At 40.1% G+C, this 144179-nt stretch overlaps 6 protein-coding genes across 7 annotated transcripts; 4 read left to right on the forward strand and 2 right to left on the reverse strand.

Annotated features, from left to right (window-relative positions):
* The first annotated feature begins 17738 nt into the window (after positions 1-17738).
* On the forward strand, positions 17739-81300 carry LOC142373237 (synaptic vesicle glycoprotein 2C-like). Of its 2 annotated transcripts, none has more exons than XM_075456403.1 (13): positions 17739-17959; positions 33212-34111; positions 51786-51966; positions 55438-55589; positions 63887-64020; positions 66862-66951; positions 67037-67147; positions 67246-67334; positions 69562-69726; positions 72746-72879; positions 73896-74099; positions 74295-74454; positions 75304-81300. In XM_075456403.1, the coding sequence occupies exons 2-13, from the start codon at positions 33505-33507 to the stop codon at positions 75485-75487; spliced, it is 2211 nt and encodes a 736-aa protein (XP_075312518.1). In that variant the 5' UTR covers positions 17739-17959; positions 33212-33504; the 3' UTR covers positions 75488-81300. The 2 variants fall into 2 exon arrangements, with proteins under 2 accessions (XP_075312518.1, XP_075312519.1); XM_075456404.1 differs by lacking the exon at positions 17739-17959 and adding an exon at positions 18367-18801.
* A 1065-nt stretch (positions 81301-82365) lies between these two features.
* Positions 82366-87698, reverse strand: LOC142373247 (proteinase-activated receptor 3). The gene is made up of 2 exons (XM_075456419.1): positions 87469-87698; positions 82366-86922 (listed from the first exon to the last, which is right to left on the reverse strand). Exons 1-2 carry the CDS (start codon positions 87533-87535, stop codon positions 85859-85861), a joined length of 1131 nt encoding a protein of 376 aa, XP_075312534.1. The 5' UTR covers positions 87536-87698; the 3' UTR covers positions 82366-85858.
* A 6922-nt stretch (positions 87699-94620) lies between these two features.
* On the forward strand, positions 94621-129084 carry LOC142373355 (uncharacterized; the record flags this gene model as incomplete). The annotated part of the gene is made up of 3 exons (XM_075456559.1): positions 94621-95197; positions 103961-104296; positions 128860-129084. Coding segments are annotated over 3 exons (1116 nt in total), but the record flags the coding sequence as incomplete, so codon positions are not given.
* On the reverse strand, positions 101332-121870 carry LOC142373250 (uncharacterized). Its single transcript, XM_075456425.1, has 4 exons — positions 121506-121870; positions 109314-109467; positions 108991-109097; positions 101332-108437 (listed from the first exon to the last, which is right to left on the reverse strand). Exons 1-4 carry the CDS (start codon positions 121866-121868, stop codon positions 108126-108128), a joined length of 936 nt encoding a protein of 311 aa, XP_075312540.1. The 5' UTR covers positions 121869-121870; the 3' UTR covers positions 101332-108125.
* Positions 129085-136308: 7224 nt separating the features above from the next.
* LOC142372530 (proteinase-activated receptor 1-like) lies at positions 136309-138933 on the forward strand. Its single transcript, XM_075455464.1, has 2 exons — positions 136309-136550; positions 137200-138933. The coding sequence occupies exons 1-2, from the start codon at positions 136475-136477 to the stop codon at positions 138423-138425; spliced, it is 1302 nt and encodes a 433-aa protein (XP_075311579.1). The 5' UTR covers positions 136309-136474; the 3' UTR covers positions 138426-138933.
* Positions 138934-140859: 1926 nt separating this feature from the next.
* LOC142372531 (proteinase-activated receptor 2-like) lies at positions 140860-142774 on the forward strand. Its single transcript, XM_075455465.1, has 2 exons — positions 140860-141198; positions 141483-142774. Exons 1-2 carry the CDS (start codon positions 141123-141125, stop codon positions 142544-142546), a joined length of 1140 nt encoding a protein of 379 aa, XP_075311580.1. The 5' UTR covers positions 140860-141122; the 3' UTR covers positions 142547-142774.
* Positions 142775-144179: the final 1405 nt, after the last annotated feature.

A 144179-nucleotide genomic window follows, 5' to 3' on the forward strand; every position in this document is an offset into this window, starting at 1 on the left:
CATGACAGCCATTTTTTTTATCAAAACTTGCAACATTACTTGGTTAGGGTTCGGAAAACATCATGATCAAGGCTTCAGAACAGTCTTTTTAGAACGTTCCTTTTCCTTAATGGATACCATTTTGTTGCTGCTTAGGCTGCTGCCCCCGCGACCCGATCCCCGGAAAAGCGGAAGATGATGGATGGATGGATGGATGGATGAATAAACTATGTTCCATGTACTAAGCGATCACCACAATTCTGATTTCCTTGATACCAATTTGAGGCATCACGTGTTGATGCTTTAATGGCCATTACAGGTGACATGTTCTTTAAACATAATCATTGGTCATTTTTGCCTGTATGCACAAAACATCCATGGAGTTGTTTTTGTTGGACAGTCTCAGTGCCTCATGCCCATGGCGCCACAGATCCCACATTGCACTGCCACATGACATCACATTGTCAAACTGTATGGGCATGATCTTCTCACATTACATTGTGGTGGCACAGATTATCAGAGTTGTCCTGGTGATCAAACAAAGGGAAAAAGATCTCTAACCAAGAGACCCTGGTATGGTTCCACCTCCTTTAGTGTTTTTAACGATATGAACCCATCACCCTGGTAAATAAGCAGACCGGTCAGAAATGTTGTCAATGGAGGAGAAGCTTGATGTTTTCTGGTGGTACTGGCAGATAATTGTAACACATTTATATAGCAATACTACAAACTGCAGTTTCCAGAAGAGACCAAGCTGTGTAACAGCTAACACTGTCCCCAATGAGACTTTACAACTAAACTTGGAAAGGTTTTTCCAGTTTGTCCATTGGAGGTTTCCCAAATTTGGGCTCAATTTCACAGTAATGTGAACAGTAGTACCCTGGGTTAAAAACCATTTTATGCTGGAAATGACATTTACGTACATATAATCTGAATATTTCTCGACAAACAATCCAGTGTACAAGCAAACAAATTCATATTGAGTTGGAGAATGGGTGGTGATGGCATGCATTTGTGGTTTTTCAGAAAAGACAGCATTTTACATTAATAACAGTACTGGATGTTTCAGACCTGACTAAAATGGTGGACTAAAAAGTCTGACCCACCTCCACACAAACATGTCAGTGTCATGGCCTGCGGTCTTTGAGTCGGTTGTTTCTTCCAAACTTTTATGGATCTTTATTTTTAGATGTTTTGTATCTTAGTGAGCTTTATTCTAAATTGATTTTCCTTGTGAACCTCAATTAGTTGGAGCTCCTGCTTTTAGTTTCCACCTGTATTTTGTTGTCCAACTGCCCTGCACCTGCATTTCATCAGCGATTATCCCTGCCAATAAGGAGACTTCGAAGTTGGAGTTGGTTCTTTTTGTTCTCCACCAGGTCATCGGCATGTCCACTCATGTTGTTCCACCTCCATTTTCCATGCACAATTTTGACGCAATTGGATTCTTGCCTTACAGTTTGTCTGCGAGTAGATTTTGTTAAAGCTCTGTTTCTATACGTCCAAGCTGTGAGGATTAAGGCTCTCTCCTTACAACTGAAGCAGTCAGTTTTTGCCATTTGACATTATATCTTACGGCTTATCTTTAGTGCAGCTGATTAGTGTACTATTACTGGAAACAGGTTTGGTTATAAACTAAGGCAATACACGTTAAAAGTAGCAAACATGAAAATTGTGACAGTTTTGTGTGGTACAAAAGAATTCTATCGCCTGACTTATTGTGAAACTTTCTTTTCCTTTTATATACTGATGTATTATTATACGTTTTGGAGTGAAACTGCTTTTCAAATCTACAATAAAATTCTTAAAACTAGATTACATCCTAAGTTTGTGATATGTTGCGTGTTGGAACAGAACTGATGTCTAAACTGGTTAGATATCAGTCTTTCAGTTCACTTTCAGCAGAAGTCTTCTTGTGTCAAAATGTGAACATACATGATTCTGCCCAAAGCTTAAACATCCAAGACAAATAGGAAGGAATCTGTTTCCATACACAGTCGTCTTTCCAAACTGTAACAGGTAAAGTTCAAGTACTTGTTTTCTTGTCTGGAAATCTGCTGCTCCACCTTCGGACACCTCGAAACAGGTCTTCCAGCACCCCTGTTTCGTGGGTGCTGCTTGCATGCTCCACCTGCCGAGGACCAACCTGCTTCGGGTTTAAACGGTCATCCTGGAACGCTCAACTTTTCTTTCTCAGGAGAAAACTTACCTTGTGTGAACCTGCCATAATCCCAAATGAATCCCAAAATATATATAAATATTAGGGCTGGGCAAGGATTAAACATTTTAATCTAATTAATCACATGATTTCCCGGATTAATCGCATTTGTACGCAAAATGAATTCAAAAGTAGCACTGCATGAAAAGTGGAATTTTCGTCTGTTGCTTCTGTAAAAGCAACAGACTTTTACAAAATAAATTTCACTGTAGATTGTCGTGAAATTTCAGGTTTACGGCTGTTTACGGTAATTTGCAGGCAATGCAGAAAACTGCCGTGAATTGCCGGAAATTGACGTGGGCCTGGCTTGGCAGTCATCCCCCGATGACCCCCCTGCTCCTAATTCTAGGGGAGGCTATACAAATGCAAATCAGGGTTGCAGGGGGAGTTTTATCCCAGGTGAAATTTTTCTTAAAGGTAAAATCTCTGGTACAAATAGATCAGGCTAAGTATAGCCTAATTATAGCCTCTTACATTTTAGCTTGAATTGATTTATTTAATGAGAGTATGCTAGATTAACTACTGTGTATGTCATTAGCAATGGCAAATGTTATGTAAAAAAAAATACACAAAATCAGAATCAGAATGAGCTTTTTTGGCCAGGTTGGCGTAAACAAACAAGGAATTTGACTTGTCAGGATTTGATTTGGTTAATCTTTGCTCTCAAAGTACAACACTCAACAATAACATAAAAAAGAATAAAAAATACAGAACAGTAAGAATAGAATTAAGGCTACACATAAGAATAAGACGCTATGGATGGGAATGCAATTGCCTGGAGGGGGAGTGCAGCTTGGAATGTCTGCTTTCTTGTTGTCCCTGTCATCCTAGAGCTCAGCCACTGTGCATAGTGGCATGACTACAGTGACCTTTTCTTTGGTCTTACTTAAATGCACAGTGGATGTATTAACATCCACAATATTAATGAATGCTTTTGGATTTTCTCTCCCAAATTCCATTTTTGAAATAGCGCCTTCTGTGGTCATAATACTGTGAATGAGAGAGTTCATAGTTGCAATGTTCACAGAAGCACCAAGGTCTTTCCTTCCGTCTTGGGACTTCCATCTTTCAACAAACAAGAGTTTCACAGGCACACCTTTTTTATATCATAGACGCGAGCCAGGGCGAGCTTGTCTCGCGAGTCCTTCCGTATAACAATAACCTCGCATGTGATTGGAGGAGCCCGACGAGCCTTCTACTTCTCATCACGTGAGAGGTCATGGCCACGGTTACTTGCACGACTTGCATATAAACAAACATTATCGTACCTAGCTAGTTCTCAGACCTTCATCTCCAGTTCCTGTGGTTTTGCTGCCTTGTCTACACGCTAGTAAGGATTTTTGCTACAATGGCTGGACGGCGTCTCGCATTTAGCTGTCCCGCCACAACTCCTCTGGTTGAACGCGACCAACCTCCAGCCAGTCCGCAGACCGACCACAAGAAACTGTTGGTTGCCATCAGCGGACTGTCTCGTCAGTTGAGTCGGGTTGCTACTGGCATGAACGAGCAGTTCAGTGCCGTTAACTCCAGGTTGCTGTCCATTGAGGATCGGTTGGTTGCTCTGGAGTCTAAAAACTGTTCGGGAGAGGCTAACTCCAAGAAAAGAAGACGGGTGCACAATCCTAAGATTGCGGTAAGAATATGTTTGATGACTGCTAGCTAAGCTAAACATACTATAAAACCACGCCTTTGTTGGTAGCCCAAGCTAAAAGTAGCCTTGTAGCCTTGCAAAAGAACAACAGAAGCAGTGTAGGTAAGTTTGTAAGTTTCTTTATTAAAGTGTATTTTTTGTCTTGTAATTTACAGGCCAACTTCACAACTCAGAGACCAATACTAGGCGCTACGATCCGGAGCAAGGGTAAGATTTAAATAATATGCTTTCATTCTTCTGTATAAGGAAATGGAGACGTTAATAGATACCGATCTTAACTGTATAATTTGTTTTCACAGGCTAAACTCTCCTCACAACGAGGCCGTCACCTCTTTTTTGCTAGGAGCTATGTCCGCAAGTCCAGATTTACACGATGCTGATAATGACGAAATTGTGTGTAAGTAACTTCTTTTTTTTTTTACTGGTTCTCCTTCCTTGCTTGATGTTACTGTGACTTCTGTTTGATTTTTATTAATTCCACTCTCATTAAATTGTTTTCCAGCGGCCTGTAAGACGTACTATGAAAGCATACGCCGGAGTTTCCCATATAACCAGCCAGGACTTGCAGAGCAGGCGGAAGCTGCGAAGATTTCAGCTCAGAGTAGGTCGAGAAGAAAGATGGTAAGACTTTTTTGTTGACTATTTTTCAGATGCATTGATAGATGTGTTGTGTCCATACGCAGTGCATAGCACAGTGCTGATTGCCTTTATTTATTTGTTTTTTTACAGCTGTTGGAAGCGAGACAGAGTGTGCTAGTAGCGGCCGAGGACGAACTCTGGAAGTCCGCTACAGTCGACCTGATGTCCGACGAGGAAGACTGCACTGTTGGCGGGGTGTCTGGATGGATAGTTTGTTCTCCCTCCTTCCGTAGCCAGGACCTTTCCGAACTCTGTACTGCGTTGCAGTCGCGATTGGAGAGGACTCCGAAGTACAGAGCGACCCACCATAAGCGTCTGCAACACGGCCAGCCCTCGCACAGAATGCCGCCTACTGCTCCGAGGCTGCAGAGCGGCAGTTCACACAGTTGTAGCCAGGATTTTGGGTACTCTTTGGGTACTCTACATGTTGTGTGGGCAAATCTCCTGTGTGTGTGTTTTAAAAAAAAATAAAGCTCTTTCTTTGCATAAACTTGTTTCTGGTAAATGTTCCTTGCCTCAATAAATTCAATCATGTCGTGTAGTAGCCTACATAAGAGAACAATGTTATACAGCATAATAGCATATAAATTAAATAATACATATATAATAAATATATATATTATAATAATAAATGTAATTTATTATTGGGGTTTACATTTATGAGCCTGCCTACTGGTAGCTCTGCCAACCAATCACGAGTGATTTTACTTGTTTGAAAAGTAGTGGTTTCATCCAATCCTGAGTAAGGATATTCAGTGCCAGGCGCGCGGTTTCTGCATTCATATGCTAATTAGAGCCGCGAGCATGGTACGTTTCCGACAATTTGTGGCACCGACAAACGCCACGTTCGCAGCCTGTAAATTGTCGTTAACTGCCGAAAATTAGGGAGATTTTCGGGCGTTTACGGGGACGAAAATCCCACTTTCCATGCAGTGTATTGTATAGCTTTTAGCATTTAGTTTTATTTTAAATGTGCTGCCATATGAATGAAAGTGCGATAGTATTTGTTGTGCAAACATACTTTTAACATCGGCATCTTTATGTAGTTTTTATGTAGAAGCCTCGCTCCAATCTCTGTTTCCTTGAATGACTTGCTGCTATCAGTTGTGTGTTTTGCCTTTAAGTGATATTTTAGACTGGAACTACTACGGTGAGAAGACAATTCAACTTGGCAGTGTTTACAGATGACTTTGGTTCTGTCGACTCCGCCGTCTGGAAGAACTTTAAAATGAAAATGGCCGAGTAAAAGTTCCGTACCCTTCTCCATGTTTGGTGGATCCGCCGATTACTTTCCGCAGACAGCAACAGACTTTTACAAAATAAAAACCTGTGAGCAACAGACTTTTATAAAATAAAATCCTGTTAATTGCTTTAAAGTACGTTGAAGAACGTTACTACTTGTTTAATTAAGACTGAAGATGAACCCACTTCCTGAGAGAAACGCCCTAAAATACTTTTGGAGGATGTTTATTGAACTATTTTGCTTTGTAGAAAAAATTTAAAGAGAAAAGCCACGTGGTTTTAAAATAATGAGGATGAATGACATCATATTTTGTAGAATTGAGGTAAAGAATTTAAACAAAAGTTATTTTTCACTCACGAACTTCGAGAGATTTCGTGAGATCTCACCCCGATCTGCTGATAAAGACAAAGATACTTAAAGTAGTGTTGTGTCGTTCACGAACGATTCGTTCGAATGAGATAGTGAACATAGTGAAATATAACACACTCATGCGCGTACTCATGCACTCTCACAGAGCCATAACGTATCCACATCACGCATGATCAACAAAGCTATTTAACCATCTGAATACAACTATTGGTCTGAGCAGCAGAGTTAACGACACAACGATATTGCTGCTTACCTGTGCGCACTGCGCAGCTCTCAATTTAAAGGGCAAGACGGCGTGGTGTGGCCTTGAACGCATTTATTATTTCATCAGAGTCCAGTTTCTCTGCAAGCTCTTTTTCAAACATGAGCTAAGACATGCTATTCAGTCTCTCTGTGAGCATTGTAGCTCTGCTGGTGGATTTAATCCTGTTTACAACTGAAAACAGGCGCTCCACAGAGCAAAACAAAATTTCAGTCACAGTATCGTGAATGATTGTGAAACTGCCGGGGGAGGAGAGACAATGTTGCACAGGGGCTGGGAAGGTGATACCTGAGACCAGTTTAACTGAGTCCTCTCTCAAACCACCTGTCATCTCTGTCCAGAATGTGGACATAACTGTCCTCCAAAGAGAGTCCCTTCTCCTTAAAATGTAAGTGAACTGCTGAACCTGAAGAGCTGGCTCTCCTATGTTGTGCCATGCTGTTATGTGGTCCCTTATATAAAGGTCCGTACAATCCTCGCAGTTTGTGTTTGGGCGTTTTGTCCTTTTGGTTAACCAGTCTCTGTTTGAAGGTGTTCTTGGTTTTGAAGTGCACTGGAATATCATGTTTGGAAAAGATCCTTCTGTTTCTCAGGGTCTCCCCACCAACTAGAACTGCAGATGCCGTTCGAATGAGAGATGAAATGTCTTCAAGATCCACAAATCGAGTCCAAGTCCACCTGCCCTTATTCAAGCTCTTAGGATTACCATGACCTGGATTACTGAGAATCTTCACCAACAGTGCATCTAACCCCTTTGTAATTAGCAAACTATTCAAAGGTCTCTGCCTCAGTCAGTTTCTGCAGAACATACAGTTCTACTGAACTTCATCACTTCACAGTTTCATTTTTCCCCTCACCTCTGCACCACCAGCCAGCTTTTATTTCAGTACACTGACATCTTACGATTGGATGGTTCAGCACCTGAGGGATAAACTGAATTGGTGTTCATTTTTCTCTTTTTTACAGAGATCTACCTCTACTTTACCTTAGGCATATCAAGGCTCTTTGTCCTGTGTTCTCACCTCAACCTTGAGGCCTCCGACTCCTCTTCCTTCTTTGTTTGCTCCCTGACTTCTTTCCTCTCTACATCTTTGGCCACATCCGAAAGATGTTGGACATGCATTGCAACCATTTCCCTGTTATCTAAGAAAAATAAAAAAAAATTGCAGTTAGTCATTCAGCCATCGTCTGCTCTCTCACTATATTCTTGTTGCTTGTATGTCAACTCAGTAACCTGAGAGTGATTACATGTTGCTTTGACTGATGTGCCCTCGCTATATTGCCGCCCACACTTGCCTCATTGCATTAGGTTTCTCATGACACTTACTCCCGCATGCCCATGACAGCATCTATACTCCTACTCTCACACACACACACACACACACACACACACACACACACACACACACACACACACACACACACACACACACACACACGTTGTCATTTGCAGGACTTGTAATTAGTCCTTGCACTTAAGGAAGAACAGACAGCTTCAAAGATGGTGTTTTTTGTTCAGTGCTTCCCTTCAAGGGACTTGGTGGGTTCTTCTAATGCCGGGATAATATGATGTTCTTTGGGATGCCTTAAAATTGTGTGTTTGTGCCTGCAAAGACATGAAATACAAACCAGTTTGAACCCTGCGCAATCGAATTAAAATAAAAAGTCACTTAAAACAACCGAGTGCCATTAAATAATCAATGATGTTGTCAGCTAAAAAAGCTAAAAGCTGTTATTAAACTGAGTTCTATATGAAGCAGAAGAACTAACGTGCCACTAAATGAACGCACGCGTCATTTTTTCCTCAAAGGAGCAAAAGAACTTGACACTTTGGCATTTGCAGTAGGTTTGAAGACAAAAGTATCTGCTCTCCCTGGGGTTTGGAGACGTGGCACATAAAAGATCACAGGGCAAAGGCAAATCAGGCTGTTGTCATGGAACTTTCCAGATGAGAGAGAATTAATCGACATTAAAAATAGCATCTCCTATGTTTCATTTATTGTGTTTATGTTATTCTGATGCAGATCAGATTTGACTATTTGCCTAAAGCATTCATTCTGGCATTTAGTTGGTTTCTTTTCCAGACAAAGGCATAAACAGCTGCAGTGTAGTACACACAATTAGGTTTCTATAAGTGCAAACATGGCCATTTGCCTATCAGTACAGCCATCTTTTAATAGCAAAAGGCAAAGATCTTTTCACGACTTAAATTATTGCGTCATGCAAATCAAAAATATAAACTATGCATCATAACTCCATTGAATGTTGACGTCCCTTCAAGCTGATTCTCCTCCTCTCATCCTGCTGTCGTCCCTTCCTCCTCTACAGCCATTTACCCCCCTGCAATAAGAAAGGTAATTAACCTTGCTTTAACCTGATAGGCTCTTCCAGGGGCCATTTTTCTTGTCACTTAACAACACTCAATGTTATCTCAATCCTCACCTGCTTTTTCATGCAGCTTTGTGAAAGGATGAATACAGAAGCCAAGGCTGGCCCACAGAGTGTGTCAGACTGAGTAAACAGCATTGCATCTGCAGATTTGAGGTGTTGACATTATTCATGTAATCTCTCAAGATGCGACCTAAGGACAATGGTGTAGTTTCATAATGTTGATTCCCATCAGGAACATCTATTCTATCTATCCATTCTCCAACTCCAGGATCAAGGTCGTAAACGTGGTGTGAAGATGACGAGACCTCTTTATATCCAGCACATGGAATGCATATAAGGATCGAGAAAAAGTGTAAGTGACAAATCGGTCAGTCACATATAAAACCCAGCTTATCTGGTTTACCATAAATATATGTGAGCATGATTTCCTACATAAACAGTAAGGAGGGTATGAGACCGAGTCCATACAGTCAGAATAAAAGAGTTAAGGTAAGAAACTGAGTTAAGCCCTATTCGGACGGGACTAGTTTAATGGGCGGACCTGGGGTAAAGTAATAATAACCGGGAAATCTAGTCCCGTCCGAACGCGCCATGTCAGTAAAGATAGCGGAGTATGTCGGTAAACTTTGCCGAGAATTCTACCTCCTGTGAAACGGTCCGGAGTATCTACCATAGGTAATACTAATCCCGTGCGAATGCGACCTTCGGTAATAAGTACGGAATATGTCGTCACATCCTTTTAAAGAGAGAAACAATTAGGTGTGTCTGTTTGCAAACATGGAGGTTCTGGATGAAGCGCTGCTTGCAAGCACGCATGGTCGGCGCCATGTCTGTTTACAGATGGGGTTTACGGAAGTGAAATGAAGACGTGCATAGCATCCAGGATGTGACGGTTGTGCGTAACCAACAACTCCTCCCATGTTAGATGAATATTACAGGGATTTCTTGTCCAGTCCGAATTGGTCATTTCTTCTCCCTGGCGTCGTCTGGTTAACCAACATTTCCATACGTCCCCCCATTGAACTAGTCCCATCCGAATAGGGCTTTAGACATAAAGCTAGTTTCCCACAGAGGTCTATACAACCACGGGAGTAACGCCCTGCTTTCAGGTAAAATTCTGGTTTCAAACACCGTAAACCTTTCCAATGGATAATATTTACCATCTGCTTTGAGCAAGTTCTGTTTTTTCCCTCAGGCCCTCTGCTCAGGTGACTTTATCCGATTAACCTCTCAAAAGTAGTATCGGGGGCCCAAACTTTTTTAACTGTGCAAAAAAAAAAAAAGGAAGGTTTCCTCAGAACCTCTCTTTAAGTCCAAGCCTGTCACTCTTGCAGTGTAATCTGCAGAAAATACCTTTTGTCTGATTGGAATCTTGTCTTTTCAGTCATTACCCCGCAGGGTAGCGACAAAGACCAACTGATAAATCAAAAGCTTTGACTTATGGCCCTGTTACTGCTTCACCACCACGGTCCAGTATCGATGATCACTACAGAGACTCAATATGGTCCCTTTTCCTGTCACGGGAGCAAGGTTCTAAAACTCTTCCACTTGGGATGGACATTTCCTCTTCAACTGAAGAGAGCATGCCATCCTTTTCCAGGTCATAATAAACCGTGTTAATCCACATTCCAGCTGCATCGCACTAAATTGTTTGAGTTCATGATGATGGCTCTGCTGCAATAGTACTGGAGAGAAAACAGCCACAAAAAGCAGACTTTCTGATTTCCATGCCATACTTTGAAAGCTATCGGGGTTGACAATCCAAAACAAACGTTAGGACAAGATCCAGATAAAAATGACCCAGGATACCTGTAAAAATAGGGGGGGGGGGGGTAAGGAAATGGGTAACAGGGAAATCAGGATCTAGTTTTTCTAATAGGATCTTGGTGGCCCACAGAAACTGGTTAGGTATGAAGGCTCATACTCGCAATATCCAGAGAGGTGAGGCAGCACCTGGAACACATCTAAACTGTCTAATAGTTTGAATAAGTACCACTTGTTCCAAAGTACTTACTCATTGGTTTTAAAGTTGGCAAAAACAAGTAATTACCTACGTCTCAAAGTACATTTTTCAAAGTTGTTTCAGTGTGGGAGGTATGAGCTGAAAGATGAATGTAGTGTATAATTACAACGAAAACAAAGCAGTGAATCCTGAAGCATTTTAAATCAGACCTTGCCAACAAGTCCCTTTGTTTTTTTTTACGCATTGAATCATGCGCTTACCAGGGCATATAATTAGACATCAATTAAACTCCACGTCACACATCCAACTAAACTGTTCAAAACAGCCTGGCAGTGTGATATTATACAATATGTACTATTGTAATATTGAGAGGTCTGGAGAAAATAGAAAAAGAGTGAAGTTTATTCACAACTACTGATAAAAACATGAGAACAGTGACATGCACAGAATATTAGTTATTGTATCAATGAGAGTGCTATGTTTGAGAATCAGTTGCCACACAGATTTATATGTAGGGACGTAATTTTTCTACAAAAAGAAAAAAAAGAAAAAAATACAAAGACACACAGAGTTGTGAGCTGAAACTAATATCATGCAAAATTGTATGTGCAGTTGTGTTGCATACTGTCAAAGTGTGAGTTACTGATTTACTCAAAAAGACACTGACAATCATTTCTGAGCTGTGATTTGGTACAGGCACTGAACACATATACTTCAGCATGCATCCTCAGTCTTTCCCCAACCATAACCAGCAGCTTTAGTTGACTCATCCAACAACTTCCTAACTGTAGCTGATTTACTAAAACCACACTTTTGGCAAACATTAATGGAAAATCTGGTGATGGGCTGATGAGCTGGTAGGCTCGTTTACATGTCTGGTTTTGTTTTCACACCACTCTCTGGAGACTAGCTGGGATATAAAAAAGAAAGTAAAAAAGAGGGTTGACACATCTCACAATAAAAATTGCATCCACGATGTATGATATACTGTATCTTTAATACTCACTGTGAGCCATCGCTAAACAGAGACTGCATTGTGACATTCCACCAGACCGTGTCATACATGCACATACATTGTAGATAGTGACAAATTTAAAACATTAGCATTGGAAATGGAGTTTTTTTTTCCAATTCTGTATGTCTCCATGTCTAATAACAGGATTAGAATTTGACAGTTCCCTCTTTGGTTGGAGTCACCCACATCACTCATCCCCCAGATAACAAAGTTATACATATTTTCCTACAGGATGAATAGCGCACTTCCCGATGAGGAGGTTGATCTTGGTTTGATTAGTGAGTTCCCCTCTAACAGTTACAGTAACATCATTGAGGCTGCAAACAGCAACAGACTGTCCTTCCGCCTCGAAGAACGAAGCGATCGCTTTCTCCAAGTAGCCATTAGGTGGTGTGATCATGTGTGCATACTGGTGTAACAGCAACCTTCTGTTTTATGGGGAAGGACTGCCATCTAACAGGAAGTCACTGGACACCAAACAATATCTCGAATGAGGGTGATTTTAAATGTCAAGGATGTTCTGAGACTCCTAAAATAAGAAAATGTTAATCACTCCTCATGCAAAATTTTACGAGTTTTGGGGCATGTTTAAAAGCCCAAATAAGTGATTTATTTGGAATAAGAAGAAAAAACACTTGCATTTTAGGCCTTTGGTGACCAGGCCTAAAAAAAAAAAAAATTTTTAATTTTAAAAAACTTCTTCTTCTCTGCTTCAGTAGAATAATACAAATATTTTATCAAGGTCCAGCTATGGATCAACACCAAGAGTTATTTACTCCTAAAATGGGCCATGCTCCACCTCTACCATAATATCATGCGCAATTATAACAACCTACAAAGAAAAACTGTTCCAAACATATAATACATGACCACCTGAGGAATGGGTCTGCTTTGTAAAATTCAATCTGTGGGTGAAGGCTAATAAAAAGAGAGAAAAAACAGTCTTGTGATAAAAATGTGTGAGTTTGGAAGCAGACAACGCGATTTCTGATATTAAGAATGCTGCTCGTGGTACGTTCTCAGAGGGGCAAATTAGTTACAGCTGAATACCTTTGTGCCATGTTTGTGTGTAGCCTCATCCTACTAATGTATGCGTCTGGGTTGTTTAATTTTTACAATGAATAAGGAGGGATATCCTTCCAAGCCTCCATCCTCGCTTATTGAGATTTTTCCTGATGGTTATTTCTGAGTTGTGAAAGGAGTGCTCATCTCTTAGAGTTCATAACTACTACCCATTGAGCAGTGAAGGTGTGTGTGTGTGTGTGTGTGTGTGTGTGTGTGTGAATGTGTTCAGAAGTTCAGCCTTTTTAGCTAGTGAGATGACTGACACTGCAAAGAGTCAACAAGAGAGGTGTATGCTGGAGTGTATCCACTTAAGTTCACTCTTATGGAGTCATTTAAATGTTCATCAATCAGTCTCGTTCTGAGCTTTGATTTCAGGACATTCATGTCAGAAAAAGCTGACTCACAGAGGTATGTAGACCCAAACAAAGCAGACATTTTCAGAGCTGCTTGGTGAAGATTTTCATAATTATCTGGCTCTACCAAGCTCCAGAAATGCTGTGAATGCTGCTGAGACTTTAACTGCACATTGTTTTGAAGGTTTATAACCTCCGTTTCCATTTCCACAGGATCGACACAGAAAAGTTCAGCCATCTGAAATCTCACTTATGTCCACATCCATGAAAGGGTTGGCCATAAATGTCACACAGGGCTCAAGTTTCTCAAAGTCACTGAATCTGTCAGCAAACTCCTGTCCAAGCCTTGGTAAGAGGTCACAATACTTGGACACATCTAAAACGCTGGCTGCACCTGTGTGACTGTCCAGCATCTTTGAGATAAGAGGGGAAGTGCTGAAATCTTCTGCTTTTCACTTGCTGAATGTACAATGACAGTTTTGCACTGAACGCCTTGACAGCACTGATCATGTTGTCGCCATCGTAAACTCGTTCTCACTAGCCTAGCAAGCCAGCCAGACCTGTACAGCTTTTATTGACGCTGGATAGCAGTGTGGGCGGGATAAACGGTTGTCTGTTAAGTTGCCTCTGCACTCAACGCCACGCAATAGGATGGCGAAACAACCAATCAGAGCGTCGTCCCACCAACAGAGAAAGCTGGTAAATTAAACTTTTACTGTACCCGGTGAGCAAAACTCCGAAAACGTCCTTTTTTTTCAAGAAAAACTTAAGTGCAGTTATCTGTTCGTCTCGCAAAGAAAAAATTATATTTAAATCTTCTAGAGTTGCTGCCAAAGCCAACTCGAAAGACTGTTCGCTGGGCGCAGCCATTGTTTACCTCTCTCTGGAACTACACACTGAAACGTAGCACCTCTGTCGTCACTAGGTAGCCCGGCCTCCGACCCCGCTCCTCACGATTTGATTGGCCTGATTAAGTTTCGATTTTCAGCCTCGCAAAACGACCACAAGTGACTAGACTAGCCCGGGAGCAAATTCAATTTGCGGTCGCTGGTCAGTGACCAATCAAACAACAAATCAGCAGGACTGGGGCTCAAAATAAATGGAGGGAAAACCAAAATAATGCGAGTAAACAACAAAAGCACAAGTCCCATAAACATCAGGGACAGCCCATTAGAAGAGGTAGACAAATTCACATACCTAGGAAGTGTAATTGCAGTGGATGGTGGAACAGAAGAAGATGTGAAATCAAGAATAGGGAAGGCAAGAACAGCATTCAACATATTAAATAAGATCTGGAAAGCCAAAAACATTTCACTCAACACCAAGCTCAAAATCTTCAACTCCAACGTCAAAACAGTGCTGCTATATGGATCAGAAACCTGGAGGACCACCAAACAAATCACCAATAAGCTGCAGACCTTCACCAACCACTGCCTAAGACGCATCCTCAGGATCTTCTGGCCCAACTGCATCAGCAACACCAGCCTGTGGGAACGCACCAAGCAGGAAACAATAGAGGCACAGCTCATGAGGAGGAAGTGGAGCTGGATTGGACATACCCTGCGAAAAAACAACACAGCTATAACCAAACAGGCATTAACATGGAACCCACAAGGCAAAAGAAGCAGAGGGAGACCCAAGAACAACTGGAGAAGGAGCACAGAGATGGATGTAAAGAAGAGGGGACTGTCGTGGAAACAGCTGGAGAAAATGGCACAAGACAGACGAGGGTGGAAAGTCTTCATCAATGGCCTATGTTCCGAAAGGAATATAAAGGCCTAAGTAAGTAAAAAGTAAGGTCAGTGACCAGTCGCTTGTGACACAAGTTGCCAATTTGGATTGGCTTTTTATTGTTTTATCACCAAAACTGTTGAATCGGAGCTTGTAAATATTTCCTTTTAAGAAATGTACTCAATTGTTTTTTGGTTCATGTTTTTATTGAATGCAACAAGAGGGATGTATAAATGAATCAAACATTTGTATATCCCATTTGTCTTGCCACCCATTTACATTTTAATATATTACTCTACATCAGGGGTCTCCAACACGTCGCTCAAGATTTGCCGAGAGACCAATTAAGTTTTCAAATTAATGTATGATTCATTGGCCCTTTGGCGAGCTACTTGGAAAGGGGCGGCGAGCTACTGGTAGCTCGCGAGCGACGTGTTGGAGACCCCTGATGTAGAGTAATATATTAAAATGTAATATGGGTGGCAAGACAAATGGGATATACAAATGTTTGATTCATTTATACATCCCTCTTGTTGCATTCAATAAAAACATGAACCAAAAAACAATTGAGTACATTTCTTAAAAGGAAATATTTACAAGCTCCGATTCAACAGTTTTGGTGATAAAACAATAAAAAGCCAATCCAAATTGGCAACTTGTGTCACATGTATCATCATAGCCGGGACTCAATGTGGGTTAAAGACTAGACAGACATATACTGTTCTAATAAACTTATCTCTAAAAAGATAAAGGTCTATTTTGTGACAAAAAAGTGAAAATATATTATCATATTAGAGGTAAAAGATGTAATAATATGAGAATAAACAAAAATTCAATAGCAAATCAACTTATATAAGTCGACTCTTTTGGGAATATTTCACATCCACAAAGTTAAATTCCAAAAGTCCAACCCATCAGTTGAAGTCCAAACAGTAAATAATATTGATCAGATGTTTTTAAACGCAGACCTCCCCGGAGGGGCTCCAGTTTCAGGGGAGGTTCATGAATGGAGTTGAGGAAATATTAGACCTACGTTGATTATGAATTGACTGATTATGAATTGATTGATTATGAACATCTCAGATGCATTCATTATTGGGGAATTTGACTGTCATATGCACATAAGCTTGGGACAAACCATTTGTTTATTCAGTTTAGTCTGGATAAGTCAAGCAGGATATGCGATTACAGCCCAGTGTCTAATAATAATAAAGACTAATAATGTACAGGTCGAAATTTAAACTAGCAATCTCAAGGTCGAAGGCCAAGGGGTTCGTTGCCACCTACCAACGCCTCCTTTCCCCTTAGGCCAGGAATATACTTGCTTTTTATTCACATGTTCGTGTAAGCCACTTGCTTTATTGTGGGGGTAATTGTTCACATACTTTCCTGTGTACTACATCTATTCCCGGAGGATTGGGGGTGCACCCGATGACCCGGGCCCGAAAAAAAAGGCCATCGGCACCATCTGTCCTCGCTGTTTCTTCACCTTTTTTTCTCCATCCATGACCATTTGCAAAATTATACCGATCTCTTGCCAGCAATTATCAGAACCATATTTGTGACTGTGCAATGTCCTCAAAGCTTCCCGCCATTTTTTACCACGGCGGACCTTATGCCCAGTCAAGTTTATCCCCACACTGCCCCTGCATATTTAGTTTTTGAGGACTTGCACGAACAACGCCTCAAACAAATGCAGCATATGTGAGGCAGCCATGATAAACGAGCGTATCCCCATTTCAAAGCAAGTATATACTCTTCTCCTTACACTGCATTTGTGCATAACTTAAGCATGACAATGCTAAACTTCACCACACCACGAGTGTCAACGTGGTCACGTCCCAACAGAAGTGGAAACATCACAGTAGCGTGGTGACGGCTGTATTTCAGTGAAGAATTGAACTAAATTGTTGCTTTTGTGCAATTTTTTTTCCAATAATGGGATCAATTTGACTGTCAGTCAGCAGCACCTGTGTATGGGATTTAAACAACATCATTGTGATCCTGTTGATCCGGGAAAAGTGAAAAACGTGGAATGAGCGTAGTGTGTTTAATCCAAGCGTCATTTCACTAGAGGCCGACTGTCTCAGACATTAAAAACCCCTGCTGTATTACGTTTTGATGAGCTGTAAATTGTCCATGCAAATTCAATTTTTTAAATCAAATCAGTTTTTAACTGTCATGATTTGAGAGTCAAAGAAAATCCCAACAAAAATAAATAAACAAAACAAAATATAGACTCATAGTTTCCTTGTCTGAGCTGACAGTTTGATATTTACAAGAAAAAAAAAAAAACCCACAGCTAAGGGCACTGAAATAAAAGATTGAAGGACTGTTGTCTGAGTGTATGAACAAAACGAGGCCTCCTTGCAAACACGTTTAAAGGTTAAACGTGCATGTTCCAGCCTACTGAAAGGCAGAATCTTCCTTATACAGATGTTTTTCGAGCTGCTGAAAGTGACATAATCAAAGTGTGTTTTGAAGCGTTTGTAACACGACAAGAGACTGCCCACTATCAGCCCACACACTTTCCAGGCTTTGGGGACATGTTTAATTAGAGATGAGCTCAACTTTTCTTTTGTAGGAGTAAGAAATAAAAACCGGATGAAGTGTTTGACTTGCATGTGCGCACAGAGCTATGCTGAAAGTGTATTACTCCATCTGTTTTCAGATTAAGTTCCATCCAGTTCACTTCGTCCTTATAGGGTCACGTTTCAGCCCCCACCTCTGGCTGTTTTCATACGTCCAACAGCCTGTGATCTGCATCGCTGTGGCCTCGTCAGAGACGAGACTACTGTATTAAACGGAAATACTCACCATTGTCCGTATAGGACGCAGCCCTGCTATTGATCTGCCTAGTACTCCTGCTCCCTCCCTCCCTCCCTCAACGCTTCCCACCTCCCCTCGGCCTCACTCGGCTTTTCTTGTACTGCAGCAGAAAATCCGCTGCATCGAAGACAAGAAAGAAGAAATCTGGGTGCGATGCAAACTACCTCTGTGGCTGTGAAGGGGAGGCAAACAGGGAACTGACACTTCAGGCTGACCAAGCTCGGTGCGATGCAGCTAGTCCCCTGTAAATTGTAAGTATTTCCTTTTTTTTTGTTTTTTTGCCTAATTAAATCTAAACTATAACTTCACCTTCCTCCGCACTACGCTTTTTGATTAAAGACGCTGCTTTTAGCAGTGGCCATGGAATGATGTATAAACGCTCGGTGCGCATGATTGACGGGAAAGTTTGGGAACTTTCCAACTTGTTCAGCAATTCACATCACAAATAATTGACCGAAATAGCCCGCGTAGTCCGGATTTTTATTCCGAGCTTCTTCTTTTTTTTTTAGCCATGCATATGATGCATTTACATTTCGTCCTGAATTGTTTTTTTGTTTTTTTTTTAGGAAATGCGGCAAAAACAGGGGAGGCGGGTGAATGCACAGTTCAGCGATTTCGTGACTTTTCCGATGATTTGTGTGTGCGCGTGTGTGACGCAGAAATGAGTTTGTACACGAGGCAACCCCGAGCTTCCCCATCCTCCAGGCAGGTACACACGCGGTCAGGGTGAATCCGCAGTAAGCTGCGCACAGTGAGAACAGATCCATCTATTAGTCAGGAGCCAGTGCTCGATGCAGTGTGAGGATAGCCATCTTACTGTACACCGCACTGTGACGCCTCCACGCAGGGATGATTGATTCCCAGGCAACAGGACAGCCCGAAATCTAATTATGGGACGCGACTTGCGCCAAAAGACTCCGCGGTGATTGATGTTCTGTTCTACGTGGTCTGTTCTGTTCTCACCCTGTGGCGCCGCTGAGCAGAGGCTGCAGTGTAAACGGAGGCAATGGAACAAAGGCGAGGAAAGTGACACGACTTTGCATAAAGCTTTCCAAAAAACTTCCCAGATAACCATTCTGGATAAACTGACCAGGTGCAGGCTTCAGGGCACTTTTCTGATTGGATAAGTGATCCATTTGAACAGATATTTGTCAAGTCTGTTCATTAGTGTTTGCCATTGGCTTGCATGCATGTATGTATGTATGCATCATTGTTTGGTTTTGCTCAGCAGCTTACGGTCCAGAGATAGAATTAATATGCTCTACCATTCCTCTTTTGTGTGTTATCCTCGCGCCATCTATATTTGAGCAAACAAGAGTCTGCACCACATGTCACGATGACAGCCAGAGCAGAGAGTCAGGATGCAATCTGTCCGCAGAGACAATAAGCAATTCATTTGTGAAACTGCTTCAAAAACACTGCACAGAAAAGATTTCATGACGCGTTTGGTTGCCATTTGCACTTCATGCCATTAGATGTCACTAATATCATCATGGTCACACATAATGTTGTTAAATTATGTGATTACACTGCAAAAGGAAAGTTGGTTAGATGCTTGGATGCAGTCGTCCCTGGTTAAGGTCAGTTAAAGATAAACAGCTCTGAAGTTAAGGCAAGAGGAAAAACTGGACTTTCACCCAGCAAACCGGGGTTATGAGGTCTGTTTAAGACCGCTATTTGTTTAAAAAGTTATTGTTCTGATTTTTTTTGGTTTTGAGCAGTTAAAATACATGGACTGTGTTCAGTAGAAGGTCAATTTTTTTCCTGTGAGTCTGCGCAACGTTACCAAATAGTAAAGTTGTTGCTGAATTTTACTGTTGTGCAAATGAAATGTCTGAGGTGGCACCGCTAAAGCAGACCAAATTAGGAGTGTTACTTTCAGTGGTGCAGGCACATATCTTAAGTCATCGCATTTCACAGTTAAAGCCCATTGCAGTGTTAAGAAGTTGCCATTTCATGCATTTCTGGGAGACGCGGCTGGAATTACTGTGCTCACAGTTGTCGGTTAGAAACGGGCAACTCAAAGAAAAAAAGATCTATTCAGGAGTCAAAAACGCGTTTCTTTTTCTGACTAAAGTTATGAGAGGGCAAAAGACGAAAGGTAACAAAGAGCTGGGAGTTACTTGTGAGTTTATGTTGACCATATAGGATAAATAGAGACAGACCTATTGTTAATTAGTGTAGATTACAAGTTTATTTTGGTTTGGGGGTCCTGATGTATTTTTCACAAGATCTTCTACTTTTTCCTCTGTGTTTAGTTAGCGTTTTTCTTGTTTCCAAGGGCTGTATTTCAGTCAGGTTAATTTATTTCTAAAGTTCTTTTTTTAGAAAATAGTCTCTTCTTTTGCACCTTGATTAGCTTTACTATCCATTTTAATTTGTAAAACTTGCTTACTTTTTTCATTCCAGTTTTTCCTCTCGCTCATCTTTTGCACTCATTGCATTCATGTCAGTCATTAATGAAGTCTGTACATACGGGATCGGGTCAAATAAAAGAAAACCCCGCCTTCTGTTATCTTCTCCCGTGCTCATTCCCTTTACCTTGATAGAAAAATGTCAAAGGGTTGAGAAAGACAACCTCGCTGCAATGAGAATTCGACCACACTGAGCTGTGATCTGGGCCTGATGCAGACAAACAGCAGCTGTTCAATAGATATTCGACAGAAAGGGCTTTAGATACTTTGTCTAATGCCATCTTATCTCATTGTTCCATGAACATCATCTCATACATCATCCATCCATTTTCTACACCCACTTAATCCAATTTGAGGTCACAGGGTGGGGGGGCTGGAGCCTATCCCAGCTGCTGTTGGGCAACAGGCATGGTGCACCCTGGACTGGCCATCAGCCACCACAAAACAGAGACAAACAACCACACTCAGTCGATCAGTTTAGATTCACTAAGAAACTAAAATACATGTTTTTTGGTGCTGGACGGTAGCCGGAGTACCCAGAGAGAATCTACGCACACATGGGGGAGAACACGACTCCACACAGAAAGGCCCCCAGCTAGGATTAGAACCGGGAATCGGCGTTAACCACCACTCCGCCGTGCAGCCCTCATAAATATTATGTTAGAGATAATGTAATATATTACTTTATTATCAAGGTTCCAAATTAATAAGCGAAATAAAAAAAACAAAAAAAAAACAACCGCCCAAAAATTAACTTGTGTTGTCCCAGGCTGTCCACTCTCACACTCGTGTCCTCATATTCATCCACGTGAATCCCAATTAATACAACTGTAGTGAAAATAACTGAGCGTTGCTTTGAAAGTTGCTGACACAGCGAACTGTGGCAGAGAATTGCCTCCTCTCTTTCATAAAGGATGCTCCAGTGTTTCCTCTACTAAATGACATTCAGAGAATTTAAACACCTTAAGATAGATGCAGCTTAGGTTCTTTTCCGTTTGATTTAATTTAGTTAGGAAAAAGCTAGTTTTTTCCTTCCTAAGGAAAGAAAAAAAGAAAAAGATTTGACCGTACTTATGTATAGCCTACTGCCCCGTTTTTCTTTATTTTGGATTATTGCTTTTGTTGATTTTGCTTCCTTGTTGTGCCTTTAGTTTTGTCTTCGTAAGTTATCAGAGTCTTTTCCTTCTAATTTTTGCTGCCTCCTAAATTCTGCCTGTATTTGGGTCCTTGCTTCCAGCACATATCATGTCTGTGTTTTAGAATTCGCTTTAGTTTTGGCGTGAACACACCCTCAGGGACGTTAGTGAGTAGGGTATGTTATCACTTAAGAGTGAAAAAGCTTATTTGGTTACATAATAATGGCGTTAATTCCACATCACAACAGGTGGCATAAAAGTAAATAAGAACATTTTCCAAAAATCAAAAGTATCTGTTTATGTTTAAAGAGTAGATTTTTATTTTTTTTTAACTTCGACAGGTGGAGATGGTAAAGAAAAAAAAACTGACCTTCACCTAATGATAAAATATAAAGCTTTGTACAACAGAGTTTCCATTGCATCAGAAGCTCAGCATCTACAGGGGGAACCCCGCAGCTGGCCAAGCTCCAGCAGTCAGTAAGCCCTCGGTCGTTATTATATACAAGCAATCAGGCAGCAATGTGTGTATTTTTCTGCACGTGCACATACAAAGATCTGGAGGACATCCCATATTGCTGTTTTGTTTGGTAGTTCCCTCTGCATCAGTGCCTCTGTTAACGTGAATTTATATTTTTCTGCCCTTCATTAATGCTCAGTGTGTCTTTGAGCTGTGAGCATTGAAGCTGATGTTTAATGTAGTATGTATTCATGACTTTTAATCTAGACCTCCCCCGCTTCTGCTTCGCTGGCAGTCAAAATTCAACAGTCTCAAGACTTCTCTCTGTGGAAACAGAATATGAATCTAATGTTTGAAAATGTTTGGGATTCTGATGAGCTTTTTTCATCAAATAAATCAACTAGGAGTTTTCCACCTAGTCTTTAGTTATTTGCAAAAAAATATCATGTGTTGTGCTATGAAGATTGAATCTACAGCTTTTAGACTTTGCTGATTCAGTTAAACTACAGCTTCAGGGTCTTGTAGGTGTTTACAGGGACCTTGTGGCAGTGATTGAATTCAATGCTCAGGACCATATTTAACAGTGTTATGTTGCTATTAGAATGAGTCCTTTATTCCTACTAAGGGAACGGGTCCTCTTGTTGCCTTGACATGTTTCTACAGTAGCCCATAGCGGACAAACCAAGCACACTGGTTCTGTACAAGGGCTCCTGTATTTTTGCCCCTTTTTGCATTGGGTGATGAGTAACATGGATCAGGTGTTATCTAACTGATCAAGCGACTAGACAAAGATTTCTGTGGACATCTGTGGACAATGGCAGGAAACAGTGAAACTCAAAACTCAGCAGCAGAACAAAATCTAGGACTAAAAACTCCACAAAGTGCACAAGAGATGAAGTAAAACACAACATGGAAATAGGGGCAAATATTAACTAACCAACACAGAAGCAAAAACAAAAGTAAAGAATAGAATAATACCAAGACAAACTTAACTTGAAGATATTAATGCAACAGGAATTTAATAAACTAGTATACTATGTTCAAAGTGAAAAACAACAAAACCAATTCTTTTTTAATGCCCACACTTGTCCTCTCTAGCACATTTGAAGTAATCTTGCTTCTTTGTGGACAGAGAAACAAATGGCTCAGAAAACCTGCCTCTGGCTAAGATCAGTGTGGTGCGCAAAGAAGCAGTTTTTAAGAAGAGCATCATATTAAAAAAAAAAAAAACTTTTTGAAGACAGCAAAGTGCCTTTCAGCCTCGCAGCCAATGTCTGTAAGAGGACACTACATCTGAATAGGGTAGCAGATACAATGGAGGGGCATCACCATACAAACTCCCAGTTGATTAGTAACAATAAAAAGATAATATTTTTTATCATGAATTTTAGGAAAGTCTTTGCTTACATGAAAAATAGATATATGGGAAGCTAAAATGTGCTATTTTTTTTTAGGAAACAAAAATGCACACTCTGGTTAAAGTCCAAATCAAATTGTTGCATTTTGTGGGTATCTTTGAGTCAATTCAGGAAATACAGACAAAAGTCAAAAGTTATTTTCACTATATAATTCAGAATGATGGCTTCTATACTTCGGGCTATGAATGAAAAATGAAAGGAGTACAATTGGAACATTTTGTGTTCAAAAGTGGAGCTGAAGTGGTGATTTCTGGCTCAGGCTATGATAAAATAAAATCATTGTAAAAAGAAAGATGTTTTTACTCATAACACTTTTAGCTAATAAGTTTACGGTTTTTGATAATACTGAAATTGTGTCATTGTGATTTATTGCTTTTCTCTTTTGCCTATCTGGACTTTATTTTTTGGGTTTGTGGGTTTTCATTTTGAGATAATCTGTACATTCTGTTGACCTTTTTGGGGGAAGATTTTTTTAATTGCTGTTTTATCAAGGCTCTCTCTGCTCTATAGTTTGTCTCAATTTGTAGACCTTTTTCTTATTCATTTCTAAAGTTAACTGCTGTTAACTTTGCTCTGTTGTTTCACAACTGGTCTCTATTGTTTGCCATCGCCTGTTTGCCATTTGCCATTACTTCCCTGAGTGTTTATTCTTCTTTGTTTCCTTTCTTCATGGCAAGATGCTGATTCTTATCACCCATTCCGTCTCTGTAGATGTTTTTTTTGTTTGTTTGTTTGTTTTGTTCTCCATTCAATTTTTTATGCCTACTTGATTTACATTGGAATTTCTGTTCTTTGACTCCCTGCTTTTGCAGTGCCTTCCTTTGTTTTAAGTAAGCTTTATTAAAAGACTCTAGTTCTTTATCTCCTTATCTGCATTTGGGTTCTCTACTTCAAACTATGGCAAATTGTATTTTTGTACACGCAGAATCGGAGTTATCTTATTCAATATATTCACTTTAAAGATAATGTTCAGACATGTTATTGTTATTTTTTAGATTTGTTTTTTCTTCACCATTTTCGGAGCAAAATAGCTCAAAATCTCAAAAAATCCAAAACATTTGTTTTGTCTGCAGTGTTTTGCTGCACTAATAACGGAGTGTTGCTTCAGGTATTTATGAGAAAAATAACTATACAGGATGCAAAAAAGTCCAGTTTGAATTCCACATTTGTGAAATTGAAGGCTTTTATCAAACTGCTGCACAATGGCACGATTTACTACTATGGAAGCTAACACTACTTTTGATGTGACATAAACTGTAGGCGTTTGTGAACATTTGCACATATCTAAGCATCTACCACATGCATCAATGTTGTTAATGCCTCAAAAGGAAATTAGTGAAAAGGAATGAAAGAAAAGTAGGAGTGCAACTTCAGAAAGCTTAATTCTTTTTAAAGGTGTTTCATTCTGCTTTTGTCAAGCCTCTACTTTAAAATCACCAGCTCTCGTCAATGAAAATCAAGGACAAATATTCTTGTTCTTTTAGTAGACAGCACTTCGTTGTCTATCCAGGTTTAAGCCTAAACCGTTTTTTTTTCTCAGTCATACACATGCATCAGAAACAGCGTGGAGTCAGTGTTTCGACCACCTTGCCATGTGAACAGGGGAAGTCAGGGATTGAACCACCAAACTTCTGATTGGCAGATGGCTGCTCTGCCCTTTGCACCACAGCTGCTTCATATAGAGGTGTTTACACCCTATAGATCTTTTGTGTTATTTCTATGAAATGCTACTTGTGTAGCATCTGCAGAGCTTTGAGTGTAGCTTCATTCACATGATGCGCATGAACAAATGTTCACTGCAACCATCTGTGGGCACCCCAGAATGCCTGCAGGGCTCTGCACACCCCACTTGCATTGACATATTGTCAACCAGTATGTCGCATGCAGTTGCAGGATCTTATCAGAGTTGCATATTTTGCTCCTTTCAAACTTCATCAACAAAGACATTGTTTTTATTTTTGCTCAAAATAATCTTCCGATCTTGCAGAACATGATTTTTTATTTCCGGGGTCCCAGAGCGCGCACCTGCAGTGTGCATGCACGTGTTTGTGCATGCGTCCGTTATATGCGTATTTCTGGGCGTGCATTTGGGAGTGATTAATGAGTGTAGCTCCATGGCGTCAGCGGGCCATGACAGCACAACCGCAAGGAAATCATTTCTCCTTTCTGTAGACTGCTGATTCAGAGCTTACCGGAGTTTTGCTGATTGCTCAAATCATATCATAAGGGTGCTGTTATGATAACCCAAATCACTGCAACACAGCTGAATAAGCAAGAGAGTTACATCAGAAAGGAAATGAAAGCGGACATTAACAATATCAGCTTGGATGTTTATGGTGGGAAAGGCTACGATTGGGGAATGAAGATGGGGGGGACTTCTCATGGGAAAATGCTCAGGGTGTTGCTTAAAAAATGATTGGACATTTGGACTGGACTTTCAAGAATTATCTCTGTAGCTCCAACTGCATTAAAACATTTTGAAATGTCAGCAAGAATGGCTATTTGCATAAGGACAAGAACCAATAGCCTATCATGAGTACTAAAATGTCAACAGGGCATATCTTTCATATTCTGCACTGCCATCAAGACAATGACTTTGAAATTCTTGGTACACTTGGATGAGAGAAATCAAAGGAGGGGAGAAAGGAGAGAGTAAATAAAGAGGAAGAGAGGAGAGACTAACAGTCATAGAGAAAAGAAAGATAAATGGCTAAACACAGATCTGGCTGCCTGTAATGCACTGCTTATTCTACCTCAATTATTGCAGATCAGTGAGTTGATTTATATTCTTTTTACCCATTTAGAGAACAACACAAAGTTTATTAGAGTTTTGCCTTTGGTTTCTGACTTCAAGCACTCAATCAAAAAGAGATGTTTGGCTTAAAATGTGATTGGGAAACTTAGCAGTGATGAATTTGTGCTTATACTCAGAAAACAGTTTGTTTGAGTCATGCGCAGTTCAGCAATGCAAAAGCACAGAATCTAAACATTTTTATAGATAACCAGTATAGCCTGAGAATGGATGGCAAACTAATTGTTTGTATATTTAAGGTTCTCCACCATGTTCTGTTTATGTTAAGCCAGATATTTCAACAAGTGGTAACTTACCGCACTTACTCTAGCACTAGTTATGCTCTTAGCTGTTTGGTTTTGGAAGGAAATGCACTTATGACTTCTTGTGACCTGAAGTTCTTTTGCCTACCAATGTGGAACACACTTGGATAAAGGCGTCTGCAAAATGACCGTAATGTAATGTAATGATTTATCTGTGCCTTAAAAAAAAAAGGATCTTTTTGATTTGATGTCACACTATGTCTGTCCTCCTTTTTAGATTTTAGCTCTTTAGAGGAACCAAAAACAGACGGATATAGGCAGAGTAAACAAGAACCTTAAACTTACTGGGTGACAAAATAGGTTAAATGATAATGGATGGAGTATCCAGAAAATAATCCATAAATTAAGAAAAGAAGATCAATGAACAAGTAGAACAAACATCAGAAACGTGGGTAGGAAAACAGGCTGGCAGCACAGGAATGGAAAACAGGCGAACTGAGAAATTACAAGGAAAAGACGAGACTATTATAACTAAGGCTAATGAGACAAAAGGGAAAGTAATCAAACTGCCGAAAAGAAGGAGCAGACCACAGGGACAGAACACTCATTAACTACAAACAAACTAAGCTTACACAGTGACACCACTTTTATGTTTGTGTAGACGATGAAATAATATTTGGAGAAGGCTGGGTTCACATAGTGGTAGGCAATTTCGATGGGTGCCAATGCAGCTTCTGCCCGTCGGAGGTCCCAGCTAAAAGACGACAGAAGATATAGGCAACTATGATATGTACTAAACTTAGAGAAGTAGGCTCTACATCCAATCAGTTGTTAGGGAGGAGGCAAACAAAGTCTAACTCAAGTCAGTACAGTCAGAACATGTCAGAAGCCCCAGTTAGGAGCATTAAACATGGTTGTTTTAGCTGTTTGATGTCTTGATCACACAATGACCTGCGTGCATTGCACTTTCCATAATGATTATTTGGTCATATTATGTAGATGTGAAGATTTAAACTTAATTTGCCATCTCTTTAATAAATTCAGGTATAAAAACACATGAGTAAAATATCCAATGAAATGCTGTAAAACACCTAAATGTCTGTCAAAGTTGGAACAATGAAGAACAATGCTCAAACACACGTATTAACCTTTATTTAACAATTAAACTGAATATTTTCAACAATGTATGTACAATGTAAATTGTAAATATCACACGTATTATATTGATTAAGTCAAACCTGAAGTGTAGCATGGAATCGATAAAAGTTTAGATCCTAGACTTTTCCCTCTATGAATTAATTGCATTTGATGTGGATGCTATATAGCAGTGTTTGTCCACAGTGCAAAAACACAATAAAAGTGTCACAATAAAAACTAAAACACTTTCTCATGTCGCCTGTGTTTTTGTACAGGACACAGGAAAGTCAAGACTTTTAAAAGCAAATGAAGAAACTGTTGGAGCATTTAAAATGTTAGCATTTTAACATTTTTTTTTAGCCTTTATTGTAAACTTGCCACATTTTCTGTTGTAAACCCACCCAGCTATTGGAGGTCAGTGCAGGTTAAATTCCTCAATGTTACTGTTATTTTGAAATTTGGTTCACTTTACTGCATGTATTTGCATATAAGTACATCTGCACCAGCAATAGAAAGCAGCTACAACAGGTGCAGATAGTCTGTGTCAGGTTGTTAACATGCATGACAGGCACTAGGCCAATGCTAACACATATTATTTTGAGCAGGATGCCAGCAAATCGCCAGCACTTGGGAAAAGAAGTAATTTAGAAGTCTGATCAGCTTTATTCAGTGTGGAAGTAGATGGATCAGAAAAGAAACCTTAACCAGATATGAAAATCATATGATTACTTCATTTAGCTGTTCCCTATAACTCTATATAGCTGGTAGGATGATACTTATCTTGCTTCTGATATGGATTACATTACATTACACTTAGCTGACGCTTTTTATCCAAAGCGACTTACATCTATTTAGATACAGGGTATTGGTTACAGGCCCTGGAGCAATGTGGGGTTAGGTGCCTTGCTCAAGGGCACTTCAGCCATGAATAGAGGTGTAGGGAGAGGTAATGGCGGGACTTGAACTTGCAACCCTCTGATCTTAAGTCCGCCTCCCTAACCACTAGGCCACGGCTGCCCGCATCTAGGCCACGGCTGCCCGCATGATAAATGCACATGATGCAACCCAAGTGCTTGAATAAAGCTATATTCAAAATGCCAGCTGTGTGTCCTCATATTCTGTGAAAAAAGTATAGTTTTAAGTCATTCGACATATTTTCTTTACTCCATGGTTTTGCCAAGCAGCGGCGGTATAAACTATATCTGTTGTCAAATCTCCACCTAAATCAACTTACCTAACTGAGGTCTGATCTGGGTTTAATTTGCATTAGTGCTGATGTTGCCTAATGTTTACAGAAACATTATAAAAGAAACAAAATGATGTTCATATAGATCCAGCACAGAGCTGACAGATGGGCAGGACAGAGAAAAATCAGACTTACAAATCCGTCTGCTACTTCAGTACCATGGACAGAGGCACGTGTGTTTTTGTAAACTCAGTGTAGTGAAGCTGCTGATATTTTACAGCTACGATTAGGGCTGTAGATGTGAACTTTTATGAATCTCAGCCAGATTAACACCAACATACTCCTCTGAACAATCCCCTAGACATTTTGTACCACTTTGAAATTGAATACTGAGTGGTAATGGTAGGTTGACAAGGTTGTTACCATTTCCTTTCCTCTCCTCTCAAATCAGTCACGACATGAAATATTTGTGAGACATTCTGAGAAATTCATTTCTCTGGAGTCAAAAGAGTGATGAGAGCACTCATTCCTTTTTCACATGTGTAGCTCCTGCATAGAACAGGTAAACAGATCAGTTTATCTTAGGATACTTAATGAAAGTAATAGGAAACAGCTGATATGTCCCTCCATAAAGTTTAAAAATGCATCAACCAATATCTCGTTAGTTACTCGGGAGTTGTGTGCTAACGCGCTGACTCATTGTTGAGAGACTAATTAAAAAGAATTTACAAAAAATATATTAAAAACTTTATAAAATTTTTCACGTCTGACCTAAAGTCACTCATTTTACTTTAGTACATGTATATGCAGTGTAAACGTCCGAGTGTAATTGTCCTAAAACTATAGAATACTCACACTTTTCTCTGTGGCTTGGTGCAGAGATGCCTTCGTGGCCTCGGGGAGTTTGTGTCTCATCATCTGGTCGTGCACAAAGTTAGTTGGGACACTTTTCCTACTTCATTTGGCTGCTGCATTGCACCAAATTCTCCTGGGCTGCTTTATGTCACTTTGGAGCCCCTGGTGCTTAAATGTTCAAGCGATGGATCCCAACTGATGTTTTATATAATCCCACAGAGCAAAGGTGAGCAGAAACCCCATACATCACTGACATGGTCTATTTGGGCACTTAACACAGACTTAACACCTCAGTATGTGCATCCTACCCCAAGGACTGCTGGTATAAATAGAAAAGCATGTTAAGATAGATTGTCTTCCTCTATTTGACTGTATTGTATCATCTTACCACTACTGAAAGTGACACACTATACAAAATCTTGAGGTATTTCTATTTCTGTCAGTCATGTATGGGAATCTTCTCACAGATTATATCACCATTTGAGGTTGTCTGCTACTAGTGTGAGTGAAGTTGATCAGTAGCTGCCAGCCACTGCTGTTCATCTTAGAGTTATAACTTAAATGTTGTATCTATAATCGTAGAAAATTTGACATTAGTTAAAATCTATACATACCAGCCTCTTCTTGTCATATTTCTAGCCATAAAAACCCTTTTTTAATTTATTTTGCGAATACAGTATAGGTGTATTAGTTCACTCTCACCTCTGTAATTGCCCTGTCAGTAATAAAGCAGGACAGAGGGGCGTTGGAGATAAATGCAAGAGCCTAAAAGCTTCTTCTGCAGTAATATTTCAGCATGGTGACCGCTGGCTGCTCAGACGGCTCAGCCTGGTGTGTTGACAGGTCTTCTGAGAGGCCATGCCAGTGTCATGTTAGAAAGAGCCCAAAGGGGAATCACTCATATGGCTCGACATATATTCCAAGACAAGAAACATAAACCAGAAATGAATCGACTCTGACAGAATCCATGCATTTCCAAATGCATTATAAAAATGAATAAAGGATGTCAGATATGAGTAATCCTTTTAACTTCATCCTGCTTCATTTGATTCGACAAAAATGTGCACTACATGGAAAAAAGTCTGATTTAGTATGTATAATACGAGCCTCAAAACTGGAGTGTACAACATTTTTGCAACAGAAGCAATAGTCCTCCAAGGAAATGTAGTAATAATATTAAAACTATTAGTTCTAGCATTGCAAAAATAAAGAAGCAAGGGTAAAAATAAATTCTCAATCAATTAACTTACAGCAAAATGCACCCAAAGACATTTATAGTCTGACATTAATAGTGTATGACATGGAAATTACAGTATCCAAAAACATAGTTATTATAACAAGTTATTCAAAATGCAACAAAAATGTAATTGTAAGTGTCTGTAATTGGTTAATCTATACTTCTATCTGTAATTTGGTGATTAGTTTTATTGAACAGACACAAGTACAAGGGAAATGATTTCCAGTCTCGTCACTGACCAACTTCATTGTATTGAGAAAATATGAACATATGAAATGTGATGTCAGCAACACACACAAAAAAGCTGGGAGAAAGCCACTGAACAGCCAGTGTCAGAGTTAATGTATTTCCATGTTATTTTCCTTTATATGGTTTTAAATATCATGCGAAGCTGACTCTGGGACTCTGATTTAAGGGTTTGTGCAAAATAAATCATCTTTCAATGTCACTTATTGGTACAGGATTTTAAGAATCTAGAAGGGTCATACCTAACCAATAGTTTTTAAATTGATCGTTTACTCTAAAATTTGATTGACCTATCTAAAACAAAATCCTGAAACAAAGACTGATCCGGTACAGAACCTTTCAAATCATAGAAATATGCTCTCTATGTTGCAGCTGCATTTTGAATAGTCGGAGTTTCTTTAAAGAAATTTTTGGGAAGAACAAGAACAAGACAGCTCTGAAAGTATGAAGAACAGTTTTAAGTATTGCCTAAAACAGTTTCTCATACATGCCAACCCCTCAGATTCCAACCTGTATCACCCTATAGAAATATCCAGAAAATCCATGAAATATCCTTGTAATATATGTATTGCAACAAACTTAACAATGAAGCAACAAATCAAAGATGGCAAACACCTTGGCACTGAGTATTAACCTGACTTATGTGATAATAATTATCTGTGAGTTGACCTGTATGGCTCCTGTATTACAGAGTAATGATGTTGCAAGCTTTCCATTTAGGTTTCTTTAAGTAATTGTCCTGTATGGGTTTGTATAAAACCTACTAATACGATCATAATCGTGTCAAATTGGATTAATTCAAATCCAAATTGGTCAAATTCATACAATGCAAATTAAATTAAATAGTTGGCCGTTTAAGGAAACCAAGAGATTGCATCAAAATTTATCTTTGATTCAATCCCCCATCCTGAGCATGCACAAGGTGACAGTGGAGAGAAAAAACTCTGTTTAACAGGAACAAACGTCCAGCAGAATCAGACCAGCTGGGGGTTGAGAGGAAAGGAAAGAGGGAAAAAAGGCACCATAACACCAGACCAGGGATACCTGCTGAGAAAGAGAAACACAAATTAATGACAACGGTAATGTCATATATACATGGAGAATGAAGAGAGCAGAGGGACGAGAGGTGCAGAATGAAGTGCCCCAGCAGTCTAACCTATAGCAGCATAACTATGGGATGTTTCAGGGTCATCTGAACCATTACTAACTATAAGCTTTATCGAAAAGGAATCTCTACTAATCTTGAAAGTAGAGAGAGTGTCTGCTTCCTAAACCCAAACTGGAAGTTGGTTCTACAAGAGAGTGAATGATGAATGGAAATGAAAGACACGAGGGGTCATCAGTGATGCAAAAGTGCTTAATTTGGTCTTGAAAATAAATACAGTGATGAAAACGGTTGCTTTGTCCAAAGGTGTTTTAACACACGGACTTTTCTGGTTATGAGCCTGCATATGAGAATGTATGTGAGAATGCATGTGGGTGTCTCCTGTTATATACTACATCTGAGAGCAGAAAACTTCAGACAACCGATTTCCTGGAAATATTTCACAGTTTATGTGTAAAACAATTTGAGCCATCTCGTAAGTATACTTATATACTTACGAGATGATTAATCACAGCCCACAATTAGACCTATTGCCATCATGCCATTAGCAGACTACTGTCACAATGTGTGAACATAGCTCATAAATGAGCTGAGCACAAATAGTACTTTATGTGTCATTTTTGGAGTGCCACAGACCCGGAGCTACTCCAAAAATGCTTCAAGGTGTAATTAGATTGAGTTCTTGTATTACAAGCTTTGCTGACAGCAAGCCAACATACCATCACAGAGGTGTACTGCTTATTGGCAATAAATTCCAATTGTTTAGACACATTATTTCTTTAATTCCATCCAAATATTTCCAAGTATTTTTCTCACTGTATCATTCACTGAAGCTACAGACCTCCGAATAAAAAAAAAGAAGCTTTGCAATAAATCTTATGTTTGCAGTTTAAATGCTATTTTTGTGAATTAATCAGTATTCAATTGATTTGGCTTAAATGAATTTACAGCATGCAAGTGGATTTAAAAGATAAGGCTCTATGTATAAGGAATTGCCATTTGAGGCTTTCAGTCTGAAAAGTCATTGACACTGTACAGTTGGTTTGCAGTAAACTCTTCTTTTTCCAGCATTAGAACACCATTTCATGGTTAAATGGAACTTTCTGTCAGCTTCAGTGGGAAGCTTGGCTGTCTCGGTGTAAAAAAAATGCTCTTTCAGAGTTCTTTTTGGTGTGCCAAGAAGAATTACTGCTGTCAGTTATTTGTGACAGATGCTTTTAATCATTCTAAACCTACTTTTCTCTCTCTGTCCCCACAGGTTGATGGTTTCCTCAGCCGAGCTCTGACAGAACTGAGGCAATTTCCAGTTTTACACCAACTGTCTCGATTTCAAAACTGTCTGGTTACTCCAGTCCAATGGAATTAGACATTATCAGTGATCATTAGTTTTATGGCTGCTGGCTGGCTTTTCAGTGCATATCAACTCCCTTAAATCTTACTGAGTCTTGGATTAGAATATCAGAAAAAATAACAACAGGTATCACCCGGTGCAATTAAAGTGCAATAGAGCTGAAGTAAAAGACATTTAGTGCCAACTATCCTTGTGCTGAGATGGATGAACCGCATAACAACAGGACTTCCTTGGTTAAAGGTGCCAAGGACATCGCCAAGGAAGCCAAGAGGCAAACTGCCAAAAATTTCAACAAAGCTGTTGATCGTGCCTCCGATGAATACTCAACCCAGCACAGCTACAACCGCTTCCAGAACGAGGATGAGGATGAGAATAACTACAACAGTTACACTCAGCAAGATGGTCACTATGCTGACAATGCAGCCAACGACGAGGACGGGGCTTCCAGCGATGCAACGGAGGGCCACGATGATGAAGATGAGATCTACGAGGGGGAGTACCAAGGTGTGCCTGCCCATAACGATGGGAAGCCGAAGGACGGTCAGGTGGCTTTGGGCCAGCCGGTCTCTGACAGCCTTAAAAGCCGTAAAGAGCTAGAAAACGAGAGACAGGCAGAGGAGGAAGAGCTGGCCCAGCAGTATGAGCTCATCATGCAGGAGTGTGGCCACGGGAGATTCCAGTGGCAGCTGTTTTTTGTACTCGGCCTGGCGCTCATGTCAGATGGTGTGGAAGTGTTCGTAGTGGGATTCGTCCTGCCCAGCGCTGAAACTGACATATGTGTCCCCAACTCTGGTGCCGGATGGCTCGGTAAGGATTGGCATTTCATTGGGAAAATCTTTCTTTTTTGATGATATTAAGTCATGATCATAGACTGTTTATGAAGGATAAAGATAGTCATCCCCTTTCTAAAGTGCAATTTCACACACACACACACACACACACACACACACACACACACACACACACAGCAGCAACTCTGGGTGCTTGCACCAAAACGTCTCTTCCATTAAAAAAAACAAAACTTCTCTCACCTGCTGGTGGTAGTTAAAATAAACAAAAAAATAACTAGACAGATCTACATTGTTATTCAATGCAATCAGGTTTCAAGTAATAAAAAATTGTCACGGCTGGCTCCAGAAAGACTAACTTATGTCTTCAAAACAAAAGTTTCCAAACACCTGGCTGACATTGTTGTGGCACCGTCATCCAGATGTTATTTTCAGTCTGAGACAAAGACAAGAAAATACACCCCACTCTCAGTAGTAAACGTAAAGGCCAGTTTGTACACATGTCCAAATGTAATAGCTGAACAAGCCAGGGTTGTAAACTGTGAGATGAGAACATATCCCATGTCTGTTTTCTGTCAGGCAACGTTCACATGAAATGGGAATCACAACCCAGGAGTAGTAAGATGTGTAAGTTGTAACCATGGAGATTTTTATCCACCTGTGTAGCTCTCTGCTCCCTCAGATGGACAGGCATGCACTCCTCAAAAAAGACTTTGGAGATTGATCAAATACTGATCGACTGAAACATACTTTGAAAGGCCGACGACAACAGATTTCATAACAGAGAGGATGAAGTTCCGAAAAATATGAATAGCAAAGAAGAAGAGGTGAAAAGTTCAGATAAAGCTGCATTGAACAATCTTCATTATTTATATTAGCATATAGTTTCGCACCACCAAAGAGCAGATCTTTTGTCTATTTTGGCTTCTATCTTTTCCACAGTAGAACAAAGCTAAAGCACATAGATGGATGTTTAAAAAGCCCCAACAAAGAGAGGTCACAAAAGAATGTTCAAAGCTTTTTCCTAACCATATGTCATAAATGAGAGCACGGTAGAAAAGTAAGGAGCACATTAAGAAATGGTGGGGCAAGAATGGTTTAAAAAAGGTACTTTTTTTGTCACTCCAGCTGTACCCTAGATACAAGCACTGTACCTTTAAAATGGGGACTTTCTGTCATTTCTTGTAAAAGAACAATTATACAGTCTTAGTGACAAAAGTTTACTTTTATGTTCTGTTGAATGTATTCACTGGAAACAGCCATGCAATGAATTTAGAATCACCAGTAAAGCTAACATGCATGTGGATTGTGGGAAAAAGTCAGAGTAACTGGAGTAAACGCCATTTAGGCTCAGTGAGAGCATGCTAAATCCAGACAGAAAGGCCACACTCAAGATTTGAATCTGGAACGTTTTTGTTGGAAGGCTACACTGCAAATGGTCACAGCTATTACGCCAGCAAAAGGACACACCCATCTCTGCTTACTTACCAGTAACCTTGATGTTTATAAAATGTACACTTAGTTACACTTAGTTAGTCATCCCCGATGAATCTGCACCTTTGAAAGAGTAATTTTCTGTGAAACGTGGCAGGAAAAGTAGCAAAATGCAGGAATTCTGGTAAACTTTCTGGATAAGTATCACACTAACAATCTCTTCCATAAAAGTCTCATCATTCCCTACTTCCTAAATGAAAGCTTTTGTAACTTTATGCTTATTAGCGAGACCTTGAAAAGTGGATGTTATGGCAAAGAAATATGTATGGAGACGTACAACATGGATGTTCTTGTGATCAAACTGCACCTGCACTTGCACCTGTGTAAAGAACAAAGGGGGCTAAACTTAGCTGTAGAACTTAACTTAAAATTTGTTAAAGGATAAGACCAGTTTTTTGACATTGGGCCCTTGATTTCACATTATAACATGATGTTCTACTCACCCCTGCTTGTTGTTGGTAATTTGGAGCTGTTCCGAAGATATTCGAGAGGCGTCTGGCTGCTCTCTTGAGATATTCGGCCATGAAACGGTTTCCTATGGGCAAGCTTATACAGGCACAAACTATGCTGTTTATAATTTATTAATTACTGTACATTAGCACTGATAACGTGGAGGTGCGTCGCTTACTTAAAAAAATCCGGGTTACTGTAATTTTGATTTTTTTTGTCGTAAAGTGGGTGTTACTGACGTCCTCGTCGTGCTACTGCCGCAGACAGCCCACAAGCCTGCTGTCTATTTATTCATTCGGCTAAAATTCAAAATTAGTAACCCAGATTTTTTTAAGTAAGTGACGCACCTCCACGTTATCAGTGCTAATGTACAGTAATTAATAAATTATAAACAGCATAGTTTGTGCCTGTATAAGCTTGCCCATAGGAAACCGTTTCATGGCCGAATATCTCAAGAGAGCAGCCAGACGCCTCGCGAATATCTTCGGAACAGCTCCAAATGACCAACAACAAGCAGAGGTGAGTAGAACATCATGTTATAATGTGAAATCAAGGGCCCAATGTCAAAAAAACGGTCTTATCCTTTAAGCTTGATTGTGAAATTACACCATTTTGTGCCTTCCACCCATGAAACTTTTTCATATTTTGGCAGAAGATCAGGTTTTAGAAAAGGGCATCATCTCTACTGCTTTTGATTTGTCTCATCAAAGGTTACCGTAAGCCATTCTCTACTCTCGCGAGTAGTTTTCATTTTCTTGTTTCATAGTTTAGGGCTGTGCTTGTGAACTGTTTAAGGATTTAATTAACAGGTCTTGAATTTCTAAAATAAAGTTCCTCCTCTTTCTGGAGAAGCACAGGGAAGCATCTGACATTTATCCAGCTTTGCTTCCAGAAGCCATGAATTCTGCTGAAAGTCAGCTTTCAGGGCCTGGAGAGGGAATCTGACCGATGCAGATACAGTAGATCGAGGTAATAATCATATATGGCTAGATATGATATATGGCACATATGGATTGATATAAACCTTTGTTTTTGATGGGATTAGTTTTCTTGCTGGAAATGCTGATTATATGTTCTGTTAATGACATGCACTGTTATGCACAGAGAGTGCTGGTGGGTGACACTCAACCGTAATCTCATTTCTGTGGAAGCTGCTAGCGAGTTGTCATGGCACCAGGTATTTGGATACACGAGTAGGAGGTGTAATGACTCCCACTCTGGGGAAAAGTTGTGTGTCTGTACATTTGAATGTGTGCGATTTGTCTCTATTTATTATTATTTTTTTCTCACACTGATATCAAAAATAGATGAAAAGCACAAGCCATTTTTCTCATTGTACGGTGTTAAAGTTTTAGTCATTGCACAGAGTCCAAAACAAACCGTCACTTTTCCTGTCATCACATTGTGAGAAACGACAGAAGACAATGCTAACTTTCAGGGAACAGGATGGTTTAATATTCACCCTGTTTTCTCCCGTATTCTGACTCATCTCTCTGTGGGGGAAGAGGGAAAGAATAGAAACAATGAGTCATTTTACCAACTCGCTTACGCACCGCATAAATAAAGGATGTGTGTACATTCTCACTAGTGGAGAATAAACCCAAGACAACAGGCTTAATAGGTACCTTTAGCACAGGTCAGTGACTCTAAAAAATTGTTAGGAATAATAGCAGTAATGAGGACCATAATACAGAGATCTTTAGTTCAAACTGTAGGTTGCGACTTAAAGTATGAGCATTAAAGAACTTGTTATCTGAACTACAAGTGTACAAATCACAGCCTCAAGTCTTCTTGATAATGAACCTACAAGCTTGACACATTTACCTTTAGACTTTTCTTCAGCTTCATCTCGCCAGAATTGTTCATTTTCACCCAGTTTGGATGGGAAGCATTAGTTTATGTCTTCCTACTGAGTTCACATCCAGATTCCACTGCGGGTCTCTGATTAGAGTTTTCCCAAAGCTGCTGCTGTATTTCAGTACACCCGTTACGTTTTGTGTAATCCTGCTCACAAACAGACGAGAGACGAGCAAACATACAACACCAATCATATCATCTCGTTGTCATATGTGCGTGTCTTTAAAAATATATCTCCACTGGGTAATTCAAGGAGTGAAAATGATCCAATACCTGTTACATCTTTTACCGTACATGATACATGATAATTAATTAATCTATTACCAAGCGTTATGAGGATATCTTTCCCTAATCTGCTGCATGTACTATCTTGTTCCTGTTAATTTAATCTAAAAGGTGAGATGGTATCCAGATATCGGATGTTCCGATGTGTTTTTTTTTCCTTCTTTTGTCTGCCCCCCCTCTGTTACCCTCACACTGTAATCCCTTTATTACACCATCTTAATGCCTCTCTGTGTCTCATAGCCATGATGGTGATGTGAAGATATGGGCTAGAGTTAATCTCTGCAGTATTGTGCTTCACTGCAGTTTAGCCATGGTAGACTGGCTCACGTACCTCCCCAGAGGAAAAGGGGGAGATGGAGAGTGCTGCTTTCCTATTAAAGCCCTCCCCCCTTCCCTTTTTTTCTCCTCCATCACATATGGCTTGAATTTGTCTGTGGGGGTGTTTAGCTGCCTCACTGGCACTGTTTTGAGGGTGTTTGGTGAAATATGTACCTGCTCGGATGAAGCAATGCTGCAGGTGTAGCGGGGAGTGAAGAATGTCTGAATCGGTAACAGCTTTGTGAAACTGATGCGGAGATTTCTAAGGTGAAACAGCTTTGTGTGTAGCAGTTACTTTACACGTACGATCACAAACGCAACTGACAGGTGAAGTTAATCAATGCAATGCAGCGATAAATAGGCTCGGCTGCAGCTCGAGGGTAGCTAATTAAAACCCTGGGACGAGATTATTTGCCATCATCTCTCTCAGAGCAAAGCACTACCTGCTGATCTATTCACCCATTTCCTTTCAGAAAGTTTACAGATCTGGCCATGTTTTATTCGCTGGAAGCAGAAACAGAAACAGTCATTCATATGACCACTCGTTTTTGTAACGAATGTAACACATTTGCTGCTCCAGAACTAATTCAGACAAAATGACCTCACTCGAGCACAAAAAATATGGAAATTTGAGGAAGAAATTTTTCTTCAGATTTTGCCATCGATATCAAACTTTTCTAATCTTTCCCAACTTTAAAATTCACATAAAAAACGTTGAAGTCAGGTTTCCGACTCCTGAAGCATAATCAAGCCAGTAAAGAGATATAGTCTTAGTAGTATAGTATTAGGTCTAGTATAGTATTTCATCCCAGTTTGACCATCTGCAACACATCACCTGGGGGGGCTGCAGACGAGTGCTCAAACCGCTCAGACTTGCTCCTTTTGCTTGGAAATGCAGGAATTCTACTCTGAGCACCTCCCTCTGATTGCTTTGGCCTTCGTCTTATTTCTCAGCACAATGGTAGCAAAGTCCCTAACTATTACAGATACAGCATTAATCCACCTGTAAGTCTCTTTGTCCGCTTTTACAACACATATGAAAAAGACAAACTTAAAACTCCATTTGAGGCCACAACTCATGGCCAAGCTGGACCAAGACCAACAGATCTCTTCTCTGACCAAGAGGTTAGAGAAGATCTGTTGGTAGATGGATACAAATGATGCTCTGGGCAGATTTAATCGCCCGCTGAAGAACCTTCCTGTTTTTTGCCAGGTACCTATCTTCCCAGTTTGTAATATTTCTTTTGATGTTCTTAACTGCTCCTCTATAGAAGTTTGCAAAAGCTTCGCATGGAGTTTAGTTATCTTTTAGTCTCCTAGGATGCTTAGTTGTAAGACGATAGAGTTTTTATTTTTTTCCTGATATTGATTCCCAGGTAACTCAAAGTATTAATCTGCTCCACCATAGCTCCACTGATGAAAAGGGATTTTGTGTCTTAGCCATCTGTTTTTCTGGCTTTATTGGATTTGAGCAGAAGATTGTTCTCTTTGCACCACACTGGAATATAATTTTTTTTGTTGTGATATAAATTGTTTGGAATTTGACCGATAATGCTTATGGAGTACAGAAAACCCAAGATGTGACTGCCAGTCCAAACGTCCTCAGGTCTGTTTTGTGAGTAAGTCTAGTATGCAGGGTGTGTAGAATGTGATCCTCGAGACCTGACAGCTTAGTTTGTAGAGCTGAAATCAACAAAGCACATTCATCTTTTACTCGCAATCTGTGTGGAGACAGGGTGGAAGCAGCAGATAAAGCATTTTCTGTGGTTCTGTTGGCTCTGAAAGCATCCAGGCTGGCTGGGTAGTTGTCTCTGATGGTCTGCAAAACCAGTTTCTCAGAGCGCAGCAGTCATTTAGACTGGACACTGCAGACCTTTTAGGTACAGGGATGATAGTGGCTGTCATTACATTACAATACATTACGATCATTTTGCAGACGCTTTTATCCAAAGCGACTTACAATAAGTGTGTTCCACATCGGTGCGCAAAAGAACTTCAGGTCACAAGAAATCATAAGTGCATTTCATTCCAAAACCGGCTAAGAGCATAACTAGTGCTAGAGTAAGTGCAATAAGTTAGGTACCCAGACAAGTTAGGTGCCTGTCAAATTGGGAACACACTCCTGTGACACTGATATGTTGAAGAAATTTTGACCTGTTGGTGATGCCACAGGAAAAGTCTGAATATCATTAAAGTCAAGCCATGAAAATGTTTTTATATTATATAAGATATGTAGTCTGAACCAAAAAGGTGGACCAACTAATAAGTTTACATGTGCAGCTAAGATGAGCTGCAGTTAGTTCAACAATTGGGCCATTTAATAGGTCTAGTCTCTTAATCCCAGTTTTCAAAAAAAGGAGGGGATCAATTGATTGACTGACGTACGTCCAAGGCCACTACGATAGATGATGATGTGCCCTCTTTAAGTAGTCTTGCTGCCTCCTTTTTCTAACTACTATTTTCGGTTCTTCATGTTACAATTTATTTCCCTTTTTTGGATTAACAAATGATTCCCTTCAATTCTATTCAAGCTCTGCACATCTCTTCATTGAATGAGATGCACACCGACTCTTGCTACCGGCTTCTTCTGTTACTATCGAGTCACCATCGAATATTTGACTCTCAACTACATTATCTGTGTGTGTGTTGATCCGACTTTGAGAAAATTCAGTCCAGTACGATAAACAAAGACAAGTTTACAAGTACTGCATTTTAAAAGTCAAGTTTTAGCTGGACAAAGGGAGCTTTTTCTAAGGTCATGGAAACACACAGAGATTTTGCTGGTGTTGTTAAAAAGTGTATTGTTAACAATAATATATCCTGTCGTGGTCTATGAATTGTTGTGTGCTGATTTTGAGTTTGTCTTTTGATTTCTTGGATTCCCTGTGTTCTGAGTTTTGTGTTTGTCATCGGTTTACTTCTCGCTCTTTCGTCACCTCACATCCTGTTTTATTTTGAAGGGTTTGCTGGTTAGCTACCTTCCTGTGTCATACCTGGTCAATGATTGCTTCACCTGCACCTTGTTTTTAACCCTCTGGGGTCTGAACCGTAATGACATCATGCGATCAGATCACGCCGGCCCGATCATAGACCTCAGAGGGTTAATCACCTCTTGTGTGCCAGATCATTGTCAGTGCTAATATCTTGTCTGAGCGTCCCCTGTTGGTCAGTCCTGCTTTCTCCAGGGTTTTGTTTATTGTTGATTTCACTGATCCTGCCTTGGCAGTTTTTTAGCTTTTCATAAAGTTTTAGTTTCGACACCATCCTGCTTTCAGCCTGTTTGGTCCTTTCCATTCCATCATTTATCCTCATTGAAAAAGAAAAAGAAAACAAAAATGGCAATATATTTTTTTAGCATCTGGTTTCTTTTTTGTAACATCAAATTGACAAAAACAATACAAACACTACGTGTAGAATGAACAGGTTTTGCTTTTGTGTCGACGGTTTAAAATTTGTACTCCCACTCAAAGAACCTTCAGACATAATCGTTCGTTTGTCAGCATATTCAAAATTCCTGGCATCTAAAGTCAAATATGTGTAATGTTCCTTTGATGAGAACAAATGCTCTGTTTGAAGGGAAAAAGAAACAGCAAAAAAAAGATACGTCAGTTTCAGTTCACTGAGTTACCGCTTCCGGGTACTTGCTCTGAAACTGAACACAAAATAACTAACTCATCCTGAACACATCTTGAGCACTGCGGTCCAGTTATTAAACTTTATATGTAGTTTATAGATCCGTTTGACTCAAGGTGTGAGTCAGGTAACAATTTTCCACTGATTTCTTAGAATTATAGGGCATAGACTGTGGATAAATGCCGTGGATGAACTCCTTCACTGAGTCCGATTTGAAAACAAATCAGCAGGTGTTGATGTAATTAATATCTGAGGACTGTGCTGTGCCCACAGGGGTTTTCTCCTCCTCCTTCCTTACCGCCCCTTGTCTGTCTCATCCCTCACCTACCCATCAGTCACATATGTTCCTCTGGGAATTGCTTTATCTGTTGAAGTCCTCAAGGGCTTCCTTAAAGTCCTGAATGTTTCCATTGAGGAAATAAGCGCTCGATTTGACTGAGATGACGGCTGTCTGTCTGCCTGGGCGCTCCTCTCATCCATGCCAGGACACTGCATGGCGGCGAGGAGAGAAAACAGAGCGGAAACTAAAGTGTCATGAGAGAATTACAATCACACATAAGAGCTAATTACTGAGGAAAAACGCAGCATGTGTAGAGACTGCTGAAGACAAGTTGGCTGAAATAATCCTTCTAGTCATAGAGAAAAGCTGCACATTGCACCATTCAAAGTAGCACAGACACTGTCTGTTGTTGCTTGAGAAGAAGATTAAGACCACCATTATCCTTTTCTCTTCCTGTCAGCGTTTAAGTGTATATGAATTTACCGGAGCTTGAGCCTCACTGATTTCATGGCTGGTCTTTGACAATTGTTCCTTGAAGGCAGTGTTTCTGGTGCTCTCTTGACCCCTCATGAGTGTGTTGCACAGCTAAAGCTTTCCTTACTTTGAGCTTAATTTACTTCTCACTTCTGTCCTTCTATAGAAGCAGTTTCCTTTGGATGAGCCAACAGGGATATTGAAGGGAAATTCCCATATTTTTCAATCTTCACTCCCTTTTTCATATATTTTTGTTCTCAACCTATAAAGCAACTCGAATCACGACATAAAATCATTTAAGAAGTTAAGCCATTAGCTTTTGTTATAGATGGCTGACTTTGGCTTCATGTCTGTTAAGATTTTTTAGAAATTGAAATGTTCAGTGTGCTTAGAAAATGGTAGTGGGACATGTTGCTTCAGGCCTGAAAGGTAAAACGACACAGATTTTTCTTCAGGTCACAATGGGTTAAACAGCTGAAAAAGTCCTTGCTTTTAAACACTGAAATGTAAAACGTCAAAAGATTGATACTTCTTTGCAAATTGTTAAAGGTTAGCATGAATATATATGGTTTGCTTTAGATGTTAAAAATGCATGTTGCTGATCTTCAGCAATTCAGCCTAGCAATATGTTGCCATCTCACAATTTACAACCATCAACTATGAAACTACTAAGTTTTGGCGATGTGGACAAATGTACATATTGCTTGTTATCTGATGAGACTGGGCAGTAATTGTAGACAACAGTTCATAATTGTGAGATTGCATTTTTTTCGGCAACTGGGCACAACCCAGTTGCATCATGTGACAGGAACGGTAACAATGAGTATAAAACTTTGTGCAATGCAGATTTTTTCTGATCTTAAACATGTATTTATTAACATCTAAACCTAAAGGCCCTGTCACACTGTTGCGTATGAGAGAAGCGTGCGAGTTGCGTATGAAAATTAATAATATAATTTTCATACGCACGAAAAGTCCTTGAAAATAAAGAATGACTAGCGTATGAGTAGCATATGAACTGCGCATGCCCAGCGTACGCGCCTATATCAGCAGCCTTTCCACATTGCTCCATTATTGCAGTAGACGACGCACTATCAACATCTCTCGAGACATTCATCTCGATCATGCCTCCCAAGAAGCAATCGTCGTTTCCTGGGCCGAGGAAAAGGCAAAAAACACAAGAATCATTCTCACCCAAACCTGCTGAAATGCCTGATGCACCTGCGGCTGATGAGTTACATGCTTCTGAGCGATCAAGATCCCCAACTCCTCCTCCTGACCGCTCCCGTGAATCGTCGGTTGCCTGCCGCCTCCAGCTCCGCCAGACGGGCGGAGATGGAGGCGGCAGACGGGCGGAGGCTATAAATACGCTAGCTGTACGGTACACTTTCATGCCAACATATGGCAATTTATGTCCAGCGTTCTCGACCTATCAGTAACGTACCTATATCGTACCTCTAGCGTATTCAGCGTATGCCAAGCGTATGCTTAGCATATTAACCATACGCACAAAAGTTTTGAGCATGTTCAAAAATTTATTTCTGCCTCAGCGTATGCCAACGTATGCCAACGTATGCCAGCGTGCTTGAAACGTATACAACCTATGCCTAACGTTCCCCTGGCGTATGTCAGCGTATACCAGCGTATGAGTGATAATTTTCATACGCAACTCATATGCTTCTCTCATACGCAACAGTGTGACAGGGCCATAAGCACGCATATTAATTCTAAACTGGTTATTTATTCTTAACTCTTACTAACCACAACCATTAGCTGGTGGGAGTGAAGTAGAAAAGTAGGAAATCATGAGAGTAGAAAAGTGAACTGACTAAGGTAGTGAAAGACAGGGTGTTATCCAGCAATCTTGGAAAGGGTATAGGACTTATATCACCCACTACCTCAACCATGGCATTGACATCATCCATCCATCCATCCATCCATCCATCCATCCATCCATCCATCCATCCATCCATCCATCCATCCATCCATCCATCCATCCATCCATCCATCCATCTATCCAACCAGCTATACCTCTTCCCCAACAACACTCCTGTGCTCCTCCTGGGGAATCCTGAGGCCCTCCCTGGCCAAAAAGCATATATAATCCCTCCAGCATCTTCTAGGTCTGCCCTGGGTGTCATGAGTCACTTGGTTGTGGTGCGTTCTGAGTTCTAGGCGGGGCGGAGCAGGCCTCCAGGAAGTACAGGCAGAGTCTGGCCTGCTCCTGTCTGCACACCTGTTGTCCACCTGCCTCCATTACTGGCTGGCTTTTTAAGGAGCAGCAGGAGTTCCAATCTCTGCCAGATTGTCTCACAGTTACCTGTGGTGTTGCTCTTGCTTTGTGGACTTCCAGTCTCCCCTATTACTCTTTTGCGCCTGTCTGCCTGCCTTTCTACCTCCCTGCCTGCCTTCCTGCCTGCCAGCCACACAACTATTCCTGATCAGTCACACCACAGCCTTGGACTACCCCATCCCTCAGTGCACTCCGTCTGGATCTCTCTGTAAGCCACTACATTCTAAGTTTGATTTCCACAGAACCCCTGAACCGCCTTTGTTGACACTCTGTTTCTCCCCAGTGAGCACCTGGGTCCCATTTCACAAAGCAGGTTAAACAAAGAGTCTTTTCCTGAACTCTGAGTTGATCTACTCTGAGATAGAAAACTCTGAGTTTTCGGTTCCAGAAACGCTGATTTGAGTGAGTTTAATCAACTCTGAGTAGTTTCACCTTGAGTTTAGCGCGTGCACCACAACTTTAAAAAGCCAGCATCAATGGAGCCTCGATTCGAGGAGGGGCTACGTTTTTCACCAACCTCGAATTGGAAATCTTAATGTGCTCATACGGCGAGTTTCAACACGTTTTTAGAAAGAAGTGCAACACTGCTGCAGCTGCAGAAGCGTAACTTTAAATGTAGTCCTTTGCAATCACAATAATATTACAGGAGAAAACTGCTTGAATGGTAACCCATTCATTTATTTCATTTAGGTGCAATCCCGCGGGGGAGAAGCACACTTGTAGAATAATTGTCTGTAAATGCTAAAACATCTATGTCTGATAACCATCTCCCGACGAATATTTAATTCTCTGCGCAATAATGCTGCACCTTCATCCACAGGATCGTTGTCAAACGGACATGCCATGTTCGTAGAAAAAGTCACCTCCTACTGTGCCTAAAGGACTTCTAGAAGTAGAAGAACTCGCTCTGCTGACTGAATGAATGAGGAAATTAAATGGCGTGTGTGGCTGAAAGAGGGCGGAGACAGAGAGAAACTCGAGGTTCATTGAGAAAAACCTGGTCCCGACCAGGTTAGGTTCATAGAGTCTGTTACTACGGTAACTGACCGAGAGCTTAAGTTACCTCTCTTTGTGAAAAAGACTAGAGTTACCCCTCTTTCTCTGGTTTGAGTTACCTCTCTTTGTGAAACGGAAAACTCAGAGTTTCCCTCATTTCAGGGTCAATCAACTCAGAGTTTTCACTAAACCTGCTTCGTGAAACGGACCTCTGAACTGGATACAAACCTCTTTCGACACACATGTCAGCCACTCCTCTTAATAAACTGTTTTTTGATCTTCCCACTCAGTCCCAATCTGCATTTGGGTTCTTTTGTGTGAACGGCCCTTTTCGGGCGTGACACTGGGGCCTCCTCCCCGGTTGAACGTGCCAATAAACCTGGAGATATCATCATTTTGCAAACATTAACATGTGGAAATTTCATTAGAAGCGTGACAGGAGCTCTATTAGGCAGCAAGATCTTACTCCTAACTTGCAGGACTAAGTGTGCCATCTAGACCCAAGAGGACCGAAGAGGGGGCTGTGCTATGTAGCAGTGCCGACAGTGTACAGGATGCCCTTCAATAAAAGGTTTTAAGCCAGGATGCTGTTATTTTTAAACCAAGCCTTGGTTTTCACATCCACTCTATATGATGGAAGACTAAATCTGTGAAGATGCGAAGTATTGCTAGTACAAACTGACCAGGATAAATATAGATGCCTGTTTTTTTTTTTACATTTTTCCCTGTACCTGTGCTTTTAACTGACCTTTGCTGATTAACATAAAACCCCCTAAGGGTCTGACCTGAGTTTGAACCCTGCAGGAAATGACAAATCCAATCTCAAAAGCATTTATACTGCGTCTCAGATGCATCATCACCTCCATCACCCACCCCCTTTATTACACATACAAACGCCGAGCGGAGCCATAAAACAAAGGCGGTGTTGCTCCCAGATAGCATCACCTTTAGTACAAGCATTCAAATGTTGCTACATAAATCAGAGGATGTCACTTTCTTTGTGCAGAATGCAGCAGTTTGATATTCGTAAGTCAGCTGTAGCGTAGCCTCCTCTTCATGTCCTGCTGCCTATAGGAGAGCCTCGACTACTGCAGCAGCACTGCAAAGATCCAGTGGCTGTCACCTGTAATGAATCACTTGCTCTCAGCATCATGTCTGCGCAGTGTGATAAGACCCTCCACTTTCAGCATATCTGTCCCATCACCACAAACGCAGCGAGGGGGAAAAAAAAGACAATGCTTGCTTTCCTCTGACAGCTTTCTTTGTGGCGCTTGATGCCTCATCAAACAATTGCATCTTCACTTCCACACGCATTAGCATTTTTATTAGCACATACAGTCTGAAGTAGACTGTTTATTGGCTGGACAACTCTCACCCCAGTCCACGACCGCCGGTTCTGCTGGATAGTAGGAAGAGAAATTAACCCACCTTACTTCGAATAGGCCGCTAAAGGTACAAATTCCCAAAATTAGAAACACAACCGCGAGGTCAACCACTGTGCCATATCATCCATTTCTGCAGACAGATCCTTTCTTTTATAGACAATCAAACTGGATTCACGCCTGAAGAGCTTTAAATTTAAAGGGAGATTAAATGCGGGGTCCTACAAGCCTTGGTGTTGTTTTATTTAATCTATTAATGACATTTGTGTCCAAAATATTAGTCAAGTCAAGTCAAATTTATTTGTATGGCACATTTCATGTACAAAACAATTCAAAGTGCTTTACATCAAATAAAAGCATTGTTGCGGGGAGTGGAAGAAGCATTAAGAATACATAAAAGAATGTAAAAAGAAAGAAATAAAATAATTTAAATTAAATTAAAAAATATTAAAAACAAGCAACAGTCCAGATAAGTTAAAAGATATCGTGCAGATTTCATGCATAGACACATGAGAAAAGAAATGTTTTAACCTGGATTTAAAAATGTCTACATTTGGTGAAAGTTTAATCTCCACTGGCAGTTTGTTCCACTTGTTTGCAGCATAACAGCTAAATGCTGCTTCTCCATGTTTAGTCTGGACTCTGGACTGGACCAGCTGACCTGAGTCCTTGGATCTCAGAGCTCTGCTAGGTTTATATTCTCTGAACATATCACAGATGTATTTTGGGCCTAAACCGTTCTGGGATTTGTAAACCATCAGCAGGCTTTTAAAATCTATTCTGTGACTGACTGGAAGCCAGTGTAAAGATTTTAAAACTGGTGTGATGTGTTCAGATCTCTTAGTCCGGGTTAAAACTCTAGCAGCAGCGTTCTGGATGAGCTGCAGATGTTTAATGCTCTTTTTGGGAAGTCCAGCTACAGTTTCTTCTGTTCACAGATGGTACAAACATTTTTTAATCTGGCTAATTTAATGATTACTGACTCTATGGTTATGTAAAATGTCTGAAATTTAGAAGTGCTTTAATGAGATACTTTCTTTAAATTTGATTAAAACTAAATCTGGAAAAAAAGAGAATTATGATGTACTCACAGTAGTTATAGATGGGGTTTCGTCTGACCGGGTATTTAAAGTAACATTTTTAGGGGTTAACCTGGATCACAAACTCAACTGGAAACCTCATATAGAATATGGTCTATAATGCAAAAAAATGTGTGAAAGCGTTGCAGTTTTTGAAAAAGGCAAAGAATATTTTTTTCTAATTTTGTTTTGTACCGTTTACTTATTCTTATCTTTTTGGGTTTACTACATAGAGATGCAGGATAGTTCATATACAGTATGACTAATACTAAACCTGTGTATGTATCACCGAAAAAAGCTGTATGATTTTTACACACGGGGGTTAGTTATAGTATATCCTTCAAAAAAGGCAGACAACTTTATTTACAGTACCAGGTTTCTTTAGAAGTTGCAGGCTTTTTTTCTGATAATAATATTCTATTATTCTATATTCTATAATATTTGATATTGACAGTTATATGATATTGAAATAATTAAATGAAACACTTATGAGAGTATCATGATTTGATTTATGCCAGTTAAATCAAAACATTATTGATGACAAACTGGGATTTTTGTACAGTTTTAACACTTTCTTTGGTTTTTATTTGGAGTGTAATTCAATGACATAAAGAAAATTAGAACAAAATCAATTCTAAAAAAAAAACACGGTGAATTAGTTCATAGCAAAATCTTTTTTTTTTAAGTTTTCGAGATATATGCTGGTTCATACATCTTCTAAAAATGCCTTTTGACCAAACTGAGTACACACCATTCAGACCAACTACAGGGAAGTTTCATCCATTGAAGAAAAATGCATTTCACTACGTTAATCGCTTAAGGGTTTACGATACAGAAATTACTCAGTTACTTTGAATTAAAAGCATCAGTTAAACAAAACATTAAAAAGAGCACAATGATTTCCTTAATTAATTATACGAAAGCGGTAAAAACTTCCTTTTTCCGTCTCAGGCATTCAAAGTATGACACGAATGCCTTTTCCCTTGCCGTTGAGTATGTTCTCTTTGTGTAATCTGTGGAAATATATTCAAACTCGGTTGGCTATTTGTATTTTGTCACGTTAAGATGAAGAAAGCAGCAGGTTATTTTTAGATTATCAAACATTTCCTCTTTCTCTTCCTTATGCAGTCATAGATTGCGTATAGTTTGTTACAGTGAGTTACTGTGTATTTGTGAAACCAAGATTTAAAATGTACACACTGAAATGAATAAATCAGATGAAAGGATTATATCACAAAAAAATGGGTTTTTGCCAGTAATTACGAAAGGCATATCAATTTACCTTGTTAGATATCAATCAATATATCAATTAAAATGCAGACTGAAACTCGTGTAGCATTTTGTGATGTGGTGCAAAATGTTTATCTGAAACTGATCGTGCCTGTCCTGGACAGTGGAACTGATCTTAACTCAGACATATTGAGCATCATTAGAGAGGTGGTGGAATACCAAACACCTGGTGCGGTCAAAACAAAGTCAAGCTGATCTACAGTGCTGTGAAGTGGACGCTCGGTCCGGTGTGTTGTAGTGCCCCTAGCCAAGTTCAGCTGATCGATCGCTGCTGTGCTATTTATATAGACTTACACTTTATACAACCTGTCGGTGTTCTGTCAATAGCTGGAAATAACAGAGCCACCTTCCACAGCTCACTTCCTCCACTGAGGAACTTGGAAAGTCCCAGTTAATGCTTAAGGTGATCTTTAGCAGGCTACTGCATTATGAGGACACCCATACCTGCAATGTCACAAGTTTTCAGAGAATTATCACCCGACTCTGCAGCTCCTCTGCTCTTTTCACGCTTTGTTTTTATGCTCACAACTGTGCAGCAGTGACAAACCCCCACACTCTGCACTATCTGCCCAGCACCAAATAACTGAGTCACTGTCTACAGCAGTTGCAGATGATCCATCAATCTCAGAATCAGATATTACCACTGGGGGATTATAAACACCGAAACAAAGAAAAAAGTTGTGCTTCTAGAGTAAATGCTCTGCTTTTCAATGCCAGACTGACCTTGTAAAGAAGAAGGATTTTTGTGAGATCGTAATTGGTGAAAGGTGACCGTTTGGTCACTGTTTCTGGGGCGTTTTTGCTTGTGTCGGCGGTCAATATGGTTCTGTTTGGAAAGATCTGATTGGTGAATACTCACCTATGAACGAGGATAGGATGATGGACGGATGGCTCATCCGTTCGTTAGCCAAGAATATTTTAAAATAATTTTCAAATATCTTTAAACTTTCACTTCATTGATGGCTAACGTGTATCCACAGGTAGACTGCTTTTAGTGTGTCACTTCACATCACCTTCATATATGAATATATAGCACATATAGCACATAGCTCAGCAGACTCCTGCGACTGACCCATTCACCACGATTATCTCCATTACATCCAAAAAAAGAAGATAATCTGCCATATAGTGAAGCTTTGGCAAAAGGTGGGCTTCTCTGCACCTTCCCTGCCACTCTCTTCTTTCCCACGCTGTCAAACCTTCCACAGTAATTATGACATCACTTCCTTGGTCCAACGAGCTTCCAGCACTACTAGTTTTCAGGTGAAACTGGACTGAGAAGCGGTTGTACACGTTCTTTATGCACCTAGCACTGTAAATGCACCTGGTTAGAGCTTATTCTGCAGGTGGAAGCTTTATGTCTATATTTGGAAAAAAAAGAAAAAGCTTTATTCAAATAAGGCACATGTGCAGATATATTTAGATCATATTATTTTGATTCAATTTTGTATTGATTATGTGCGTTCGTTGATGATGACTGGATGTAGCATACATGATGAGTTTTAAGTGTGTAGTTGGCTAAAGTAACGGTCAGATTTGAGTAACTTGGCATTTCTTTCACATTACAAACTTTGTGAAAAAACACTTAGATAGCTAGAATTGATTAAAACATTTGAATGTTATTTCTCAATCGAAATGTGCGATGAGTCTGCTTTTGGTTTTAATCCAGCAGTCTCTGAATTTCTTCTTTGAGTTTTGCTTCAGTTAGACTGTCCTGTGGTGCGCGTTGCAGTGCTCATTGTCATCCACTTTCCTGTAACTGTAGAATGTGTTTTATTCACTCAACAGTTTGATTAACAGACAGCTGATTGCAGATATGAAGGTTTCCTGCCTCTTCCTCTCTGTGTCTTCCCTCTCTCCAGGCAGTATAGTCTATCTGGGGATGATGTTTGGAGCCTTTTTTTGGGGCGGTCTGTCAGACAAGGTGGGCCGTAAACAGTGCCTGCTGATATCCCTGTCCGTCAACGCCTTCTTCGCCTTCCTCTCCTCCTTCGTTCAAGGCTACAGTACGTTTCTCTTCTGCCGCATGGTGTCCGGCTTTGGGTGAGTTCACTTAACCTTTTCTCTTCAGAATTTTCCTCCTGTTCATCCTTCCCTCCACAAGATTCTGAAACCCACTCCAAGTATTTCCCCCCTCTGCAGCCTGTGCCCCCCCCGCCGGTTCCCCTGCTGTTTCCCCTCCTCTAAAGTCAAAGCATATGACAAGAGGTTATCGTAACTGCCTGCCATCAGCCCATCCTTATCCCCAGAGTGGGGTGCGGGGGAAGGAATAAAGCAAAACAGAAACGTTTGCAGAAATGAGCCGAGCACAATAAATGAACATCTGTGCATTTTAACGCCATCTATCCTTGATAGATGACATTCCAACGCTGACAACCTGCTCATACAGTATATGAACCTCAAGTTCCAGTGGTGATGACTTAAGTCTGATGACAAAACTCTACAATCAGATGGAGCTTTTGAGGACCTTAAGGTGTTCACGTGACCAACTTAAAGCACGTCACTTCAGCTACAGACAAGTGTCAAAGCAACAGCGTGAAAATCAAGCTGGTGTACTTAAGAGTCCTAAGTTTGATTTGTTTGCAGGATGAGTGAACGTCTCCGTAGAATGCCATCACAACATACAGGTTCAGTCTGTATCAGCTTGCAGCCACTTCTGTTTAATTACAGTCTGTGTTTCAGCCTAGAAAGCAGCTTCAATCTTAATGGCTTTAAATATTTAATTGGTTACTTTTAGTGTTTATGCTGTTTTATGCTAATTTCTCAACCTGTATGCAGAAGCAGGTTTATTGTGTAAGAAGATATTTATGACTGTGCTTATACCTTGAGGAATATGTTTGTGAAAAACGGCCTGAACCAACAGATCTGTGCTGTGTGTATCTCCAGTGGCATTTGTGACAGGGTACCAGCTAACCAAAGGAATGCTGAGATTTCCATCTTGGGAGAAACACAATCTGCCATTGAGTGCTGTTGCCAGTTTGACTAGATGTCGCTTGTTTCATTAAGCTTCTCCTTACCTCATTAACTTTGATACCATAAGCCGTCTCAGCAACCAGGAAAGAAAGGGAGATTCAAAGTGCCATCTGGTCAAATTGCACAGATACAGTTTCTGTAATCTTTTAAATAAGGCTAAAATAGGGAATCTTTTTTTCATTTTTAGAGAAAGGTCATCATATTTCTTTTGTGTAATGTTACTTAGTTTGATCTGAAAGAAATATTCAAATTCAACAACTTTGAAATATCATGTTCTCAGGTTTCCTATCATGTATAATCCCATGAAAACCAGGCCTAGTGTTAATTCATTCCAGCCTGCAACATTCAGATGTGTTGGACTGTGTAATATTGGTATCTCTGTCAAGAAACAAGAAGACTGTGATTGCTCAGACCGTTTCCATGCTCTTCACATTCACACGAAATAGCTCATGGTGCATGGATGCAATCACAGTAGAAATAGAAATGTCACAGTTGGTTGCTTGAGTGAGCCATGTGACATCTAGTTGTGCAGAGTACATCAGGCTTTAAGTTCATGTTATGTCTGCTGTCCATTACATACAGAAGTTTTGATCTTTTGTATATCAAAGCTTAAAATCTTAGTATGAATGAAACTATATAAATTTAAATCATAGTACTGTGCAAAAATCTTGAGCGACTCCTCATTTGTTTGATCTTGCATAGTTCTCCAGGCTTTCTGAATAAAAAAAAAAAAAAATGTTGCCGCTATTTACTCATTTACAATTTAGTCCTTGTACCTGACCGTTTTCGGAAGAATTAATCATTCAAGTAAAAGCACTTAACTCAAGGGATGTACCAGTGTTGTGTCTACACATAACAGACAACTTAGCAAATAATCTATTTAAAATTTTATCTTTAGGCACTTTGTTACCAGCAGCCTGTTACAAAGACACGTCATTTGTTCCCATTTCTTTGGTTTTATCTATGAAAAACACCAAAGAAAACACAGTTTAACAGATAGTGTGTCCTTAAAACATTTGAGGAAACTGGACAAGTGGAGGACAAAAGAAGAAGTGTCAGGCCTAAAACACTATCTACAGCAGATGAACAGTATCTGAAAGTGATGTCCTTAAGAAAGAGGAAAACATCCAACAAAGACCTGACACAGGACCTGAGAGATGCATCTGGACCTTCAGCTGATCCATCTACTGTTGGCCCAAGCCTCCTCAGAAATGGGCTCCATGGAAGGGTGGCTGTCAAGAAGCCGTTCTTAAGGAAGGGAAACAGGGAGAAAAGGCTGAGCTGTGCCAAATGACACAAGAAGTGGACTGAAAATCAGTGGCAGCAGGTCTTATGGAGGGATGAATCCTCCCCAGAGCCCCGACCTCAACATTAATGAAGCAGTGTGGGATCATCCTGACAGAGAACGGAACAAAAGGCAGCCGACATCCAAAGAAGAGCTTTGGGATGTCCTTCAAGAAGACTGGAGAACTATTCCTGAAGACTACTTAAAGAAAGGACAGAAAGCTTGTCAGAGAGGGTTCAGGTTGTTTTGGAGAAAAAAGTCAATCATACCAAATATTGACTTTAAAGCTTTTTGGAATGGTAAAATTCAGTTTTTACCTTTTATGTATTGTATTTACATTCATATTTGGACTTCTTTTATTAAGAGATGGGGGAGTGGGCCAAGACTTATGCATAGTACTGTATTATTGATACTTCTCAGCTACTAATCCTAATACTAAACTAAGAAAACTGGTTGTTGGCTCCTATTTATCATAAGGAAGTCTACATTTCTACATGAAATCCTATAACTGTTGCATGCTACCAGAAAGAAAAGACTGATACTGTACAGATGTAAAAAAAACAACTAATACTTTTATGTTAGAGTAGAAATATATCCTGAGGCAGTTTAGAGAGAATAAGAAGTAGCTTTGTTCTATTTCACAGCTGTTAACCCACAGAAATAACTAAAATCTTTGTCTGTATTTGTATTTTATGTCTCAAGAAAGCAGAAATAAGTTCTGTTTAGCTTTAGTAAAGGCAATGGTATCGTGATAATTATAACACATACTGCAGTCACAGATGGGCCTCTGCTGACTCTTCTGACACCTCACTGAATGTCCAGCTCAGTGCAGCTTTTTCATTAGTGTCATTGGATCAGTGCCGTACTGTGTAATATGAGACAATTTTTCTGCAATGAAGATATTGATTTAAAAGCACAAAAACATTACAGGACAGAGCAAAAGAAGCATCATGGCAGTAATACCCTGCGTGATTCCAAACTAAAGTTAAGAACGAGTAGACAATGTTACTGTTTCACGCAGATAGTCTGAAGAAAAAAAAAATGGAAAAATGTAGTTTCATTTGGAAATCTGCTCTGTGACATGATTTGATTTTTTTTTTTTTTTTTAATTGAGGCTCATTTTCAAAGGGAACAGAACAAAAACTAGAACTGCAAGAATCCTGCTTTTTGTCTATGATCAAATTGAAAGAACATGGTCAAAAGAATTAAATGATATTGAAGGATGTGTAGCTAATTGTGGCAAACCAAATTTGCAGGATTGGTGGAGCCGTGCCGATAGTGTTCTCATACTTTGCGGAAGTTTTGGCCCGAGAGAAGCGAGGCGAGCATCTGAGCTGGCTGTGCATGTTCTGGATGATTGGAGGAATTTACGCCTCAGCCATGGCCTGGGCCATTATCCCACACTATGGTGAGTTACCGCTCTGGCTTAATGTAGCAGTCATATCTATGCAACTTTGAGACATGAGAGCCAAACGTACTTTCTAAATTCCAAACGGTGACCTTGCCCTCGATTCGGAAGACTCAGTATCTGAATTTTGGATTAAAACCTGAACTACATAATATTTTCCCTTTAAATATGTTGAAAGTCTTTTCTATTAAAATAGATACATAAAATAGTAGCAGAATAATGAAAAGAAAATGATTTAAAAGCAAAAGTGACCTGATCAGGATAATTAGAATTAACAGTTAGAACCATTTCAGTGAAGGACTGAAAGATCCACATCGATTTGTGTTTTATACATTGGTTCTGTTTTATTTAGGGAAATCTGTCACCTATTTATATCCAAAGATTTTCCTTCAGGCCATGTCACTACTGTATCCCATAAAGGACAAAAGAGTTAGTCGAGAGGTATTCAGTTGATTGCCATTAGCCTTTTGTGTCACTAGATGTTGGTACATTCTACACACTGGATCTTTAACATCTCTAAGATAGTTTTCTCACATCTGTAGGATGTGTCTACATGCTATTTAATATGATATACATTCTAGTTTAAAATATAACATTTAAGTAAAAGACAAATGATTTCAAATTGTTTTTAAATGAGCAAATGTGCCATGGGCAAGTTAATCTAAAATAACAGAAAGATATCAACTTCTTCAAAACGCTGCTGCGGGACATTTTACCATTTTTAAGCTCTCTAGTTGTTGGTACCTTGACTTTATAAAAGTGTAACAGTGGATGATTGTAGTACCTGTGTGAAATGATGGCAACAGCCTCCTATGCCTATTTTGTTCCAGAGACAAGAATAAAATCCATTACAAAAATCCAGTGGGAAGGACATAAAAGCATAAATGACCTTCTTCGGATAACCAAATGAGAGGAAAGAACTAAACAACAAAAGACTGCGTTGGTATTGTTATTTGATAATCAAATTAAAGCGTCAGACTTTCACATTTCAAGTGTATGGGCTTTTTAGTTTAACATTTCTATACGTGAAACCTGGACTGTATGCTTGACAAAAGGGGTAGTTGTGAGCTGTAATTGTCAGGTCAGGTAATTGAAACATGACCTGACATGGTCCACGGGGTACAGAGGCTGAACCAGCATTGTGAAAAGTAAGGGTAAAGTAAGCCGAAGCGGTGGTCCAGGCCATAAAGCTACTTCTACTCTCCTGCCAATGTGAAGCTCACACACTACCGTGACACATAACACTCAGGGAGCTTTTGGAAATATTTCTCCAGTTGTCGGGATCAGTTAAAAATCAATAGCCTCCAGGGGTGCAGACAACAAACAGACGGACGGTGGCTGTGAAGGTGGAAAACGGCAGCAGAAAAAACAAAGCATATGTCAGCCTTCACGATCAGGCACAGTAAACTGATCACAAAAATCGGTACACGGAGCTGCACGGGGGTGTATCAGACAGGCAGTAGAAAGAGTTTGGTCTTTTTTTTTTTTTTTAGCATGACTAAAATTGTGCAGGAGCAACATGCTGTGATCTTCACACTGCATATGATATGCATAATACACATTTTGCTGATTCCATGGATGTTTATGAGGCCTTAAAAATGGAATAGATACAATTTTGGCTCATTTAGCAAATCCCATATTGTATACAGAGTGTGCGCTGAAGAATAACAGAGCAGGGAGGAGGTGTGTGTCATAACATCGGGAAAAAAAAAAGATTAAAGTGAAATCAATCTGCTGCGGAGGCACGAGAATGAGGAAAGAAAGGCAGAGAAAGAGATTAGGAGGAGAAGAGGTGGAGAGTTCACTTGATTTATGTGGCCTGTGTTGGGGGATAATCGAAAGGTGAAGGGATACAGCAGAGAGCTAAAGGGAGGCAGAGACAGCAAAGGGAGAGATGGCGTAAAAGAGGAGGGGGAGAATAGGCGATGCTTTTTTTTTCCCCCATTTTCAGGGCGATGCTGATCAGATATAATGAAGTCTGCTCCTGGACACCGTCTCCTCTGGCCTGTGAGTCTGTGGCTCTATAGATGTGTAGACACCAGGTTGATTAAGCACCACTACTGGGGGTTTTCTTATCTGGGGTGAGGAAACAATGTCTCTTTAACATGTTAGAAAAAACTAGTTCAGGTAATTAATTCCTCTCTTTGGCCATGAAAGACCAATGAAGAGAACATTACATACAAAGCAGGAATAAACCTTCCATCAGAGAGAGACAGAGGCAGCAGTGTACGTCCACCCATCTGTTACAGCTGAAGACAAACTGGTGGGCCCAACCCTTTTTCAGTTCCATGTCATCACAAACTGACACTTGGTCAGGAGCCCACTGCATTGGTTTTGAACACAAAATGTACCCCCGAACAGTGACGTATGGACATTTAGGGTTTCCTTGGCTGGTAGCATGATAACATGTTACCATGACAACGTGGAAAACAAAGTAATACAGCCGTATTGAGCGAAGGACATCAAAATAACAAAATAAAAGGAAGAAAAGCTGCCTCAAGCTCGAACTTGAATCTCTGTCCTCTCCTCCAACCAGTTAGTTTTTGGTAAGTGTCACATGAAGTTTTTTTGTGCATCACATATGGTTATTGATAAAAATGAATCCATAGAGCACTTCCCCAGTGGTTCAGAAAGTGAGGATAAATGGGTAGCCCATGCATTGAAAACAGACTTGACCGTCTCTTAACCAGCTGCTTCGGTTAAAAAGTCAGTCAGTAATAAAACAAACATTTTTTTTCTTTCTGTAGCTATATTATTTCATGCTGGACAACAACAGGAGTTTTTTTTTTCACACACCATAACATGATTATGTCAAGATTAAGATTTGTCAAAAAAATAAATAAAAACGATTTAAATTTCCATTAAATATTCTCATATTTTTGTTAAAATGTTGTAATATTGGAGTCAAATATGTTTTCTTTTTTCTTCTCTGCACAGTAAACACCAATGCATAATTTTCAAATATAATGCTTTTAATGTAAAACAGGAGCAGTACGAAATGAATAAATATGAAAACTACAAGGTAACGACAAACAATCTCTTAAAAAACGTAATCTATTCATGTCATATGACGTGACATTGTCTTACAGTCCACTTTAAGATAATTACAATCCAATTCATTATAATGCAGTCATAATACAGTCAAATCCAATTAATTAAATTCCAAATTAGTCCAAGTTATATAAAGCCAATCATAAAAACATTTTTTTTTTTTTTTTAAAAAGCTGCCTATCTAAGGTAACTAACACAATGCATAGAAACTTCTCTTCAATCCAATCTCCCATCCTGAGCGTGCACAAGGCGGCAGTGGAAAGAATAAAACTCCCTTTTAACAGGAAGAAACCTGTGGCAGAACCAGACTCCGGAAGGGTGGCTATCTGCCTCAACCAGCTGGGGGTTGAGAGGACAGAAAAGAGGGGGCAACAAGCACCACAACACCAGACCACAGATACCTGCTGAGAGAGAGAAACACAAGTTAATGACAACAATACTGTCAGATGCACATGGAGAGGGAGGAGAGGTGCATCATGGGAGGTCCCCCAGCAGTCTGGGTCTATAGCGGCCTAACTATGGGGCGTTTCACCCCTAATAAGCTTTATGAAAAACATTTTTTCTTTTTTTAAGCCTAATCTTAAAGGTAGAGAGGGTGTCTGCTTCCTGAACCCAAACTGGCAGCTGGTTCCACAGAGAGGAGCCTGATAACTGAAGGCTCTGCCTCCCATTCTACTTTTTGAAACTCTGGGAACCACGAGTAAACCTGCAGCCGGAGAGCGAAGTGCTCTGTTGAGAAAATACCCAACTATGAGATCTTTAAGATATGATGGAGCTCGGTCATTAAGAACTTTGTATGTGAGGAGAAGAATGTTAAATTCTATTCTGGATTTGACAGAGATCCGATGAAGAGAAGCTAAAACTGGAGAAATATGATCTCTCCTGTTAGTTCTCATCAGAACTCTGGCTGCAGCATTTTGGATCAGCTGGAGGCTTTGAGAGAATTTGTGGGACAGTCCAATAATAACGAATTACAGTAGTCCAATCTTGAAGTAACAAATGCATGGAGCAGTTTTTCTGCATCGCTCTGAGACAGGATGTTCCTGATTTTGGCAACGTTACGAATGTGAAAGAAGGCGGTCCTGGAAACAGGTTTTATATGCGATTCAAAGAACAGATTCTGGACAAAAATGTCTCCAAGGTTACTCACTGTAGCACTAGAATCCAAGGAAATGCCATCTAGATTGACTATATAACTAGATGTTTTTTTGTCATGAAGCGCTCAGGTCCAAAGGAAAGAGTTTAGTGTGAATTTAGAATGAATAGTGTGAATCTTTGGCCGTATCATGAACAAAAGCCACTTGGGCACACTTTGGGAGAAGCACAGTCTCTTGTAACTTCAAAAAGTAAAGACAATTTATGATTTAGTTACCACAAAAAGTACCAGTCAAAGAAAAGTAAGAGAGTTTATTCAAAAGTTTAGATTGAAACACTTCAAAGTCTGCACATCATGTTTCAAACAGGCCAAAAAATATCTACATGCATCATGTTAAGACTGCATGTGATGTACCCAAGCCCATAAGCCTCCATCTTAAAAAAAGCCACAAACTTTATTCGTGTGAGTGACCGTAAGAACGCCTGCAGGGGCTCATAATTGAGGTCAATTGATCAGACGCCAGTGTTTTAACACATTTCTTCTTCAAGATGCAGTGGAGTGTGGGTAATAGGTTCCGCCGCAGTGCTCTCCGCATTGACTGGTGGACAAAGGCCAGATAAGTGTGTGTGTGTGTGTTAGAGAGAGTGCCACTTTGTCTTTCTATAAGATATTTAACCTCTAACAGAGAAAACAGGCTAGTTTTAACGAACAAAATGCTTGTAGCCCGCTGTGTCCAGCTTTACCTGCAACGTGTGTGATGCAGTGACGGATGTAAGTCGTGCTTTGACAATGTCTTTTCTCTGTGTGATTCTGTGTGTGTGTGTGATCATGAACACATCTATGATTTAAATTTCATGTCCAAACATGAACAATGACCAAGGACAGTGTGCGTGTTTGTGCGTGTGTGCTGAATGTGTGTTTTAGCGGCGCTCACTTCCTGTAGAGTGGGGACATAAATCTCGCTGACTGTCTGAATCAGTCAGCCATCCTCTCCAGTCCATTATAGCTGTAATCCCCCTAATGAGGTTTGTACTCATACAGGCTCGAGCAGCCCCACAGGCCTCACATACACTCACACCAAATTCAGCTTCTTTACTAACACACCGCGTCGATGCTGATTCTTTGATACGCACCATATGAATAGAGTTCAGACTCGATTGTCCCCGACTATTCTCTCACAAACTGTTGGTGAACAATATGCTGTATTTTTTTTGGAACCAAGCAGATACACGAGTTTGATTTTGACCGTAAAAGTTTCTCCTTTAAATGGAGCAAATACTGAACACAAGGCTATTGAAAACAATAGCCTGTAGGGAAAAATTGAGCCAGTAAAATAGTGAGCGTACAAACAGCATTAAGACACTGACCCCAGAACATCTCTGGTTCCTTTCGACTCCCATTCAAAAATCTTTAGCTTTTCTCATAAATTTATCCCACTATTTATTATGGTATGATTAGTGAGATACCAGTAGCGGCTCGTGGTCTGGAAAATAGGCGGGGCAGATGATCTGTGTTATCAAAATGCAAGCTTTTATGGAGCATACGCAATAGGCCAATAGTCTATGCAACCACTCGCATAAAAGTTTGCCATACAACAAACACAAAAGCCACGTGAAAATGAGCGAAGAGAAAGTTTGTGAAAGGAATTAATACTGCCTACGTTTCAATTAGAGGGAAACTTGTCGCAAAGCATTGCATGGCTAATTTCATGGCACAATTCAGATGCGCCTTGCTGGACTCGTGTTTTTTTGCCTTTTTCGAAAAATGCTTCATGTCACACACACCGACAGTGCTCCAACCTAAGCTAGCAGACAAGTAACCTACTGTACATGTACGAAGCTGTCAACACATTGTTTACTGTCTCAACATTGCTTTGCTCATCAAGCTAGGATATTTCATTAAATCACTCCCAGTTTCCCATTTTGCAAAGACTTCGTTCACAATCACTTAAACTTTGTAAGATAGCAACTATAAAGTAAAATCTTTACCTACCACAAACGTGAATCCGGATTAAACAGCCAATATCCTTCATCAAATCCGACATAGTTATCCGTTTTATCCAACAAGTTTGTAGGGGAATTTGGCGGCACTGAAGTTTCCACTGGCTAGATGGGCGGAGTAATATTTCTTAAACCCTTTGAGTCCTTTCCATGTCCAGGGCAGATCATACACCTGCCCCAGTAGCATCTATACAGGTGCGCTAAATGTTACATGATATTATGCTACGTAGGGGCCTACAGTGATTCTGATTGGTAGAATGTGCTCGAGAGTTCTAAGAAGGGGCGGCGGGGCCGGGCTTAGCTGAGGGCAGACCAGGCATCTGCCCTGGCCAGTGGCCATAGATCTAACGTTAAGCAGCCACACTGGAGGTAGGCTATATTTCAGCGAAAATAAAAACAGATTCCACTCGCAAAGTCCGTCACAAGCCACAATATGGTGTAATACGATTCCCACTGTGATTGAAGTTGAAATGAATATTTTATCTATAATTTATAATTATCTATATTTTATCTATAAAAGAAAGGTTGGGGTGTGGAAGGCGGGGCTCTGCCCATCCTGCCCAAATACAGCGGCCGCGGCTGCTAGATACACTCATGAGCATATTTTTTTAATCCACTTTTGGGAATCTTTCAGAGCATTATTTAGCTCTGATATATATTTTTTTATCGTCTCCATGCTTAAAGTTCTTGAAACTTAAATAAAAAGGTACAAAGTGGATCTACTGTACTACAAAATGCTGCAGAGATTTAAAGAATCAGTTTCCCAGCTGTTTTTCACTGCAACATATAATTTAAGCATTTAAACACTGATGGCTTTTTTTTTTATGTTTGCTGTCATTCACTATATAGAAATATAGTTACATTCATTGAGTTTCAACAGGTTGAATGTCTATTGTGCATTCAGTCATGTGTTTTTAATTTAGCCGTCAGCAGATTCACAATTTAAAAAAGTCCAAAAATGGAAAAATGTATTTACTTGCTCTCTTGCTGCTACTGCGCTACTTGTACCAATTAGATGAGAATTCTGAGTTTTGCTTTACTTCTGTGACCTACTATGTTTTGAGTAGTGTGTATGCATGTTGCCAAATCCAAGAAAAACAGAATGGCGGTCACATCCTTCAGCGAGCCTGAGAGTCTCCACCTCCTCCCAAAGTCTGAAAAACTCATGGGTACTACACTAATGAGGCGTTCAGGCACTCCTCACCGGCTTGTACAGTAAAAAATTAAAAAAAACTGCAGAAGATGTTTGTAGTTAAAAATTCACCCTATGTTGCCATCAGCGGGCACATGCTGATGATAAAAGGGCTCAAATAATGTTAGTTTTGTGAGACAGAGTCCATGTTATCAGTTGTTATGTTAAGCTTCGATACATGATGGAAAACTGCCATACAATGTTGCATTATGACACTCGAGATTTCTGTTTATTAAAACAAAAAAACGGACTAATGAAAGATGAGTGTATGCCTGGCAAAGACAGTCAAAGAGGATCACGCGATTGTGCAATAGAAAAGCCTGCAAAGAATCGTTCTGTTATATCCTTGAATACTGGCAAACTTTACAGGATTGTCTTAATCTTCACACTCCACTGGCTGTTCAACCTGTTGCATGTTGTAACACCCAAACAATCACCTCACGGTCATTCTGTTTACTGATTAATAATCTAATTTAATAATCTTACTGTCAATCTGGAGACATTAGACAACTGTCCTGAAACGGGAAATCAAACACCACAGGAGTCCCCTAAAGCAACGCCTAAAAGGCAATTACAAGAAAGCAGCTAAGAAGAATACATTTTTTTTTTCTTTTCATTCCTATAACGGTTAATAAATAGTGAGAAAAAGACAAAGAAGAAACACTCTATGTGCTGAGTGTGTGCAGTGACACGAGGGAAGTGGTTGACTTAAAGGTTAATTAATATCAGTGTGTGGCAGAGAAACGCTACACGTTTGTCCATTAGTAATAGACTGAATCGTAAACCTTCAATTTGTTCAAGCTTGAACGAATACAAAAGAAACTGCCCAATTCAATTTTTGTGTTTGTTTCAATTTTCATGATTTTCACATTACAGGTTGCATCTGGTGACCTGGTCAAGCACCTAATTGTTTCTGACTGACATTTGTGTCCCTCTCTGTGACTCATTCTGTGCGCAGGATGGAGTTTCAGCATGGGATCGGCCTACCAGTTCCACAGTTGGCGAGTGTTTGTGGTGGTGTGTGCTCTGCCGTGCGTCTCTGCAGTCGTAGCTCTCACTTTTATGCCCGAGAGCCCCCGCTTCTTTCTGGAGGTAAAACAGAGAAGGAGTGTATTGTTTTACGGCCACCACTTTCATTTTTTCCTAAAAGAAAGACGAGGTGATTTTCTATGTGTGAGCCATTCTCATAAAGACCAAAACAATCATGGTCCAATGCTGCAAACACATATACGGTCTGTGTAGCCAGGGCCTTTTTCCCTTCATTTTTCTGCATTACGGACCTCCATTGTTGAAGTGCAAAGCTGTGCACTGTAACAGTGAGTTTCAATAAAACAACCTCTAAAAATAATCAACCTCATCTTGTTATAATACAGATTTAATAATCATTGCTACTCAACAATGTCAAATCATCTGTTAAATACAATTTTCAAACGAGTATTGTTGTACTGTTCTGCTTAAATCAACAAATTCAGAAACGTGTAACTTATACACAACCTCATGTGAATCTACAGTAGCCTAAGTTGCAATTTCAAACGAATGAAAAACTAACAGAGATGTGACCGTGCTTGTTATAATTTCCAACTTTTTCTGATAATTGATAAATGATCCGTCAAACTATAGATGCGTTGCGCATAAAGCAACTTACAGCCAATTCTGAATACTTTCAAAGGTGCTAATTTATGAAAAAACACAAGCATATATGGAGCAAAAGAAAGAAAAAAAAACTGTCAACCATGCAGACATCCCATTCTGCTGGGGAATTGAAGAAGACATCAGACACAGTTCCTTATATAGGACTGGTGTACAGGAGCACCTGTAACAGCTGAGCCACGGCCACCCCAATCTATGTGCTAAACTGTTTCGCAGGCCTTTTTGTATAATCCACATTCTGGGTGCAACACACCTCTATTGCTATTGGGCTCAGCACCTGTCCATATGCTGCCATAATGAATGCCTCAACGCTGTCTTCCAGACCAGCCTTTACTCACATATCACAAGACAGTCATGTTATAGGCAAGGCAAGGCATTTTTATTTATAGAGCACAATTCATACACAGGGCAATTCAAAGTGCTTTACAGCTACATAAAATCACAAGAAGGCACTAAAATCATTAAAAAAAAAAATATATATATATATATATATATATATATATATATTTAAATATATATATTAAAAACCCATTAAAATAATCATTAATTAAAAAGTGAAGAGTGCAGATAAAATACTTTCAGGTGTCATATCATGCACAGCTAAACAGAACTGTTTCTAGCCTGGATTTAACTCATTGGCTGCCATTGACGTCTATAGACGTCAATTTAAATACAACCGTTGACTGCCAAAGACGTCTATAGACGTCAATTGCGTTTTTTAACGGAGCGGGCTGGGGAACAATCTAGCGGAGTTTTTCACTAAATCTTAGGCTTGTAAACACTAAACAGAGAATATACTGGCAAAATTACCCGCAAGGTGGCAGCAGTGCCACTTTGCACACAAAAAAAATAAGCGTGTTTTCTCCGGTTTTTTTTTGGTCAAAAACAGCTGTTTTTGGTGAAACCAACCTATGTTCTACTGTCTATTACTAAAGGACTGAAAATGGTAGAAACAAACTTTTTTTTCCTGATGAAAGAAGAGAGTCTACTCTTTCTTTTGGTAATTTCGGTGTGTACATAGTCATAAGACACACTTTTCTGTGGGTCTTGGAAAATCAGTCAAAATACTGTAAAACACTTGGCAGTATGGGTCTCTCTGCACTGAAAATGGCTGGCAGCCAATGAGTTAAACATTGTCAGAGATGAGGCCTGTCTCACATCTTCTGGAAGGCTGTTCCAGATTTTAGGAGCATAAAACTGAAACGCAGCCTCACCTTGTTTAGTCCTGACTCTGGGCACCAGCAGGAGACCCCTCCCTGAGGTTCTCAGAACCTGAGTTGGTTCAAATGGCTCTAACATGTCAGAGATGTACTTTGGCGCTTGACCATGAAGAGACTTGTTCTATAAACAAACATCAACAACCCCAGTTCTAGTCCTTCTTGTCTTTAGTCTGGAGGAAGCGATGTCTATGATTTCCAAAAAAGAATTTCAAATTTTGACTCATCTGACCACAGAACAGTTTCCCACTGTGCCTCAGTTTATTTAAATGAGCTTTTGATCCAGAGAAGACGGCAGTGTTTCTGGATCATGTTCACATATGAGATGATCACAGACGATGATTTCTAGACGTGTTCCTGAGTCCATGCAATTATTTCTATGACAGAATCATGTCTGTTTTTAAAGCAGAGCTGCTTGCTGCTCTTTTAAGGGTACTATTTATTGTAGATGATGGGATATTCAAAGCCTTGATGATACCCTGATGTTTTTCTTGATTTGAAACTGACATTAATTGTGCAGTGATTTGAATAAAGAATTAGATTGATGTTATTAGTTTAAAGTAAAGAAGAACAAACAGTCCACAACGCCTCCAGTGTGCAATACTGGTGTGCTGTGTTCAGAGAAGGACTCACTGTCATCAAGCTCTTATGTAATATTGAAAAATTCAAATGAAAATATATGAAAATTAATTGGGATTGGTTCCACCCCCACCATGGCCCTGAATTGGATTAAGCAGGTGTAGGAAATTGATGGATGGATATGTATAAATCAGAATAGTCAGAATAGGTGTACTGAATGTTTTACATAGTGAATGTTAACTGTTTTTTATTATGTAACCACACATATTCTACTGTGAAATCTAAAAGTAATGCACTCACTGAGAGGTGGTACAGTTCAGAATGATTTTAACAATATTCTACAGAGGTGTAAAGAGTATAAACACAAAAAGCTAGACTAGCTGACTTGGTCTGACCACAAAAGGCATGAATTCTGGGATCATGATGCGGATACGTGATGAAACAATTCAATATGTGTAAAAAAGTGTTCAACTTTATCATCCGTTAGACGGGTAAGCACGACGAGGCCTGGATGGTGCTCAAACAAATCCATGACACTAACATGCGTGCCCGAGGAGAGCCTGAGAGAGTGTTCACTGTGAGTAAACGCCGGCCGCTGCTCTACATCCATCCCACTGCTGCAGTGCCATCAGCAGGTGACAGATCAGTGTCTCCCCCTGCAGGTGAACAGAATTAAAGTCCCCAAACAGCTGGACGAGCTGGTGGAGATGCAGAATGAGTCGGCCAACCCGGCAGTCAAAGTCCTCTACAAGATCAAGGCTGAACTCAGAGGAGTATGATGCTGCTTTACATTAGTAGTTGCTCCCATGATAGTTTTTTTTTTAACTGTTTTTTTTTTAGTCCAGTAAACTTCTTTTTCCTTTTCCAACAGATCTGGTTGACTTTTATGAGATGTTTCAACCATCCAGTGAAAGATAACACTATAAAACTGGCTGTAGTCTGGTTTACTTTGTCTTTTGGGTAAGTAATTATCTTTATGTCCCCTCAAGCTCTTCTTCTACACTTTATTCCATTATTAGATGCTTAGATCATGTTTGATAATGCTGTCTATTGCACTGGATGATACTTGACTGATCACTACTTGCCATCTTAATGACATCTTCTATAAAGATCCTCTTTATCAATGTTTACAAGTTAGACTAGATTTCATTTTACTTTATGTTAAATCTTGATTACTCTCAGCTCTAATGGTTTCCCATTGATTGATGCTAGTTTTTCTGCTCCGTTTCCCAATGAGAACCTATATGTTTTTTTTTTTTTAACTTAGCTGGAGTGGTTCTGTTTGATTCTAATTAGATTTTGAATTCAAAATCAGTTCATTGGGGCTTGTTTTTGTTTCACCACATTTGTCCATGCGTATGTATTTGGGCCTTGTCCTAAACTCAAATGCAACTCTTAAAAATTCAGTCTTTGGTTTGCAGTCATAGATTGTATGAATATACTTTATCCAAGTGACCAGCTGTCTTAAAGCCTTTCTGAAACATTTTGTCAGAGCAGTCAAGATGTCTTTGCGCTCCTTCTCAGTGTGAAATTCCACAGAAGTTCTCCAATGTTAAAATGGACAGTAATAGTCAATGCAAGTCTTTTTACAAGCACAAGCAAATTTGCTGAATGCGATGGTTCTGGCTGTCTTAATTTCACTGTGAAATTTCAAATCCTAGTTGGACTTGATGCCAACAAACATTCACATATGACTTAACAAGAGCTCACTGCCTTAAGGCTAATTCAAAGTCGGAAAATATTGTGTGCTATCCATCCTTCTGTTTTCTCTAGTTCACTTGAGATTTAAGGATTTGATGAAAACATGGAATATCATAAACAGATAAAACCCAAAGTTTTCTTCTCATCAGTGGCTCAAACACTCAGAGGCAAGTAGGTAGGCAAATGACCAAGATGAGGCTAAAAAACTGGGGCAAATGGTGTGTAACAGGTAAAGATCATGCACAAGAAAAGCGCAAACTGTCCCGTGTTGGTGGTGGCGAAGAAGGAGGACCCACATGCAGACACAGACCGAGAGCCAGGAGGCAAAAGAAAGGAAACTATTTATTTTAAAACTAAGGCACGGCAAAGCCGGAAATACATCAAACTAAAACATGGAAACCAGGAGTTTAAATACAGAGGAGGGTGATTGGTGAGTGAAGACAGCTGAGGGGAAAAAACACAAGTGAAGAAGGTAGAGCTGATAACCGGACTGAAGAGAGACTCATGAGGAAACAAGTGAGGAAGTGAACCCTAACAAGAAACAGAATAGAAATACCCAACATGGAAAAACAAACACCAAAGCAACACCGATCGTGACACAAACACGGGCCGAACAGAGAATTGGGGACGTACAGGAAAGTCATGGGAATAAAATGCACCTTGATAAAAGCAGCAGTTTCAGCGAGGTTATTTGCAGAAGATCAATTAATCAAGTGCTTTAATCTGATTCATAGCACCTGGCTGCTACTTACCCTCTTAATTCCTATGCCAGCCATTAGGGTGCACTTAGTATTGCACGTGCAGCTTCTGCATTTTGGCTTAGTGTTTGTCAAGTGAATAAAGACTTGTTGTAATAGGTGAGTTGTTTAAGTGAGGTTGTATTTACCTCATTTTAGGAGCTGGAAAGGAACAGATGTTGATTTTATATCCCGTTATGCAAACCTCAGAATTTGAGAAGGGAGTGCTTTTTGACATGACTGTAACGAGGAAGGCTGATGAACTCTATATGTGAAGAAAGGCCAAGGCAGGAAACTGCAAACACAAGCATAAAAGCATAAACATAGACTTCAAAATCAAACAGAGTGCTCAATAAAAATCACATCGTGATTATTTAATTCATAGGAATCCAATTTGAATGCCTCCATGATTACTTACTGTTTGATACTGTAAATAATGTCAAGTGTCCTTGTTATATTTTACAAACGAGTACATACTCATTAGGTGCCTGAGATCGTACTAAAGATGCAGATTTAAATTGTTACAGATAGTTGAAAAAACCTCGCTGTTCTAGTCGGGGAAGAGCAAAGACACGCAGCAACAATATAAGCAGTAGAGTGCAACTGCAAATATACAACCAGTTAAAATCCCAGCATCGTCCCTCGTCATGGTTATGAATTCAAAGTGACCAGTGTCGCCTGCATTAGGGGAACCTCTGATATGGGCCACGTGTGACACGCATTACGACAGAAGCTGTTACTGTCTTCAGGTACTACGGGCTATCAGTGTGGTTCCCGGATGTCATCAAGCACCTTCAGGCCGACGACTACGCCTCCAGAGTCAAGATGCACAACAACGAGCGCATTGAATTCTTCACCTTCAACTTCACCCTGGAGAATCAGATCCACAGAAATGGAGTCTTTCATAATGACAGGTAAAACAGGCCGAGAGCAGCATCTGTTTGTGTGTAAATATTTTCTAGAGCTCCCCAGTTTTTCCCAGACAGAGAAGGGGGTTAAAACCAGCCGCAGCGTAACACACTGTGTGATTCGAACTGGTGAGCCTTCTTGGCACAGTGTTGTAGTGAAAGTTGCTTGTCCCATAGTGGGATAACAGTATCGTTTGTCATTCCCACAAACAAGCACTGCAGGTTATATTAATCCTGCCTCCTTTATCTCCTCCGCCACCAGGAAATTAAAAGGCTTATCTCTCTTATTCCTTCTCTTTGTCACACAAACAAACACACACTCACACACACACACACACACACACACACACACACACACACACACACACACACACACACACACACACACACACACACATCAGTTCCTCTTCCTCCTGCTTTGAGTCTCACATACACAAAGGCAAGAGAGAAGACACTTTATTATGCTGCTTTTATTTTTGCACTCTCACTGGAGACCATTTACTGATAGAATAAATCAAGACCAATACAATGATACTTGGTGGAGTAACAGATTTTGATAGAGTTATATTTGAAGCCCTGTCACGTCAGACATGCAGTGGTGAAAAACTTGAATATCTTCCACTTAATTAAACTAAGCACTAGTTAAACAAAATGACTAACACTGACCAGTCATCTTTATTTATAAAGCTTGTTGAAAAACGGCCATAGATAACCAAATTGCTGCACACGGCATTAAGGCACAACAATGGCAGAACAAACGGTAAAAAGCAAATTAATAAGACAGCAATGTTTGAAAGTGTGCAAAAGCTGACGAAGAAAAAAGTGTAGAAAAGAAATTTATAACAAAAATATTCAAGATCAAAGATGTTGCATGCAATCAAAATATCAACAGAAAAATATCTTTAGATCTTGTGTATTGTTGATGGGACATTGACAGTGGAAGGCTGTTCCAAAGCTTTGAAGAGGCCACGACAAAGGCACAACATTTCTTCTCTGATTAATCTTGAACAATGATCAGGTTAAAGCAATTATTCTGAGGATCTAAGAGGTCTGGAGGAAGAATAAGGGCAGAGAAGTTCAGAGGTGTGCATTAAAAAAAGAATCTAATCCACTCTGTATCTTATAGCAAACCTGTTGCAAGTGCTGTGGTAATGTCGTCCCTTTTTTCTGGTTGCCGTTGGAAGCTACAGATGAGACTTCATTGAGACAGGCTGGATACAAAGTTTGCAAAAGTTTAACTCTGGTTGGGATTTCTCTGCCTTTAGGCAGCACTGCAGGAACACTTCTGAAAATCATTGTTAGTGAACACAGTTAACCAACCAGTTGACGTCTCTTTCAGGGAGCGCCTTGCTTATTTCAGCAAGCTAGATCTGCAATCAGCCGGGGTCTCTGTCCTTAGACTTTTTCCCAGATTCCTTCAATCTTTTTAGCGTATTTCATAAAAAGTCATGTAAAATTTTTCAATGAAATATCCTTATGAACTGATCAATGATTCTCTGATGGAGTTTAGCGCAAAGTGGTAAGCCAAGACCTATCCTTGCTTGGAAAAATCAAGCTTTTGGTGGACAATTCCTTTAAACCACTGGCGTTGCCAGGAAGAAGACATTGGGTGTGCCCCAGTAAATAATACTGGGTGTGCCAAATTTATTTTCAACAGAGTGTTACACCTCCACAAAAATTCAAAAGAATGTATCTCTCGAATACAACATTATCAACACAAAACATATCCACACGTTGTGTGGGTTCTCTTCGGTAATAGTCAACAGTAGTTCATAGCAGGTCTACACATTCACACGTGTGACGTGCTCTCAAATAAATCAATAACAAAGTAATACAAAAAGCACACTTTGTGTTCGCAAAAACATAATACACACACAGACACACACACAGACATTGCGTGCCCGATGAGAGAGTGAACATAGTGAAATATAACACACTCATGCGCGTACTCATGCACTCTCACAGAGCCATAACATATCCACATCACGCATGATCAACAAAGCTATTTAACCATCTGAATACAACTATTGGTCTGAGCAGCAGAGTTAACGACACAACGATATTGCTGCTTACCTGTGCGCACTGCGCCGCTCTCAATTTAAAGGGCAAGACGGCGTGGTGTGGCCTTGAACGCATTTATTATTTCATCACAGTCCAGTTTTTCTGCGAGCTCTTTTTCAAACATGAGCTAAGACATGCTATTCAGTCTCTCTGTGAGCGTTGTAGCTCTGCTGGTGGATTTAATCCTGTTTACAACTGAAAACAGGCGCTCCACAGAGCAACAGGCAGTGATATCAGAAGTAAACAGTTCATGTTGGGAAAAACATCTTTGTCACATGAGTCCAAGACTTCAATAATGGACGGGAACTGATGTCCCCCGTCCACTTTCCATTTGACGGCAATTTTTTGAGGTATGCCAGCTGCCTCTTTGGGTGGCACTGGCACACCCGTGGCTACGCCATTGCTTTAAACCCAACTCTGTAGAATCTACAGAAGACTGTAGAATCTTCCAGAACACTGTTTCTGGTATATTCCATCAACCTTTCTGTCTTTGCTTCTCTCTCCACATTGTCTGAGTGTTGCTGGCATTAAAATGTTCAATATTTGTTCCTATTTACTCAATCTAATTAAGTTAGTCTGTGAAAACACTCAGCATAATTTATTTTAGAGTTATTCTTTCTTCAAGCAAATTTTTTATTATTTTAATTATTTTTTCTAAGATAGGGTAACTTGTAAGGGCAGCCTACAGTTAAAGAATGTATAAGTCCGAATATATACAGCAATAATTAATTTTAAACTCACTGTGTTTGTGGTCTGTGCATTCAATGGAAATAGTGACTTTGCATTTCAGTGACACGATTAGCAAGGCACACACTGTAATCTTTGCAAAGGAAAGCAATTCTGCATCAGCACCTTTGCAGTCAGGAATATGTTACAAATCCTTCTTCACTGGCTTCTTATTTTCATCTTTCTCTCTATAAACCCCCCCTCCGCCTGCTCCCCATCAATCCCCGTCTCCTTCCAGGTTTATCAGCATGAGGTTCAAGTCGGTCACATTCATCGACTCATTTTTCGTCGATTGCTATTTCGAAGATGTCTCCTCAGTAGGATCGTTATTCAAAAACTGTACCATTGTGGACTCTTTCTTTTACAACACGGGTGAGTCTGCACCTGTGAAACGCACTCCCACTCAGGGAAATCCTCTTTACACAGAGTTCCCTGTACTTAACTGAGTTATTTCCTTCTTTCCAGAGAATCCTATTCTATCGATGTGCCTTCACATACGTCTCAGTCAGTCTTTCTGACAGTTGATTTTAGTCATAAAGTCAAAGTGTCTGGCCTATAGAAAAAATAATGGAATTGAGCATTCATGGCTTAGCTTCATGCTGCTAAATTACTGCTTAACCTCTCTTCACCCAGCACAGATTGCCTTTCTAAACTTCCAATGAAGTATTTAACAAGAGAGTAAGCCAGACTTGGCAGCAGAGCAAATGATGATTTAGCTGACAGTGATATAGACATAAATCAGAGAGTCTCTTGTTTTACTTGCAGAATAATTTATTGAACAATCTCTTTTGTTAACTAGCATGGAACAAATGATCTGCTTAATTCAAATCTGAAATTCTACCATTAATGAATCCTAGCTATATTACAAAGGTTCAATCCGGTCATTTCAGGGGTGACAAAAACACAGACTGAAAGGGAAGGAAAAGCAAGAAATGCATGAAATGATCTGAGCGAAGTGGAGCTGAATCAGACCTTGTGGGAGTAGAGGGTGGGAAAACATTTTCCTCCAGCACTCAGGAAAGCACTGAACATGGAAACAGTGAGGGCCTGTCAGGTTTACTGGTAATGCCCCATGGGAAATGAAGTCCCTTTGCTCCCAGCAATGTGTCTCTAGAGTGGAGGATAGAAAAGAAATGAGGAGAGACAGAATGAGAAGGGAGGGAGTGTGTGTTGTGAGAGTTTAGGGCCCACAGACATTTAAACTGTTATAATATTACATGTTCTTTTTTACTATCCTATATTCTAACTTGCTTTCAAAACAATGCAGTGACGTGAAGTACACCGCCTTTCAATGCTAAGGTTTTACATGTCTGGACATCAAGTAATCAACTGTGCACGTTTCATGTTTATCTGTTTGTTAACTGTCATCTTTTCTCACATATTTGCAGATATTGATGACACTAAGTTAACAAATTCAAAGGTGATTAACAGCTCCTTCTACCACAACAAGACAGGCTGTCAGATGACTTTTGATGACGATTACAGTGCCTACTGGGTCTATTTTGTCAATTTCCTGGGAACGTTGGCTGTGCTGCCAGGAAACATCGTCTCTGCTCTGCTCATGGATAAGATAGGGCGTCTCAGCATGTTAGGTATGGCATACTATTCTCTCCGGTGACTGAGGACCTGCTCTGACTTTTTGTGTGGTATATAAATAGCAGCATTTTTTTCTTGGAAAATGTCTCTGTGTCTTGTCATGCTGGCCTTTCCATCTGCAGTGACCTCTAGTGACGTATATGTTATTTTGTGACTGAGACGTCAAAGATGTTCCTTTCGGTGTCTTGCAGGAGGCTCCATGGTGCTATCGGGCATCAGCTGCTTCTTCCTTTGGTTCGGCACCAGCGAGTCGATGATGATCTTCATGCTTTGTCTCTACAATGGCCTCAGTATCTCTGCGTGGAACTCCCTGGATGTGGTCACAGCTGAGCTGTACCCAACAGACAGGAGGTGAGCAATGACCCAATACAGTTGTAGAATTACGTTTTCTGAAGTTTTGCAAAAAGCAACACACATATTCTGCACTGAAGATAACAAGAGCATTTGAATTTTATCTTTCAATAAACCCCTATGACAATCAAGCATTCTTGGCAGACGTCAGAACAACATTTTCAGGGTCACCATTTAAAAAAATGTTGTAACATTTCCAGGAAATGAGTGAAAACTATTTAACATATAACATGAAGGCCTCAGTTTAATATTTCCTCCTTTAAAAACGTATCCAGCTCTATGACTTTTACGTCATATAATTCTATTCTATTCAATTTCCCTTTAAAGTAGAGAAATCTGTAACCTGTAATCTGTAAGTAAATGACTGAATCCCTTTCAAGTTGATTCCTTAAATGTCTTTTGTCCAAAGAGTGTCCCTATAACTGTGTTGAGTTTTGCTAAATACTACAAACCCCTACTGTGGATATGTAATAAAGCAATATTAATACATGTAATATTATTGTAATAAAGCTAAATTCTATGATAACATTCCGCCAGTCTCTCCTCAAAGATTATTTCTGTGATGGAATCAGAGTGACCGAAGGAGCCTGATGAGCCAACATTTTTTTTGTGGCTTCGGGGAGAAACGCTTGACTTGTACGGTGACTTTATTGTAGACAAAACTGATCAAAATGTTGGCGAATTAACAAATGGGCGCTGAATTAATACGTGCCTGTGATGTAGTAAAATTTTCTCTCTGAATTTCTTGTTTTTTACTGTCTGTGGCCACTTCTGGGCTCCGTTATCCAAAAATAACTGATATATACTTTTTGAACATTGTCCTCTTGTTTGTTTGTTTTTTGTCTCCAGGGGCACAGGATTTGGTTTCTGTAATGCCATGTGTAAGCTGGCTGCAGTGCTGGGCAACCTGATCTTTGGCTCACTGGTTGGCATCACCAAGGCTATTCCCATCCTGCTGGCATCTTCTGTGTTGGTTGGCGGCGGGCTGGTGGGGCTCCGACTGCCAGACACACGAGCCAATGTCCTCATGTAAATTCCAGCACAGAACAATGTGTTGTTTACCAGGTTTTTACTCAGTGTACCGAATAATGACTCATTTACGGAAAAGGTTTTGTTTTTAATATCCCTGATATAGATAACGGTTATTGCCTTCGTCATTATTGTATGAATTATTTATTCATCAAAAAAGATGCTGAATATCACAAGTCATTCTTATTCTGATACATCTGAGTAAAATACCTGGTAAAGTTGAATAGTAAAATGCAGTTTTATACAAGTAGAGCTGTAGATATGCAGAGGACGTTCATCTGGATTATCAAAGATTACGGATGCACCAGTTGTCAGGTTATTACCAAATCTAGTGGTGTTTTTGCAGGAATTCATTCAGGTAAAGGATTATTTGAAAAAGAAGAAGAAAAAAAATCAGCGATGATCAAACTCTGTAAATCAACAGCTCGACTTTCACGGGCTGTTTCACACATGCAAAAAACACACAAGCATGTGCCAAAAACAGCAAAAGGCTTAGACTTCCAACAACCTTCCACTCAATGCTGCTCAGATTAACAAAAAGAGTAATATCTTTGGAAATATGCTTTTTATCCACCTGCAGATGTTTAGCTTAGCTTATATTCTGATATACAACAATCTAAACCATTAAAAAAAAACCATCAACAAATAGCTTCTTGCTATGTGAACATATAGCAGCGTAACAATGTTCCTGTCAGAGAGCGCAGTCTCTCCTTCTACCTGCCTCATATTTCCTGCTCCTACGCCATTTGTCTCGAAGTTGGAGATGACTGTAAGTCTCTTTCTGAGCAAGCAAATTTCTGGCTTTTGCTCCACTGAATAACACACCTTTGGTTAGTAAGACTCACACGGGATGGGGATTTGATCTGAGTCCATATAATTCAGTTTTTTTTTTATATACCAAATTAGAGAGATCTATGAGATATTTTATTGGCTCTAATTTTGGTGTCACTTTCAATTTTGGCTTAGTTTGTTTTTGTTAGAGTCTGCTGCTCTTCCACTTACCCAGTGTTTTTGTTTTGTTTCTTTTTTATTAGAAAACCCATTTAACAGGTAAATACTGGAAGGAAGGCATTCAGCCTCTTGGCTGGATCTAAAAAGGCACTCCTCTAAAATTCTAATACCAGCATCTCTAAAGCTCACAAGTTGTATTATGGTTGTTGGCTCTGCTTCAAACAATATTATAATATGCTTTATTTTTTAAGGCAGCTTGTGCTTTATGCACTATAGTAGTTCTTATTGTGAAACAATGAGCTGCAGCACATCCAGCAGTTGCTACTGTAAAACCCACACATTCTGGTGGAATACAATTAAGTCCATTAACTAAAAAAGTACTAAAACTCAGAGTGGATTATTTGTTCTTTTTACTTCACAGCACTTATTTCACAGCTTTAGGTGTTTGTTACTTATGTTGTTACTTAGATTTGGTTCCTATAAAGAAACAAAGTGATTAGTAAGCGATTCATTTATACACTGACAAAACTATTCAGCCCAGTTTATCAGGATAAAATGTGAAATATTTATCCAGTACTTATACTATTTAAGTACTTGTACTTAAGGTACTATATTTAGATAGGATGTCAGGTCTATATGTCCAGTACATTCTTTTTGTTTAGCTTGACAGCAAATGATCCAGGAAAAGAATGACTCACTGATATTTTGATTTAGTATATTATTATAGAGTCTGTTTTGTAGCAAACTACGATTTTTTTCAAAACGTATACATCTCATTTTTAATGCCTAACCTTAACTAAATAGTTTGTAATGTGTAAAAAAGCAACAAAACAGTGAGCAAAAGCACATATACAGCGACTGAATGCAAGAACTCCATCAAAGTTATTTGAAGGCACTCGTGGTCAGGACGGGATGCAAACCCAATTCTCACACTAGGCAGTTAGGTGTGGAGTGCCATCTGCCACCTACTCTGAACCTCTAAATGTGGACTTTTTCTGTCTACTAAATGCAATAACTTTCAAAACATGACTATTTCACTGAATTATGTGAAAGTGTGTAACTCCATAGAGTTATTCTCATGTTCAGTAGCACGAAAAAACAACAAGAATTGTGTCTGTGGACATGAATCAGTGACATGAAACTGCTATTCTATACAGACCAGTTCGGAATAAGATCCACTTCAACTAGTTTCTTGAGTAAAATCCAACTCATGTCACACTTAAATTCCATTCAATAATACTTTATTTATCCCTAAAGTAATATTATATTGTTTCAGTAGAGTAAAGTTAGAGAAGGAAAACATTTTTTTTTTTTTAAATTGAAATAGGATAAAAATCAGTTGACAATCTTTTGGGAAGATTAAGTGTACCAGAGCAGATGTGTGGTTAAAATCTTAAGAGATCACCACAAATGGATGGGCTTGGGTTATTTTTATTTCTTTAATTAGCTCTGCAACAACTTAGCTGATGATGTCCCACACGATGTGAGAAAGTAATGCAGGCAAAGTCTTGGCTGTCAACATGGACATAAACTCATAGTCAACAGTTCGACATCTGGGTTGCAGAGACGCTCCTTCTCAGTAAGATGTCCAGGACGACACCATCTGCCGTTAACACACACTGCAGTCCCCCTTCCTTTACTCCTTTACTATTACCCCTCTGTCTGCAGTCTCTGTCTGAGAGCTCGGCGCAGACGTGTTGGACTCGTTCATGAAGCCATGTCTCTCCGTGAAACAAATAATATTGCCTTACCATTATTCCCTCAAATAAGTAACATTGTTTTCTCAGCAGGAACTTCACTGTATTGGAGTGCTTTTACAGTGCTGTATTAGTACTTAAGTAAATTATTGAAACTCAACCTACCTCTGTACCTGGATTTATGCAAGGATCAAACAAAAAAGATTTGTTATAAATCGTTGAGCTTTTGAGGGTTTGGTAAATTAAGAGGCTGACTTCTTCATTTTGATTCCAGTCTTTATGCCACGCTAAGCTAGCCGGTAGATAGTTTAAGAGATCTATTATTTTAGGTTATTTATTGCTCCACCAGAGTGCTTTTTCTGTTTCGTGGTCCCAATCTGAAGGTTTTTTTTATACATCTAATTCTACATCTTTGATCAGTATTTCACTAAAGGTTGATGATCTTTAAGCCTTTTGCTGCAATTTGCAAGAATGACAAGGCCATAAAAAATATCAATGACAAAACGGTAGTTTAGTCAAAACTGGCAACTTCAGCAGCTAACATTTCTAAAGTGAAAAGAAGTTTACATTTTCTGCTTTTTACAGTCAAAACTTCTGGAATTTGAATCCTTTTGTCTGAATGCTTCCTCTCTCGTGTCTGTGTTTGTCTTGTGGATCTGAGCTCATCATGAAGGGCTTTGCGCTCTGTTGCAATCTGATCGGTGAAGAAGAACTTATACCACAGGAAACCTCTGCTGGTATCTCAATATACTGCCCTCTTTTGGGTATTGTTTGTCTCATTGTCTTGGTTTCCTCATAGTGTATCTTGTGTCCTCTGTTTATCTCCTCCTGCCTTGCTGCTGCTCCCTGCAAAATTCAAAGGCCTTTCTCAAATGTCGTGCCTCTTTCTCCATCGAGCTCATCTCTTCTTCCAAACCTTTGCTGGAAGCTTTGCTGCTCCGTCCTGCCTTTTTTTTTGTTCTCCCCCTTTTGGTCTCTTCTGGCTGTGTGTATATATTTGTGTGTGTTTGTACGAGTGTGTCTAGACACCAAATTTGCCAAGTTTTTTTTGCTATACCAAGGAACTCAAATGTAGGAAGAATTCATGTGAGAAACTGAAATTAAAAGCCATGCGTAAAAGGGTCACCTCATCCAAATTCCAAAAAACAATGAAGTTTAGTTTGACACTGCACTTTATGCAAGCACATCAACCAGCTCTATATAGCTCACCTACATCTATCGCTTGTCTCCATGATCTGCATTTACTTAACTTGACGTTAATTAGTTTAGATACAGGTGGGAATATGTGTCGGCATCCTGGTGGGTAGACTGTTGCATTTTGTGGGAACGAATAAAAAGGTTAATTTAATTGCCCCTGTCAATAATATAACCACAGCATTACAACCAGCACCGCCAACATCAGGCATTTGCCAAAAGAGCATCATCGCTATGCGAAAACTGTATTCCACAACAGGCAGTTGGGCAAAGACTATGAGCAGTCCTCTGGGCCTTAACAACTTGGTTTTCTTCCGAGTCAGGCCATATTTCAGTTAAAAACCTGGTGTCTTTTTCTCCACAAATGCTGTCGTGGCTCCTTTTTCATTTCTCTGGCTTTCGTTATAGCCCACTGTAACTTCCAGTAATTGTTCCAAACGTCAAGACTGGAGCAACCAAAGTTCAGTTGTCGGTCTGGGCCATAGTCTGGGGGACATTTCACACCTGTAGTTGTAGTCCAGATCAAACTGAAATGTTCAGAAGTCTAGATTAAACAAGTCAGCTGTAAAAGAGTCCCTAAATTTGCCAATCAGTATTTATGAAAATTGTCCAGTTGGCATTTGTGGTTGCTGTCCTGCGTGATGCTAATGTTCTTAAAAAAGTGATGCCAACAGCTCGTGAGTGAGTACAACACTTAGACTGACAACCCGATGATTCCAGAGCAATACATCCAATAGGCGATTTGACATTTGACTAAAAATACAAATGTGAAACCAATGGGGACACCAAATGAGAAGTCAGAGGCTCTCCAAACTAAGAGGGGTTTCTCCTCTGTGGAACCTGATAGTTAAGTCTGGACAAAAGCAGTGGAGGAATGTCTGTCTCTCTCATCCCTACAACAATATTATGAGCACAGCTTAAGCAGTCACTTTGAATAGTTCTTAAATGAATGATTTCCCGAGTGATTTACAGGTTTACTCCAGGTCATTGATTATGTCTGACTAAAAAAAAAATCTCAAACTATCAACACTTGTAAATGCCCCTTGAGCTTATAAAAGGAGATTTTTTTGTGATTTGGGTGAATTGAAACTGCTGCTCCTTGAAACCTCTTCCAAATTGTTGTTGCTTCAGTATCTGAGATTTCATGTAAATCACATTAAGAAATGGTAACATACAAACAAAAGGAAAGCTCTGGACTGCATTTGTTCCATTACACAAAAAAAAACGCAAAGTTCTCTACTGTTTTACTCATTATTTTCCAATAAGCTTTAGTCATACTTTTTTTTATACTTGATGCTGTTTTACATATATTTACAAGTCTTTTTGTTTTTTTTTGTCTTGTGGCTCATGACTCACACGCTGTTTATTTTTGAAGATATTTTCTAAGACTGGAAGATATGAATCCTCTGTCTTGTGGTTGATGCTTTATCTCTGTCCGTCTTCTGTATTGTTACCGCCACCACTTGTGCTGAACAAACATACTGCACATCAGAGACAAAACCCTGCATGTTTGTTACTGAAGTCCCCCTGTTGTGTGTGCTTTTCCCATCTTCGGTGTCTTTGCTGTTCCTCTGTGGGGGTTAACAGACATGTTTTCCCGAGTTAAAGGCGAATGTATCATTCTTCTGTGTGGTCAGATTTGTTGTGGACAGGTGTTCATTATCCAGAGATGAATTCTTGTGAAAGGACATGCTAGTGGTGAGATGACTGTATGTACCAAAAGCTGTTATTCAGCTGGGGTGGTCAAATCTGCGTTTAGGAGTGTTTCCACTAAGATTGATTATTACTCCAAAGTCACTGCAGTGAGAATAAAGTCACCAGGTCTGAAAACCTCTGCTGTCAAACAATATGTGGAAGTGTGTGTAAAAACAATTACCTGTCCTTGATATGATTTATTTTGATAAGAAAAGGTTTAACTGAATGCAGTGTAAAGGTGGATTCCTCATGTTGAATAAAGAGTTTCATTTGAACAGCTGCGGGGCTTCGTTCAAATTATTCAAACGTGGCAGTGCTTCGTTTAGCCAGCAGATGGCCCCATTTATACACATTTGACAGACATGTTTCTGTGTTCTCTGTTTTATGAAAATGTTCAGTTATTCAAAGGCTATCGAGAAGCCCGTGTTTATGAATTCTGTTAACCTTCATTAACACTCGCTGATTAATTATCAGCCTGCTTTGCAAGAAACATTAACTATACTGAGTCTGTTTGGCTTTACCGGTAGATTCAGAGGGGGCACTGTAACTTTCACAGAGCTACTATAAATAAGTCATTTCTATGATAAATGAGTGAGTTTTATATCATTTAGGCATGTTAAAACACTATGACTATAAAAATGAGGGCAGCATTTGTGTCAGCAGTTTGCTATCATTAGCATTACCCATCATGAGCAACAGGTAATACAGGACGAGTGAAGGTGTGTTACACCCTAACTTTACACAGTTGGGCAAGCGCGTAATAATGGTGTTGACATTGGTGGGACATAATTTGCCACTCCTCCACAGCCTAAGGTTGAGGGACACCTCATTTGTGTGGGGTGTCTGGGGGTCCTCCCCCCGAAAATTTTGTATTTCTTAGATGCAATTTCCTGCATTTTAACCAATTCTGGGGTGAATAATGGCAAATCCCATCTGATTCGCAGCCCTCTGATTTTTTTAAATGTAAACCATAATGGCAAGATTGAGAATTGATTTTTTTTTTATGCAAGTCACTCAAGTTTCTGGTGACTTCAACATTATCACAGGCCCGGGCAGACATTGCCACAGTAAGATGTTTTATTATTACATGTGTTTCTGAAATTCTGTCATTCTGCCTGTAAGTTGATGAGTTTGGGTGCTGCAGTTGTAATGCATTTTGTATAAAATATTAACTGATGAAGTTTTGAAAGTGCACACTGCAAAGATAAGTGTGAAAAGTGTGAACAATAAAAGTGGAAATGTACAATTTTTTAAAAATGTAGGCGGATGACCACTTGGCATTACCAACAATCATTTATTAGCTCTGCACAGTTCCCACAAAAATAAAACACCAGTAGTCAAAAGATTAAGGTCCAGCAAACGTTTATTAAAAATAAAGACATAAACTGTCACATAAAAAACACTTTTCCACGGCTCATTTTTTCCTGAAAAACTATTAAGTTTGTAGCTTTGAGCCTATTAACTAGCCAAATCTTGTATGAATGAGCCAAATGCATGGCGCCGCCGGTCATTGACGCAGACAAACTGCTGGCATATTTGTTTTATGTTAATGCTATTCAACCTGTCCTGGTGGATATGGCAGACAGCAGCATGGTTCAACCGTGCCTGCGTCATTGTTGTCCTGAGCCATGTTTTCAATCTCCTCAGAGCACTGAAACTTCGCTCAGCCTCTGTTGACGAGCTGTTTTCCCGCTATCACCGCTTAGCAACCAACCTAGCAACAACAAGCCAGGCATAGCGCTACAGAAGGTGAGCCAATCACATATAGCAAGACTGTCCCCACCAATGACACGCCGTCTTTTTTAGAGAAGGAACTGCGGAAGTGGAAAATACCATTTGTTTCCCGAACGCTGTGCAATTCCCATTCAAAATTGGTATGGACATTTTAAAAGCATCCAAATATTGGTATGGACACGTCCATAGCGTCCATACGCAATTTTACACCCGTGCCCTTGGGTGTATTGAACTAAGCAAGGTGAAAACTTCCAGTAAGTTTGTGGGATCTTGCAAAAATACTACAGCTTGACTTGCTTTGAAATCCGGCCTTGCCCTCTAAATTGCTTTTTTTTTACTTTGATTATTCTCCCGAAGCCGCGCTATTTTCTCGCTTTTCAATATTGAGTTGAAATTTCTCGTTGAGTTGACAGAAATTTCTGTCCCGGAATGTTTTACCAGTGCAGAGTGCAATGCAATGCTGTACTGTCATGTTGCTGTTACAGGCTTGTCCACTTGGAGGTGCCAGTGTACTCGACCAGTGAGGGATGTCAAAGTTATGGCCCTCAGAGGGTAAACGTATTACTCCTGGAAATGGGAAAGGATTTAGTTGGGGAATTCTAGCGGTTGCTCCAACATACAGGAGTCCCATCTTTCAGTGTAATATTAATACAGCTCAGTTTGAACTATGAATTGTGCTTGTTCCACAAAATACATGAAATAAGCCTGATTTCCTAATATCATATTATGTAGTTGAGGCCATTAGCCCTCTGAGGCCTATGATCACATGACGTCATTACGGCTCAGACCCCAGAGGGTTAAATTAATGGAATTGCAGCTACAAGCTTGTCCTCCTATGATAATATTGATGAAAATTGAAGAGATTATACTCATTCACATGTTCTGCAAGTGTTGAGAGAAGAACAGAAATCTTGTTATAATGATAATCGGGCTGTGCAAATGAGTATATTTGGTGCCTCAACCTAAGCAAAAATCTAACCAAAGAAGTGAAAGTAAGAAAAACATTATTTTTACTCATAATGTATATCAATAGAGCAGCTTTATCAAGGTCTTCCTTTCATAAGGCCTTCCTGCGCATACAAATAAGCTGACTGCCCAAAACAGGTCAAGTGTTGCTTGTTCTTTGTTTCGGACAGACATTATGCAAATTTTTCAAGCCCAGACCAAAGTGTCTTCTGTGGGAAAGAAAAAGCTCCCTTTAGTGTGGACAATAGATTTGTAGTTCTGCAGATGTTTTACATGCACAAACACAGAGGGAAAGGGAAACCCCCCCTAAAAAAAAAACAGAATTACATCTTAAACAGGCAAAGTGGATAAAACATCGAAGACTCTTAAATTTACTGCAGTCCTTACATAGTCTGAGTCTTGAATCTGTAACAGTTGCCTTAGCCCAAAGCAGCAGTTTTACAAGAAATACAACAAAATTATTGAAGCTTTAAGCCAAATTTTGTAAAATTACACATATTCAAGCCTCAAACTGTTATATGTTACATTCCTATGTTTCCTTTGCAATTTTTTTTTTTATTCTTACGTTCTCTAGTATGTGAAACTGTCACAAGATTTACAGAGAACAACTGTGATATGTTCAGAAATGCTTATAAGATGGAGTAAGATAGAGGGGAAAGTGGAATTGTACCACACAGAACAAAGAGTAAGAGCCCCATCCGAACTCAGGTTGTACAATTTCTTCTCTTCGCTTTGCTGTTAGTGTCAGTCAGGAGGCCACATACGAACAGGCCAGTATAAAATAGAGCATGGAGGTGAGTTGAAGTTAATGAAAAGCACAATAGTGGAATTTCCTGGCAAGCCTACCCCAGTCCCATTACAATAAATCGTATTCAGCAACTAAGATACAAAATGACAAAAAAAAAGAAAAGAAAAATCAGCCAAAACAACAGAAAATATCGGGGTGTAGTTTTTCTTCACTAGGAAAAAGCTTTTGGGCAATAAATTGTTTGAACCTGATAAAGAATTTGTAACGTTGCTTCTGGGCTGAAAACAAATGTTTTTATTGTTAGCATTGTGGAGGAAGTCCATGTGGTAGAGCTCTCATCTGAATGTGTGAATTACTAAAGAGGAACAGCTTTAAGCCATAACCCAAATAAAAAAAAAAGTGTTACAATGATAATATCTTTGTTGCCAAGTTTGTACCAAAAACAACAGCTAAGCTTATAATGTCAAATTTAAAGTTTAAAGGCATTTTCATGACCAGCCCGTATTTGCTCACCTTATTGTTAGTTTTTAATCAACCGTTTTTTTTTTTGTTTTTGTTTTTTATGTCTGATGCTCCCCACCATCTAGTTTAAAACAGAAGAAGCCTTTCAGATGAGATGTTTAACGTCTTTAAAATCCAAGAGGAAGTCCAGTTGCCCTTATTCAAGCTCTTACTATTACTATGACCTGGATGCATCTTCACCAACAGCTCAATGTGAAACAAAGGAAGAGAGTAATTGTAAGGAGGATGGTAGTTAATTGTCTCCTTTAAGATTTCAAATGAGAAGCTCGTGATTCAGAAATGTGTTGAGCATCTTAACGGCTGCACATTGTGACGTTTTGTGTGGGAGAGAGTGTTAATGTAGCAATATGAAGACAACATATAACATCCGTGTGGATATGAAACACAACATTTGGGTTTCATCGACCTACAGCACAGCATGATATGTGATCAAGGATCGGTTTTTCTAAAGTTTAATCTTCGATCTGCTTCACGTTATTTCTTGTCAAATTCCAGGCTTAGTCAAACAAAGTCTATTTAGTTATTTTAGTACTTTTATTTGTTGTCAAAATGAACAGAATAGAAATTCTCAAAACAAAACAATGAAGCTAAAATCATTTAAATTGTTTAAGAAAACAATTCATCTTTATATTTTTTTTATAAATGTGTAAAATGTACATATGTATTTACATCTCATTTCTATCTAATATACAAACATACAAGAAAATAAGAATGCTACATTGAAAACAACTTCACCCAACATGGCTCACTGCTGATTTTGAAATGAATGTTTTCTTTCTCTTTGGATTCCAGCCAAGAGAACAGCTCCTTCCTCATCACTCACAAATTTAAAACGCAGAGACAGTTTTTGTTAGCCCACGGGTCTCTCTTAGAGAGAAATGCTGAGGGTCTTGCCTTTGAAAGTCATGACGTAAAGCTTGGAGCCCGCAGACTTGGACATCAGGATAAAGAGGAAGGGGTCCAGACAGGCATGGAGGCAGCACAAACACACTGCCAAGTTGAAATAGACATACAAACTTTCTGCTCCATTCACAAACAGTTGCAGATAATGGAGGAAGTGAAGGACTCCAGCAGGGAGGAAACACACCACGAAGATGCCAAACACCAGCGAACTGGCCTTGATGTACATCGCCCAGTCGTAGTGCGATCGGCTGAGCTCTCTGATGATTCGGGCAAAGCACACAACTGTAACCACCAGTGGCATCAAGAGACTAAACACTGTCAGTCCCAGGTTGTAGTAGAGCAGGAAAATGTGAGAGCTGTAATCCAGAGGCAACACGTCATGGCAGGTTGTGCGGTTCAGCTCAGGCAGCCAGTAGCTCTGCTCAACCAGGAGCTCAGGGATGATGGCAGCTCCAAACACCCCCCACACAGCCACGCTGACCCAGGCAGTGAAAGTCCTCTTGGGGAGGCTTTTGTACGTGAACGGGTACACCACGGCCATGTAGCGCTTAACACTGATGCAGGCCAGCGTCAGGGCCGAGCAATAGAGGTTGCCATAGAAACAGGCTGAGACCACCCGACAGGCAGGCTCTCCGAGAACCCAGTGGTTTCCATGGAGATGGTAGTGAGCCTTGAAGAAGAGGGAGATGAGGAGTAGGAGGTCGGAGACAGCCAGGCTGCAGTAGAGGATGGCAGAGGACACCTTTCTAACTTTAGTTACGAGCAAGCACAGAATGGCGATGTTGGCAGGGATGCCGACAGCAACCACCAACATGTAGAAAATGGGGATGACCCGGGTGCTGAGGGGGCCGCGGAGATACTCTATGGTGATGTTGCTTAGTGACTGCAGAGCTGAATGGGAATGAGTTGAAATGGGAGCTTGGGTGCCATTAAGGGTGTACTTTATCCAACTGACTGGGTCCCCTTTAAATGTTCTGGGCTGAGGAACAGCCTTAGAGCAATTCATTTGAGCTTTTATTGTTCTTTTCCCTGAGAGAAAAACAAGAAAATGCAAATTATATAAATAAATAAATAAATGTTAAAGGAATAAGTCTTACATGTCCTGATTCTCAATCATTAAAAACATTCTTTCTCCAGAAATGATTTTGTTATATGAGTAACGGGAGCGAAACTGTTTCCCAAAGACTGAGTTAATTCCTTTAGTTGAATTTAGATTTTTTTTTTTTTTCCAAATACACCAAAGTTGATAACTTAAGAAAACACAGTGTAGAAAATTTTCACTTTTAAGGACCTGAAATGAGGCAATGTGAGCCATATTAACTCAAAAAATGACTTTAACAGTCTATATAATAAGTGATTCTAGTTGGATGTCTGGTATTAAATAGCATCTATGTAAATCTCTGAAAGTAGTCGCTTGCTTTTTTCTGATTTGTTTTACAAACCATCTCAAGAGAGATTCATTTGTTTTGTTCAGACAGCAGTCAGCATGACTCTTCAGCTTTATACTTGACAAAATGACCCAGCGTTTAAAGTACCATAAAACCACAAAACAAAAGATTTGGTGCTGCGTCTTACCTTTTTTCTGAAGTGTGCCGCTTATAAAGAAAACAAAAAGCAGGAGACAGATAAAAAGTTTCCTCATTTTCCTTCTCTCGTGTTGAACAAGCCTCTGCTCTCAGGCGACTCTCTCTCTCTCTGGGGCTGTTTTCATCGCTGTTTAGTTTCACCTCTGTGTTTGGTGTCACATCCGTGGGTGTACACCAGACGTGAACGCCACCTCGAGTGTACAGAGTTGGAGGGGAAAAGTGGGGCGTCGGGATATGACTCGACAGATGTGTTTGGCCTTTGGTGTCTGTTTTTAACTCACCATATGGATACACCCCACTCATGATCTTTATCACTCTGTTGCCCTCTGCTCTGTTCAAAGATTGAGTGGTGAATCACACCTTTTCATGTTTATACAGTTTTTTTTTTTGCTTTATTTTTGTTGTTTATATACTTCAAAATTTTCTACCCACATTTTTCTCCCAATATTTTACAACATCTATTCTTTATCCACTCATTATGAACTACTTGACATTCGTCTCGTCAACCCGACAGGAATGTACAATCAAACAGAAATGTACAAATTTGCTTTTGTACAATTTTCTGCCTGAAGTGTGATCTGAAGCTGCCATCCCCCCGTCGGCGGAATATGATCATAATGCCATGTACAAAAAAAGACCCAAAAAAGGAAATGCCTGTCTGAAGATGATAAGCTCATCTGAATGCGAGCAGTTTCATTTTAGTCGTCATTTCCTCTGTTCTGTTTCACCACGTTACGTTATGGTAAAAGCAAAAGCAACTGTGTTCAAGTGTGTCTAAGCCACATTAGTAAAGTTGTAATGTTCACAAAGAACTTTATCTGCTTACGTTGACCCTAGAACACTATTGTGCACTTTTGTATGACCATCACTAACATAGGATGTATTCCACCAGTTATAATATACCCCCCCCCCAAAAAAAAATTTTTTTTCATCAAAGTATATCAAAACACAACATGGCGAATTTAAGTGTTCTGCTTCAATGCCTCATAAAAGCAAAAAAAAGTACCTCAGGAGGGCCCTATAAAAAGTCTCTAAAATGAGTGAAAAATTAGGGACTTGTTAATGGGATTCATTGAAAAGTAATAATAATAATAATAATGCAGCTGGGAACTTGTCATATAACCAGAATCGAGTTGGAAGTACTCCCTGCCTCGACCAAAGGACAGTTTATCATCTTAATGCTAGCATCCAGCTGATCACAGATGTGACCTTAGCCTTTTTTTAAGTGTATTTATCAAGCCTGTTTGTTTTTGTGTGTTTGGTTTTGACCTCTCACCCAGCACAACATGTGAAGACTATTTCAAATAAAAGAGACCCACTTCCAGCATGTCACAGCCAAACCATTAACAGCACAGATGTCTCATACTGAGAGGAAAGAAATGCATCCGCTGCGGGGATCTGTACCGTCATCAAAACCCCGACAGACACCCGCTGCTTCCACATTTGGTGAGTCAGAATAAAGTCAGAAGTTTTGTTTTCTCTTGTAGAGTAATCGTGCACTGATGTCATGTTCATCACCTGTATTTGTTTGAAAAATAACAAACTAACAAATCGCTCTCCTGTGAGAATGAAAACTTATAAAATATCACAAGTAAAGATGCATCCGTTAGAAATGAAACACAAAGAAATCACACATTTTATTTTCGGCACATGAGAGCAATGCACCTCCCTCCGACTTTCAAAGGACAGCTCGGCATCAGCAGCAACCCTCTGCTTCCTGCATCCTGTCCCGTCTCACAGCTGAATTTTGTGTTTCTTATTTCCCATTGTTCGAGTTGGTTTGTTTTTACTTGCTTCGAAAAAGAAGATTATTTCTGATGCAGCAACAGGAGTCATTTATAATATCAGTTTAACTTGTGTTAGAATACTTTGGAAATACAAAAACTTTATTGCCCCTTCCTGCCAAGTGTCCTTTGAAAGCTAATAATAATTTAAAAAAAAAGAATCTTGTCATCCACAGTGTGCGATAGCATCTATGATGATGATTAAAGGCTAAAAAAACCCAGAGCATTAGTATGTTTTTTTTTTGTTGTTGTTTTTTTATCCTTATCTTAAAAGTATTTATATTCAGGGATGTTGATTGTACTTGTTGGAGAGCACGGTCACATCTTCCCACAGGAGGGCGACACAGACAGACAGACAGACAGACAGACAGACAGACAGACTTTATTAATCCCGAGGGAAATTCAAAGTATTCAGCAGCTACGTAGATGCCCGAAGGCTGGTTAGCATCAACAGCAAACAAAAATTCAGTTTTTAACAACATACAGTAGGATATAAGTATATTAAAAAAAAATAAAAAAATTATATAAAAATGTGCTATGTGCTCATGTGCAAACAGATTCAATTGAATATGGGTTTAATCATGATCCACCCTGGCCACCCAGTGAAGAGTTAAACAGTCTTTTGGCTGCATAAGACTGTATAACTATCCAAAGCTTTCATTTATATAATACTAAATGCTACACTCATGAGACAGGCATGTGAAAGAAATCCAAGTATCCTTCTAATCCCTCAAGACACACTTTTCATGGTAATTACTTGTAATTGTTGTTGTTATCACAGATGGCTCAGATAGGTGGGCAGTTTAGATGGTTTCCTGTACTTTTCCTATTCAAACATGTTGGCCGTTTTTTACTCAAGCTGGGAAAGTTTATATTTCCAAAGCTTTCCTTCGCTCTCTCCCACATCACAGTGATTTACAAATCATTCCTGTTTTAACACGTTTTCATGTGTCACTCTTAATGACAAACCCAGATTCTTTTTTCCCATCGTCCGCAGCTTTACTGATAGGTTAGGAATTTGCTGCCCTTGTCACATTTGTTTACAGATTCTAGATGCAGTTGTTTTCAGACAGACTAACAAACTGCTGAGAGGCAATTGGTGAAAAACAGCTGGCTTTCTCAAGACTTCCAGGAAAGGAAAGTGGACCGAAAGCTCGGGAAAATTAGACTCAACAGCCATCAAGTGGCTCCAAACATAGTGAATAAATGTCTCTCTGTTTCTTCTGGTTGGAAAAGCAGTTGTTTTCTAACTTTCTATTTCTTGAAAAAAAAGGAACGTACAACTGGAATTTTATTTGAGTGTATAATAAAAGTGAAATAACTTACGCAGTTGAGTAATAATAATATCATTATCAATCTGATGTTGCAGATTCCTCTCTACTCCTTTCACTACACATAAACTCTATGTGTAGGTAAATTTTCCTATATTTTCATACTACTAGTCTGATACAATATACCAATGCCTATTCACGTTGATCAAGCAAAGGAAGGAAAAGTAAGCTATGTTGCCAAGGAACATATTAAAACTGTGTTGTGTCGTGGTGGTTAGTGGTTCATCCCCAGTGGTTCAGTTAGGTGTCCTTTTTTTGACCTAATGACTCATAGGTCAGTGTTAAGTGGCTTAACAGGTCCTCTGAAAATGGTCCGGACTTGACTGAAAATTTGTGGGAAAAGCAGTCAACGTTGAGAAAAAACTATCGAGAGGCTTTCAGAAAGCCTGAAGAACTATTGCTCAAGACCGCTTAAGAAGGTTCCAAGGACGTCTCACTCCTTGGAAATAAAATGTAAAAAAAAAAAAAAAATCAGGGGTTGCTCAAGACTTTTAACACAATGCAATATGTTGTGCCTGAGTAATGGCTAATGAGAAACTGGTGTGCATGGCGGGAACGGAACAAAGTTGAGAAGTTATCAACAGAGCAGAAATGTGCATGGTAGAACTCCATTCAAAAGAAGACAGGGAGTAAAGCTATTAAAACCTATCGCATTGAATCCAAGTGGATTCAATGTACTCATGATGATGAGGAAATAATTAATTAGGAAATCATTTGTCATTTATACACTCCGAGAAAGAAACAGATGGCATGAATGAACTGTTTTGAATTGTAGTGACTCTACAGAAAGAGTGGTGCTACTTTTTTCATGTTTTTTTTTTTCTGCAATGACTAAGTGCAACTTTACTCAACCTCTGTGCTTACATGCAGCTGTGTGTCGAGTTGTTATGTTTTCAACTCCTCCACATTCATATCTAGACTTGAGTTAAAATGAGAAAGGAAAATCACAAATATGTTTCGGGTTAAAAAGAATGGAGAAAGTTGACTTTGGTGAACTATTTCACAAATACAACATGCTGTCTGCAAGAAGTGTAGGTGCAAGAATAAGGATTATACAAATAATAACTAAACAGCTGCTTGTGTCACTTCCTGGAGGAACAGGAAACAGAACACATTCACAGTGACAGAGGCTCTCCTACCAGCTACTCTATAGTGTTTTAATTACATAAAAAATACACTGTCTTTTAAATCTATGGTGTTAAGTTTTATGACATATTACAAACGATGAGGTCCCTACCAGCTTTATTTACAATTTAAAAACAACTCGTGACTTATTACACTGTGTCATTATCTATTTATTCAACCATTAATTAAAATGTCCAATGTGCTTTTTGATACACACGGTCATCATTTGAAGTAATGAAATGTGGAATTGTTTTGATTTGGCCTTATCAATTGTCTCAGGGACTTATTCTCACTGAGCTGTGCTTGAGAGGTCAACCTGTTCAGGTAAAACGTCCGATTGGCTAGAGATCTCATATAACAGGTCCTGCCCTGAATCTGTCAACTCTGAAACATTTGATTGCTCTAAAAGAGTCGTCATTATTTCAACATGCAGTTGCTCCAAGAAACTTGTTGCTGGATCTGTTTCTGCAGAACTTGTCACAACAGCGGGTGCAGAAGTAGATGCCAAAGTAGTTCTACAGATAGACAGATAAACATGCGTGTTATCATTAACCAATACCTATCATATTGGCTAACATTAATTCTGGATAAACCGGTCATTTTTTTTTCTTTTCTTTGTTGTGCCTTCGATGCCAGGCCTCAAGGCGACACCTCTAATTCTTCCTTTGCTGTGCATCTCTTTGTTCGTGATAGAGAACTGTGCTTCGGCTCTTGCTCAACCTCTGAAACACATACATGTTGTTACAAAGAACTATATGAAACTATATTCTTATTTTTATTTTTTTTGTTGATTGAGATGCTAACGTGTTAAAACAGTACCCTTTTACAACATTTGGAGGTATGATTTCAAGACTGTAAACGTGTCCATATAAACGCACCCATTGAGTCCATAATGTTGTGAGCAGGGCTCCATCTCTAACAACACAAGACACTGTCACCACTTACTGAAGAATACATGTCAAGTCAAGTCGAATTTATTTGTATGGCACATTTCATGTACAAAACAATTCAAAGTGTAAATAAAAGCATTACAGGGAGTGGAAGAAGCACTAAAAATACATAAAAGAATATAAAGAGAAAGAGATAAAACAATTAAAATTCAATTTAAATTGTTAAAAACAAGCAACAGTCCAGATAAGTTAAAAGATACCGTGCAGATTTCATGCATAGACACAAGAGAAAAGAAATGTTTTTAACCTGGATTTAAAAATGTCTACATTTGGTGAAAGTTTAATCTCCACTCCAATCTGGTTTGATGTGTTCAGATCTCTTAGTCCTGGTCAAACTCTAGCAGCAGTAGCGTTCTGGATGAGCTGCAGATGTTTAATGCTCTTTTTGGGAGAGAAAACCTTTAATTCTGCTGAGAATTACGAGGGAGAGATCAAATGCAAGCTGATGGACCTGTAGAAGGATCAAAACATCTGCCCAAAACCTTCAAACGGTACCGTGAGTCCTAATGACTCTGCCAGGATGAATGTATATGTTTTGGACGGTAGCATTCTGTTTGATTTGATGCAAAGACAAATGTACAGATGTGTGTTTTACAGTGAAACCTTTGACATAATGCCGTCAGCCTGACATGGCAATGCTGATCAGAGCTGGTTGGACAGTGCATTTATTGAAAGAATGAAACGCTTATTTTCAAAAACTCTTTTGGAATTGGAACTTTTTGAGCTGGACTCACTTTTGGTTACCGTGGAAATGAACAATGCACCTGTGAAGCCTGTGAGACTCTGATCTGTGTGAAGACGTCTATAAACCTGAAGAATCAGACATCACTCAATCATAAAGGGTGAGAAATCTTTTCCATGCTCAAATGTAACCTGAATAATCATACCTGTTGTATTGTTGTCCATATCCTTTCATCTGAATATGGTTCAAACTGGGGGCATTTAAAGAACAAACTTAAGTGTGCCAAGATTGCCTATTTTAGCTAAACACAATTCCAAAGAAGGTATGTTTATCTATCAATGTGTTTAGGGAGATAATCCCTACACTTATTATTGTTATTGATTTTTTTTTTCTCCATTTATGAAGCCAAAGTTGATGCACAGATGGAGAAACTTCTCATGGAAGAGAGAGACAATAGCAGCAAAATGACATTGCTGCCAGAGGTGAGTTATTTGTATGTGTCTCTCTGCGTCAAATTTGATTTACTGATACTTTTGCTCCTTCAGCGATAATAGTTATGTTTAAAGTGCATTGCTAGGAAATATTTGAGGCATTTTCTGACCAATATATAATTAAAAACATATGCTCGGGGACATTTTTATAGTAGATAGAGAAAAATATTGCCATGGTCCATGTTTGAGAGTGCAAACAGGCTGGAAACAGACTAATGTCGAAACAATAACTTTATGTGCAAATTAAACAAAAACAAAGCAGCAAAATACAAATCGGTAACTAGGTAATGTTACCAGGTAACATGGTGATTGAGTGACAAGACAAAGGCAACTGAGGGCATCCAGGAACGATGGCTGGAAAAGAGGCCAAACTGAACGGACGAGAGGGCAGAAATAAGAAACTGAACAAGAAATAAGGCTCCACAAAATAATACAAAAATCAAAGCAGGGACAAACAGGAGCTGAGCAAAGGCAAAGAACATAACAAGCACCCAATGATAGATTATAAAGTAGAACAAGACAGAAACCAAAAGACAAAGTCAAAACCTCCACCAATCCTATAAACCAGTCCCAAGAAGATATCAGAGATATTAACAGAACATGGCAGGGATCCAAGAAACTGGAAGATAAAATTGAATGATACATTCCAACTAAAGAATCTTCATTTTTCATTTCTGCCATGCATCTTGACCCCTTCTCCCATGTAGTTTGGAAGAATGATTCCATTCACCATCTTTGTGCGCCGTAGTGACTGTCTCTATCTCTGCCTGCTTTTCCTTCACAGAAACAATGCACACACCTGGACAGACCGTGCGAAGAGGGCGAGGATGGTGTCAGTGAATGTGTGCCGGATCAGCCAACCCGCACTGAGAGGAAGCCGTACTGCTGTGCCGAGTGTGCGAAGAGTTTCAAGAGACGGAGGCATTTGATAAATCATCAGCGCATCCACACTGGAGAAAAGCCTTACCTATGTGAGCAGTGTGGGATGCTTTTCAGGGAGTCAGGGCATTTGAAACTACATCAGCGCATCCACACTGGAGAAAAGCCTTACGCCTGTGAGCAGTGTGGGAGGCGTTTCAGTCAGTCAGGGAGTTTGACAGTTCATCAGCGCATCCACACTGGAGAAAAGCCTTACCCATGCGAGCAGTGTGGGATGCTTTTCAGGGAGTCAGGAAGTTTGACAGTTCATCAGCGTATCCACACTGGAGAAAAGCCTTACCCATGTGACCTGTGTGGGATGCTTTTCAGTCAGTCAGGACATTTGACAGTTCATCAGCGTATCCACACTGGAGAAAAGCCTTACCCATGTGACCTGTGTGGGAAGTGTTTCAGTCAGTCAGGGAATTTGAAACAACATCAGGAAACTCACATGAAATAATTTGTGTTATAACTTACAGTTATAAAACACGGAATAAATAAATTCTTTGTGTACGACTGAAATGGTCTCCATAACATTTGTTTGCATGCAACTTAAATTGTCAAATGCTGTCTAATGTTTAGTAGCAAACACACACAGAACTATTCTTGGTTTCAGTGTTGCTTTTGGTAACATGTTAACATCAGCTTCTATTATTACCCTGAGGAACAGTGTCTACATGCATATGCACTGTACATATTACATTAACCTTGCTCATTTTCTCAGTATCAATTAGTTGATTACAACAGTGGCCATTTATATTTTACAAAGAATTATATCTATTAAAAACATTTAAATGCCTCAAATAATTGCAAGCCATGGAGCTATTTTTTAAAATCAAATTAAGAAAATCAGTTTTTACAAAAGAAATTAAAGCAGCACCAGGGAAGTTTTGAACAGTAAAACTATGTGCTTCTGACTTGTTTTGAAACATTTGTTCTGAAGCCTGAAACTGCCCTGTAGCGCTGGGAGGCTGAGATTCCACAGTTCAGGATTTTGGTTTCCGGCCCCGCACCACAGCTTTGTGGCCTCTTCAACATGGCAACAAACTCATGTGTATGGCTGTACATGAGCAGGGTTCACAGGTATGGGCTTACATGTGTCTCAGAAATGATCTACAAATGTTATCTACAAATATCCCTTGAGTTGCGCACGTGTTTTGCTATCCACAAATTTCCTATTTGTAACTTGTGTGTTGGTTTTTACAAATATATGTGTATTTGTAAATATATAATTTTCCATTTGTAAAACTGAAAATTCTGTTTGTGTAAAAAAAAAAGCCATTTGTGAAACTCGTGATTCACAAAGAACACATCCAGCCACAGAACTTGTATAAATACCGTGCATACTGTACACCTGTAACAGTCTGACAGAAACTCACAAAAAGTGGTGAACCAAAACAAAAGTTAGATTTAACAGAAGATATCTTTAAAGGAGTGAAAAAGTGAGGACTGCCAGCTCTCTCTGAAGGCTGTAATAGATGTTTTACACCTGTGTCATGTGCCATCACTAAGTATGTGTTGTGTTTAAGTATTTTATCTGAGGTTGTGGTTCCACACCAGATTCTGCCACACTGCTGCTGCTCTTATTTCTTACTTTCTTTTGGACGTCTGGCATGTTTTTTGGTGTCCGGACATTTTAATGTTACATATACATATATATATTGGCTGCAGATCTCATATAACAGGTCCTGAACTGAATCTGTCAACTCTGAAACATTTGATTGCTCTAAAAGAGTCGCCATTATTTCAACATGCAGTTGCTCCAAGAAACTTGTTGCTGGATCTGTTTCTGTGGAACTTGTCACAACAGCGGGCGCAGAAGTAGATGCCAAAGTAGTTCTACAGATAGACAGATAAACATGCGCACCTATCATATTGGCTAACATTAATTCTGGATAAACCAGTCATTTTTTTTCTTTTCTTTGTTGTGCCTTCGATGCCAGGCCTCAAGGCGACACCTCTAATTCTTCCTTTGCTGTGCATCTCTTTGTTCGTGATAGAGAACTCCGCTTCGGCTCTTGCTCAACCTCTGAAACACATACATGTTGTTACAAAGAACTATATGAAACAACACACTGTGTTTCTTTTTTTTTCAGTTTACAAGGATTACTCACTGTGAGGATTTAGCTCACGCAAAACCTTGTCACTCTGCGTATCCCTTTCCACATCAGCGATAGAAAGCGCTAACATTGGTAAATAATTGTTTGAATTAGGCTGCAAACATTCTTTTTATTTTTTTGTTGCTTGAGATGCTAACGTGTTAAAACAGTACCCTTTTACAACATTTGGAGGTATGATTTCAAGACTGCATAAAGTATAATCCAGTTTGAATGAGCTATCAACAATGTGGAGAAATTAGAAGAAAAAAAGAATTAGAAATGTAATAATTCTTACTTTTGACTGGAAACATTCACTGGAAAAAAATGCCCCTCCAAAAATAAGTAAAAAAAACAACAAATACAAGACGTTTTTGCTTGAAATAAGCAAAAAAATCTGCCAATGGAACTAGTGAAAATCGGCTTGTCAAGATTTCTTGAAATAAGATGTGATATTTAGGACTTTTGAGATAAAAGTGATTTTGAAAGTAGTTTAAAAACCTCTTCAAATGTCAAAAAAAGCTTGTTTCATATGATATGCGACTCAAAACAATTTGTTTTCAAGACTTTTTCATTTAACAAGATATTCCAGATATTCCAGATGTATTGTCTTCAAACATGTCCCTATATCTGGCTGAAATAGTACTTGTTAGTCAGTTGTGTCTGATATAGAGTGTAATGAGATATTTTGACTAGAAATGAGACAAATATACTTGGTAAGACTTGGATTTTTCCCAGTGTTCCTGGATAGTTTAAAAAGGTGTTTGTACTCTAACAGCTAGAAAACAAAAACGAGAATAGCACAAAGAGCTTCATGACCACCAACCCCCTTACCTACCATGTCTATAGCGTAGCCTGGCTGTCTCGGGCCCCGACTATTTACAGGAAGTCGCTCTAAACAAACGACAGATCCCCACCCAAAAGCTGACCACCACATCTTTTGAAAGAAAACAAAACCAATTCAAACAATGAAGTGATTCTGTGAAATAAAATATCCCTCCATATTTCTTTCAGCCCACTTGTTGTACATTGATAAGTCAAGTACAGTAAATGTTCTGTTCAACACCCCCTCCTACCTCAATCCCTTTATGTCAAACCATGCGATGACCAAAACAAAGATCTTAATGAGACAGTCAGAAAAGTTTGTGAAAATTGAGGAGGGATCCAACTGATGAAAACCTCCCATAACCCCCAGGACAGTAATGATTCTCAGTTAATACATTTATCACCTCCACATCTCACGCGAAACACTACAGTGCTAAAACAATCCACTTTAAAAAACACATAACCTATCTTCAAGAGGCACTCCAAAAACAGGCACGCACAAATGGGTAAATTTATAAAACTGTGCTGCAATATAGCTCAGAAATTCCCACATTTTAAAAGGAAGAAAAGTTCTCTTGGCTCGCCCAGCCAGCGAGACACCCTCAGGGCTCTGAGCTTGAGACTATCTTCAGAAGGCTGACCCTAAATGACTGCAGCCTCCCACCCGAGAGCTGACCACCACAAACAAAACCAATTCATTTCGCACAATGAAAACACCCCTCCAAAGTTCTTACAGCACATTTGTCTACATTGAGATGAGTCACATTAGATTTTCTAATCAAAACCCTACCAGCTTAACCCCACCTTGTGCAAAACAACGAGATGACACCTCAGATGGCACATGCACAGGCGCATGCATTTTTCACATGCATGCACAAAGATGCCAGTATTATACTACTCAGGAGAAAGCCTCTTCTCTGGCAAAACTATGGCAGCACAACTTAGGTTTGTAAAGTTATACCTAAACAAACCACAAGACTCAAGACTGGAACAATGGGCCTCATGCAAGAACATTTTCGTATTTTTATTCTAAATTTCTCTCACTTTTTTCGTGAGGTCTCGTACGAACACGCCACGTCAGATTCAACAAACGCTCTTAACTTCGGAAAAAGTGTGTAAACGACCTGCGTAAATGATGAATCCCACTCGTGCGTATTTAAGTGCACGTGCACGAGAATAGTAGATTTACATACTCCACGCCCAAAATTATACCATATAAGGAGCTGTGCTTCTTCGCTCCTGTGCCAGGAAGTGTTGAGTGTTGAGTCATGAGAATGGCATCAAGTCGCAAAAAGAACTTTACGGGCTCTGAGATTGAAGTTGTGCTTTCAGAGATCCAAAAAGGAAAATCTGTCATTTTTAGCAGTGTCAGCAGTGGAATTACGGGACCTGCTAAAGCGAAGAAATGGGAAGCAATTAGGAGGGCTGTTAATTCAATGTCACCTGTAGTTAGAAATGTCACCGAAATAAAAAAGAAATGGTTTGATATGAAAATAGCTTAAAAAGAAAAACGTCTCGCCCTGGGCAGGCGCTCGATGACTGCAACTAAAGCCGTGCAATCAGTTGTTGCCTCATCATGATGGCACTTTGATGGGGTGGTCCATGAGGGGGGTCTTCTGGCACCACACCTTCTGGTCTGCCTGGGCTGGTTCAGGTGGAGACCCTCGTTCATGGCAATATTGCGCAAATCTGGCATGCCTTCTCTGGGCTTTAGAGCAGTTTGCCCCCCGCTGTATGGAGACACACCCATCTGGCCTTGAGCTCAGTGCGCTCCACGACAGCACGGGTGCTTAGATGCGTATATGTGTGCAGTCTATTGCTCCGATTATGATTGGCAGTCCAGCCACGGCATGAAAGTCCCTCTTAATTTGTACTTGTTGGACAGTGGTGTATGGGAATTTTATGTACCATGGGTGATAAACAGATAAGAGTTTTGATGATAAGGGGACTGGGACACCCCCGATCTGTCTCCAATCTCCCTCTGAAAGGTTCCAGTGGCCAAAGATACAAGGGTGGTGAGGACCTGGATGTGTGGTGGAATTGGGTTTGATCGGCGTGTTTCTCTCTGGAGTTGTGGCTCTAGCAAGCTGCATATTTGTAGCAGCACAGTCCTTGGGAATCTAAATCGCGATGTCAGCCATTCGTCTGTCTCCACACGGTCTCTTCCAAGAGCCTGACGCACCAAGGCATCCAAAAGTAGAAAGTCAGCCGCTGGTTACGCTTCCCATTGACCTTGTTATATACAGATTCAAATGAACCTTTAATTAGTGCATAATTTAAGTCAAACAGAATAATGTCAGCATCATTATGGGCTATAATGTATATTTATTTATGTTTTCTTCAAAGTAATTAAATATACAATCCATTAGTCAAGCAAACTTGATTGGAATAACAGCGGACTATTTTACGAAACTCCTACGACAGGTCTGCATCACTCGTAAATTCTGTTTGTACCTGAAAGAAAACGTAAAATACGAAAAGATTGGTGAATGCGCAAATTCTCTTAAATCACTCGTACGGATGATGGTTCTTGCATGAGGCCCAATGTCCTTTGGACAGACCAGACCAAAGTGGAGATGTTTGGTCATAATGTACAGCAGCACGTTTGGAGAAAACCTGGACCTGGAGTATTCTAGAGTCAAATGTGAGGCCATCTGTCAGACAGCTAAAGCTTGGCTGAAACTGGGTGTTGCGGAAATTTTAGTAAGGCACAGAGTCAGTTATTTTCTGAGGAGATAAGATGCTTTTAATAATATCTTGCAAGAGAGAACAACACAGAACAGAGTTCAGAGTTGCTCTGAGTCTTAGGCGAAAACAAGTCAGTTAATATACAGGTTAATACGTAATCGCTCCTTTGATATGTTCAAGCATTTGTTATCCATCTTTCCTCCCTTTCTACAGCCAAGGCGCCTCGGTATCGTGCCATCTTCCCTGTCAAACTCCTTAAAGTTGTTCAATCATAAGAGCACAATACCCTCATTGAAAGAGGGAGAAAAGAGAAAAACAAGTGTCTTAAATGAGTTATTACCAGGTGATACAGAGTAACACTCATACAATGTATATGTGAATTAATTTTTCCCTTACATGGGTCATCAACAGGACAATGATCCCAAACACAGCAGCAGATCTACAACAGAATGTCTGAAAAAGAAAAGAATCAAGGTGCTGCACTGGTCCAGTCAAAGTCCAGACCTCAACCTGACTGAAATGCTGAGGCGGGACCTTAAGAGAGCTGTGCATAAACCAATGCTGCAAACCTCAATGAGCCGAAGCAACGTTGGAAAGAGAGTGGGACAAAGTTCCTCTACAACCACGTGACTGATAACATCATACAGATAACCATTACTTCAAGTTATTGCTGATACAAGCTTTGCATCAGGTGTACTCAGTTTTTCCATACAGTGCCTCTGAATATTTAGCATCGTTTTTATGCAATAAATAATGTGTTATGTCTTGTGTTTTTGTTCATCTGAGGTCGTAGTAACTCATTTTTAAGATCCAGTATGCACTGACAGTTTTTTTTTTTATAAAGTCCTAATACTTAAAACCTCAGAAGTGAAAGAAGTGTACTTTCTTTTTAACATGAATTTTTTTTTTTTTAACCTTGAAATGCATATGTTTTCCTTTTGTGTATTTCAGCATCTTCCACCTCTTCATGTGATCACACATTGAGTCCATAATGTTGTGAGCAGGGCTCCATCTCTAACAACACAAGACATTGTCACCACTTACTGAAGAATACATGTCAAGTCAAATTTATTTGTATGGCACATTTCATGTACAAAACAATTCAAAGTGTAAATAAAAGCATTACAGGGAGTGGAAGAAGCACTAAAAATACATAAAAGAATATAAAGAGAAAGAGAAAACAATTAAAATTCAATTTAAATTGTTAAAAACAAGCAACAGTCCAGATAAGTTAAAAGATACCGTGCAGATTTCATGCATAGACACAAGAGAAAAGACATTTTTTTAACCTGGATTTAAAAATGTCTACATTTGGTGACAGTTTAATCTCCACTCCAATCTGGTTTGATGTGTTCAGATCTCTTAGTCCTGGTCAAACTCTAGCAGCAGTAGCGTTCTGGATGAGCTGCAGATGTTTAATGCTCTTTTTGGGAGAGAAAACCTTTAATTCTGCTGAGAATTACAAGGGAGAGATCAAATGCAAGCTGATGGACCTGTAGAAGGATCAAAACATCTGCCCAAAACCTTCAAACGGTACCGTGAGTCCTAATGACTCTGCCAGGATGAACGTATATGTTTTGGACGGTAGCATTTTGTCTCAAATAGTTCTGCACGGAACAAGATTTGTCCAAGAATTTTATGTTTGTGTATGAGATTGCATCCTGAGTGAAAAACATGAAGTGTGAAGACGTATCTAAACTGACCGTTGACATGTTAAGACCAAGTTTAGGTTGTAGGAACGGACTGCTTGCCCAAGAATATGCTACAAAAAAAATTCTGTTTGATTTGATGCAAAGACAAATGTACAGATGTGTGTTTTACAGTGAAACCATTGACATAATGCCGTCAGCCTGACATGGCAACTCTGCTGATCAGTGCTTCTTGGACAGTGCATTTATTGAAAGAATCAAACGCTTTTTTTCAAAATCTTTTCCATGCTCAAATGTAACCTGAATAATCATACCTGTTGTATTGTTGTCCATATCCTTTCATCTGAATATGGTTCAAACTGGGGGCATTTAAAGGACAAACTTAAGTGTGCCAAGATTGTCTATTTTAGCTAAACACAATTCCAAAGAAGGTATGTTTATCTATCAATGTGTTTAGGGAGATAATCCCTACACTTATTATTGTTATTGATTTTTTTTTTTTTTCTCCATTTATAAAGCCAAAGTTGATTCACAGATGGAGAGACAATAGCAGCAAAATGACTTTGCTAGGAAATATTTGAGGCATTTTCTGACCAAATACAATTAAAAACATATGCTTGAGGAGATTTTTATAGTAGATGGAGAAAAATGTCACCATGGTCCATGTTTGAGAGGAGGACAAAAATGCAAACAGGCTGGAAACAGACTAATGTCGAAACAATAACTTTATGTGCAAATTAAACAAAAACAAAGCAGCAAAATACAAATCGGTAACTAGGTAATGTTACCAGGTAACATGGTGATTGAGTGACAAGACAAAGGCAACTGAGGGCATCCAGGAACGATGGCTGGAAAACAGGCCAAACTGAACGGACGAGAGGGCAGAAATAAGAAACTGAACAAGAAATAAGGCTCCACAAAATAATACAAAAATCAAAGCAGGGACAAACAGGAGCTGAGCAAAGGCAAAGAACATAACAAGCACCCAATGATAGATTATAAAGTAGAACAAGACAGAAACCAAAAGACAAAGTCAAAACCTCCACCAATCCTATAAACCAGTCCCAAGAAGATATCAGAGATATTAACAGAACATGGCAGGGATCCAAGGCTGTGTTCGACACTGCCTACTACATACTTGAAAACGGCATACTCATCGATCAGACAGTATGCAGAGCGTTTACACACAGTGCACTTCACTCCTGCCCGAGCCGAAATCAGCTGATTTCGCTTAAGCTCTAAACTCTGTAAACTTTAGCAACATTTGAAACATTTTCAGGCGAGAAAGTAGTCATTTAGACCCCCAAGGTGTTGAAAATCTGACAAAATACCGGCTATTTACAATTTTGTTCCCACGAATTCGGCGCTACTAAAGCTAGCCGCAGTGAGTTCCGGTTATGCCGTTTTGACTGCTCTCGTCCCGTTAACGGAATTTGACCGTTCAAATGGCGATGGGCGACGTCACGTTACGTTGCATCTTCGGTAGTTTGAGTGTGACAAGTAACCTCATGATGAATACTCAACATTTCGGCGAATCTAGTATGCATCTAGTGTACATCCGGGAACTTAAAAAAGTATGACTAGTAGGAATAGTAGGAGAAGTAGGCGGTTCCGAACACAGCCCAAGAAACTGGAAGATAAAATTGAATGATACATTCCAACTAAAGAATCTTCATTTTTCATTTCTGCCATGCATCTTGACCGCTTCTCCCATGTAGTTTGGAAGAATGATTCCATTCAGCATCTTTGTGCGCCGTAGTGACTCTATCTCTGCCTGCTTTTCCTTCACAGAAACAATGCACACACCTGGACAGACCGTGCGAAGAGGGCGAGGATGGTGTCAGTGAATGTGTGCCGGATCAGCCAACCTGCACTAAGAGGAAGCCGTACTGCTGTGCCGAGTGTGCGAAGAGTTTCAAGATGCGGAGGGATTTGATAAGACATCAGCGCATCCACACTGGAGAAAAGCCTTATGCCTGTGAGCAGTGTGGGATGCTTTTCAGGGAGTCAGGAAGTTTGAAAGTTCATCAGCGTATCCACACTGGAGAAAAGCCTTATGCCTGTGAGCAGTGTGGGAGTTGTTTCAGTCAGTTAGGGAATTTGAAAGTTCATCAGCGCATCCACACTGGAGACAAGCCTTACCCATGTGACCTGTGTGGGATGCTTTTCAGTCAGTCAGGGCATTTGACAGTTCATCAGCGTATCCACACTGGAGAAAAGCCTTACCCATGTGACCTGTGTGGGAAGTGTTTCAGTCAGTCAGGGAATTTGAAACAACATCAGGAAACTCACATGAAATAATTTGTGTTATAACTTACAGTTATAAAACACGGAATAAATAAATTCTTTGTGTACGGCCACGAAATGGTCTCCATAACCAGGGGTGCACATAACTGGTACACAAGTACACATGCTGGTAATCAGTCAATCATGTCCAAAAAGAAACAAACAGTAAGCAGTTTCGCCACCAACATAGAAACAGCTACTGGAGCCAGAGCCGAAGAAAAGGCTTTTTTCCCCGAGAAGTGGCTGCAAGAGGTGCCCTGGCTTGAGGCTAATGATGAACGGACTGAAATGTGGTGCAAGATTTGCCGTGCCAACCCACAGCTAGCGGACAAAACAGGTGCGTTTTATAAAGGCTCGAAGAATTTCATGTATACCTTTATTTAACAAACACGAATAAAGCAAGGAACATACCAAGGTAGCACAAGCCATTTCTAATAAACAAGTTAGCCGAGAAGAGATAGCAAGCAATCCACTTAGCGGATGGCGAGACAGGTTCACTGAGGAACAAAGGCAATCCCTTTTAATGTTTTTCTCCTTGCTTTCCATAAAGCCAAACACGCACGTCCCATGTCAGGATCTGGGACCTGTTTGGTCGGGCAGAGGTAGATCTTTTCGCCACAGAGGAATCGACTCGATGTCCTCAATGGTATTCCCTTAAGGGGGCATCAGGTGGACTGGGCCAGGACGCATTGGCTCATTCCTGGCCAAGGGTCCTCCTATATGCTTTTCCACCCCTGTCTCTGATTTGGCCTACTCTTCGGCGGGTTGCCGAGGATGAACCACGAGAGGTTAGTAGGGGCTCCGTGTTGGCCAGCACGGCCATGGTTCCCGCTCCGGCAGGGTCTGTCACGGCATCCCGTGGTGTCCTCCGACCAGAAGGGATTTTGCTGTCCCAGTTGGGACTGCTATGGCACCCCAGTCCTCAACGCCTCCGACTGTGGGTGTGGCCGCTGGACGGCTTGAGCAGCTGCTGACAGGTTATTTGGGTCCCGGTAGACGCACCCTTTTGAGTGCCTGGGCAACCTCGACTCGCCAGTGATGTGACGACAGGTGGCGACTGTTTTCCCAGTGGTGTTCTGCCCACAATGGTGATCCACTCACCTGGGCAGTCTCCACTATCCTGGAGTTTCTCCAGTTTCTTCTTGATAAGGGCCGCTCTCCTTCAATACTTAAGGTGTATATAGCGGCGATATCATCTAATCATGCTGGCTTTGAGGGCTGTACCATGGGGAGCCCTATTCTAGTTTATCTTTTCTTGCGTGGTGCTCGTAGGTTGCACCCACCGATGGTTCCGCGGGCACCAGTTTTGGATCTGCCCTTGGTTCTTAAAGCTCTGTGCCACTCTCCATTCGAGCCTTTGGCACAGGCAGACCTCAGGTGGCTATCATGTCAGACTGCCTTTTTGTTGGCTGTTGTCTTCTCTAAGAGAGTCAGCGAGCTACATGCTCTTTCTGTCAGCCCCTCCTGTTTCAGATGGGGTACTGATGGCTCTGGTGTTACCTTGTGGCCAAACACTGCACTCCTGCCTAAAGTGTTATCTCGTTCTCATTGCAACCGGCCATTGAGATTGGCACGATTTCAGCCTGTGTCAAGAGGGAACGGCCGATGGGTCTCAGTCGTTGTGCCCAGTGAGGGCACTGGAGGCATACATTGCAGCCACTGCTGCTATACGACGCTCAGATCAACTGTTCTTGTGTTACGGAGGCCCTGGGTTAGGTTGTCCTCCTTCCAAGCAACGCCTCTCCCATTGGATCGTGGGCGTCATCTGCCACGCCTACGCTGCGGGACGCTGCTCCCCACTCGTTGGTGTGAAGGCGCACTCTACCAGGAGCGTCTCCGCTTCCTGGGCAGCCTTGAGAGGGGTCTGATGGAAGCAATATGTGCTGCGGCATCATGGGCTTCCCCGAGCACGTTCACCCGATTTTACGGGGTTAATGTGGCCTTCCCTCATCCTCTGGATAAGGTTCTGCGGCGAGGGCCCTCTGAGCCTTCTCAATGAGGTATTGCTCTGGATTCCTTGTGACGCCGCTGGTATTAGTCATTCAGTGCTTTCAACATCGCCCTCTGGCGGTCAGTAGGGATGAAATAGAACGTAAGTTACGTATGTAACTACGGTTCTATGAATCCCGGATGACTGCCAGAGCTTCTCTGTCACTCAGAATCCTTGCATTCCGCGAGAAGATTCTGTAGGAACAGAGTGACGGATGACGTCAGGCTGTATAGCCTCTGACTGATCATCCGACATGTCACAGGTGTGACTGTTGGTATTACTACTCGAACGGCGCATGCGCGAAGGGACATTCAGTGCTTTCAGCACTGCCCTCTGGCGGTCATCCGGGATTCATAGAACCGTTGTTACATACGTAACTTATGTTTTATTTACAGATGGGTGGTGCGAAAAAAACAGCTGCATTGCAGAAGCTATGTGAAGAAAATGGGATCTCATTTGTGAAATTGGGAAAGTTTCACAATATCAGGTGGTCTGCATGGCGGCATGAAGTACTGTTAAAAATATCAAGACTATTGCCAGCCATTACAATGCAATTGGCTACAAGTGATAACCCTGACTTGCAGCATATCTGCACAGATATTGTTCTGAAACATTTGTTCTGAAGCCTGAAACTGCCCTGTAGCGCCGGAAGGCTGAGATTCCACTGTTCAGGATTTTGGTTTCCAGCCCCGCACCACAGCTTTGTGGCCTCTTCAACATGGCAACAAACTCATGTGTATGGCTGTACATGAGCAGGGTTCACAGGTATGGGCTTAAATGCATCTAAAAAATTATCTACAAATGTTATTAAAACTCAATGTGTCAGAGTTGCTATGCAGTCTTTAAATCTTTCTTTACAGCACAAACACTTGAATACAATTTCACATTCCATAAAAACAAATTCTCAGTCCTTATGAAGCAGCATTTTCCAACATTGTATCCTGAAATACAGGCTTTGATTAGGTAAAACTTACAGGGATACCCCACTCCCGGGTGAAATTGAGCCACTCAACTTTCCAGACGACCCAGCCACTGCCTGAATCTGGCAGCACAGAAGTTTGAAATAGTAACCTTAGAGTACAGCAACCAGTCTAAGATGTTAATATAGGTGATGATTGCCGTGATTGTGGTTGAGCAGAACTGGGGAGCAGAGAGGACCTTCTGAAGGTGCAAGACAGGGTCTTTGACTGTCTTTGTGCTGCCAGATTCAGACAGTGCCTGGGTTGCCTGAAAAAACGCTTCTTTTCACTTATCCAACTTCTCACTTATCGAGGGACTATGGGAAGTGACTCAATTTCACTTTGGGGTGGGGTATCTGTTACATTACATTACGGTCATTTTGCAGACGCTTTTAACCAAAGCGACTTACAATTAGTGCGTTCAACATCGGGTTTAAGACACCAACAACTTGGATATACTAGGACCCCTGTGAGTAATATAAGCAAATAAAATTCTCAGCCCTTATGACGCAGCATTTTCCCAACATTGTATCCTGAAATACAGGTTTTGATTGGGTAAATCTTAAGGGATACCCGACTCCCAGGTGAAATTGAGCCATTCCCCGCAGTCCCTAGAGTTTGATTAGTGAGCAGGAGACTTTTCCAGGTGACCCAGCCACTGCCTCAATTTCACTTTGGGGTGGGGTATCTGTTTAAGGCCAACAACTTGATCTACTGAGCAATTTACGGAAACAGTTATAAACTTGTGGAATACACAAAACTATTATAATGCAATAGTAACAGGAAGATAAATTGACATGAAAAAATATTGCACTACTTTGCAAGTACTTCTCAATTCAGCAACTTTTCAACTGACAACTGTTGGCATTGAACTACTTGTCAATGAAGGATTTCCAATCAGTCATTGCTTTCTTATATGCAGTAGTGGCATCTTTATCATAGAGGGTGTCGCCAATGACCTCAATTTGAATTACAGAGAGCAGGGTTGCCACACATTTGGGGCATGTTAAGTGCAATGTATAATAGTACGCCATCAACACCAACATCCCTTCTGAAAAATCTTCCTGCTTGAGGGTGGTCACAGGTACGTTACCCACAGCCACGATGGTGGTTGAGCCATCAAAGAGCAGAACTTGGGAGCAGAGAGGACACTTCTGCAGGTAGAGAACAGGGTCTTCGTTTGACTGGAACAGAAAAAAGAACAATGTGCAGAGAGAGAAAAAAGAAAAATGTTAAGCATCTTGCAACCATTGGCTTGAGTCCCCAAATGAAATTCCTGTATAAAAACTTGCAGATTCTAAGAAAAACATTATTACTTTACAATACGGGAGGGAGGAATACATTGAGTATGATTCAATTTCCTACAACTTTTAGTTCCTACATGTCTTTCTGTATTTCATCATAATTATTACGATAATGGCCTAGAGACTGCAATTTTTGCGCAGCTCAGCAGTTTTCCAAGTGTCAAAATCAGCTGACGTCGCTGGGTAACAGACATTCTGTCCGTTGCCATTGGGGTCTGTTATAGAACACCACATCTGTTATTCAGAAATAACAGACGTGCGAACGTTGTGGAGCCCCAATCAAGTGAACGGCACAATCTACAGAATGACGTTGAGCCATGTAATAAACTCAAATAATGTAGTATAGATTAATACCTGACAAGCTGATGCAAAGTTGTAGAATTTTGTTGTTTTGTGAATGAATTTGCATAAATCTGGGAAAATATTTACTTACCTTCAGGATATGAATAAGTGCCTCACTACAAGCAAGCTTCTTTGGTGGTAAAACAGGTGAGGGGAAGAGGGGTGGCAGTGCTTTGAAGAGGGCCAGTGTGAAATCCACTAAAGAATAGAAAGATTAGCAGAATGTTCAGAATGCTGTAAAAAATATTATTAAATGTACACAGGGCTCTAAATTAACAAGAGCAAACCAGCTAAAATGCTGGTGAAATTTCAGTTTGGTTGATAGAAAAGAAAACGTACTACGCACTAGTCTGGTGATGGAAAAGGGTTCATTGAGAGCCCTGCATGTACATATAAATATGGAACATCACTTACCACTGCGTACATCCAAAGGGAAAGGGGGTTTCAGGACTTTCTTCCACACACTGTAGAACTGCACCTTAGTGCAGAATTCTGTCCATCTTCCTTTTACTTCCTCGATGTATCTGCTGCTTGTGCCATCTACTATGCGCCGTAGCTCATCCATTGCCTGAAACATTGTAAAACACTTAGTTAATAATGTATTCAGAACGTTTACAAAATACACAGTAATTGAGGTTCAGGTAAGAAAAAAAACAAACATACATTTCGAACATCTTTAAAGCATGGATATTAGGGCTGCAACTAACGACTATTTTAATAGTCGACTAGTCACCGACTATTGAAACGATTAGTCGACTAATCGGATAATTATTAATTTTTTCTTAAATTTAGCATGAAGTTGCTTTAATTATGTGGCAAATGATAATAAACAAAAGAAAGATGGGTACTTCAATGAAAAATGCATCTTTTATTCAACTTTGCTGCTGATTCATACAAAAAGTAAAAAAAAAAATCTAAAACCAATTAGGCACAGTGCTCGGTCAGTATAGACATAAATCCATAAATAAATAAACCTCTGTCCATTTTTTAAGGACAGGCAAATGTGTTTCATAAAAAATAAATAATTACAATCAAGTAAACATTTTTTCCTGTAAACCAAGGACAGGCACATTAGCAGCAGTAAAACAGTAAATAAAACAAATATTAAGTGCATTTTGTAAAGTACATTCAGTGGTCAACTGCACAGTCTGTTGCAAAAGAACTTTACAATTCTCAACAGTCAACGGTCCATGGTGGCTCTCTTCTTTGGACTGCATGCATTTAATTTAAAATACGTGTGTCAGGCTTCCGGTTTCCACCCGTCATGGAGAAGCCGCAAGTCTTACACGCTCCGCATATTTGAACTTAAAACCTTGAGTAGAACACGACATTCTAACATTTTGGAGGCATAACTCGGTGGCGCATATACTGCTGAACCACTTGTGTGTGTTATGGCAAGTAAAACTCAGAAGAGGTTGACCAAGTTTAGCTAGCCCCTCACTCAAGCAAACGCTCATGGCTAACGCTAGCGTTACCACCACCCGGATCCCCCATCTCCGACGGAGCAACCCAAGGAGCACGCTCTTTTCCAGCTACTTAAAGCTGAGATGGATACTTCTCGTCATCTACTGGGTGATACGATCAAACAAGAGATGGTGACTTTTCGTGCTGAAATCAAACAAGACCTCGAGGCTCTCCGACAGTACACAAAGGCTGACATCGCCTCACTAAAAACGGAGTTCAGAGCTGAAATAGCATCCATGCGCTCCACACAGACCGAGACGGCAACTACTGTTCGGGAGATCGAGGGCGCGCTGAACCGTCATGATTCCAGCATCACCAACATGGAGGGCGTCATTTCAGAGCTCAAGCGGGAGATCGGGAAACTAAAAGACCGGAATAATGACCTTGAGAACAGAAGCCGTCGGCAGAATCTAAGAATTATCGGGATCCCCAAGGGCGCAGAAAACGGTAAACCGACGACATTCATGGCCTCATTTTTCACCGAGGTGTTGGGCAAGGAGATGCCGAGCCCTCTGGTGCTCAACCGTGCTCATAGAACATTAGCTCCAAAACCCAAACCTGGCGACCGACCTAGACCCATGATCGTACGGCTGCACTACTACTCGGACAAGGAGAAGATCCTGCATCTATCCAGAAACAAGGGCGAACTTACTTAAATTCAGAGAGACGAGGGTCCACATATTCCCGGGTATGAGCGCCGAGCTTAGCCGCCGCAGAGCAGCTTTTAACCCGGTCAAGGCGAAGCTCAGACAGGCGGGCATCAAAATGGCATGTTCCACCCAGCCGAGCTGCGTTTCACCTGTGACGGCGTTTCGCACTCTTTCAAAGAACCCGCAGATGTGGAAGTTTCTTGCCAAACGTAGCCATCCCTCCTTGAAGACGTAGGAAAACTTTGCCGGTGTCTCGTCCTATATCCGAATCTCTACTACTGGTACTGTAATCTATATTCTTGCTGTCCTGAGCTGACTTCATTTGTTTAATTGTTTTTCTTTTAAAAAGAAAGGAACGATGTTCTTTGACTCGAGTTAAGACCAGTCCCTTATTTATTTTCTATAGACCTATTTATAATAAAGGCAAAAAGACACTTATTTTTTATTTTCTGACACGGGTCGTACTTGGATGTACAATTACGCAATTCAAGAGTTAGACTGCATATATTTTCCTTGAGGCCTTTTTCTTCCTATTTTTACTATTATTATTATTTATTTATTTTTTTTAATAGGCTCAACTGAGACACAGTACCAGTATGTTCATAGGGTTACATTTTTTATATGCAGCTTATAACCTTATGTTATCCGTGTTCCTAGGAGGCCACAATATTATATTTGTTTATATATTTAGTTTTCTTTTATCCTGAGTGGCTCTTCATGTTTATACCTGGATTTTAAAGGCAGGGATTTAAATTTTTCCTTAGTTGTTACTGAAACATATAACACTTTAAGGAGCAGTGTATGTGTTTTTTTTTGTGTGTGTTGTTGTTGCTGTTTATTCTATGCGTATGGAAGCGCAACGAAAGTACCAAGTGTGTATGGGGCGTCTTACCTCTCGTTTGGGGAGAGGTGATTTGGGGAAGGGGACACAATATTTTTATTTTTGTTTTGTCTGTATATGTCATTTGTTATTTTGTATTAATGGATGTGTGGCAGTGTCAGCGATATCCTGTGGATGCTTTAACAGTGGTCAATTACCTGTCTACCTCTGACTATGGTTAATTCAGCGCTGACCGTGAGTGACGATGATGTTACGGTGAACTGTATTAGTTGGAACACCAAGGGAGTTAATCAGATCAAACGTAATAGAGTTTTATCCCATTTGAGAAGTCTTGATGTTAATATCGCTTTCCTCCAAGAAACCCACCTTACATTCTCTGATCATAACAGATTACGCAAAAGGTGGGTGGGGCAATTATACCACTCTAATTATCAAAACAAGTCTAGAGGAGCTGCAATTCTTGTTAATAAGAATACTCCTTTTATTATGCAAACTGTTACTGCAGACCACCGAGGGAGATATGTTGTGGTCACAGGGACCCTGTATAATATACCTATAATTCTGGCTAATGTTTATGCTCCAAATGGAGATGATGCACAATTTCTGAAGACTTTTTTATCCTCACTTCCCAACTTAAACACGCACAGGCTTATTTTGGGGGGTGACTTAAATTGTGAATTACATCCAGTATTGGACCGCTCCTCCAGCACTCCTTACAATATAATAAGATCAGCGAAGATCATTACTTCCTTTCTTCAAGTATATAATATGACTGATCCCTGGCGTTTCCTGTACCCTGATCTAAAACATTATTCATTCTTCTCCCCTGTGGATAACTCCTATTCACGTATCGATTATTTTTTCATCGATAATCAGTTGCTGACCTCGATCAAGGACTGCAGGTATGAAAGTATTGTAATTTCTGATCATGGGCCTGTAGTTTTGCAAATATCCTTTTCTAAGAAGGTTACTCGACGCCCCTGGCGCTTTAACAATACTACGCTCACTAATGAAGGGTTTGTTAACCATATAAACGCAGAAATAGATTTTTTTCATGTCCATGAATAATACACCAGATGTTAGCAAATCCCCTCTTTGGGAATCACTTAAAGTGCTTATGAAACGAATTTTAATTGTTGGAATTTCACAGTTTTTGCTGCTGATTCTAAAGGTTCCAAGCCTTGCGATTAAAATGAGATATTGTCTGGATAATAATTTATCCGGGAAGTCATGTTAAAACGGGCTCAAAAGGAGCCACATTTTGTCTTTTTGTGCGAATTCTTTTTTTAATGCGTGACGTCATAGGGTTGACACAGCAGTTCTCGTAGTCTAACTGTAATGGCGGGGTCTATGGCTAAGACATCAAAGCACGGCAGAAAACATTGTGTTGCTGGAGGAACAAATGGTGTTAGTTGCAAAAATAGCAGCTTCACTGAAGGCATCTCTCTGCACATGTTTCCCAAACCAAAAACTACTGGAACTGAGGCTGACAAGGAGAAGGCAAAGACAAGAGCACGGTGGATACAGTTTGTACGGAGGCATCGTCGTGATTTTGAAGTGTCCTCAACATCTGTATTGTGCTCCGTACATTTCCATCACAACTGTTTCACTAAAAATGAGGAGATCGCGGGAATGGTTGGGAATAGGAGACGTCTTTTAGCTGCAGCTGTTCCAACTATTGACATCGCTGGACCTGGTGTGCCGACGGAGACTGTCCCTGCTCGAACTACTGCTCGGGCGCGAAGACAGGTGAGTCTGAAATTTCCAGATCGGACATTACTGGACTTGTTTTTTTTTTATATATAATAATGTTCGCTTACTGTTCGCTTCTGAGAGGCAAGTGTCGACCACTGCTATTGGCTGAGAGCACGGTGGATCGTATCACTGCTTGCTGCCGCCTGCCGATAGCTGCACCTGAATTGCTGCTCGGAAGCAGGGGACAGCTCGCTTTGCTCTTCGGTCTACACACATATCCAGCTAGAATTGCTGTCTGGTCTCTCCGGTGATTGCGCCGGCTACGACATCCGAGGCTCCGTGGATCAGTCCTACCGATGGCTGCTGTCAGTCGTGCCGAGGCCGGGTGCCCATCTCCCTGCCGCCGACCCGTGAGGGTCCGCACTGGGGCCGCGCACTGGAGGATCTCCGACCCGTTAATCCACGCCATTGTTTATTAAGCTTACATTAAAACCATGTTATTATCACATACGTTTTTTTAAGTGGCTGGATTTCAAAGTGCCCCTTCGTTAGGTTTCAACGTGTCAAAGACAGCGCAGCAGAATGCCATATCTGCCAAACCGGCATGTTCAAATCTTTTCCAGTTTACCACAGCAAACATACACTATTGTGTCAGTTGATTGATAACATCTTAATAATAATCAGCGTGTAGTAGGAGCGATGGCTGTTTTGTGCCCGCCGATCCTGTACCGAAAATGGTAACTTTCATTTCCATTACCCATAGGGGAGGTGCAGAGAGCCTCTACAATATAGATACTAAATCAATTTAAATTCAACGAAAGTTTTTCCACATAATGTTAGAGGTGTGTTCTTTCGACCTGCTGATGTTTGTATCAGAATTTTGGTTCCTTTATGAGATATAGGTCCATCAAATGTATGTTATTATCGCAGCCAGCCATACTAGCAAATAAGGGAGTCAACCCTATGACGTCACGGTCATGTGGCCAATTTCGCACCAAAGGCCACATAATTCACACTTTTAAAGGGCCGTTTTAACAAGTTATGCCCGGAAAATTTAGTTCAAGTTGGATTGATGGTTTTAGAAAAAGACAAAAATTTCATTTGAATGATAGATGAACATTCGTTTCAGTTCATCTTTAAAGCTTTTTTAAAGGGGTACAAGGTAGTTTAGCGGCAGTATAGCGATCTCTGTTGGTCAACCTGAAATTCTACACTGTCGTAAAAATGCCCACCTTTGTATTATACACATCCATAACTAAACATCGTGGCGAATGCTGCCGTTGTGTTATTTAGTCAGGTCATCTGATTCACAAGTGTAGACTGCCCACGTAAGATACTATAATCAGAGATTTTCTGAAGAGAGAACTCAAGATAAAATGCTATAATACTGTTGCTGGAGGAAGTGGCCGGGGACAGCTCGTCTGGGTTTCTCTGCTCAGGCTGCTGTCCCCGCGACCCGATCCCCGGACAAGCGGCAGATAATGGATGTATGGATGGACTGTTGCTGATCTTGAATGGGATTCTTCCCTCATCATGGTATATTCGTGGAGGGATTCCTTTGTATTAGCAGACACTTACAAAAGTTACATCTTAGACAGATGCGCGCAGGCACTACCAACATACACGCTGCAATAAACGCAGACTAGCTCTACACTATTCCAATTACAATCATAATCCGAACAAATTAATCCATTTTCATGTGTAGATAACAATTCTTGTTCGGATCAAAACGCTATTCTTATTCTAATCAGGTCAGTCCGTGTATTTCTGAAGCTAGGCTACGTCTCGAACTCAGGAGGAATTAGAGCACCATCATCACCTGTCTCTTCACGATCTAAAACGCAAGTCACTATGGTAGATGAACAAGATCACGCTTGGAGAAATTTCACAAAGATGGGAAGTGCCAACATCGAACGTTTCATATTCAGTCTGTGAAAGGCAGAATATGAAACGCTTGGTGTTGGCTCTTCAACGCAAGCGAACACATAGCCTACAACTACAGCTAGCATACAGTACCTAGCTAAGTGCCGTAAACACAAACGACTCTTCCCGCTGATCACGACACTTCAGAAGCGGGTCGCTCCTGCCGAAGTTACATATGGGATTTTCAGCATACAGACCCCTGTTGGGAGCGAGACAGGCTTCATTCGCTTACCATGGTCTTGTTTAACCTTTGGTAAAGTCCTGAAGGCTATAATTTTAGGTGAAAATGCTACCTAGTGCCCCTGAGGAGAGATTATTTCATATACCACCTGGGAGTAGCCTGATAAACCAGCCTAAATGGATTGGATGTCTAATTTAGTCTGGCACCGATCAATGGATACAACGGAACATTGTTGATGAGCACAACCCGTTGTCTTTCAAACCGCGTCTGTGCCTATAGGCCAACGCTCTGACCAATCAGCGCAACTGACTGTGACGTAGTAAGCGCGACAGAAAGCTTTGGTGGGAGGGGACTCTTCCAAAACTGATGCCAAGCATAGATTCTATAATAGGACAGATACGCCACTCACGGTGCATTTCCGGTTTCCAACGAGGCGATTTTGGTTGCAGTTCCACCCTCTTTCCACGTGGGGCGCCCAATTTTGGAGACCAGAATGAATGGAGTCCTATGGAGCTATTCGCCCTTTCGTGCCCTTATCTCAAGATATAATTTTTTCTCTAGTAATTCGAATGTTGTTTTCGAAAAAGGGTGTTTAGAAAATACCCATGGCTGAGTTTTAGATTTTTAGAGCCACTCATTTGCTTAAAAAAAGGATTTGAAGTGTATATGACGTCATACATAGCGGGTCGACCAGCTGTCATTAGCACAATGCTAGCGCGTTGTGGACAACAAGAAGCCAACCAGTAAGAAATCAAAGCGATATATGTACTCGTTCAGTAGATTTTTTACTTGAAACCCATGTTGAGCTCTCAGAAACTACATTCAAATCTGAGCGCTCTTGAGGAGACTTAGGTGAAACTGACCATTTGTAGCATCTAGCTCCATAGGGTCCCATTCATTCTGGTCTCCACCGACGCTCCCAGTGGAATTCTGGTGGAACTGCAGCCAAAAAACCGGTACAATGGGGCTTAATACAGAGTGGCAAGGCTGTTCGTTATAATGGCTGTGTGCCAAGGCTGAATCAAACGAGCACTGTTCCATTGCCGCCGCCATCTTTCTTGTTGTGCTTTCGCTTGTCTATGTTCGCTTCCACTGCCCAACGTCGCACTGCTCTGTCGTCACTCCCTCAAAACCCTCTGGCCCGCCCGCGTTGATTCAAAACACATCTCTGCGTTGTGATTGGTTTAGTTGCCATCTGCCAGATTCAGGGCAGTATTTTCAAAATGACAAGTGGATCGAGGCCAGACCCAACCGCAGGCAAAACATTTTGCCGTCCAGCAGTTGGCGCTGGTTTTCCAGGCTAACCTGGGAGGGCAGGAATAGAAAACGGCGACTTAAGGATCTCACAGACCAAATTAATCAGTTGGACTGTAAATATTCAACTGCCCCCACACTAAACTTTTAAGGGAGAGATCAGCTCTGCAGACAGAGTTCGACTTGAAGACCAGCCATTATACAGAGCAGCTACTACTTCAATCTCGCTCTAATCTGTATGAACACTCAGATAAGGCAGGCAAGACTCTCGCTCAACAGATTAGGCAGTTCACAGCCTCTACCCTGAACACAAGTATCCGTAAACGTGACGGCCAGATCTCAAATAACGAACAGGAGATAAATAATGAGTTTAAAGTATTTTATTCCTCCCTTTACACCTCTGAGGTGGTCCATGACCCCTTTAGGCTAGAGTCATTTTTACAGAGCATGGACTTGCCTCAAATAAGTGAATCATTTATGGAGCAATTAGAAGAACCTCTGTCTCTGGATGAAACAAGATCAGCTCTTTACAGTATGCAGAATGCTAAAGCTCCGGGACCTGATGGATTCACGGTCGAATTCTATAAGAGATTTGGAGAAAAGTTGCTGCCAATTTTACTCACTCTTTTTGAGGTGTCCTTTGTCAGGGGCTAACTTCCACCTACACTCTCTCAGGCTTCTATCTCAGTCATATTGAAAAAGGGTAAGGATCCCCTCAGTTGTGGGTCTTACCGTCCGATATCACTCCTGAACGTGGACTGCAAATTGTTAGCGAAGATCTTAGCTCACCGCCTTGAAACTACCCTACCTTCAATTATCTCTCCAGATCAAACTGGTTTTATAAAAAACCGCCTCTCTTTTTTTAATATCCGTCGGGTTTTAAATATCATGCAGAACGCAGATCCCAATCAGCCACTACCCGAAGTAATTATTTCTCTGGATGCTGAGAAAGCGTTCGATAGGGTTGAGTGGGGCTACCTTTTTCAGTGTCTAGAGATTTAAATTTGGTCCAAATTTCATGGTTAAAATTGTTATATAAATCTCCAATGTCGTCAGTACGCACTAATAATAAAGACTCCCAATATTTCCCGTTGCACAAGGCAGGGATGCTCATTGTCACCTCTTTTATTCACGATAGCCATTGAGCCTCTTGCAGCATCACTGCGCTCCTCACCTGAGATTCACGGCATTTTAAGGAGTGGAAAAGAACACAAGCCATCATTATATGCTGATGATTTATTGTTATACATGAGTGACCCCCAGAATACTTTACCACGCGTTATGACTACACTAGATCATTTTACAGAGCTTTCAGGCTATAAGATCAACGCATCAAAAAGGGAGCTTTTTCCTGTCAACTCTGCTGAACAATCACTCTTTTAACTCCTGCCCTTTTAAGGTGACTACTGATAAATTCACATACTTGGGTATAGTTCTAACCTGGAAACTCTCAGATCTCTTTAAACTTAATTATACTTCTCTTTGTGCACCAAGATGACCTTTGACAAATGGTCTTCTCTTCCTATCTCATTAGCTGGCTGAATTAACTTAATAAAAATGAACATATTACCCAAATTCTTATATCTGTTCCAAACTATACCAATCTTTATCAACAAATTGTTTTTTCACATCTTAACAAGATCATTTCTGACTTCATTTGGAATAAGAAACCACCTCGTATCCGTAAGGAATTTTTACAAAGACCCAAATCAATGGGCGGGATGGCCTTACCTCATTTCCAATTATACTACTGGGCAAGTAACCTGAGAGCCTTGACTTACTGGCTTCAAACCTATGCTATCAACGAGGCCCCTGCCTGGGTCCAAATGGAGGCTGATGCGAGCCACCCATTATCCCTCCCAGCCTTGTTACACTCGGCCATGCCTATCACACCACGCCGAGCATCTATTGCCCCCCTAGTCTACCATTCACTACGAATATGGGCTCAGGTGCGAAAACACTTTGGCTGGCAGGCTGGATCGCTTTGTGCCCCAATTGTGGCAAATCACCAGTTTTCCCCTTCACTTGAACATGATTCCTTCTTAGTCTGGCGCGAGAAAGGTATTGTCTCATTTAAAGATCTCTACATAGCAGATATTTTTTGCCTCATTTGACCAGCTCAGAGCTAAATTTGATTTACCAAAATCACATTTTTTAAGATTTTTACAGGCCCGAGATTGGATTCGTAACCAAACCAGATCATTTCCTGCAATCCCTGAACGACAGCCCATAGATGATCTGTTGGGAACAGATCTATCTCACAAAGGCATAATATCTTTTATGTATATGAAACTCTCCTGTTTTCAGACGGCATCTCTTGATGCACTGAGAGAAGCGTGGCAGGCTGATCTAAACCTACAAATTACAGATGCTGAATGGTCAGATATTCTCAAGGATACACTCCTCATCAATTTGTGCCAGACATGGCCTACTTCAGTTCAAAGTAGCACACAGACTGCACTTTTCAAAAGCCAGAATCGCAAAGATGTATCCAACAATTGATGATTCATGTAATAGATGCAATTTTTCACCTGCAACCTTGGCTCATACGTTCTGGTCTTGTCCGAGGCTCTCGGGTTATTGGTCCTCTATATTTGATACCCTATCCAAAGTATTTAAAAGAACAATAAACCCAAACCCTCTCACAGCCATTTTTGGTATTCAATGTGAGGATGACCATCTTCCTAGGGCACAATCTGATGGCGTTGCTTTTGTCACTCTCATAGCGAGAAGAATAATTTTACTTAATTGGAAGCAGGCTGCTCCACCCTCCTACAAACATTGGGTTAGAGATACGCTACAACTCTTGAAGTTAGAAAAGATTAGACTGGCTTTACGACGTCCTAATAATAATTTCAGCAGGTTATGGCAACCTTTTATTACATACCTGCTCGGACAGGTATAGCGTTTTGATATGTCATGTAAATATTGTCATTCATCATTACTGAAAACCACATGAATGTTCTCACACACCTTTATTTTGTGTTCATTTCTTTAATTATTATGTTCTATTCTATTATTATTTTATTTATTTTTTCTATTGTTTGCTTGTCCCCTTGGGGTGGGGGGTGTTCTTATATTTCTGTATGTCTTATGTATCATTTTAAATTGTTAAAAACAATAAATAAAGTGGGAAAAAAAAACAAGGAAAAAAAAAACATGTGTCAGGCACAGTCAGGCATAACGTTAAAGCTCTCTTTTAAAGCGAAAAAAACGCATATAAAATGTACATCAAAAACAAAACGTATTGGTTTGAATGTTACCGAGGCGAGTCAGACTCCATTTCGTTTAACTGCCCGACGTACTTTCTCTTTTAATGTTCGTGCATCACAGAGGGTCTGCTTTGCAAACCTTGCAAGTTACCTTTTTATTCGCCGTATCCAGGCTAAAATGCTCCCCAAACTTTAGAAGTTTTGGCACGCGTAGCTAATGTGTTGGACGCCGCTTTCTGTGTACGTTACCGCTCGACAGAGACGCATGTGAGAGTGCATGTGCGACTCTCGGCAGAGATTGTAATTAAAGGGGAACTCCGGGGCATTTGAAGTGCAATCCCATTGCTAGAGGTTGTCAAATACTGACAGTAGGACACAGACTGGTGCAAATCGGCGCTCCCTGTGCGGCGATTGCTCTGTTTGCGCAGCCTGTCATGCTAGCCTAATACGTGGTGGCCAAGGGGCAAATAATAAACCTTCCACGTAAAACAACAACTTGCACACTGCAGAAACGTCACACCACTTTATAAACCATCCAACAATAAAGTCACAAGCCTTACCATCAAAACCATATGCATGGTTCTCACATTACTGGCATGGGGACGTTACAAAACAACTTTATAAACAGCATGTCACTTACCGGTTGTTGGTATGCGCGCGCATGTGAAAGCCCAAAACAGTCAATGGACAATACTCCCATATACAAAGCAATTATCTTCTCTAGAAAAATTGCATTCAAGTATTTAAAACATTACAACAATACATGCCCAGTAATATTGTTCTCTGAAGAACAGAGTCCTGCCTCTTTCTTGGGGATCTCATATTCTGGAGTCGCTTGAACATTTTGGTGTAGACAATCAGCTGTGGTGAAAGAATGTTAGGAAAGTCATCTTTCTAGTTTTTTTACCTGTTCGTAATTTTGGTTTAGTAGAGAAGAGCAACTTTATTTGCCTTGCACACAAAAAAAAAAAAAAAAAAAAAAAAAAAAAAAAAAAAAAAAAAAAATCTCACAATATACAGCACATTGCAAGAAAAGAAACAGCAATCCACAAAGTTAACAGCAATCCAACAAGGTGTGAAATGCCCTGATAAAATGATTTGTGGTAGACAGCATGGATTCCAAAGACCTGAAAGATTGTCCACTTTTAATTTAGTGCAAGAATGAGTCATCATATGACAGTGGTGTGGCACAGATCAGAGAGTAGTACACAGTCCAATTGCACAAGCCAGAGCCCTAATGCACAGTCTATGTAGAGAGCTAGTGCAGTATTCACACACACACTCCAATGGTGGTGGGTTAGAGCTTGTAGTAGAAGGTAATTTAGACATTACCAAAGAGATAGAACGCAAATAAAGATATATTTTTTTAAAGAAAACATTACTTACATATGGCATATTTGCAGTAGCATCACGCAGCATGGGGTAATATTCAATGATCTTCTGCGACATGACTTTCATTTCCAGTTTGGAGGGGTAGCTTGCTTCTTTCCCCATGGGACTAGCACGCAGGATTGCAACCATGCTTGCGATTGTGTTCCTTAATAGTCTGCAACACAGCTCCTTTGACATCTTGAAGCCCTTTTCCTTTCCATTCCGAAGCAATGCAAAATACTGACTACGCACTAAATCTAACTCTGAGTCGGTGTACACCACATACTCTGGAGGGTGTGGCATTTTCATTGTTTTCTCAGCAGATATGGGGGTGGAGGTTTGAGGTGGGCATGGTGGCACAGAAGTAGTTGAGGGCATAATCCTGTTTCCACGGCAAGGGCTTGCATCTTGGTCCATGGTATTTTCAGACTATTAGGATTATGCAGGATGTAAACAAAATGCATTGGGACAATTACAAATATGGTTAATGTTTAACATAATTTAATGTTAAGAATATAGATTCATAGATAGATAGATCTGATGTAGCTTACATTTTCATTGATGAATTTCCAAAGTTTTTTTCCTTCTAAGGAAATGTTCAGGGCCAGGAAAAAGGTCCTGCAGGTCCTCCCGGCTAAGGCCTTTCAAGGTCTGTTCATCAACACTTGCAGCTTTAGATGACAAATATATTCTTGGGTAAAGCAAAGCCAAGTTACAGAACCAAGCAACAGACACAAAAGGTAATTTGTCTGTCCCTCAGAGCTCCAACACATTTATAAACGCTTTATCTAGTCGCCTGTGCTATGAAGCCTCTTAAAAAAGGTGCACTGTGTAATATTTTTATCTATTTGTATCAGTTTCTTTCCAGAATTTATGCTGCCCATTCACAAATGTTACTTTTTTCACAAATACTTAGCACCATCAAATTCTAAGAATTCATTATGACTGGGCAAATTGCACTTTTCATATATGAAAAGGGGGATCTTCTCCATGTCCACCATTTTGAATTTCCAGAAATAGACATTTTAGCTGCAAAACCTGTTGTACTTGTCATGCTAGTAAATATTAGTCTATTATTTAGTAAATATTCATGAAAAGATCAAATATGGCAATAGGCAGCACAGTTTCAATAAGCAGCATAGCTGCAATACCTACTCTGGCCACCATCGTACACAGTGCACCTGTAAGTGTATATCAGCCACAAACAGAGATGCCCCTTCAAAATAAAATCAATATTTAACTCTGGACTTAAAATATTCAGCAATCTGTATGCACCATCTTCAGTGTTGGTGATCTGAACTGTAAAATGACTTACTTGGTTCCTTAACCCTTAGATGCATAAGTGGGGTCAAAAATGACCCCGAGGGTTGTTATTCTTCAAAATCTCTGACATTAAAAGTTTTACACCTCCATATTCCAGGTATTCCTCATAAAACATGTTTGTGACTTGAGGCCATTTGAATTTTTTAAAATGTTTTCATACATTTTAAGAAATTGCAGTTTTTGTGTCACTACCCCAGTTTTTCATAAGCGGGGTCAAAAATGACCCCAAGCCTTTCCTATAGAATCTCAAGGGTTTGCTTTGGAGACCTTTGATTCTTACCAACTGTGAAAGGAAGATGCAAGAGTTTCTATGCTCTCTTTGTTATGTGGTGTAGAAGAGGTCAAAGAGGAAAGATAAAGAAAGCATAGAAATACTATCCTCAAGTTAAAATTCAGGGTCTGCATATAAAAAAAGAAGACAACCTGAGAGCAAGCAAGGAAACAATATGACATTCAGATAAACTGACATGGCATCAAAGAGGAAGGAGACAAGTCCTGCTGATATCTGACTGGCTCAGTCAAATTGGGGGCGGAATCTGACTGTGGCTGAAACCTGATTAGCTCTAAACAAAAGTTAGAAGAAATGATAACGACTATCTAGATATAACAATGCAGTAAAATTAAACAAAATAAGAATAATCAGAAGGATAGAAATAAGAAGCTTCCTGCCTGGAAGAAAATATGCACACTCCTGTGAGGGAAAATCTGTATCTGAAGTAGCACACAAAACTCTTCTTATTTCACACACTTGCATCCAAAACTTGTTTTTTTTTTATGACGTACCCTGAGACTGTACAGTCACGGTCAAAATGCTTGGCACACCCGGTTTACAAGAGTGTTATTCAGACGTTCTTCAGAAATAGATGTAAACATTTCCCAGTTGTGTGTAATCAGAATAGTCTACTTATAGGGCCAAGTTTGTTAAAATAAGGAAAAAAGTACTTGCATGAAATATACCTCCAAAACAATTACACATGCTGCTCATTAAAATTTATTGGCTGAACTTTCTTTTTCTTCTTCAATCATTTATCTTTGAATATAAAATACTGTTGGATGGAAACACTGATAATTCAGTACTAAAACGTGTTTGGTAGAAGGGAAAACAGTCTGTGGAAAAGGTGAATATGATAAAATGCAATTGAAATATCAAATCAAATGACCTACAAATACACAAACAATGTTACATAAAACTCTTTCAAGAGCTCATATTTGTGTCATTAATTGACCAAAGATGACTAAAGCTGTCATCAGGTATTCCATCATGTCAGTTTAATTTCTATTAATTTCTTGTTATGTCATTGGATTATTTCTAATAATTTAAGATTTTTGATGTTATTTCTTGTAAAAAAAAAAGTTAGAAACAAACTTGTTAAATGTAAAATCAGCTTTTTGTTGACTCAAATATAATCACCTTTAACCTCTAATCCGAAATAGATGCCCGCGGGCGTTGCTAATGCTAAAATGGCCGCTAAACGACAAGACTAGCAGTGCTAGCTGTTACTCCATTTGTAGTCAGCTCGAAAAAACATGGGTTGAGTGCCAGCTATAACCAAAATACACCACAGCCATGAAAATCACATGCATCTAATAAAACGTACCCACTTCTGGTCAATAGCGCGAACGTTTCATCCAGCAAATAACCCTTTTTGCAAAGCTGGACGTTGGCAGACACGCATGCACGAGCAAACACCAGTTAGCTTGCTAAGCAAGTGACCGGTGCAGTGGAATTGAGAAACAGGAACAGTCATAGCAAACCCCTCTATAAAAACACCATTTTAGCAAGCAAATTAAAAAATAGTTACGCTTCCTTACCTTGATTGAGCCGCTGCTCCTTCCCAAAAACGTGTCGTGTCTTCTTCGTTTCCCTCGTCTTCTTCTTGGCGGGTGTATGTGCCGTGTCTCTCACGCGGTTTGAGTCACAGCCCTTTTACATACAGCCGTTCCACTTCCTATTCGCCCCATTATAAAAAATTTGGCTGCAGTTCAGTTGATTTTCTCTGGGGGCGCTGGCGAGATAATAGAGATAATAGATAATAATAATAATAATAATAATAATAAAAATAATAATAATAATAATAATAGAGATAATAGAGACTCTCTGGTTTGAGTACTCAATCACTTGCACTGACGTAATCGACGTGAGAACGTTGGATGACGTAAACTGAGGATGCGCATAAAATATCAAATGTATTATGATTTTTTTAAAAATGTAAACAGTTTTTACAACATATTAAAATAAATTAAGTGAAATGTTTGTAAATCACTTGCAAACCATAATCAATTCCTTGAATGTTGCAATGAAATAGGCATTGAGCATCCAATTTTTGCTACTGAGAGAGAATCAGGGCCTGTCTCTGCTGTTAAAAATGTTGATTATGTTAAGAGAAAAGCCAGAGATGTTTTAGGCATAGAGGTCATGCAATCTGTTGTCTCTGTAAAGTGGTACATCCTTAAAGGATAAGACCGTTTTTTTTACATTGGGCCCTTGATTTCACATTATGTTATAATGTGAAATCAAGGGCCCAATGTCAAAAAACCGGTCTTATCCTTTAATGGCAATAAGTACATTAGTGGGAAATCTATGATTATCGTAGATGTTGATGATGCTTTCCCACTGTTTGGACTGATAAAAGACATCTTTTTGATAGATTCTTCTTTTATTGCTTTTGAGTTCCAGCGTTATGAAAAACTGAATCTGAGTCCAGAGTTGCTGGCACATGAAGTGGCAGTTCCCAATGCTGCCCAGGCCACAGAGTTTGTTAAAGAACTAATAGACTGCCTCTCCTATTTTTCTAGTTTGTTGGAAAGACAGTACCTTTGTACCAATAAAATATAGTCTTTGTGATGTTATTGCCCACAGACAGTAATATGGATGAACAATAATATTGTATGTTTTTTTTGTGTGTGTGTATTGTGTACAAAAAAAAGCAAAAAAAAAGTTATTGCCTACAGACGGTAAAATGGAGGGAAAAAATACAATGAAAAATATAATAAAATAAATACATGAATAAAGAAAGAAAGAAAAGGAAAAAAATCCCTACTTGGCATATTTGTTTTATATATCCCCTGTGCATTTTGTATCTGCAAGAGTTGTCTGCCAAGATTATGTCCTCGGTTATTAGTTGCTTCGTAAAGAAGCGTCTGCCAAATGTAATTTAATGTAATATTGTATGTTGGCCTATAAGGTTCCCAATTTGTCTGTTTCGTGCTCCCTGCAGTTTTGTGAACAAACATTTGTCATATGCTTAAAATCCAAGGAATAAAGTGTGTTTTCAGATATTTTCTGTGTGACTCTTGAATCAAGCATGTTGAGTTTGTTATTGAATCTTAAAACAAGATTTATTTTGATGAGACTTTGGAGGAGAAATGTAATACATCTTATTTTAAGTGTTAATTGTCTCATTTTATGATTCCCAGCCTGTTTGAGACAAAAAAAAGTAAAGTTTTGCTTGATTTAAGATTATACTATTAAGTTGAAGACTTAAAAGGGGAAATTAATTCTTAAAACAAGAAAAAATATCTAGAACTTCTAAATGTAACGTTTTTTTTCTTGGTAAGAACCAAATAATTTGCAGTGTTCAAATCTCTTAGTCCTGGTCAAACTCTAGCAGCAGTAGCGTTCTGGATGAGCTGCAGATGTTTAATGCTCTTTTTGGGAGAGAAAACCTTTAATTCTGCTGAGAATTACGAGGGAAAGATCAAACGCAAGCTGATGGACCTGTAGAAGGATCAAAACATCTACCCAAAACCTTCAAACGGTACCGTGAGTCCCAATGACTCTGCCAGGATGAATGTATAGGTTTTGGACGATAGCATTCTGTTTGATTTGATGCAAAGACAAATGTACAGATGTGTGTTTTACAGTGAAACCTTTGACATAATGCCGTCAGCCTGACATGGCAACTCTGCTGATCAGAGCTGGTTGGACAGTGCATTTATTTAAAGAATCAAACGCTTATTTTCAAAAACTCTTTTTAGAATTGGAACTTTTTGAGCTGGTCTCACTTTTGGTTACCGTGGAAATGAACAATGCACCTGTGAAGCCTGTGAGACTGGAAATGTAGACGCCCCTAGCGGCCGCAAATGGAATTTGCTCCGGGGCTAGTCTAGTCACTTGCGGTCGTTTTGCAACGTTCCAAATCAAAACTTGATCGAGCCAATCAAATCGTGAGGAGTGGGGTCTGAGGCCGGGCTACCTAGTGACGACAGAGGGGCGACGTTTCAGTGTGTAGTTCCAGAGAGAGGTTAAAAGAAAAAAAAGTTCCATTAGCTAGCTCTCTTCAGCTTTATAGGGAAACGAAGTAAACTTACATCTTAGAGCAATCCCCAGTCAATTGCGATTATGTACTGAAGACAGCGGGCCGATCTTCGTCTCAGAGCTGACAAAACTCTCCGGCATATGAACGGTCAAATTCCGTTAACGGGACGAGAGTAGTCGAAACGGCTAAACCGGAAGTGCGTTGCTCACTGCGGCTAGCTTTAGCAGCGCCGAATTCGTGGGAACAAAAAAACAAAATTGTAATTGACGGTATTTTGTCAGATTTTCAACACCTTGGGGATCTAAACGACTACTTTCTCGCCTGAAAATGTTTCAAATGTTGCTAAAGTTTACAGAGTTTAGAGCTTAAGAGAAATCAGCTTTTCAGGCCATAGACTACAAACCACAATGTAAATTCCGTCGCGTTGACTACGTAAAACTTCTTCATCGCTCTGATTGGTTTTTGCGCCATCCTATTGCGTGGCGTTGAACTTGACAGACAGCCGTTTATCCCGCCCACGCTGCTATCCAGCGTCACTAGACCCCTGTGCAGCTTTTTGCTGTACGGGTCTGGCTTGCTAGGCTATGTGAGACTGATCTGTGTGAAGACGTCTATAAACCTGAATAATCAGACACCACTCAATCATAAAGGGTGAGAAATCTTTTCCATGCTCAAATGTAACCTGAATAATCATACCTGTTGTATTGTTGTCCATATCCTTTCATCTGAATATGGTTCAAACTGGAGGAATTTAAAGGACAAACTTAAGTGTGCCAAGATTGCCTATTTTAGCTAAACACAATTCCAAAGAAGGTATGTTTATCTATCAATGTGTTTAGGGAGATAATCCCTACACTTATTATTGTTATTGATATATTTTTTTTTTCCCCATTTATTAAGCCAAAGTTGATTCACAGATGGAGAAACTTCTCATGGAAGAGAGAGACAATAGCAGCAAAATGACATTGCTAGGAAATATTTGAGGCATTTTCTGACCAATATATAATTAAAAACATATGCTTGGGGACATTTTTATAGTATATAGAGAAAAATATTGCCATGGTCCATGTTTGAGTGCAAACAGGCTGGAAACAGACTAATGTCAAAACAATAACTTTATGTGCAAATTAAACAAAAACAAAGCAGCAAAATACAAATCGGTAACTAGGTAATGTTACCAGGTAACATGGTGATTGAGTGACAAGACAAAGGCAACTGAGGGCATCCAAGAACGATGGCTGGAAAACAGGCCAAACTGAATGGACAAGAGGGCAGAAATAAGAAACTGAACAAGAAATAAGGCTCCACAAAATAATACAAAAATCAAAGCAGGGACAAAGGCAAAGAACATAACAAGCACCCAATGATAGATTATAAAGTAGAACAAGACAGAAACCAAAAGACAAAGTCAAAACCTCCACCAATCCAGTCCCAAGAAGATATCAGAGATATTAACAGAACATGGCAGGGATCCAAGAAACTGGAAGATAAAATTGAATGATACATTCCAACTAAAGAATCTTCATTTTTCACTTCTGCCATGCATCTTGACCCCTTCTCCCATGTAGTTTGGAAGAATGATTCCATTCACCATCTTTGTGCGCCGTAGTGACTGTCTCTATCTCTGCCTGCTTTTCCTTCACAGAAACAATGCACACACCTGGACAGACCGTGCGAAGAGGGCGAGGATGGTGTCAGTGAATGTGCGCCGGATCAGCCAACCCGCACTGAGAGGAAGCCGTACTGCTGTGCGAAGAGTTTCAAGAGACGGGGGCATTTGATAAGACATCAGCGCATCCACACTGGAGAAAAGCCTTATGCCTGTGAGCAGTGTGGGAGTTGTTTCAGTCTGTCAGGGAATTTGAGAGTTCATCAGCTTATCCACACTGAAGACAAGCCTTACCCATGTGAGCAGTGTGGGATGCTTTTCAGTCAGTCAGGGAATTTGAAAAAACACCAGAAAACTCACATGACAGAATTGGTGTTATAACTTACTGTTATAAAACAAGCAATAAATTCTTTGTGTACGACTGAAATGGTCTCCATAACATTTGTTTGCATGCAACTTAAATTGTCAAATGCTGTCTAATGTTTAGTAAACACACACAGAACTATTCTTGGTTTCAGTGTTGCTTTTGGTAACATGTTAACATCAGCTTCTATTATTACCCTGAGGAACAGTGTCTACATGCATATGCACTGTACATATTACATTAACCTTGCTCATTTTCTCAGTATCAATTAGTTGATTACAACACTGGCCATTTATATTTTACAAAGAATTATATCTATCAAAAACATTTAAATGCCTCAAATAATTGCAAGCCATGGAGCTATTTTTTAAAATCAAATTAAGAAAATCAGTTTTTACAAAAGAAATTAAAGCAGCACCAGGGAAGTTTTGAACCATAAAACTATGTGCTTCTGACTTGTTTTGAAACATTTGTTCTGAAGCCTGAAACTGCCCTGTAGCGCTGGGAGGCTGAGATTCCACAGTTCAGGATTTTGGTTTCCAGCCCCGCACCACAGCTTTGTGGCCTCAACATGGCAACAAACTCATGTGTATGGCTGTACATGAGCAGGGTTCACAGGTATGGGCTTACATGGGTCTCAGAAATGATCTACAAATGTTATCTACAAATATGCCTTGAGTTACGCACGTGTTTTGCTATCCACAAAATTCCTATTTGTAACTTGTGTGTTGGTTTTTAATATATGTGCATTTGTAAATATATAATTTTCCATTTGTAAAACTGAAAATTCTATTTGTGTAAAAAAAAAAAAAAAAAAAAAAAAAAGCCATTTGTGAAACTCGTGATTCACAAAGAACACATCCAGCCACAGAACTTGTATAAATACCGTACATACTGTACACCTAATGTAACAGTCTGACAGAAACTCACAAAAAGTGGTGAACCAAAACAAAAGTTAGATTTAACAGAAGATATCTTTAAAGGAGTGAAAAAGTGAGGACTGCCAGCTCTCTCTGAAGGCTGTAATAGATGTTTTACACCTGTGTCATGTGCCATCACTAAGTATGTGTTGTGTTTAAGTATTTTATCTGAGGTTGTGGTTCCACACCAGATTCTGCCACTGCTGCTCTCATTTCTTACTTTCTTTTGGACGTCTGGCATGTTTTTTGGTGTTCGGACATTTTGAAGTTACATCTTTTTCTACTTACTTTATGTTGGTGTGATGGGATGAGACTGAAGCGCTTGTCACTGGGCTAATATTCTTCCACTGGTGGGTGAACGTGATTGAAAAAAAAAAAAAAAAAAAAAAAAAAGTAGGCTATGTACTAAAAACACTTTTTTTTTTTTTTTTAAATCCCAGTTTTATTTTAAGTATTTTGATGGTTAGTAATAGATTAGATCAATGCATAGATTGTCATGGTTTTCTCTGGTTGTCAGACCCAAATGCAGAAGACTCTCAAGAGTCCAAATAGTTTGAAGTGTTTTATTTTCAAAGTGAGGAAAATTGTCTTTGATGGAGTGGATCTTTCCAGGAACTGAATTCAGTCAGGGGTTGGCTCCACAGTGGTTGCAGGAATAACTGGGACTGAAACAGATGCACAGGTGAGTCTGGATAAGGTTTTCTAAGCAGGATGCAGATGATGGGAGACTTACAGTTTCTTAGATGCGGATCCACTTGGGGGGGCAGATAAACACTGAGGGGTTTCTGAAGGTTGAGGGTTTGAATCCAGATGGGTGTTCCAGAGCACGGTGGAGAGCGGACTGGGTTCGATCGGGAGCAGTAAGGAGAGCACAGCTGCCAGTAGTTAATCAGGTCCAGGTCTTGGGAGAGTCTTCAGGTTTGTGTACTGGATACAATGGTCCGAGCTTGGTTTCAGGAAACTGGAAAATCTTGGAAGCAAAAACACAACTAGTTAGTTTTCAAGGTATCTCGACAGGTTCGTGGAAAAGTAATTCACAGGCTTGAAGTACCACTTATGTCAACAATCAGGCGCCGAAGGACTGACAGCGATCTCCTTAAATGCTCCTCCTTGATGATGGTAAGGGACTGCAGGTGTGCCTCGTCAGATGCCAGCCTCAACCACCGTGCTCCTGACTACCGCCTGGTGGAAGGAAAAAGAACCACCACACTCCCAGAAACCCAACAGAGATGCACATGTTTTATTTCAGATGGCCGTCCCAACTGTGGAGGGCCATCAATCTGGGCCGGTCCTCACAAACACCAGAGTTACAGAGTAGAATTATCAATACTAGACTACCATAGACATTTGCAATGATAGAGGAAAAATTTACTTAGAGACATAAGTTGTTCATTGAAGTAGTCTATTAGAAATGCATTCAAAGTTCTACGTTTAAATATTAATGGTGTTGGGTTTTTTTATCCTTGTTTTTGTTTTCACGACTGTAAAATCTTATTTTCTCTTTGTCTGAGGCTTGCGACTCAACCTCACTTTCTGAGATCATTCACAAGAATACAGTAGCCAACAGGCAGAGGATGATAAAACTAACCAGCCGGTTTGTGTCAACCAGAAGTAACAGCACTGTGAGCCGGACTATCGCTATCTGATTGACAACCCTTCAAAGGCTGTGAAATTCCTCTGTTTTTCTCAGTTCTTTCCAGGCAAGAGAAAAAAGGCCTGTCCTGACAAGAAAACGACCAGTGAACAACGCAAGATTTGTTTCAGCTACAGCAGGCATCAAAACAACAGGAAAAAAATAAATTGCACAACCCAGACCTGGAGCTGTGCCAGCTATTTGACTGTGGACCTAATCTCCCACAGTTTGCATCCTGCCTCCTCCTCTGAGCAGGAATGAGCTAATGTTATTTCTAAAACATCCAGACCCGGCAGGCTGGGGGGAGCAAAATGACCTGTACTGTATGTACCATGTCCAGCTGCACTTGTTCTCTAAAGTTTAGAGAAACTCTAAACTTTTTTTTTTTTTTTTTTTTTAAACAGGAGAGTGGTCCCACACAGTCACGAATCCACAGGAAACGATTGCCCCTCTTCATTTCCCTTTCAGCTCTTTGCAGCTACAACATCTTCCTGCTCACTCTCTCGGGTTAACTCCCACAACATTCATTGTTTTCAGCAAAAAAAAAAAAAAAAAAAGCACTTCCTGACAAAATGCCAAACAGCAGGCTGGTGATAAAAAAGGAACTTGCCGTTGAACACAGTGGAGCTTTTAACAGCTAAAAAGACAGAAATATATATATACTCAAGGAGCTAAAAGAGGATAAATCAAACCTAGACTAATGTTGGCTTGATATTTCAGGTTGTGATGTCTTTTTTGATTCCCAAACGTTGTCTGGGTTCTCAAGGTACTGAGACAGCAGGCTGCTTTACTGATTTCTTAGAATAGAAACGAAGACCTCGTTTTGGCCCGGTTCTAACCAGGTGCAAACTTGTATCTTAGTTGATTAGCTCACAAGTGGACTGTGCTGAATACATATGAGTTCTCATAAAGAACCCAAACAGGATGCAGTATCATCCAATGTCTCAGGCCACAGTGGGTGTTCGTCTGGGACATTTGAAGTCAAATTTTGTCTGAAGAGTCAAAACAGACTGAACACAAATCTGTCCTTGGCCACACTGAGGGAACACTTACTTCCTTGACTGGACTCCAAAACAAGCAGAGGAGGTTCTGTTTGGATGACCGTGGGAGTCACCATTTCGATAACGACCTTTTCCTCCATGTGTAGAAACAAGGCAAGCCCATCTCTGTTCCTCACAACCATAGATTCAGTCTTTTAACCTAATCCGATCACAATGGTTAAAAATCAATCTTATGGTCAGAGTTTTGGATGACATTGTCTGTAAGAAGCTCCATTATTTCACCGGTTCTTGTCCTGATGAGCCAAATCAGACCGAAACAACATGTAAATATGGTCAGAAGTATTGAATCTATGCTTGATTGATGCAAAGAAACACATTTACATCACTGACAAACTCCCCCAAGACAATAAGAACAAACTCTCTTGAAGTTAGAATATTTGATAAGTTTCTGGTTGGTCTCGTGGCAGTTTGGACATTCACACATTGGAAAACTGAATATAATTCATTGCCTTTTGCCCATCTAAGAAATGCTGCTTTTCCTTCTAATGAAGACAGTGTGTGTTTGTACACAATCGACCTGAATGTGGACCGATGGAGTCCAAAACTCTAAACTTTTTTTCAGCCTGATGAGCATCAGTAACTCCTTTTCTGAGATTCAGAAATAATCTTGTGTTGGTACCACGATACACTGCCACAAACATATTCCCCAAAGTACCCACAGTTCTGCAAATGATACAAATGAAAAATGTTCAATTTTCCTCTTTAACTGATTTAAGAATCATATTTTTGTCTTTGGTTTTTAATTGGATTCTCCTTGTCCACTTTAGGATCAGTGTGAAAATCCGATGAGGGTTAAGATGGTATTTATGCAAAAATGTAGACAGTTTGAGTCACGTATCACTGTATCAGCCCAGTAGCATGTTGTAATCCAAATATTTTTCCATCATGAGGGTGAGCAAAAGAGAAGGCAAAAAAAAAAAAAAAAAACAAGGAACAGATTGCTGTGACAAATGTTTATGGGAGGAAATGGGTTGAGCTTGGTTGGCTGTGAGCTCTGATACTGAGTCCCAGGGGACATAAGGCTCAGACTGAATGAGTCACACTACTCCCGTCCCCGCCATAAGGTTACAAAACTCTCTTTTTCTTATCAAGCAGACAAAGGATACTCATTTAATTCTTAAGATTCTCTGTATTACATTTTCTGTTTTCAATTACTGTCCTCAGTCCTCTCTCCAAAGCGTCAGAAGTTGTTTTAGTAGATGCTTGAGATGCTTGAGTGCAAAAAAGTCCCCTGACTTGATGTGAGGCGGTGGGAACTGTCCGGTCATCTGACAAACCAGAAATAGAGACGATTACAATGTGCACAGCTTGTTTTTTTTAAGCAGTAAACAAACACTCGGGGAACATGTTGGACTTAAAAGGGAGAAGTCAGGACGGATATTGACATGAGCTCAACGTCATGACATTTAAGAAAGTGAAGCACACTGTATATGCATTTCTCTGTCATGCAGCCAGGTGAAGTTTCAGCCCTCCATCCTACCTCAAGTGATCAACACCTAACGCAGCCGAAACAGGAAAAAAAGACTGACCAGAGTCACCTGAAACGATGAAACAAAATGTGACTTTCATCGACCAAAATGATCTGTAGTTTTAAAACGGAGAATCCTACTGCCCGCTGCATTTAATCCTGATGTGTGATGTTATCATCTGACAGACAGAGGAAGAAGCATCTCCAGGGATGAGCTGGTAAATATCAAGTAAATGAGGCTAAGTTTATGCATCGCCACGTTCCTTCCTACATCCTCTGAAAAAACCCCGGTGGAAAAAAAAAAAAAAAACCTTTTCACAACATTAGAATCCAAACTTTAAATATTCAGCAACATGTCAACAATGACATCATGGAAAGCTGTCATTAAATGACTCCCACAACTCATATCATGTAAGTCTCTTATGGTCAACTGAAATCCCCAAATATCATAGTGCTGGTACATAGAGAAGAGTAGGGTAAGATGAGCCATTTCTTACCGATTCAATTCAATTCAATTAATTTATACAGCACCAAATCACAACAAATGTCCTCTCAAGGCACTTCAACATGATGTGGTCCTAAAGACAACAGACAGATGTACAATGAAAGCATTTAACTAAATCTCAGGATGTGTACAATTATTACAAATGATCAGAACTAATTAATGAAAAAGGGCTAAATTGATCTGGGTCAGCTGATGAGATACAACATCTGGGGGTAAACTCAACATCTGATTCAATCGTAATCAAAAGTGAGATTTAAAAGATCATTTGCCTCTTCTAAAAACTAATTCTAATCATCTATTTTGCTTCAACAAATAATCACATCTGCTTTCATAAAGCTATGGCTTAAACACATAAAACTTACCAAAAGAATTTTCAAGTTTGAATACCCTCAGATATTAGCATTTTTTTTAAAGCAATCTGTTGAAAACTAAAGTTTTAACCTGTCCCAGAAACAAACAAAAAGCTGTTACCCAGTTGGTATCATGTGTGTCATATGCAAAACCAGCCTTTTGTCACTTTTGGGAACTTGCAAACAAACCAACATCTGCTGCTGAAAGACCAGACTTTGCAACTCACTTCATCCACGAATGCAGTGAAATGTGGTAAAAAGAATGAATTTTTTTTTAATTTGCATTATACAGATTACTAATATGCAACATAGATATTCTTAGACGTGGATAAACTGGTATTAATAGAACTGCCACTACATCTGCTATCTCAAAATCTGACTCTAACGAGCATTGTTCAAAGAAAATTGGTGCTCGTCATTCTTCCTGTGCGCTTCTTCTTTATACAGTCTGGCAGAAATGATGGGGGCTGCCAAAATTGATGGTCACATGACAATTAAAGTACTTAACTGCCAAAATACAAACAATGGGTAAGCTTACCCCACTGCCCCCTACAGTATAACCTTGTTTTGTGGCTGCACTGTTTCTGTTATCACGATTTGATTTCACTCTGTAAAAGAGAGGCTCACAGGGGAATTTAGACCTTATCCTTTTTCCATTTTACCATAAAGGCTCATGGTTCTCTGATAACCAAGTGTCTAATGCGGCTACCAGACCTTAGCTTCTAAATAAATGTGGTCTAGGTTTAACTGTGATTCCCACAAACTAGAATAGGTCATCTGTTAATATGCAATCAACACGCAGCATAAACATTCTTAGACCTGGATGAACTGGCATTGGTGTAGCAGGTCATTTCTTTCTCTTATATCATCAAACTTGTCACCCTTATTTTGAAATGTGCTATATGAGAATAACTTTGCCTGAATTTTGGATATGGATAACGCATCCAATTGTAATTAAAGAAAATGAAAACAATGATAAGGATGATATCTAAAAAGGAATGAAAACGCGGCATCTATTTGTAAAATAGACCGGGCAGCCACGTGCATGACATCACTGCTTAACTGTGTCATCCTGCATCGGTGATTGATGGGCTGCTCCATCAAAAACTGCGTGGTGAATATTTTACATCCACCAAATGATGGTCTGGATCCATCCTGGAAAGAGACGTTGGAAAAGAAGCTGTTGTCCGGGTCATCTGAGCTTGGTTGTCGCTTCATTAGATCAAGCTGTTGCTCTGTGACGGGAAAGGTGACCTCAAACGAAAGGAATGTGTCTCTGCTCGCAGTCTGCAGCTCATTGGTGGAAGAGGGTGAGTTGGGGGTGAGTTGAGTCTCAGCCGGACACTGGGCGGAAACCAGCTCACTCACATTCAGAGGCTGGTTGATGAGCAGAAGGAGTCTGGGGTTGCAAGGAGAAACACTAGGAACGTCTAATACAACCTAATTCCTCTCTTAGTTTCGAGTCGGATGACCATTTTTTTTCTCCAGCAGAATGTTTTCAGCATCTCTCAAGTGTTTGCTTTTGGTTCTGTTGACGCAGCGCGCTGCCTTGGCTGCGAATTCAAGCGGTAAGAAAACTCTTCGTGACACTTTTACAGAAGTTAAAGATGTGTCAAGCAAACGGAAGAGTGAAGTAGTTTTTTCAGGGGTTTGTCAGGCTGCAGATGTGTCGGTTTGCTTCTTAAATCAACCAATTATGACCGAAAAGAAATGCCTATAATGGAGGTTTAGGGGAATTTTCTCTTCAGTGTGAGACATTTTGTGATAAATTTGACGTTTTGACTGGTGGTTGGACAAATCAAGACGTTTGGAGATGGGACTTTGTGCTCTTTGAAGCTGTGATGGGATGCTTTTTACTACTTTTTTAAGACCTTAAAAAAAAAAAAAAACATTTATTAAGGAAATCATTGACTGACGATTATTTTCATTTTTGATTATCTGCCAATTATTCTGTATATTTGTTATTTAGTGTTTTGAAATGAAAGAAATAAATGAAATTGAATAATGAAAAAAAAAACTATTAAAACGAGATGATGTATTCCTATGTGAAATGCTCTTTGAGAACTTGGAAAAGGAGCTTATGGGACTTCCCCCTACCGTTCTTGCTTGATAAAGCGATTTTAGGGCTTGTTAGAAAAGTAAAAAAATTCTCCTGAATTCTCTGTCTCTCCTGAATCTTTTTGCTCACCCTGACACATTTTCTTTTTTTCTTTCCAGACGCCAAAGGACGGTCCTTTCTCCATTTTGACCGTTCATCCACAGATGAACCAATAGACTGGAGCGTAGAATTTAGTGATGAAGACAACAGATCGTTTGTTTCGACAAGAAATCACTCGCAGAACAGAACTAATCCCAGACCGAGCATCTCGGAAGATGCGCTGCTGTTTCTAACGGGCCCCGTCTCCACCATCTTCATACCTTCCTTCTACACTCTGGTGTTCTCCATCAGTGTGCCCCTTAACATCTGTGCGGTGCTGGCCTTTGCTCAAGGCATCCGGCCCAAGAAGCCAGCAGCCATCTACATGCTGAACCTGGCCTTTGCTGACCTGCTCTTTGCTTTAGTGCTGCCCTTTAAGATCTTCTACCACTTTGTAGGCAACAACTGGATCTTTGGCCCGATCATGTGCCAAGTGGTCACTGCCGCCTTTTACTGGAACATGTACTGCTCCGTTCTTCTCATTGCTTGCATCAGCGTGGACCGGCTTCTTGCTGTAGTTTATCCCATCGACTCCCTGGCTTGGAGGAGGCCGCGGAACGCAGTCATAGCCTGCGCAACCATGTGGATATTATCCTTCGCTGGCTCTGTGCCTCTTGTCATCTCCAATCAAACCTTTGCCCTCGAAGAGCTGAACATCACCACTTGCCATGATGTCCAACATTCAAGCAAGATAATTTGGCTCAAGAACTACTTCATCGCCCTATGCTGTACCCTTTTCTTCCTGCCTCTGCTCATCACAGTGGTGTCCTACACTCGAGTAATCTGGTCGCTCAGAAGAGTCCCACAGGGGCTTTCAGCAAGCTCCCGCAGGAGAACGAGAGCAGTGGTGATGGCTTTGACAGTGCTGGTGATATTTCTGTTGTGTTTCATGCCCACAAACTGCCTGCTGCTGCTGCATTACCTGATGTTTAACGAAGAGCTTAAGAGCAGCCGCGAGGCCCCGGATGGATCCTACGGATTCTATCTGATGTTTCTGTGTTTGGGAAGTCTCAACTGCCTCCTGGATCCTCTGGTCTACTACTTTGGATCATCCCAGTGCAAGAGACAACTCTCCAAGGTGTTAATGTGTCAGAAGATGAGTAGCATCACTCATTCATCATCCGATTCATGCAGATCCAGCACCAGAAAAATTCTGAAATCCAGCCGTACAGAAAACTCTACAGTTACCAAAATGGACTCTTTACAAGACAACCTCAACAGCCAGTACAAGAAACTGCTGGTCTGACTGACTGTTACACTGAGCAGCATGTTTTAACTGACCCTCACTTTTGATTTTTAAAGTTCTCAAGCAACACAAGAATATTATGAAGTTCAAGTGTTTGCACATTAGAAGCACTTGCAGTATAGCTTTCAGTGGATATTTCGGCAACTGAACTCGTGATGCCAACGGAAACAGTCAAAACTGTTGGTTTCGTAATGGCAAATATGCAATGACAGACATGACTTTTGAGTGATGAAGATAACGCCAAAGTAGGGAAGGAAGTTGCAACTAGATATGCACAGTAAAATGCCTCTGTTTTAGCACTGTTCATTTATATTTGCAGAGTTTATACGTAAATTTGTAGATACGCTGTTTCATTTAATGGAAGTAAACTGTTCTGTATTTTGTGTATTTTCTGTGTCTATTAGTGGAGGTGAGCTTACTTTGAAGCACTTGTGTATTTTTGCTTTTTGTGAAGGTGTACCACTTTAACGCTTTTTATATTTTTTAAATAAATACCCGAAACTCTCAATGCAGTGTTTTAAGGTGAAATTGAAAACAGCTTCTTTGCACTTTGAGACCAAATCATATTCTTTCATATTTTTATTTGTGCTGTCACCTGCTGGTGAAAGTGAGAACTACTACCTGCCAATTGTGGAGGAAGCCTTCACTGAACTGTACTGAAGTACTGATACCACACTAAAAGTACCTTTGTAAGTACATAAACCTCCAGAAAACAGACCGTCCAGTGGAACATTATGACTCGTGCTTAAAAACATTATTTTTTTTACTTTTTAAAATAGGATTTCAGCTAATGATCACTCTCACACAGGATTAATATGCTGATTCTATTCTTTTTCTTTTTTAAATTGATTTTTAAAAAAAATCTGGCAAAGGTGGCAGATGATGTCACAAACCTTTTAAATACACATGAGAGTTGGTTTCATTCATCTTTCTATTGCACATCTCTGCAGGTAGTTTGATCAACAACAAAACTAATATTTTGACCGACGCTAATATGCAAAATTCTGAAGGTATTTAAGACTGTCAGATAAATGTGGTCCACTAATAAGTACAATACCACCTCTTGGGAGTAGAAGCACAACGTGTGATGAAAAGAAAAGTCACAAGTACAGTATAAGTACCTCAAAAATGTACTATACTCAAGTGAATCTTGTTTTATTATTGCTGAATGTGTAGCAGTTGCTTTTCAGTACCAGGAGGTGGCGCTACATCACTGTAACTAGAAAGAAATCAATGTGCAACTCAAACCACCTCTGTTTAGAAATGCCAGATGCATCCCTTTATTTAGGCATGCAGCTGCTCTGGGTTATAGGCTGCTATTGTTTTCAATAGTTTAATCGTTTACTCCAAAAAATACGAGAATGGCAAAAAGTTTTCTAATACATCTTCCCTCATCTCAACTTAATGCTTTTGTTTGTTTGTTTGTTTACAACCAACAACTCAAAATCCAAAAATGCTCAGTTTGCAGTTATATGAGGTAAAAAGATCCTGTAAATTCTTATGTTTCACTCCAAAGCTGGGTTTCTGCTGTATGTGCCTGAAAGTTAAAGACAGAAAGAAATGGACAAAAATAATCCAAGTGCTGATGGAGTTACTGATCCGAGAGGGTTAAAAATGGTTTGAAGTAGAGTTTGTCATGCTTGTGTCAGTATAATCTCACTGTTGGGTCACATGGTTTGCATGATGGCAGCTCTGCACATGCCCCTTTGTGTAACACCTGGCATGCATTATTCATTTCATGAGAACTGCCAAACACACAATCTTGACATGAAAACAATGACAGAAAACAACACATCCAGCAAAGCGTAACAGATGTTCATTTTGGTGAATTACACACGCTGTATCCAATCATTTCTTTACAAAAACGAAAAACATGTTTACTGAGGCTGAGGAGCCCCAAATACTGAAATTGTATTTATTTAGCCAATGACTGTAACCGAAATGAGAGAACTGCCCTACAAATAGAAAAGACAGGAGGTGAATGATGGCTGTAAAGCAGCAGGTTTTGACTCAGTTATTGAATCAACACTTGTTTTTTTTCTTCTAAAACTTTATTCAATAGTTGCAGTATACAAACAGAACAGTCATTCCAATTCCAATCATTTTCCAAAGAAAAAAGCCCAAAAACAAACAAATAAAATAAACAGAACCGCTATTGAATCAACACTAATGTCAGGCCTTTAAGCCAGGGACGTTAAAGTTAAATTGATATAAGCACAGTTTTTGCAAACATTTTCAGATGAGCTCCTTTTCCTTGTTTTACCAAGTAAAAAGGAAAAAAAAGGAAAAAAGAGATACATTTATGTATAATTTAAGAAATTTGGGCAGTTTGATTTTACATAGAAAATAATTAGTGGTACAATTGTTGCTAGCTTGCCATAAATTGAAACGTTAATCCCAAGGAAGTCACGGTAGTGGATAAATAGAATATATTCTGATAAGAACTCACAACAGTAACCGTAGCTTCTTGTAACGGGGCTTTGGCGTTTTGTTTGATTGTATCTCTTATTTCCGGAGAGTAGCCAACAAAATGAATACTACTGGGTGTGTTTTTGGTGACCACGTGGTCACCTGACGTGTGACGCGTCACGCAGGTATGAAAACCGTTTGTGGGTGGCAGAACAACACGAACTACGTCGAGGTAGGACCGCTCCCGCAGATACTTGTTTTGTTTTTTTCGGATCTCATCCTGTTATCATGACTTTGAAGACGCGATGGCTTCGGCTGGTCTTGTTTTTGTGTTGGATGCGGACGTGTGTGACGGACAAAGCAGGTAATGCGCACTTTTTAACAGTCATTGCTGAATTGTCTCAAGTGGTAACAAGCTCAGGTCGCACTGGCTCGGGAGCCATGAAGTGCGCCGCTTGACTCGAAACGTTAAATAAGGGGCTCAGTTTGTTAGATTTCACCTTGGGTGTCAGTCAGAAACAGTTTAGGTCACGATAAAAAGTGTCAAACAGGATGTTAGGCAGGTGACAGCAGGAAGGGAACGGGTCACAGTCTGATCATTTGGTTTTAGGTGTTCGCTCATTGTGAACCTGTTCTTTGCATATTGAGACATTACAGGGAAAGGCTTCACTGGCACAGAGACTGAAGATGGTGTGTGGGTCAGCGCCCAAGCCCAACAAATCCTGACCAGCCGCCTAACAACGGTCTTCCTCCCGATCATCTACATCATTGTGATTGTCGTTGGGCTTCCCACCAACCTCTTGGCAATCTGGGTATTCCTCTTCAGGACGAAGAAAAAGCACCCGTCCTCCATCTACATGGCCAACCTGGCTCTGGCCGACCTGCTGTTTGTCGTCTGGGTTCCACTGAAAATAGCATATCACTTCAATGGCAACAACTGGATCTACGGAGATGGACTGTGCAAAGTGCTGGTGGCATTTTTCTATGGCAACATGTACTGCTCCATCTCCTTTATTGCTTGCATAAGTGTCCAGCGTTACTGGGCTGTGGTTTATCCCATGTCCCAGATGCAGAGGGGCAACTCTGTAGCCATTTCTGTCTCCATCGCAGTCTGGGCGGTGGTGTGGCTCCTCACCATCCCTCTCTACCTGTATGATCAGGAAGTGAAAGTAGCAAACCTAAACATCCTGACCTGCCATGACGTCACCAGGCCATACCAGAGGAAGATCGCAGCAGGTTACTTCTTGACGATGGGGACGGTGGGATTCGTCGTTCCCACTGTTGTGTGCATCATATCCTACGTCCTCATGCTCAAAGCTCTCAGGAACAGCATGGCGGATCCTAACGTCTCCAAGAAGCGCAGGAAGGCTGTTGTCTTGATCGTCACTGTCCTGGTTATGTTTTTGGTCTGCTTCACCCCCAGTAACATCATGCTGCTGGTGCACTACATCCTCCTGCTGGGCGAGGTTCAGAACAACTTGTATGGATTTTACATCACCACCCTGTGCTTCGCCAGCCTCAACAGCTGCTTTGATCCTTTTGTGTACTACTTCATCTCTGAGGACTTCAGGGAGCATGTGAAGAACACGTTCCTCTGCAGGAGTGAGCGGACCGTGGAGAGGATGAGGGTCTCCTTCACTGCTTTGAAATTCTCCAAAAAGAACAGCACGTTTACATCTGGCACAGAGAACACACAGAGCACTGACGGCTAATGGATGCTGGCTCATTCCCCTCAGGTTGACTTTCAGGTTCGACGTGCGAGGAAATCTAGAAATGTATAAAAAAATGTAACGATCATTATTATCGTCATGAAAGTTTTGAGTTTTGAGGGTTTTTTTTTAATTATTATTTTGTAAATAAATGTTGTTTTTAAAGTGTTTTAATAACGCAGATTTTCTTGTATTCTTCTGTTTACCTTTATTAAATTGGGATTTAAACAATCTGTCATTTTATATTGTTCTAAATTCAAATTTTATTAAGATGAAATGGTCTTTGGCTTTGGGACTGAACTCTTAAATAGCCTAATTTCACTTATCGAGTTATACAGATTGAAGAACAGTTTTTCCATTTATATCAACCACTTTTGGCTCCCACTTATCGACTGTTTACATAGTAGGTCTTCAAAGTGTTAAAAAGCGCTGAGTTCAGCCGAAAAGATCTTCGTGGGCATTAAAAGGTCTTATATTTTCCCCCAAATTTCAAAATAACACGAAATATTTGATAGAAATATGCAACCAAACATGTTTATGTTGCAGGATCATTTAAAAAAAAATGTTCCAACATGTTAAATAGTACCAAAATGAAAGTTGTTTTTTTTTTTGCTAGCATTGAGATAAGATATCTGTTCTCTACATCAAACACTCAATGAAAAATACTTAGCATCCAAGCTATTTTCATATCATCTTGAGCAATTTCGTTGTTAAAAGACTAGTCAGATGTTTCTTCATCCACAGTACTGTGCAAAAGTGTTGATACACGTCTCGTGTTTTCTTTTATATTTTGCTTCCAAGCAGCCAGACTTTCTTGTATCTTTTAAAGTGGTCTTGAGCAATAGTTCTTCAGGCTTTCTTAAGGTCTATTTTTCTTTCATTATCAGTCCTTGCACCTCACAATTTGTTTGTTAAGCCACTTGACACTGACCTATGAACCATTCAAGCATCAAATGTTGCCTAACTCAACTGAGTTGCTAACACCTTAGCAAAGAACACATTTTATTTAGATTGTGTCTGTAGGGACTTACGAGCAGCTTGCCACAAAGACATAATTTGTTCCCATTTATTTTGTTGCATCTATGTAAAATGCCAAAGATGACACAGTTTGACAGACAGAAAATAGTATTTTTGCTCCATCAAGCTGATTCCCAAAGAGCTGTTATTTGAAAACTTGGCATATCTCTGCAGGGTGTGCAGTGTGTCCTTAAAACATTTGAGGAAACTGGAAAAAGTGTCTGGCCTAACAAAAAACCTATTTACTGCAGATGAAAAGTATCTGAAAGTGATGTCCTTAAGAAAGAGGAAAGCATCCAGCAACGACCTGACACAGGACCAGAGAGATTTTGGAACCATGTGCTTTCTGATTTCTGTTTAGTTTTGCCCAGCCACGGTAATTGATGACTCACGCAAGTTCATGCAGGCAGTCTGTGTGGTGAGTGAAAAGGAATAAAAAAATCTTTTATTACTGCTTTTTGAAAATTCATCCGCTTTGCTGCCTCGTTCTGAATATGAAATACCTTGATATCTGGGTACCGGAAGCCAGACAAAGTCGTCTGACAATGGATTGTTCTGACCACAGAATGATGAAAATAAGAGTGATTTAGTGATCTGACACACTGTATTGTAAAAGTCA

The sequence above is a fragment of the Odontesthes bonariensis genome, chromosome 22 (assembly GCF_027942865.1).
Source record: "Odontesthes bonariensis isolate fOdoBon6 chromosome 22, fOdoBon6.hap1, whole genome shotgun sequence".
NCBI lineage: Eukaryota > Metazoa > Chordata > Actinopteri > Atheriniformes > Atherinopsidae > Odontesthes > Odontesthes bonariensis.

Excerpts from the sequence above, each read along its gene's own strand:
- LOC142373247 (XM_075456419.1), bottom strand. The coding sequence starts at position 87,535 with ATGAGGAAACTTTTTATCTGTCTCCTGCTTTTTGTTTTCTTTATAAGC. Across the intron at positions 86,923-87,468 it reads CGGCACACTTCAGAAAAAAG|GGAAAAGAACAATAAAAGCT; the intron begins GTAAGACGCAGC and ends TTTTTCTCTCAG.
- LOC142373250 (XM_075456425.1), bottom strand. The coding sequence starts at position 121,868 with ATGCCCTCAACTACTTCTGTGCCACCATGCCCACCTCAAACCTCCACC. Across the intron at positions 109,468-121,505 it reads CTACTGCAAATATGCCATAT|GCAATGGATGAGCTACGGCG; the intron begins GTAAGTAATGTT and ends ACAATGTTTCAG. Across the intron at positions 109,098-109,313 it reads CCCTTTGGATGTACGCAGTG|TGGATTTCACACTGGCCCTC; the intron begins GTAAGTGATGTT and ends TCTATTCTTTAG.
- LOC142372531 (XM_075455465.1), top strand. The coding sequence starts at position 141,123 with ATGACTTTGAAGACGCGATGGCTTCGGCTGGTCTTGTTTTTGTGTTGG. Across the intron at positions 141,199-141,482 it reads GTGTGTGACGGACAAAGCAG|ACATTACAGGGAAAGGCTTC; the intron begins GTAATGCGCACT and ends TTGCATATTGAG.
- LOC142373237 (XM_075456403.1), top strand. The coding sequence starts at position 33,505 with ATGGATGAACCGCATAACAACAGGACTTCCTTGGTTAAAGGTGCCAAG. Across the intron at positions 55,590-63,886 it reads GGCCATTATCCCACACTATG|GATGGAGTTTCAGCATGGGA; the intron begins GTGAGTTACCGC and ends TTCTGTGCGCAG. Across the intron at positions 66,952-67,036 it reads AGCCTGAGAGAGTGTTCACT|GTGAACAGAATTAAAGTCCC; the intron begins GTGAGTAAACGC and ends CTCCCCCTGCAG.
- LOC142372530 (XM_075455464.1), top strand. The coding sequence starts at position 136,475 with ATGTTTTCAGCATCTCTCAAGTGTTTGCTTTTGGTTCTGTTGACGCAG. Across the intron at positions 136,551-137,199 it reads CTTGGCTGCGAATTCAAGCG|ACGCCAAAGGACGGTCCTTT; the intron begins GTAAGAAAACTC and ends TTTTCTTTCCAG.